This window comes from Melitaea cinxia, chromosome 26 (assembly GCF_905220565.1).
Source record: "Melitaea cinxia chromosome 26, ilMelCinx1.1, whole genome shotgun sequence".
Lineage (NCBI taxonomy): Eukaryota > Metazoa > Arthropoda > Insecta > Lepidoptera > Nymphalidae > Melitaea > Melitaea cinxia.
The window spans coordinates 10,153,323-10,272,154 of NC_059419.1; the positions used below are offsets into that span (position 1 = coordinate 10,153,323).

At 35.5% G+C, this 118,832-nt stretch overlaps 7 protein-coding genes across 7 annotated transcripts; 5 read left to right on the plus strand and 2 right to left on the minus strand.

Moving 5' to 3' along the window:
- The first annotated feature begins 6,290 nt into the window (after positions 1 to 6,290).
- LOC123666605 (carbonyl reductase [NADPH] 3-like) lies at positions 6,291 to 8,753 on the plus strand. Its single transcript, XM_045600702.1, has 2 exons — positions 6,291 to 6,987; positions 8,464 to 8,753. Exons 1-2 carry the CDS (start codon positions 6,354 to 6,356, stop codon positions 8,661 to 8,663), a joined length of 834 nt encoding a protein of 277 aa, XP_045456658.1. The 5' UTR covers positions 6,291 to 6,353; the 3' UTR covers positions 8,664 to 8,753.
- A 2,358-nt stretch (positions 8,754 to 11,111) lies between these two features.
- LOC123666603 (carbonyl reductase [NADPH] 1-like) lies at positions 11,112 to 13,525 on the plus strand. Its single transcript, XM_045600701.1, has 2 exons — positions 11,112 to 11,765; positions 13,236 to 13,525. The coding sequence occupies exons 1-2, from the start codon at positions 11,132 to 11,134 to the stop codon at positions 13,433 to 13,435; spliced, it is 834 nt and encodes a 277-aa protein (XP_045456657.1). The 5' UTR covers positions 11,112 to 11,131; the 3' UTR covers positions 13,436 to 13,525.
- A 5,383-nt stretch (positions 13,526 to 18,908) lies between these two features.
- LOC123666608 (carbonyl reductase [NADPH] 3-like) lies at positions 18,909 to 28,521 on the plus strand. The gene is made up of 2 exons (XM_045600706.1): positions 18,909 to 19,564; positions 28,224 to 28,521. Exons 1-2 carry the CDS (start codon positions 18,931 to 18,933, stop codon positions 28,400 to 28,402), a joined length of 813 nt encoding a protein of 270 aa, XP_045456662.1. The 5' UTR covers positions 18,909 to 18,930; the 3' UTR covers positions 28,403 to 28,521.
- A 7,713-nt stretch (positions 28,522 to 36,234) lies between these two features.
- Positions 36,235 to 39,353, plus strand: LOC123666607 (carbonyl reductase [NADPH] 1-like). Its single transcript, XM_045600704.1, has 2 exons — positions 36,235 to 36,908; positions 39,166 to 39,353. The coding sequence occupies exons 1-2, from the start codon at positions 36,275 to 36,277 to the stop codon at positions 39,342 to 39,344; spliced, it is 813 nt and encodes a 270-aa protein (XP_045456660.1). The 5' UTR covers positions 36,235 to 36,274; the 3' UTR covers positions 39,345 to 39,353.
- A 19,215-nt stretch (positions 39,354 to 58,568) lies between these two features.
- On the minus strand, positions 58,569 to 73,626 carry LOC123666472 (zinc finger protein 41-like). Its single transcript, XM_045600563.1, is given in 12 exon segments — positions 58,569 to 59,161; positions 60,601 to 60,814; positions 60,932 to 61,033; positions 62,869 to 62,888; positions 63,253 to 63,279; positions 64,011 to 64,224; positions 64,721 to 64,837; positions 67,115 to 67,320; positions 68,335 to 68,525; positions 68,896 to 68,941; positions 69,157 to 69,239; positions 72,820 to 73,626. Coding segments are annotated over 12 exon segments (1,872 nt in total). The 5' UTR covers positions 73,118 to 73,626; the 3' UTR covers positions 58,569 to 58,807.
- Positions 73,627 to 79,450: 5,824 nt separating this feature from the next.
- LOC123666594 (adapter molecule Crk) lies at positions 79,451 to 95,891 on the minus strand. Its single transcript, XM_045600695.1, has 7 exons — positions 95,706 to 95,891; positions 86,804 to 86,926; positions 85,074 to 85,326; positions 82,786 to 82,914; positions 82,136 to 82,246; positions 80,993 to 81,088; positions 79,451 to 79,617 (listed from the first exon to the last, which is right to left on the minus strand). Exons 1-7 carry the CDS (start codon positions 95,753 to 95,755, stop codon positions 79,513 to 79,515), a joined length of 867 nt encoding a protein of 288 aa, XP_045456651.1. The 5' UTR covers positions 95,756 to 95,891; the 3' UTR covers positions 79,451 to 79,512.
- Positions 95,892 to 96,580: 689 nt separating this feature from the next.
- LOC123666596 (ubiquitin-conjugating enzyme E2 H) lies at positions 96,581 to 115,592 on the plus strand. The gene is made up of 5 exons (XM_045600698.1): positions 96,581 to 96,793; positions 101,763 to 101,839; positions 110,590 to 110,757; positions 113,502 to 113,630; positions 115,161 to 115,592. Exons 1-5 carry the CDS (start codon positions 96,741 to 96,743, stop codon positions 115,310 to 115,312), a joined length of 579 nt encoding a protein of 192 aa, XP_045456654.1. The 5' UTR covers positions 96,581 to 96,740; the 3' UTR covers positions 115,313 to 115,592.
- The last annotated feature ends 3,240 nt before the right edge of the window (positions 115,593 to 118,832 follow it).

A 118,832-nucleotide genomic window follows, 5' to 3' on the forward strand; every position in this document is an offset into this window, starting at 1 on the left:
TCGACTTCCTCATTCACAAAAGGAAGAAGTTAAAAAACAAATAGATAATTTATTAAAAGAAAGCATTATAGAGCCATGTAATAGTGAATGGAGTAGCCCTGTTCTTTTAGTACCCAAACGTTCTGAGGGAGATAAAAAATGGCGTTTGGTAATAGATTATCGAAAACTCAATAATTGTATCGTAGATGACAGATTTCCACTCCCGAATATTAACGAAATTTTAGATTCACTCTCGGGGTGCATTTATTTTTCACATTTGGACTTAAATCAAGGATTTTACAATATTGAGTTAGAAGAAAATAGTAGGAAATATACCGCATTCTCTTCTGGTCAATATCAAATGACTAGACTTCCTATGGGGCTCAAAACTAGCCCTAGTTCCTTTTCACGCATGATGACTATGGCAATGGTGGGACTCACATATGATAAATGCCTTTGTTATCTTGACGATCTAATAATTATGGGAAGAAATTTAGAAGATCATAATAAAAATTTAATTGAAGTCTTTGAAAGGATTCGGAACTTTAATTTAAAATTAAACCCGTCTAAATGCGATTTTCTTAAAAAGCAACTACTTTATTTAGGGCACGTTGTTTCTAGTGAAGGTGTCCTACCCGATCCTGAAAAGATTACTGTTATTAAAAATTACCCGGTTCCACATAATGTTGATGAGACTAGGAGGTTTGTAGCTTTGGCAAATTTTTATCGAAAATTCATACCAAAATTTGCAGAAATTGCATATCCTTTAAACGCGTTGTGTCGTAAAAATGTTAAATTTAATTGGGACAAAAATTGTCAAAAATCGTTTGAAACTTTAAAATATCATATAATATCGCCTCCAATATTACAATATCCCGATTTTTCCGAGAAAAATCAATTTATAATCCAAACAGATGCCTCAGGCTATGCAATTGGAGCTATTTTATCGAATTCAGATAATCGCCCTGTTGCTTTTGCCAGTAGAACCCTAAATAAAGCCGAAAAAAATTATCCAACCATTGAAAAGGAGTTATTAGCGGTGGTTTGGGCTGTTAAGCATTTTAGACCTTATTTGTACGGCCGAAGTTTCAAAATTATTACAGATCACAAACCTTTAATTTATCTATTTAATATGAAAGATCCATCCAGTAGATTACTTAAATTTAGACTCGTGCTTGAAGAGTATGACTATGTTATTGAATATGTGACAGGCAAAGAGAATGCAGCTGCAGATGCATTATCTCGTGTGACTGTGACTTCGAAAGAATTGAAAGAGATGAATGAAAGTATATTTGTGATGACGCGTGCTCAAAGACGAAGAATGAGTGATATGAAAGCACTGAATTCAAATTCCCAAATTGATACTACGAATAACGGCAACACTTGGCCTGATCAACCACGTGTCGTCGATATTCATAAAAAACCCAAAAATTCGGTAGAATTACGCTTTATAGATAAACATAACTTGAATATACTAAGGAATAAGAATAAAATAAATTATGAAAATAGTATTTTTTCGTACGATAGCGCTCACTTTAATTTATTTATAAATCCAGCTTCTCAATCACAAATTTCGCGAGCCGAATTTGCGAGAGAGCTGAGTACCTAAGTTTTGTAGAAAAATGTCGATCGACGAAATATTCATAATAAAAAATAAAAATAACTATATATTTGTAGAAAAGCTAGTGAGCGAAATTAAAAACTATAAAAACTGGGAGGGCCCTCGTTTATGTATTTTAAAAGATGTTGAGCGTATTGAAAATATTAATAAATAAATATTGACGATAAGAAAGTAATATTAAACGATTTTCATCTGTTGCCCACAAGTGGCCACGCGGGCATCAGAAGAATGATAAATAATATAAAAAAATATTACTTTTGGCCTGGGATTGAAAAAGATGTAACGAATTTTGTTAGTAAATGTTTTAAATGTCAAAAGCAAAAATATACAATTTCGCTGAAAGAGCCAATGTCAATTACTTCTACTGCAAATACTGCATTCGAAAAAGTATTTTTAGATTTAGTAGGACCACTTGATAGAGGTAGCAATAATTACATGTATATTCTCACATTACAATGCGAGTTGTCAAAATATGTATGCGCAATGCCTCTCACGACAAAATCATCACTCGAGGTCGCACGAGCCTTTGTTACAGATTTTATTCTTAGGTACGGTATACCGAAAGAGATAGCAACAGACAGAGGTACAGAATTCATGGCGGATACTTTTAAAAAGGTATGTAAACTTTTGAATACTTCTAAATTGAATTCCACAGCATATCATCACCAAAGTAATGGCGCACTAGAAAATATTCACAAAAGTCTAAATTCATTTTTAAGAATCAATACAGAACAAAGACCAGAAACATGGAGTTATTGGTTGCCGTTCTGGTGTTTTGCATATAATGCAACTGTCCACACCTCTACCCAGTTTACGCCGTATGAACTAGTTTTTGGGAAAAAATGCAGCTTGCCAAGTAATCTTACAAAAACTATTGAACCCTTATATAATCATGATAATTATCCCCTCGAACTTAAATACAGATTACAAGTATCGCAAACTTAGGCGCGTAACAATTTAATTAACAGTAAGCTTAGTAGGAAAAAGAAATATGATACTTATACAAATACTTTCACATATAAACCCAATGACAAAATCCTTATTAAAAATGAGACTGGTAATAAATTAAAAACTCTATAATCTGGACCCTACAATGTAATAAGAGATTTGTCACCAAATGTAGAAGTCGAAATAAACGGAAAATTAGACATCATTCATAAAAATCGAACTAAGCCTTATTATGAATAACAAAGAAACAAGACTCGATATATGTTTGTTTATCTTTAAGTATAATTGTGATTCACTTAATTATTATTGCATGATATAATTAATATTGACTTGACATTATTTTTTGTATTATTGTTTGATAATAATAAATGATTAAAAAGTAACTTTAATAAAGTATAAAGAAAAAAAAAGTAAACTATTTTGACGTAAAATAGATTAAGCATATATTATTGTAACCTATTATAATTATAGTAAATGTGACATTTATTCAATTTTTATTTTAAAATGATATTGTTTAATGTTATGTTAGCATATTTTTAACATATTTTATATCCAGGTTACTTGTCTGTTAGATTAGTTTTTACAAAAAAAAAATTGTACTGTTAATTTTTTTTTTTTTGCTCCCGATGGGAGGTGTAGTGTATTAGCTCATTATAGCGTATTATATTATATTAGCGTATATACATATATCCTAAACCTAAGTATAAATTACGTAACATATTAATAAAGTAGTCTTACTAAAGCATTCGACATGGTTTGATTTCCATCTCCCATTACAACCTTTATAAAAGAAATGCATAGCCATATTTGAAAAACCGTCTAAAATTACTCTTAAATCTTAATCTCTTTAGGAATTAAACTAAACAGTGTTTTTACAGCTTTGAGCACTAATGTACATGGGGAATAAGTTGATAAGTATCTGGAACGTGTGTTGATAATACCTTACAAAATAAGTAGATATTACGAGAATTTATTTATTAATTTATTCAATATTTGGGAAACAAATAGATATACATAAAACAAATATTAACACAACTTAACTTTACAAAATCCAGCAAAGTTTTCACCAATTATTAGTTCATAAAAGCACTCCAAAGTAATGATAAGCTATAATAAATTAATCAACATCAAAAACTCAAAAAAGCACAAATCATCGATATAAAATTCATTTCACATTAAATTGTTTTAATGAAATTCGACAACTGCTTTTTATATTCAGCAAAAGATAAATGAAATAAATCAAAATTCTAAAAATGCTCATTGTATTCACGACAAGTTCTGATCAAAAACGAATTAACGTTATAGGATGTACGACAAGTTGGAGTATGAAAACACCTCGGATGACGTGAACCAGACCGTGAACAGTTAAAAAGTAGATTCCTAAGTAATATAAATACGACAAATACTTCAGAAACTTATTCTGAATATTATCAATCCGATTATTATAAACGTCATACTGTGGATTCCAGACCGTAGAGGCATACTCAAGTACAGAGTTAACGTAGGAGTTGTAAAGAAGATTAAGCGTGGAAGGTCTCCTAAACTCAGATCCAACCCTCATAATGAATCCAAACAAACTATAGGCCTTTGTTAAAATGTTGTTAACATGGCTCCCAAAATTAAGTTTACCGTCTAGTGTAACGCCCAAGTCTCTCACCTCAGATTTCCGGGATTATAAAGTATTGTTAAGAGTATATTTATAAATTAAAGGTTTGGGTTTACGTGAAAAAGAAATTATACTACATTTAGTAATATTCAGATGAAACAAATTAGACTTACAATATATTTTAAGACTATTTAAATCTGTTTGAAGATCATAACAATCTGCTAATGATTTAATAGTTTTAAATATTTTAGTGTCATCAGCGTACAAAAGGAATTCAGAGGACACAAACACATCGCTTATATCATTTATAAATATATTAAAAAGTAGAGGACAGAGGTGAGAGCCCTGTGGCACACCTGATGTAATAGGTATAAACGATGATAGTAACCCTTAATAGATACAGCCTGACTTCGGTTGCAAAGATATGAATCCAACCAACGAAGAAGATCACCGTGTATTCCAAAACGCTTTAGCTTAAGGAGAAGAAGACTGTGTGTTCGAGCCTTATCGAAGGCTTTAGAGTAATCCGTGTATACGTCGTCAACCTGATGTCCCTGATCCATAGAACTAGAAACCCGATGTATAAATTCACAAAGATTGGTTTCCGTTGAACGTTTATTGATGAAATCCATGCTGTTGATTTAGCAGATAAGAACGTATAGTTGGAAACAGTATCGTAAATGATTTTCTCAAAGAACGTTGCAATGGAACAAAGTTTTGAAATAGGCCTATAATTCTGTATATATCATGTTTATTACCGGATTTCGATATAGGGGCTATAAAAGTTTTTTCCATAAAGTTGGTAAGCATTCGGTGTTCAGAGATAAGCGAAACAACAAAAATATAGGTAATGCCAGCACATCACAAAATTGCTTAAGAAAACAGGGGGAGGGGGGGGGGGTTAAGCATCCGGTCCAACTCCCTTGTCAACTTTAAGATTTTTAAGATATTTCTCAACTATAGAAGTAGTAAGTTCGATTGTACATAAGTCCACACAGGGCTGACCGTCGGGTAAGAATCCATTCACACGCATCTCCAGTTCAAAAGCACACTGAAAGTATGAATTAAACAAGCCACAAATCTCTTCGCCATTAGATGATGAAGTCTCACCAAAAAACATACGATCAGGTAGATCTTTACACCCCTCCCTCTTAGATTTTAAAAATGATCAAAAATATGTACTATTTCTATTAATTTCTCTCTCAGCATTATCAATGTAAGCATTATAACAGTGAACTTCAACCTTTCTCTGTCTTTCTCGTAAAACCACAAATGTATCATAGTCTGAAATCCTACAATAAGTCTTCCATTTCCAGTGAAATTTTAATTTTTCCTTAATTATCTTTATCAAAGGCCCATTGTACCAAACAGGGTACTTACGTGACTGATGCACAACCTTTGATGGTATGTGTTTATCAATAATATTGAAGATAGTATCATAGAAAGAAGTAGTTGCGGTTTCAATGTCGAGGTTAAGGAAGCGTTTAAAATAATTCGAAAGATCTCATAAAATTATCCATAAATCAAGCTATAAAGATGAATTCAAGATGAAAATAGATTTTGGAGAAAATGTCAAACTTTAAAATCGCTGCCCTGTAAAATTGCCATTTTGGACTTATCAAGTTCTTCACGCCAGGTACAGATTTATACACAGTGAACCCATTCTCATACAAGTGCTAAAAGTGTCTTATTTTTAACAACTTGTATAAGTCGTTTGGATGCGAAAAGCGTCAGATCATCCATTAAAATTAGACTTCACGTAGGTAACATAATCTATCTTCATGCCTCTGGCGGCCGTAAATTGAAAAGAAAAGCGCAAACATTAAGCCGATGTCAGCCGACTTACTTACCTACACTATTATTGTTGCACAACCTGTGTAATAAAACCGTGATTATTACTTCTTATTAGAGAAAATAAATGGCAACTCCATTTTTATACGTTAAATAAAAGTTTTAAAAATATTATTTGCTTTGATGTTTAGTTTAGATACAGGCTTAAGAATATGCAACTTGTTCACACAGTACTTTATCAGTGCGAAAACCGCGTTCGAATAGTTTGGTAGACCACAAATTATAAGATAATATTGTTATCATGGTTTTATGTCATATATATTGGCAAAATCTGTTGCAATACTATAACAGTTTTAACAGAAGCTCAAAAAGGTCTTTAACGGTATCTTTAATTGAATTTTGAGTAAAATGAGTGTTAAAGTGGCTGTAGTAACAGGAGCTAATAAAGGAATAGGTTTTGGGATAGTCCGCGGTCTCTGCAAACGTTTCGACGGAGTTGTTTATTTAACATCACGAAATGAAAAACGCGGCAAAGATGCAGTTGCCGCCCTTGAAAATGAAGGACTGCGACCGAAATATCACCAACTGGACATCACAAGTACTCAAAGCTTACAAGTATTTCACGACTATATCAAGGAGAAGTATGGTTACATTGATGTTTTAGTGAATAACGCTGGAATCATGTTTAAAAGTAACGCCCCAGAGCCGGAAGGAGTTCAGGCGGAGGAAACTTTGCGGGTTAATTATTTCTCTGTTCTTTCCACATGTGAAATTCTGTTTCCGCTACTTCGAAATGGCGCAAGAGTGGTAAATATTTCTAGTTCGTTAGGTCATTTAAGCTATATACCTAGCGAGAAACTGAGACAGAAATTTCAAGACCCCAAGTTGACTATACCGGAGCTCTCAGACCTAATGCGTCAGTATGTAGAAGCGGCTAAACAAGGCACTCAAGCAGCGGAATGGGGAGACTCAGCATATAATGTCTCTAAAGTTGGATTAACAGCTTTGACAATGATACAACAGAGACTGCTCAATGACAGAGGTAATCCGTAATACATATATCATATACATAATAGATCAGTTGCTAGCTTTTTTTAATACATTACTGTTGAATATTATTTTTTTGGATTTAACTCCTTAAGAATCGATTTTTATATAAGGTCTCGGTAAGAAAAAATATGAAGAGTAAAATCTACTGAACGAATGACCTCGTCACGTTTCTCGTAACGCCATCTATCGGAACTCAATGGAATTTCGATAGACGATTGATTCGTTTACTTACCATTTGGTATGGTATTAATCTTTATCTTAGACTAGTAAACCTTTTTTGTGACAGTCGATCTGAAGGAGTAAACTCCAGTCGCGCGTCGGAGCTGACACAGACACTTTTTTTTAATTATACAAATAACTTAAGAAGCTTAAGACGGGTATAATATGTAATTCAATATTCTAGAAGCTTCACTTACTCTTTCGACTTTACATTACAGTCATATCTATAAAATATTTCTGACCCACACTGGACTATGAGGACTAAGTTTTAACAAATCTCGTGCCTTTGACTTCTATTAACATCTTTGCAGAGGTTACAGTATAATTACCGTTCTGATGAGAGGTATGTCAGGGGGTATGTCCAGTGGTCACAATTGGCTGGAGTAGGAGGAAGGATCACTGGTACAATATAACACATGAAAATATTCCTAAAGTCTATGTAAAAAATGTTTGTCATGGTCTGCACATTGGTGCTACACTTTGTACAAAATTTTACAAGGGGGAGCCATTAAGTGTAACTCTCCTAAGACCACAGCAAGAAATATCTTGCTCAAAGCTTAGAACAGCCCGACTGGGAAAGTATATTATGAATAATATTACTACGAAGATCACAGCTACATAATACTGCTATAAGGTATAGGTTGTGTTCCTGTAAGAATGGTAGCCAGAGCTCTGGAGCAGGGTCAGAGTTTGGGTGGACATCATGCTCCAATGCTCCTAGTGTTGCAGAAGTTCAGAGGCTACAGAATACTGTAGCTTCTGGACGTCTGGTCTGTTGCATACCATTAAGTAGACCGTATTCTGGTTTTAATAATTATTAAAAATGATCAGTTCGTAATTTTAACATTCTGTAAAACTTTTTTCTAAGAAATTTAATTTTTAAGAAGTGTGAAGGTAAAAATCGATCTTCAACTAACGTAAACAGAGCAGTGCAAATTGGTTTTATTTTACTGTGCTTTTTACGAATCAATCGATATCTAAAATATTTAAAAAAAGTGCAATGTAATATATCTAAATACTAGCTGACGCCGCAAAGGTTGTTTTGCCATGTAAGTTGTTAACCCCCTTAATCCCCCGTCCCTTATAATTTAGGGGTATGAAAAATAGACGTTAGCCGATTCTCAGACCTACCCGATATGTACACAAAATTTCATGAAAATCGGTCCAGTCGTTTCGGAGGAGTATGATAACTAACATTGTGACACGAGAATTTTACATAATAAGATTAAGAAAGACCTTTTATTTTTAGATATCAAAGTTAACGCGGTACACCCTGGTTATGTGGACACTGATTTGTCATCTCATCAGGGTCCCTTATCAATAGACCAGGGTGCTGAGGCCCCACTGTACTTAGCGTTGGATGCTCCCGACTCTGTCAAAGGGCAGTATGTCTGGTATGACAAGAGGATCGTCAGCTGGTCAGGACCACAACCAGAAGAGATTTATTAAACTATATGTGTATGTGTATTTATTTACTTTTTCGTAAATGTGTAATCTACACAAAAACAGTTTTACATAAAATAAAACTTAAAATATTAATTACGTGTTTCAATTATTTGTATGAAACCAACATACACCATTTCTTAATCAATCGTACATCATCAAAGTAATAACATGAAATTAAAAAAGGAAGCGAATGTAGTACTTAACATTTATAATAGAAATGCAAAATCTAAACAAGCTGACCCAGCAAACGCTATTTTGCCATAAATGTTATTAACCCCCTTAATTCCCCCTCCCCTTCATAACTTACGCTTCAGCTTGTAATACTCATAGTAGGGAATATATCCGCCAACCCGCATTGGAGTAGCGTGGTGGATTAAGCTCTGATCCTTCTCCTACATGGGGAAATAGGCCTATGCCCAGTAGTGGGATATTACAGGTTGAAGCGAATGTCCTTTATAGAATCGTAAACGTGGAGTATAAGATGGACAATGCTTTGACTAAGTAAACAATAGCGACACTAGTAGCCTTTTAGGAACAGTAGAATTTACTGTTGCTTTGATAAGTATAGAATATTTAAGGCTGCATAATCACTCTTGGTATGATTATTGTTTTTTGATGATATTAATTTGAGACTATTTGCCTCAAAGATTTGTTAAATTTTCTTATATTTGTTATTAGGACTTTTGTAACAACAATATCAGACCATACAGGAAACTAATCAAGGTTGACTCATCTGCTTACCGGAAAAAAGTTATATTTTATGAAATTGTAGCGACATCTATCGCTCAACATACGAAATACGAACTAAGAACTTACGTATCCTACATGGCGATATCATAGTTATCAGAGCAATTGAACATATATACAAGAACCCGACAACAACCGTCGGGCTACTGAGCCCACCAGACACAACTCCCGTCTGGTTGGAGGATCCTCCCTTTTCTATGGTGTACGAGGGACTTCACACCCTGTTCCTTGCACCCCTAAAAAATAAAATATGATTCTGAAAATGTTCCAATAAGGTTGCCTTTAAAAATATGGCCATGGCTGTAATTAATAATAGTTACAAAAAAGTTCAGGCACTTATTTTGTCCCCCCCTCCCCCCGACAAGCAGACGAGTTTAGATCAATCTTACTTGTGATTATTAACCAATTAAGGGCCATCCATTTTAATGCAGCCATAATCATTTAATTTCTATACTTAATATAAAATTGTAATGTTACTTATTGAGGTAGAAGTTGAATACTAATTTCCAATTATAAGTATATTAGTCAAGTAACACAACACTATGATCATCAAAAAAGTTATATATTTATATATTACTTTCTTGTATAAATATACTTAAACACTTTTACATCGTAAAAAAAAGGAAAAAAAAAACAGCAGTACAAAAATAAAATTAAGCAAATGGTAGTTACACTGACAGCATGCAAAGGCGGTCTTATTGCTTTAAGCAATCTATTCCAGACAACCCCAGGTAAAAGAACTTACTAGTGATAACTATTAATGACAACAACTTCTTAAAAAATAAAAATCGCAGTAATAAGCGTTAACTGGTGCGGCTACCGGCAGCATTTGGAACCCTTTAAAATCAACAAAAAAAACAGCCCCTATCCTCGGCAGTCACGATCTCCTGATTCTACCAGTGATTGAGTCAATAAAAGGTAGGTTAGGTTAGGTTACCGATATCTAAAAAAATATAACTTTTAAATAAGCCTCACCTAAGTAGGGCATCATGATAATGGAGGCCAGATACACTATGGTTCTTTCGGCTTTTTAAGCGACTTCAAAAAAATTTATTATATATTATATTTATATATATTTTTTGTATGTTCGGGGATAAATTCGTCGTTTATGAATCGATTTTGATAATTCTTTTTTTGTTGGAAAGGGGATATCCCTGGTGTGGTACCATGATAAGGAAACTAGGATCTGATGATGGGATCCCAGGGAAGTCGAGGGAAACTCTCGAAAATCCGCAAAACTTTTTATTGGATGTACCGATTTTGATGATTTTTAAATTAATCGAAAGCTGATGTTTATCATGTGGCCACATTAAATTTCATCGAGATCTTATTACAATTTTTTGAGTAATATTTGATAATGCGTATTTACTAGACTATTTTTTCGTCTACCTACGTTGTATTTAGGTACTTGTCAATATAATTGAAGTCGGTTTTTTTTCGTTTGCTGGCAAACACAATTATTATTTGCCAGCAAATACAATTATCAGTGTAAAAATCGAGTTCATAGATAATACATATATATCTACAAATAAAAAATCATAAATAGATCACAAGCACAAGGTTATATTATCTTCAGTATATCAGTGACGATAAATACGTCTCGTGCCCATCATCTTGGTTTTATGTCATTTATATTGCGAAAGATGTTGCAATGCTGTTCTAGAATTTAAAAATAGTAGCTATTAAAGATATTCAACTGTATTTTTAATTGAATTTTGAGTACAATGAGTGCTAAAGTGGCTGTAGTAACAGGAGCTAATAAAGGAATAGGTTTTGCGATAGTTCGCGGTCTCTGCAAACGTTTCGACGGAGTTGTTTATTTAACATCGCGAAATGAAAAACGCGGCAAAGATGCAGTTGCCGCGCTTGAAAATGAAGGACTGCGACCGAAATATCACCAACTGGACATCACAAGCACTCAAAGCTTACAAGTATTTCACGACTATATCAAGGAGAAGTATGGTTACATTGATGTTTTAGTGAATAACGCTGGAATCATGTTTAAAAGTAACGCCCTAGAGCCGGAAGGAGTTCAGGCGGAGGAAACTTTGCGGGTTAATTATTTCTCTGTTCTTTCTACATGTGAAATTCTGTTTCCTCTACTTCGAAATGGCGCAAGAGTGGTAAATATTTCTAGTTCGTTAGGTCATTTAAGCTATATACCTAGCGAGAAACTGAGACAGAAATTTCAAGACCCCAAGTTGACTATACCGGAGCTCTCAGACCTAATGCGTCAGTATGTAGAAGCGGCTAAACAAGGCACTCAGGCAGCGGAATGGGGATACTCAGCATATAATGTCTCTAAAGTTGGATTAACAGCTTTGACAATGATACAACAGAGACTGCTCAATGACAGAGGTAATCCGTAATACATATATCATATACATAATAGATCAGTTGCTAGCTTTTTTTAATACATTACTGTTGAATATTATTTTTTTGGATTTAACTCCTTAATAATCGATTTTTATATAAGGTCTCGGTAAGAAAAAATATGAAGAGTAAAATCTACTGAACGAATGACCTCGTCACGTTTCTCGTAACGCCATCTATCGGAACTCAATAGGATTTCGATAGACGATTGATTCGTTTACTTGCCATTGGGTATGGTATTAATCTTTATCTTAGACTAGTAAGCCTTTTTTGTGTCTATTTAGACAGTCGATCTGAAGCAGTAAACTCCAGTCGCGCGTCGGAGCTGATACAGACACTTTTTTTTTAATTATACAAATAACTTAAGAAGCTTAAGGGTATAATATGTAATTCAATATTCTAGAAGCTTCACTTACTGTTTAGACTTTAAATTACAGTCATGTCTATAAAATATTTCTGACCCACAGTGGACTATGAGGACTAAGTTTTAACAAATCTCGTGCCTTTGACTTCTATTAACATCTTTGCAGAGGTTACAGTATAATTACCGTTCTGATGAGAGGTATGTCAGGGGGTATGTCCAGTGGTCGGAGTAGGAGGTCTGGCTGGAGTAGGAGGAAGGATCACTGATACAATATAACACATGAAAATATTCCTAAAGTCTATGTAAAAAATGTTTGTCATGGTCTGCACATTGGTGCTACACTTTGTACAAAATTTTACAAGGGGGAGCCATTAAGTGTAACTCTCTTAAGACCACAGCAAGAAATATCTTGCTCAAAGCTTAGAACAGCCCGACTGGGAAAGTATATTATGAATAATATTACTACGAAGATCACAGCTACATAATACTGCTATAAGGTATAGGTTGCCAGAGCTCTGGAGCAGGGTCAGAGTTTGGGTGGACAAAATGCTCCAATGCTCCTAGTGTTGCAGACGTTCAGAGGCTACAGAATACTTTAGCTTCTGGACGTCTGGTCTGTTGCATACCATCAAGTAGACCGTATTCTGGTTTTAATAATTATTAAAAATGATCAGTTCGTAATTTTAACATTTTGTAAAACTTTTTTCTAAGAAATTTAATTTTTAAGAAGTGTGAAGGTAAAAATCGATCTTCAACTAACGTAAACAGAGTAGTGCAAATTGGTTTTATTTTACTGCGCTTTTTACGAATCAATCGATATCTAAACTATTAAAAAAAAGTGCAATATAATATATCTATATACTAGCTGACCCCGCAAAAGTTGTTTGGCATGTATGTTGTTAACCCCCTTAATCCCCCCTCCCTTATAACTTAGGGGTATGAAAAATAGATGTTAGCCAATTTTCAGACCTACCCGATATGTATACAAAATTTCATGAAAATCGGTCCAGTCGTTTCGGAGGAGTATGATAACTAACATTGTAACACGAGAATTTTACATATTAAGATTAAGAAAGACCTTTTATTTTTAGATATCAAAGTTAACGCGGTACACCCTGGTTATGTGGACACTGATTTGTCATCTCATCAGGGTCCCTTATCAATAGACCAGGGTGCCGAGGCCCCACTGTACTTAGCGTTGGATGCTCCCGACTCTGTCAAAGGGCAATATGTCTGGTATGACAAGAGGATCGTCAGCTGGTCAGGACCACAACCAGAAGAGATTTATTAAACTATATGTGTATGTGTATTTATTTACTTGTTCGTAAATGTGTAATCTACACAAAAACAGTTTTACATAAAATAAAACTTAAATTATTAATTATGTTTTTCAATTATTTGTATGAAACCAACATACACCATTTCTTAATCAATCGAAAATCATCAAAGTAATAAAATGAAATTTAAAAAAAGGTAGCAAAATTATATTTATAATAGAAATGCAAAATCTATACTGGCTGACCCCGCTTACGTTGTTTTGCCATATATGTTATTAACCCCCTTAATTCTCCCTCTCCTTTATAACTTAGGATATAAAAAATAGATGTTGGCCGATTCTTAGACCTAACCGATATGCACACAAAATTTCATAAAAATCGGTCCAGCCGTTTCGGAGGAGTACTAACTAACATTGTGATACGAGAATTTAATATCTATATATAATAAAATGATAGGAAAGTCAAAACTGTACATTGAATATTTTTTTAAAAGAATACTTGGGGTGTGATCTACAATCGATACCGAAGCCAAAAATATGGTTTTTAGAATTTTTGTCTGTTTTTTTGTGTCTCAAAAAGTACTGCATGGATTTACTTCCAATTTGGCACGAATATTATTAAGAAGTCGGGTCAACATACAGGCTACATATTATCACGCTATCGCGTACGGGGAACGAGCAGTGAACCTTTATTTCCTATACATATAATAAAATGGTAGGAAAGTCAAAACTGTACATTGAATATTTTTTTAAAAGAATACTTGGGGTGTGATCTACAATCGATACTGAAACCAAAATATGGTTTTTAGAATTTTTGTCTGTTTGTCTGTTTGTCTGTATGTATATCCGGGATAAACTCAAAAGGTACTGCATGGATTTACTTCAAATTTGGCACGAATATTATTAAGAAGTCGGGTCAACATATAGGCTAGATATTATCACGCTATCATCTACGGGGAACGAGCAGTGAACCTTTATTTCTTCAACGCATTCTGTAACAACGCGTAATCTAACGAAGCATATTTGAATGTTGTTGTTATTATTTTAATATTAACCATGCTATAAGCTAGCTTCACACTATAAATATCACGCAATATAAGTAACTTAGGCCGATAAACATAATTAAATGAATATAAGTAGTATCAAGACAATTTTAAAGCAGCGCCATCTATGAGATTCTAAAAGCAGCATCATCAATGCCGTTTTGGATATAAATAATTTAAATTTGATCATGTAGGCGAGGTTAATAGTTGTTTTTAAAAGTCATAGATGAAGATGTGCATTTTCTTTTTAAAATTGTATCGTTAATTCGTTTCAGAGATGAGCAACACAATTTAAAAAATGTGTTTATATAAGTTTTAAGCTGCTTCATCTATGTCTTATAAAATTCAACGAGTTTGTCTGTATCTAATAATAATAACAAAGAGAACTCAAAAAAAACTGCATAATTTATAACAAAATTTAAACTCGAAAACGGCACGCAATTGCTGCAAGCAATTTGAGCTAAATAACGAAGAAAGAGGAAAATTAAGCATGCCATACATATATATCATAAAGATAAGACATGCTTATTTTTTTTTCAGTACAGAATAAATAGTAATAGAGTTAGTACAAAATAAACATTGACTGTTAATATCTTTGTTCGGTATTTATTGGTTTTATTATTGCTTCTTAATTTATATATTTTCATGTCTCATATAAACTTAAGTGAGATACACTGAACTTAAACTTAAGTGAGATATAACTACTACGGAACTAGCTAAGTTTTTTGTACTCACACACAGCTATTTATTTTATGATAAAGTCGTCTAAAGTCACAACTTAAATGTGTTATAATTTTTTACCATATAACTGGACTTTCTGTAGATATGAAATGTAAAGAAGAACGGGTAAATGAATGTTATTTTAAAAGGTATAATGGTAGGTATTTTTGGTGCTATATAGCGTTCACGTACACGAAGTCGCGAGCAGCAGTTAGTATTGTATATAAAAATGAATGTTTGTCTGTAAGTATGTCCTTTATGTGTGGTGTTTGCCGTGGTCTGGGTATTTGTGCGGTCCTTGTGGGTATCCCCACCGTGCCTCGGAGAGCACGTTAAGCCTTCAGTCCCGGTTATTATCATGTACACTTGATAGCGATCGTTACTCATAGTGGGGAATATATCTGCCTACCCGTATTGGAGTAGCGTGGTGGATTAAGCTTTGATCCTTCTTCTACATGGGGAAAGAGGCCTATGCCCAGTAGTGGGATATTACAGGTTGAAGCGAATGTCCTTTATAGAATCGTAAACGTGGAGTATAAGATGGACAATGCTTTGACTGAGTAAACAATAGCCACACTAGTAGCCTGGTAGGAACAGTTGAATTTACTGTTGCTTTGATAAGTATAGAATATTTAAGGCTGCTTAAACATTCTTGGTATGATTATTGTTTTTTGATGATAATAATTTGAGACTAGTTGACTCAAAGATTTGTTAAATTTTCTTATATTTGTTATTAGGACTTTTGTAACAACAATATTTATTAGACGATTAATTAGACGAGATTTTAGATTATTAATTAGACGAGTTTAGATCAACCTTACTTAGGATTATTGACCAATTAAGGGCCATCCATTTTAATGCAGCCATAATCATTTAATTTCTATACTTAATATAAAATTGTAATGTTACTTATTGAGGTAGAAGTTGAATACTAATTTCCAATTATAAGTATATTAGTCAAGTAACACAACACTAGGATCATCAAAAAAAGTTATATATTTATTTATTACTTTCTTGCATAAATATACTCAAACACTTTTACATAGTAAAAAAGAAAAAGAAAACAGCAGTACAAAAATATAATTAAGCAATTGGTAGTAACACTGACAGCATGCAAAGGCGGTCTTATAGCTTTAAGCAATCTATTCCAGACAACCCCAGGTAAAAGGACTTACTAGTGATTACTATTACTGACAGCAACTTCTTAAAAAAAATAAAAATCGCAGTAATAAGCGTTAACTATTCTACCGGCAGCATTTGGAACCCTTTAAAATCAACAAAAAAACAGCCCTAATCCTCGGCAGTCACGATCTCCTGATTCTACCAGTGATTGAGTCAATAAAATGTAAAAATAAAACTCAATCCACTCAATTTCTTCTATTCTTTTATTTCAACCACCAATATATATATATAACCAATGTCCGCTTAATTATGATATTCAATAAATTACTTCAGAGTTGTCCCTCGGACGGCGACAGAACTCAGACTGCCCTCTGTCCCTTGTCGTCAGTCCCTTTTATATTTTCATTCTCTCTCCAAATATGGATACTAATTTGACTAAGTATCAAATACTTAGTCAAAATAAACACTAAATTTACTAAACATTTCTAATAATTAAATATTAGTAAAAATACAACACAAATTGATTAAATCAATATTTATATTGAAATTATAAACAAAAATAATTACATACAATCAATAGTGAAATTAGTAAATATACCAATTTTATTTGATTAGGCTAACAAAAAGGTAGGTTAGCTTAGGTTACCTATATCTTCCAGGCCTTTGGAGCCCAGGCCCCAGACTTAGGTCTGGGACCTGGGCTCCAAGGGGGGGAGTTCCTGGTCTTCTACCTGGGCGCGTCCCCCGTTTGGCGGATAGGGGAGTGCCGCCTGCGTAACTGAGCAACGCAGGCGGTAGGGGTCCTCGGACCCCCGTGGACCAAAACCAGGGAGTGGGGCGCGAAAGCGCGTTGGAGTGCCGGGGCGCTCCGGGAGGTGGACGGGTTGGGCGGGTTCGCTCGCCCGCCCTGTAGCGCTAAGGCGCGGTGTGCGGCGTGCTGGCTGGGTTGTACTGGCTCCCTGGAGCTTGCTCGGTTGCTGGTGCAACCCGGCAGACCAGTTGCGTGAGGGCCGGGCTGTGCTGGCTCCCTGGAGCTTTTAGCTCGGTTATCAGTGCAGTCCGGCGGACCCGTGGGGTAGTTGCCAGGTCGCGCTGGACTCCCTGGAGCTTGCTCGGTTGTTCGGTGCGATCCGGCGTTGGAGGTGGGGCTTTCGCCTAGCCGGGAGGGACAGGGCGGGTGGCTCCGGGGGGTTTGGCTCGCCCGTCCTGTAGCGCTAAGGCGCGGTGTGCTGGCCGGGTTGTACTGGCTCCCTGGAGCTTGCTCGGTTGCTGGTGCAATCCGGCAGACCAGTTGCGTGAGGGCCGGGCTGTGCTGGCTCCCTGGAGCTTTTAGCTCGGTTATCAGTGCAGTCCGGTGGACCCGTGCGGTAGTTGTGGCCTCCAACGCCACTTGCCGGCGTTGGAGGCCAGGCCTGCCTGGCTTGGAGAGGGGACGCTCCTGGACATGTGTCCCCATTCTGCAGACGGTAGACTGGTCCGGTTGAGCGTCCCCTGCGTGGGGTGGCCGGCTGGAGGGACAGAGGACCTTCGGCTGGCTTGAGACCGCACGCGCGAGACGTGGGAGCGCTCTCGGTGCCCGAGAGTGCTCCACAACAGGAGGCGGCCCGTCCTGCACCCGCAGGCTGGCCCACCGTCCGGGACGTCATGGTGAATACTTTTAAGTGGTCCCGTGGCGCCCCACCAGGACGACGAGGGCACCGCTGGTTTTTACTGAGTAGTCCGGCATTGCACTTCCCGCCGGGAGTCTCAGACTTCCGTCGCCTTCGGGTGTCGGGGGTGCGTAAATGCATTTTCCAGCGTAAAAAAAAAAAGAGGTTACCTATATTTAAAAAAATATACCTTTTAAATAAGCCTCACCTAAGTAGGGCTCATGGTAATGGAGGCCAGATACACTATGGTTTTTTCGGTTTTTTTAACCGACTTCAAAAAAAGGAGGAGATTACTCAATTCGACCGTATATTTATATTTTATGTATGTTCGTGGATAAATTCGTCGTTTATGAATCGATTTTGATAATTGTTTTTTTTTTTGGGAAGGGGATATCCCTGGTGTGGTACCATGATAAGGAAACTAGGATCTCAGATGATGGTGATGGGATCCCAGAGAAATCGAGGGAAACTCTCGAAAATCCGCATAATTTTTTTATTTAATGTACCGATTTTGATGATTTTTAAATTAATCGAAAGCTGATGTTTATCATGTGGCCACATTTAAATTTCATCGAGATCTTATTACAATTTTTTGAGTAATCTTTGATAATGCGTATTTACTTGACTATTTTTTCGTCTACCTACGTTGTATTAGGTACTTATCAATATAAGTGTCAGTCGGTTTTTTTTCGTTTGCTGACAAACCCAATTATTATTTGCCAGCAAATACAATTATCAGTGTAAAAATCGAGTTCATAGATAATACATATATATCTACAAATAAAAAATCATAAATAGATCAGAAGCACAAGGTTATATTATCTTCAGCATATCAGTGACGATAAATACGTCTCATGCCTATCATCTCGGTTTTATGTCATTTATATTGCGAAAAATGTTGCAATACTGTTCTAGAATTTAAAAATAGTAGCTATTAAAGATATTCAACTGTATTTTTAATTGAATTTTGAGTACAATGAGTGCTAAAGTGGCTGTAGTAACAGGAGCTAATAAAGGAATAGGTTTTGCGATAGTTCGCGGTCTCTGCAAACGTTTCGACGGGGTTGTTTATTTAACATCGCGAAATGAAAAACGCGGCAAAGATGCAGTTGCCGCCCTTGAAAATGAAGGACTGCGACCGAAATATCACCAACTGGACATCACAAGCACCCAAAGCTTACAAGTATTTCACGACTATATCAAGGAGAAGTATGGTTACATTGATGTTTTAGTGAATAACGCTGGAATCATGTTTAAAAGTAACGCCCCAGAGCCGGAAGGAGTTCAGGCGGAGGAAACTTTGCGGGTTAATTATTTCTCTGTTCTTTCCACATGTGAAATTCTGTTTCCGCTACTTCGAAATGGCGCAAGAGTGGTAAATATTTCTAGTTCGTTAGGTCATTTAAGCTATATACCTAGCGAGAAACTGAGACAGAAATTTCAAGACCCCAAGTTGACTATACCGGAGCTCTCAGACCTAATGCGTCAGTATGTAGAAGCGGCTAAACAAGGCACTCAAGCAGCGGAATGGGGAGACTCAGCATATAATGTCTCTAAAGTTGGATTAACAGCTTTGACAATGATACAACAGAGACTACTCAATGACAGAGGTAATACACAGCATACAGATAATAGTAATCAGTTACTACCTTCTTTTTATACATATATGTACATAATTATATATTATTATTTTTTTAATTATACAATGAACTTAGAAGCTTAAAATAGGTATAAAATATAATTCAATCTTCTAGAACCCTCATTTATTGTTTAGACTTTACATTACAGCCATATCTATAAAATATTTCTGACCCACAGTGGATATGAGGACTTAGTTCAAACCAATCTCATGCCTTTGGCCTCTTAATATAATTATTTCATACTAGCTTCCCGCCCAGACTTTGCACGGGTATTTAACAAAAATATACAATTCCTAATTTTTTTTAAATAACTTTTTTAACCTTTTCGTTTCAAAATCACTTGTTTTGCTGTTCAAATCGAACTATCTCTGGCGGGCGACACGGGGCTCTTATATATTCAGAGAGCTAGGCTCTAGGATATTCGAAAAAGTTTAAGAATATTTTCTTTCTTACACCTTCTAGAATGTTTTCGACATTATCGTCAGCCGTAACAATGGTTCTGCAGCTGTAGCATACGTAATATAGGCGCGAAATTTAAAAAATTAAATTTAAAATGTTTTCAGAACTAATTTCATCATTACAGCCTATACAGTCCACCGCTGGACATAGGCCTCCACAAGTTTACGCCAAAAATAACGTAAACTCATGTGTTTTCCCATAGTCACCACGCTGGGCAGGCGGGTTGGTGACCGCAGTACTGGCTTTGTCGCACCGAAGACGCTGCTGCCCGTCTTCGGCCTGTGTATTTCAAAGCCAGCAGTTGGATGGTTATCCCGCCATCGGTCGGCTTCTTAAGTTCCAAGGTGGTTGTGGAGCCTTGTTATCCCTTAGTCGCCTCTTACGACACCCACGGGAAGAGAGGGGGTGGCTAAATTCTTTAGTGCCGTAGCCACACAGCAGAATTATAAAAATATAAATAAAAATAAATAAGAATCTGTCAGATCTCATAGACTCTCATAACCCTGTATGAGGATTTGGTCTGCATTTGTCCATGATTTATGAGATTTTTTCCATAGGGAACATGCTTCCAATTCACCTTATGTTACAGACACGTTTTAATAATTAATAAAAAATAATCATTTCATAACCTTTTTTTTAACTTTTTTTCAATTCTTAAAGATTTTATAAAAAATAATTGTGTTTGCTCGCAAACGAAAAAAAACCGACTTCAATTACATCGACGAGTAATACAACGTAGATCGACGAAAAAATACTCAAGTAACTGCGCGTTATCAAAGATTACTCAAAAAGTAGTTATCAGATCTCAATGAAATGTGACCATATGTGACCACATGACAAACATCAGCTTTCGATTAAATTAAAAATTATTAAAATCGGTACACCCAGTAAAAAGTTATTGCGGATTTTCAAGAAGTTCCCTCGATTTCTCTGTGTCCGGATTAAACATACACACCAGTAGGTATTTGTAACTATAACTTTATTTTTTGTTTACAATTTATTTCAATAAGTTTAGTTCCTCGATGACGCCTAGATGGCGTTGGTAGATATATTTAAATTTCTGAATCACGCAAGCACTACATCAACATTTTAATATGTAATCTTTCAAGTAAACGATAAAATTATTATAAGAAAAAAAGTGTTTTATTTCATCGTAATCAGCCTACCAGAGTGTTGTTCATGGTTCTTCGAGTCGGATAGGCAAGGCGTGTTTTTGTGTTATTGCTGCGTCAGTGGTACAGTAGTACCACCAGCTTCGTCACTACTGGCAGTGGATTGCTGTCCAGAACATCCCTACAGCGAGGTGCCACGTGCGGCGCCGAGGCAGTGGAGGAGCCGGGTGTCTACAACCCGGAGGAGAGACGGACGGGAAGCGGCAAGCAGCGGTGAGGTTGCGGAGTGCTAGAGGGCGCCACAGGTGCATTATAGCGAAGATAAGTGAGTGTGTGCGGTGATATATTGTGAGTACATTTTTAAATATTATAAATAGAAGAAATTAACTTGAAAATTGAACCTTATTTCAAAGATTAGTTGAACTTAAAAAATTGAAGATAGTGAATTATACAGTAACTTAGAAGAATATCTATCAATAATTTAAGACTTGTAATAGTTTTAAGTAAATATTGGTCGAGACGGGGAACCTATGCCCGATTTTAGTTAGAATTTAAAGTTAAAAAGACTTGTAAAATTTTGCTCATCTGTTTCTTGGACTTAGAAAAAATTGGATCATAAAAATTTGGACAAAAATAATTTAGTTGTATAGAGTTGGTGTTCTGTTTTATATTTGATACTACTCTTTTATATTTACCTATAAGTGATAAAATTGTTAAACTAAAAAATTTAAAATGGAGTCGTTTAATGATCTGCAGGAAGACATAAGGACTAAAATGCTAAAAGTTAAGACTAATTTTAAAAAGTCTCCTAAGGATCGTTTGACGGTTGCTTATATTGAAACAAGGCTAGATAACTTAGAACAACAGTGGACTTTGTTTACAGACACTCATGCTAAAATTATAAGCCAGGTTAAGCGAACTGATTTGTATAGTTCAGATTATCACAAAAATAGTGTGTATGATGATGTAGAAGAATTATATGTTCAATTCAAAACTGAGTTAAAAGAAATGTTGTATAAATTAAAAGCGCCTGAGTTAGAAGTAAAGTTAAGTTCAAATAGTCAAGGTGAGAGTTCAGCAAGACGTTTCAAGTTGCCGGAAATTAAAATACCTACCTTTTCCGGTAAATACACAGAGTGGCAGACATTCAGAGATTTGTTTTTAGGGCTTGTGCATGAAAACAAGTCACTGGATGATGCCCAAAGATTTTATTATTTAAGGGGACATTTAACCGGGGAAGCCGAACAACTGTTACGCAATATTAAGGTGACGTCGGATAGTTATCAAGTTGCCTGGGAGAAATTAGATAGCATGTATAATAATAAAAGGTTTTTGGCGAACGGCATCTTGAAGCGTCTACTAAGTCAAAAAAGTTTGGTGTCTGAATCAGCATCGGAAATTAAAAACTTAATTTGTACAACTTCAGATTGTTTAGACTCAATAAAAAATATTGGTGTGGATGTTTCATCTTGGGATATCCTGATTATCCACATTATAAGCGCTAAATTAGATAAGGACACGCGAAAAGCATGGGAGTTAAAGGTATCTTCAGATCCGAGTGACGAATTACCCACGTTTCAAGATTTTTCCAATTTTTTAATAGGGCGTTTTAGAGGTCTAGAAAATATCGATTTTAAGGTACATCACAGTGAGAAAAAATTTACTAAATCTTTTCACGTGGTTAAAAATAAACCGATTGTATCGTGTGCGTATTGCAATGCGGATCATAAGATAACTACGTGCAAAAGATTTGGGAAAGAAAGTAATGAGAAACGCCGTGAGTTCGTGTTAGATAAAAACTTATGTTTTATTTGTTTAAATAGCAACCATTCCGCTAAACTATGTAAAAATATTGTCCGATGCCAGGTGTGTAAACGTCGACATCATTCTCTATTACATCCCAGTGGTGATTCTGGTTCTGGTAGTGCTGAAGTTGGGGCGATTCATCAATCAACCTCGTCGACCAGTCGAAGGTCAACGGATGAGGATACTGCCGCAAGCAGTGATAAGTTATCTGTTCCAGCAGAATGTTTAGATAAAACACTTGTGTCTTGTTTTTCGACAGGAAATTGTTCTAAAACGGTTTTATTGACTACAGCTGTGGTGCAAGCTGAGTCGAAGGACGGGACTCATTTCCCAGTTAGGGCTTTATTGGATCAGGGGTCGCAAGGTTCTTTTATTACCGAGGCTATGGTGCAGCGCTTAGGTTTAAAAAGGCTTGCGGTCAAAAACACCATAGTTGGTGTAGGGGGAGACAAAAGTGTGACTTCCAAGTCCACAGTCAAAATCAATTTAAGGTCGAGAGTTGATCCTAGGTTTCAAGTGAAGGTTAATGCGTATGTCTTGAAGTCGGTTACGTCTCTTCTCCCAGTTGCGAAGGCAACTAGGGTAGAATGGGAAAACCTGACTCTGGATGATCTGGCTGATCCCGAGTATCACACGCCTAATAAGATTGATATCTTATTAGGTGCGGAGATATTCAGTCAGATTATTCAAGAAGGCATTAAAAGAAACTTCAACGGATCTCTCTTGGCGCAGGATACTGCTTTTGGTTGGATAATATCTGGCGTCTGTGAGGTAGACAGCACGTCAAATATCCATTCTCACATAACTGTGATGCATTCGTATCTGGAACTGGACAGTATGCTGAAGAGGTTTTGGGAACTTGAAGCCGAACCACCTGTAACAAAAAGAATGCTCACAGATGAGGAAATTAAATGTGAGAAATTATTTAAGGATACTACGAAACGGGATGGAGATGGTCGGTTCATCGTAAAACTGCCGTTTCGTACGGCTAACCCGGACTGCATGCGTGGTGAGTTCAGGAAAATAGCTGAAAAAAGATTGAGAAATTTAGAATTTAAATTGCAAAAGAACATTAGGTTAAAAGAGGATTATATACAAGTTATAAGGGAGTATTTAAACTTAAATCATATGGTAAAAGTTACAGATAAAGATAAATTTAAGGAAACAGCTATTTACTTACCACACCACGCAGTAGTCCGAGAAGATAAGGATACTACTAAAGTCCGAGTAGTGTTTGATGCCTCCTGTAAGGGAAGCAATGGGAAGTCATTAAATGATGATTTATTGATCGGACCGCCACTGCAAGCCGAACTACGTCATATAATTATGCGCTGGAGACAATATAAGATATGTTTGGTGGCGGATGTGGTGAAAATGTACCGACAAGTGCTGGTAAATCGGGAAGATACTCCATTTCAGAGGATTCTTTGGAGAGATAGTCCTGAAAAGGAGCTTCAAGAGTTTGAATTACTTACCGTAACCTTTGGCACCGCATGTGCTCCATATTTAGCTGTGCGGTCACTGCAAGAGTTAGCCTATAAGGAGTGTCAGAATAAGCCAAAAATCGCTAAAATTATTTTGAATGATTTTTACATGGATGATGTGATGACCGGAAGTGAAACTCTAGAAGATGCTTATAAAATATATAAAGAATTAACCGAAGTGTTAGCGAAAGGAGGGTTTCCGTTGCAGAAATGGAAAAGCAATTCTAAGGAAATATTAGCTAAAATATGGAAGGCAAAGGGTAATAAGGATGAGGAATTAAGGATTAAGGTAGATGATACAACTAAAATTTTAGGACTTACCTGGGATCAGCGTGGTGACTTCTTCCGGTACTCTGTAGATCTTGCACCACAAGAGGAACCTGTAACAAAAAGGAAAATCATATCTGATATATCCCGATTATTTGATCCACTCGGATGGTTAGCTCCTTGTATTATAGCAGCAAAAATACTCATACAAAAGCTTTGGTTAGCTGGTATTGGGTGGGATGAGCAAGTTCCTAGTAATTTAATAATTGAATGGAATACTTACCGTAAAAATTTAACTGCCTTACAGAATATTAAAATTCCACGATGGATACACACATGTAATAAATATAAGCGCGAGTTGTACGGGTTTGCTGACGCTTCGAAGGTGGCTTATGCGGCTGTTGTGTATCTGCGAGTTGTAGATGAAGTGGGAAATGTGTATGTCTCGTTGGTTACATCGAAAACAAAAGTAGCTCCCATAAAGCAGGTGTCTATCCCTAGACTTGAGCTTTGTGGGGCCGTTCTCTTGGCTAAATTGATGATTGAGGTAGCTGAAGTCATGAATGTTGAAAGGAATCAGTTACATGCATTCACTGACAGTGAAGTGGTTTTAGCCTGGCTTAACAATCATCCAAGTCGATGGAAGTCCTTCGTGGCTAACCGAGTTTCTGAAATCCTACAGATTTTGGATACACATCATTGGTCCCATGTGACCACTAAGAAGAATCCTGCTGATTGTGCATCACGGGGTATTTCTCCGGCGGAACTATCAGAAATGGCTATATGGTTTGAAGGGCCAGAGTTTCTAAAAAATAAGGTAATTAGGTGTACAAAACCAAAACACCTGGTTACAAATCTTGAGCAAGTTAAAGTTCACACAGCGGTCGTTGACACAACTTTGTGGCAAAGGTTTTCTTCATTCTCGAAGCTTGTTCGTGTAGTCGCCTATTGTCGTCGATGGTTAAGGTTAAGAAAAGGTTCAAGTAGCATGCCAAGTTTAGGAGCATTGGAGCGACAGGAAATTGAGGATGCGATAAAGGTCTGTATTAAAAAATGTCAAGAAGAAGGGTTCTGGGAAGAATTGGAAGGATTTCGAAAACACGGCATAATAAATAAAAAAAAGAAAAAGTTAAAGTCATTAAATATATTTTTAGATTCAGAAGGTATAATTAGAGTCGGCGGCCGGCTAGAAATGTCTTCGCTGTCATTTAACGAGAAATATCCGATTCTCATACCTAAAGAATCTTTTTTGAGTGGACTCTTAATTGCTGATGCTCATCAAAAAACCCTGCACGGAGGCCCACAACTCATGATTACCTATTTGAGATCGAAGTATTGGATTGTGGGTGCAAAGTCTCTAATTAAAAAATACTATCGTAGCTGTGTAACTTGTACGCGTTACTCAAGCCGGTCCACATCTCAGCTCATGGGGCAGTTACCTTCCGCGCGTGTTAATCCGAATAAGCCCTTTCTTATAAGCGGAGTCGATTACGCAGGGCCTATTAATATAAGAATTTCAAAAGGTAGGGGTAACAAGTCGTACAAAGGATATATTGCTCTGTTTATTTGCATGTCGACCAGAGCCGTCCATCTTGAAGCTGTTAGCGAGCTGTCCACTCAAGGGTTTATAGCCGCTTTTAAAAGGTTTGTTGCAAGACGAGGTAGGTGTGCAGAGCTATACAGCGATAACGGCACAAATTTTGTAGGCGCTGCTCGACAGTTACTGTGTCTGTTCAACGAAGAGAAAACTAATTTTAAACCTGAACTGGCAGAGTACCTCGCGACCAATGGAACCAAGTGGAATTTTATTCCTCCTCGCGCTCCAAATTTCGGTGGACTATGGGAGGCAGGAATAAAGTCCACAAAGTTCCACCTCAAACGAGTAGTTGGAAACTCTACGTTGACGTATGAGGAGATGGCCACAGTGTTATCTCAAATAGAGGCATGTCTGAATTCGAGGCCATTGTCTCGTGTAGAGGATCAAACCGAGGTCGTAGTATTGACCCCTGGTCATTTCCTGGTGGGGGAACCACTCATAGTTGTTCCTGATGCAAATTATGAGTCGTCGAATATGTATACTTTGCGAAGATGGCAATTTCACCAGCGAATGATGCAGGACTTTTGGCGTCGATGGTCCCAGGATTACCTTCATCAGTTCCTTCAAAGGCATAAATGGGAATATCAGAACCCGGAACCATCACTGGGTGATGTAGTTTTAGTCAAGGAGGACGATCTACCCCCGGCGCGATGGTTGCTAGGTAAAATCGAGCAAAAACATCCGGGACCCGATAATATCACGCGGGTAGTCACAATACGTACCAAAAATTCTTTAATTAAAAGACCTACGTCTAAGGTAGCAATTTTACCTGTAACTAAATAAGTTATTAGTCGAAGGATTCTTCACAATTTGGACTGTTGCATGGTGGGCGATTTGAAGGACATTTCGCATAATGTCCTTGGTGGGCGGTATGTCCGGATTAAACATACACACCAGTAGGTATTTGTAACTATAACTTTATTTTTTGTTTACAATTTATTTCAATAAGTTTAGTTCCTCGATGACGCCTAGATGGCGTTGGTAGATATATTTAAATTTCTGAATCACGCAAGCACTACATCAACATTTTAATATGTAATCTTTCAAGTAAACGATAAAATTATTATAAGAAAAAAAGTGTTTTATTTCATCGTAATCAGCCTACCAGAGTGTTGTTCACTCTGGGATCTCATTATCAGATCCTAGTTTCCTTGTCATGGTACTAAACTAAGGATATCTTCTTTCCAACAAAAAAGAATTATCAAAATCGGTACACCCAGTAAAAAGTTATTGCGGATTTTCAAGAATTTCCATCAATTTCTCTGGGATCCCATCATCAGATCCTGGTTTCCTTATCATGATACCAAACTAGAGATATCTCCTTTCCAACAAAAAAAGAATTATCAAAATCGGTACATCCAGTAGAAAGTTATGCGGTATAATACAACGTAGGTCGACGAAAAAAAGCGTCAAGTAAAAACGCATTATTAGATATAGCTCGAAAAGTAGTTGTTAGATCTCAAATAAATTTAAATGGGACCAATTGGCACACACCACCTTTCGATTAAAAGAAAATTTGTCGAAATCGCTCCACGCAGTCAAAAGTTCTGATGTAACATACATAAAAAAAAATACAGTCGAATTGAGAACCTCCTCCTTTTTTGGAAGTCGGTTAAAAAATCTTAGACTAACAAAAGTAGAGAAGTGCAAATTGATTTATTTCGCTCTGCCTTTTGTGAACAAATATATTATTAAATAAATATAGCTACAATTAAGCCTACATAACTGTTATCAGCCCTGCGGTCACCAACCCGCCTGCCCAGCGTGGTGACTATGGGCAACACACATGAGTTCACGCCGTTTTTGGTGCGAGCTTGTGGAGGCCTATGTCCAGCAGTGGACTGCAATAGGCTGAAGTGATGGCGATGAGTGATGCTATATCAAAATTGACCTTCTATTTTTAGATATCAAAGTTAACGCAGTACACCCTGGTTATGTGGACACTGATATGTCATCTCATCAGGGTCCCTTATCAATAGACCAGGGCGCCCAGGCCCCACTGTACTTAGCGTTGGATGCTCCCGACTCTGTTAAAGGGCAATATGTCTGGTATGACAAGAGGATCGTCAGCTGGTCAAGATAAAAACTAGAAGAGATATTATTAAACTACCTATTTATTTTTGTATTTATTTATTTGTTCGAAAATGTTTAATGTACACAAAAACAGTTTTACATGAAATAAAACTTATATTATTAATTATGTGTTTTAATTATTTATATGAAACCAACATACACCATTTCTTAATCACTTGTACAGGATCGAAGTAAGTAAGTGAAAATTATATTTAAATACGAATTACATACTGAAAATGTGTAATCTACACAAAAACAGTTTTACATATAAAATAAAACTTACATTATTATATTCTGTGTTTTGATTATTCATATGAAAACAACATTCAAATGAATGTTTATAATTATTACATTTTGTTTCTTTTATAACTTTTTGTGTGCTGTTTACTATTCCTTATATATATTTATAGACACATTAAGTATAGCAAAATTTTGAAATCTTGATAAAAATATAATAGTAAAGTATTTGAAAAACCCCTGGTGTGATTAGTGCACACACTTTCTGGTAATGATTTGAAAACAGTTGTCTCTAAAATATTTGTAAGTGTTCTTATATTTGTTATTAGGCCACAAGACCAAACCATCCAGCAATGTCGATTGCATAATACATATTACGTGTTTGTAGATTTAATCCTCCCTAAACCCATTTTGGCCTTTTTCAAAATCGACAGTTATCATTAGCTTTCTAATAAGTTCCTGATAAAATGTGTGAATATTTTTATTAGTCGAAGCTCATGCAAGAGAATAAGTATCATACATTCTAAAGATGGATGTGGAGAATAAGATTTACAATGCTTTGACTGAGTAAAAAATAGTAACCATATCATTAGAATTCACTGTTGCTTTACTAAGTATAGAATATTTAAGGCTGCTTAAATTTACAGACATTAAGTCGAGTATTTTCTTCAGTCCATTGATAATTTTATAGTAAATTACTCGATACAATCCTGGTATTATTATTGATTTGGTTGATAATGATTTGATACCAGTTGTCTCAAAGATTTGTTAAATGTTCTTATATTTGTTATTAGTACTTTTGTGACAACAATATCAGACCATACAGTAATGTCCGTTACATTATACATATTATACGTTTTAAGATTTTATCCTCTTAAATTTTTTTTTTTTTTATTATTAAATAACTTATTATTATTTTTAATAGGACAACACATAATATTTAATAATAATAATAATAAAAACTCTTTATTGTACACCAAAAGTGAGCAAGAATACAAAAATAAAAACAGGAGTTAAGGACGCTATCACATTTTTCTACAAATATCAGTGTTTTTCACGTACCATTTTAATTAATTAGGAGTCACCCTGAGAGGGTATCTTGGTTTCAAATGAAAGATAATATATTCATCTCCGAGTGAGACCATAAAAATTCTATAGCCCCATACAAACTTTTCACACAAATACAGTTTAACCATCACAGAAATCGCAAAAAATTAAAAAAAGACGGGTCTGAATTGGAACCATTATAGCCTAAATACACTGCACTAAGAAAAATAACTACACTAAGAAATTGTTGCTTATTTAGTCCTCTATGCGTAGCGCTAGATATTTTATATAAAAATAAATAATAATTCCATTTATGAGAAAAATAAGAAACGCTCTCAAATTTCTTCATACATTTTTTACAAGTGAACCATCGTCGTTCGTCATTCCGCGCCGAAACGCGCTCATGGAAGCACGGCTGTATCGCTTCAGCGCAAGTAATAATTACGTAAAAAATGAGTTCCTTGTGTGTACTGTGCTTGGACGAAATTGATACTTCACAATCGATTGTCTTTGCTATGCATCTGGTTTATATATAATAATCAATAATAATAAGTAATCTTCGCAATTTGTCTTCTTTTCAACCGACTTCAAAAAAAGGAGGAGGTTACTCAATTCGACCGTATATATATATATATATATATATATATATATATATATATATATATATATATATATATATATATATCGGTATGTTCGGTATATATATATATATATATATATATATATATATATATATCGGTATGTTCGGTATATATATATATATATATATATATATATATATATATATATATATATATATCGGTATGTTCGGAGATAACTTTTTCGTTTATGAACCGATTTTGATAATTCTTTTTTTGTTGGAAAGGAGATATCCCTAGTTTGGTACTATGATAAGGAAACTAGGATCTGATGATGGGATCCCAGAGAAATCGAGGGAAACTTTCAAAAATCGTATGGGTGACTAGTAAATTTAATCATGTTTTCATTAAGTACTTTAAAGCACTACTATTTAATAAAGGTCTGGAGTCGATCTGATGATGGAGAAGAAAGATAGTCGAGGGAACTCTTCAACAATTTATAGCAATTACCTGCTTTTTGATCTTAATTCGTTTCTATTGATGAGAACTTTGCACCTGTATTAGTTATAAGTGCCATTACAGTCTGATGATGGAGACAAAAGATAGTCGAGGGAACTCTTTAACGATTTATAGCAATTACCTGCTGTTTGAACTTAATTCGTTTCGATCGATGAGAACTTTGCACCTATATGAGTTACAAGTGCCATTACAGTCTGATGATGGAGACGAAAGATATTCGAGGAATTACCTGCTGTGTGGTCATGATGGAGCCCATAAACACTCGAGGGAATTTCTCAACAATTTACAGCAGTTACCTTTTGCTGTTTGACGACCGCTTTGATATAATGGTGCATGTGCCGCGTCGGCGGCGCCTAAACACTGACGGTCGCGGGTTCAATTCCCGCTTGGAGTGGATATTTATGTTTATACAAATATTTATTTTCATTCTAGTTGTTAATTCTTGTGGTTCTCCCAACCTAGCCTCAGAGAACACGCTAGGCTGTCAGTCCCGGTTGTTATTACGTACACCTGATAGCAAACTTTACTCATAGTATGTCGACGCGTTAGCGCAGCGGTCACAGCACTGGCTGTTGCGCTGGCGTTAGTGGGTTCAATTTCCGCGCAGGACAGACATTTGTATTTGCCATATAAGATGTTTGTCATGATCTGGGGGTTTGTGCTTGTGTATTGTGTATGTTTCTGGACCCCCGACACAAGAGAAAAAGCATCCTTGTTAGGTCTACCCATCACTAAAAATTGTAAAATAAAATAATTTTTAACAAAAAAAAAAACCGACTTCTAACAGGAAACTAAAAAGTGAAAAATAAACTTACTTAGTACAAAGTAATTCGTATTTTGATTTAGTTAATCAGAAATGATTTAATAAATATTTTATAATATTGAAGAAGTTTCCTGTTTGAAGTCGGTTTTTTTTTGTTAAAAATTATTTTATTTTAAATTTACATTCATCATCATCATCATTGTTCTGTTTGCAGAGTTATAAAATGAATAAATTTCTAAAATAGAAGCAGCCTATGTTACTCCTTATTGCATAAGATATATCCCAGTGAAAGTACCGTCAAAATCGGTCCACCCGTTTCAGAGATTAGCCGGAACATACCGACAGACAGACAGACGAAAATTGGAAAAATGTTCTTTTGGTATATGGACCGTGTATACATCCGTATGCATTTAGTAAAAAGCAGTATTTTAATATAACTAAAGGACACTCCAATTTTATTTATTTGTATAGATTGTTTACGTAAAATATGTTATGTTTATATTATTATAATGTTAAAACTATAATAATATAACTTAAAATTGTATGTGATTTTGAATTATAAAAATAAGCGTATTATTATCTATTATATTTTATTGTATAGTACGACGAACGAGTAGTAGATACCCTGACGCCTTAAGCCATCGTCATAAACAGAGTAGGAGAGAGGTTCCGTGAATAGTAGGTACTTAGTAACAGTTACCAAGTTCGACTTTAAACTTACAACTAAATTTACTAATCAATACCAGTAAAATTAAAAATTAATACTTTCAAGTACCAAAATTAGTTACGTCGGTACAAAATCGAGCAGATAGCGGTATCAATGTGTGCGTACGCGTAATGTTATTGTGTTGCGATTTAAATACCTAAACTTGAGCGAGTGAAAAATGTGATAGCGTCCTTAAGTACAAAAGGCGGCCTTATCGCTAATGAGCGATCTCTTCCAGGCAACCTTTGGGTAAAGGAAATGGTATATATGTAGACAGTTTAGGTGTACAGTTCTACCTAAACATATACAATATATTTAGACAAATAAATAATGTAAAAAATAAAATAAAAATTAAAAAAATAATAATTAAAAAAAAAAAAAAAACCCGCCTGCGTGAAGAACAACTAATAGAAAATCAACTGAAAAAGCTGGAACAAGATAAAAATTCAATATGCACACAAAGTCAGCGAAATAAATAGAAACAATATCAAACATTTTGTGCTGTACATTTAAAATATATTAATACGGTAGTCCTTCGAAACTTTATGCAACGTCGTACATAACATACAGTCGGAGACATGCACAAAGAGAGAATGATTTGACTTATCCTTCAATTTCATGCCTCCGACTGCATATTATCTACGACGTTGCATAAAGTTTCGAAGGACTACCGTATTAATTAATATATTTTAAATGTACAGCACAAAATGTTTGATATTGTTTCTATTTATTTCGCTGACTTTGTGTGCATATTGAATTTTTATCTTGTTCTAGCTTTTTCAGTTGATTTTCTATTAGTTGTTCTTCACGCAGGCGGGTTTTTTGTTTTTTTTTTTTAATTATTATTTTATTTTTATCTTTTTAGTCAGACAAATTACGTAATCGGTTCAATTCGTTAAAACAGTTTACATCATGTGGTTGATTAAGTAATTTTTTACGGTCAATAGAACTAATAGCAAGCCCGGAGAAAGATCTCACTCTGCTCAAAGCAACGTAAGCCTGACCTTTAGCAAATAGGTGACTGCTTAAGTCAACAACTATTAGTTTTAATATAATGAAATTATTATTAAAATTATTTGTTTGTATTTGGTATTATGTATTTGTTATTGATTTTATTAATGTAATTGTAAATTGATGGGAAATTTATTAATTTTTATTTGTAATTTTAATTGTATGTTTTTTTTTTAACTATTGTATTTTATTAGAAAGGCTACACCCCGAAGTTGATCGTCGCCTAGGAGGCGAGTTTGGCATGGCATAGGCGTGGGAAAGAGCAAAGTCCACATTTTTTAAACTTTAATATTGTATTTCTTTATTAGTATTACGGTAATAATAATCATGATATACCTTTTTAAAATCCTTGTATTGTGCCCTTCAATTTGATACCCATATTGTAGTATTCGAGAAAAAAAATTTTTGTTTTCATTAACTACAATGGCTTCGCGCAGCCGCCATGTTTGATTTTTTTTTAATGTCACCTATCTAAGAACACTTGGGCAGCTAAGACGAACCTAACGATACCTCAATTATGTAAATCCGTTCAGTGGTTCTGGAAATATGAGGTAGTAAAGAATATTACATACAAATATACATACATACAAGATACGCGCGAAAAACATAACCCTTCCTTGGCAGTCGGGTAATAAAGTATATGTATGTACATGGCATATATAAATGGAAAGTTGTAATAGACATACATAGACGTATATAAAGTTAATGAATTATTATGATAAAATTCAAAGTGAGGACAGGAGATAATATGTGACTAGATAGAAGGATTAAAATTGAGAGAAATAGTGTTTCACCGACTTCTTGAAAATTGGAAGGGATTCAACGCGTCTGATGGGCAAAGGAAGGGAGTTCCAAAGCCGAGCAGCTTGGACAGTAAATGATTTAGTATAGAAATTAGTGGAGTGGGGAGGAATTTTAAGAAGTAAACTATCATCGGAGCGAAGGCTTCGCTCATGAGACTCGCTGAGATACTTAAAACGTTCACGTAGGTAAGAAGGAGTAGCAGGATTAAATAGTATGCAATATAGCAAAGTAAGTATGTGAGTATTCCTGCGAAGGCGAATTGGGAGCCACTTGAGTTTTTTGCGAAAATCAGAGATGTGATCATATTTGCGTAGGCCAAATATGAAACGGATACATAATATAGGAACCTAATTAAAGTTGATCTACACTCATCTGTTTACCGGATAAAAGTTATGTTTTATCAAATTATTCGCGGCATTTACAACCTTGGAGATCGAGTTTCCCTACAGAATGTTTTTTCAAAAGTATAGGTATATTAACAATTGCTTCGCAATCTATTTATAACAATACTAGCTGCCCCCGCAAACGTCGTTTTGCCATACATGTTATTAACCCCCTTATAACTTAGGAGTATGAAAAATAGATGTTGGTCGATTCTCAGACCTACCCGATATGCACACAAAATTTCATAAAAATCGGTTCAGCCGTTTCGGATGAGTATTGTAACTTAATACTAAAAGATTATGTTTAGTCACTAGAATATTCATTGATTTAAAATCAATAGTATTAATCGCATTGTAAACACGAGAAGGAATAACAAAATTGTAACTCCAAGTTTCCGACTGCGCAAAGTAAACGTCTCCTTTCTGGGTCCTGGTACTCGCATGTATAATAAAATCGCACAAAGAATTTTGGAATTGTCTCAACATAAATTTAAAGTTGTTATTAAAAAATTTTAATAGATAAAGCGTATTATTGCGTAGGATTACGTAGTTGATAGAGATGTGTGGACTCAGTAACGCTGTATTTCATGCAAGATATTACGAGTACTACCTTTGTACTAAAACACAGTTTATGTATCTATTATTTTCAAAAGATTAAATGCGGCGTTTCTTGCAATTCGTTTCTGCAGAATCTACATTCCGAATCGGTGGCAGCTTTATTTTTACAAAAATAAAAATCAATTTAAAGTTTTAATTTTTAAAATGACAATTCTTAAAAGTGCTCTTGGGGCCTATTTGAATAAAGTTGTTTTTGATTTTGATTTTGAAAATATAATTCTGAAAATGTACCACAAAGAAACGACTTTTTCGGATTTTATCGTGGCTTATTAAGTTTTTTTAGAATGTACTGCGAGACAACAAGCTTCGGATACCGCGTCTTCATCACAGTGAACATGTGAAACCAGCTACCATCGAGCGAATACTTGCTGTTCTGCCTTCTATGAAAGTTTCGGTAGTTAAGGCTCCAGGTTGAGAAACCTCCTCACAATGCGGGCCATCTCAAGTAAAGCTGCCTTTTGAATCGGACGGACCCTTGATCCAAAAGTCCAGCGAGAATTTCTTAAGGTCGAGAATTTTCGCTAATAGACCATTGACCGACACAACATTAGGAACAATTATTGTTGAGTCTTTGAGAGATTGTTGAGCAATGTCTAAATATTTCAAAGAATTCAATATTTTTAACAAAGTAGTATCAATATATTATTATTACAAAGCTTATCGAAAACGAAGCAAAGTGAAAAGGAGGCATTTTTAACTAACTTCAAGAATAGGAGGAAGTTCTCAATTCGACTGTTTTTTCGAGTTTTTGTTACCTCATAACTTATTACTCGGTTTAATGATTTTGATGTTTTTTTTTTGTATTTCTATGTTGGTACGGCCTACTCAGTACTCTTGATCTGATTAAATAATAAAGAATATATTATTTTTATTTAATAATAATATATTTCGGTGAGTCTATTATTACTTCTTATTAGAAAAATTAAATGGCAATTCAATTTTTAATAAATTAAATAAAAGTCTTAAAAATAATTCAAAATATTATTTGCTTCAATATAATTTTTATTTTAAAGGCGAAAAAAAAATGAGCTTGTTCACATAGTACTTTATCAATGTCAAAATGCGTTCAAATAGTTTGGTAGACCACAAATTATAAGATAATATTGTTATCATGGTTTATGTCCTATATATTGGCAAAATCTGTTGCAATACTATAACAATTTCAACAGTAGCTAAAAAGGTTTTTAACGGTATCTTTAATTGAATTTTGAGTAAAATGAGTGTTAAAGTGGCTGTAGTAACAGGAGCTAATAAAGGAATAGGTTTTGCGATAGTCCGCGGTCTCTGCAAACGTTTCGACGGGGTTGTTTATTTAACATCGCGAAATGAAAAACGCGGAAATGATGCAGTTGCAGCTCTCAAAAATGAAGGGCTGCAACCGAAATATCACCAACTGGACATCACAAGCACCCAAAGCTTACAAGTATTTCACGACTATATCAAGGAGAAGTATGGTTACATTGATGTTTTAGTGAATAACGCTGCAATCGCGTTTAAAAGTAACGCCCCAGAGCCGGAAGGAGTTCAGGCGGAGGAAACTTTGCGGGTTAATTATTTCTCTGTTCTTTCTACATGCGAAATTCTGTTTCCTCTACTTCGAAATGGTGCAAGAGTGGTAAATATTTCTAGTTCAGTAGGTCGTTTGAGCTATATACCTAGTGAGAAACTGAGACAGAAATTTCAAGACCCTAATTTGACTATACCGGAGCTCTCAGACCTAATGCGTCAGTATGTAGAAGCGGCTAAACAAGGCACTCAGGCAGCGGAATGGGGAAACTCAGCATATAGCGTCTCTAAAGTTGGATTGACAGCTTTGACAATGATACAACAGAGACTGCTCAATGACAGAGGTAATACACAACATATAGATATAAATTGCTAGCTTCTTCATAAGCACACCCATTTATTGATCGACTAGTTGTGCCCCGCGGTTACATCCGATTTAATTTGAGGAAAGAACGTACTAAAATATTTTAAACTATTACTGTGCAACTCGGCCACTCACCCGTCGCGATTTACCTCCTAAATTTTGCGTCCAAATTAAATGCTATAATGCTATAAAAAACAAAGCTTATCTCCATTAAATAGCCTTGTTTACGACGTATCTATTTTCATTTTTAAGTATTCATGCCTTGCTAAGAATGTAGAATATAATGCAATAAAATTACCTTTTCAATTTTGTGATCATTAACTCGTTGCGGAGATATTTTTAAAACTATTCTAAGATATTCACTGAAATTAAATAATGTCAAGGACAATTTTGCTCAAACAGAACTACTTGTGAGGAATAACATATTTATTTGGCATAAGAATTTGTACCGAACTTGTCTATAAAACTTTAATAAACGAATAATTCATTATTGCAGAACAAACTTGATTAAATGGTTAAAATTGATAAAAAAGTTTATAATGATTTAAGCTTAAAGGATAGCCATATGCTGTCGCGGACTTTTTTGTTTTTTGAACTTTTAATGGCGATGATTTCCGTCACAGATAATTTTTGATAAATTGATTCCTTTCAGCTGCGCACGCACAGAAAAACAGAATATGATTTCGTTAAATTTCTTATGAAAACTCAACTCCTATTGGTCGTAGCGTGATCTTATATAGCCTAAAGACTTACTCGTTAAATGAACTATGAAATATCCCTCAATATCTCATATCAATAGTCATATGTATAGAATATTTCCTGATCCACAGCGGAGGTACCGCGATGATTAATCTCTAACAGGTTAAAGTATTGGTGAGGTGTAAGGACAGTAGTCACAATTTGCTGTTGTGACACGTTTGTTTAGTCCATGTATGTATTTACTTGTCGTGGTCTGTACGATATTATTACCATTACCGTTACCGAACCGTTGAATATTAAAACTTTTAATCAACTTACTATTTTACTATACATATATTTGTATTGAAGGCAAACCACAACAAGAAATATCTAGGTCAAAATTTGGAGCAGTCCAACGTTGGAAGTACCCCAACCTTAGAGTAGATTGCAGCTAAATAATCCTGTAATGCTAAATAATGTGTGTTTCTGTAGTGATTAAAGTAGGTGGAGCTCAGGGGAAGACTCGGTGATAGGGTCGTTAACGCACTTGCAATATTCCTGGAGTTGCAGGCATCGATAGACTACAGCATCTGCTTTGGTAAATGTTAGTGGGCCATTAGTACATCACAGGTGACTAATTTATGGGAGTTTAAATTTTTGTTATTTCTGACTCTACCTTAATTCCGGTGCTGCGGTAAGTGTACTCATGCTCCGTTCTGCGACTTTCACACGTTATTTTCGAACAAATGTACGTAAAAACGATCTTTACCGCAAGATCAAAATACGATACGAACTGACCTTTAACGACTGATAAATAGACACTTTTAAACAAAATAACGCGTCAGACATAATATTCTAATAAAATTAGTAACATTGCGTGCTAGAATATAGGTATAGTAATTCGAAAAATACCCAAAACCGATTCGGAGCACCCCACTGTCCACGTGGTCTTGGTCTGCCCTACCCAACCCCATAAATTTCTTGCTGGCGATGTACATAATTACCTGTTAATATAATTTACTGTCTAGCCTTTGTGTTGTGATTCTTTCTAGATCCCCAACACATGATTAGATTTGACTAAGGGTCGAGTGTCAGTTGTTTATTAATGTGCAAAACTAAATGTCAAATCTGAAAGTATATCTATTTATTTGAACATGATCATTTCACAATCTTATAATTGTTTATAATTATATAAAGTTTAATTCTTAATAATTGTGTTTGCTCGCAAACGAAAAAAAAACGACTAAATGGACGAAAAAATAGTCAAGTAAATACGCGTTATCAAAGATTACTCAGAAAGTACTCATCAGATCTCAATGAAATTTAAATGAGTCTATCACTCGATCAAAAGTTCTTAATTCGAATTGAGAATGTTCTCCTTTTTTTAAGGTGGTAAAGAAGTGTATACACATAATTATTTGGAGTAATAGAAGCAGAGAAGTACAAAATGATTTATTCTGGTCTACCTTTTGTGAACAAACCTATTAATAATCTAAAGTATTTATTAAAAAAGTGCAGTATAATATATCTATATATTAAGAATGACCTTTTATTTTTAGATATCAAAGTTAACGCGGTACATCCTGGCTATGTGGACACTGATATGACATCTCATAAGGGTCCCTTATCAATAGACGAGGGCGCCCAGGCCCCACTGTACTTAGCGTTGGATGCTCCCGACTCTGTTAAAGGGCAATATGTCTGGTATGACAAGAGGATCGTCAGCTGGTCAGAATAAGAAGCCGAAGATAATTACTAAACTATTTATTTATTTGTTCGAAAATGTAATGTAATGTACACAAAAACAGTTTTACATAAAATAAAACATGTTATTAATTATATTTCAATTTTTTGTATGAAACTAACATACACCATTTTATAATCAATTATACAGCATTAATTACAAAGTAATCAAATAACATTTAAAAAAAGGCAATACATAGTTTAACACTTATAACAGAAAATTAAAACAATGAAATAAAGAAATACAAAACAATTACTAGGTATAAATCAACAATTATTATCAGCTGTCTGATAAGTTCCTGATTGAATGTATGGATATTTTTTATTCGTCGAAGCTAATTTAATAGAATAAGTATCATACATTTTAAAGAAGGATGTGAAGTATAATATGTACAATGCTTTGACTGGGTAAACAATAACCACACCAGTAGCCTGGTAGGAACAGTAGAATTTACTGTTGCTTTAATAAGTATCGAATATTTAAGGCTGCTTAAATTTACAAAAATCATTCAATCGAGTCATCGAGCAAATTTCTGCAGTCCAAAAAAATATACTAATGAGGATATTTGAAACACTCCTGGTATGATTATTGTTTTTTGATGATAATGATTTGATTCCTACATGGGAAAAGAGGCCTTTGCCCAGCAGTGAGATATTACAGGCTGATGCGATAATGATTTGATACCAGTTGTCTCAAAGATTTGTTAAATGTTCTTATATTTGTTATTAGTACTTTTGTGACAACAATATCAGACCATACAGTAATGTCCGTTACATTATACATATTATACGTTTTAAGATTTTATCCACTTAAAAAAACACTTGTTTTACTTATTATTAAATAAGTAATTATTATTTTTAATAAGGCAACACATAATATTTAATAGACGAACCTCATTAAGGTTGACCCACACTCATCTACTTACCGGAAAAAAGGTAATGTTTTATCAAATAAAATATGATTCTGAAAATGTACCAATAAGGTTACCATAAAAAATATGACCATGGCTGTAATTAATAATAGTTACAACAAAATTCAGGAACTTATTTCATTTCATAAAGTATAATTTTCATCCGACAAGCAGATGAGTTTAGATCAACGTTACTTGGGATCATTGACCAATTGGAGGCCATCCATTTTAATTCAGTTATAATCTTAATGTCTATAAAATTGTAAAGTTACTTATAAGTTTATATAAGTTGAAAACTAGACACTACTAACTTACAATTATTAGTATCAAAATATCAGTCAAGTAACACAGCACACTGGGATTAACAAAAAAATATACTAGTAATTACTATTACTAACAAGAACGTCTTAAAAACTAAAAATCGCTTATAGACGTTAACCGGTCTACTCTACCGGTGGTATTTAGAACCCTTTAAAATCAACAAAAAACAGCCCTAATCTTCAGCAGCCCCGATCTCCTGATTCCACCAGTGACTGAGCCAATAAAAGGTACATTTAGTACATGTGGTGCTCACAATAAAGGAGGCCAGACACACAGCGGTCAACCGGAGGCCTGTTCAGGTAGCCATGTGCAGGTAAATCGAAATTGAATGGAAGTATATACCTGTGCACTTTTTTGAACCTGCACCGGCGAACGGCGTAAAATCGAAAACGATTCTTTCTAGGCTGATCTGCGCATGTGAACCTGGACAGGTAACCTCACCGATGGCTTCATAACTAACTCCAGCAAATACACCGCTGGGAGAGGATACCATTAAGTAAATAGGGTGTTTTATTATTATTTATTTAGTTTTTAATTAATTGTCGTTCAGCCTTGAGAATATATGGTATAGCGTCATCTATGCATATGTCACCCAGAAAGCTAACGAAGAACACATCTTCTAGAAAGTCATCTGTGAAGCTACGTACAGTAAGTAGCTTTAGTAGCAGTTTTGTGAGTCTGTCTTCGTTGTTATCGACACATGTCCGCAGCGATCGCATAACTTTCAACTGGAGCTCTTCAAATTTATGGGTAAGTAAATTTGGGGCACGATCTGAAAAATATTACAAATAAATTTAAAATTAAAAATTACAAATATTTATTTATTTATTTATAAATAAATAAATAAATATTTATTTATAAATAAATAAATATTTATTTATAAATAAATAAATATTTGTAAAAATATCGTGCTCAAAATCTGGAGCAGTCTTATTGAAGAAGTATCTCAACCTTACAGAAGATTACAGCTAAATAATACTGCTTTTAAGTAGCCAGAGTTCCTGGACAGGATCGGGGGTGGGGTCTGCCGACCCTATCGACACTATTTTGGTGGTGGAAGGCGTTTATAGGTTACAGTAACTGCTTACTATCAGGTGCACCGTACGCTTATTTGCCGCCGTAGTTAAAACATTAAAAAAAAACTGTCAACAATTATAAATTTAGTTGTCTTGCATGAAAAACAGTGTCACTAAACCTTTAAATTACAAATCTTAAACCGTATAACAAGCTTTTAATATTAAAAAGTTTTTAAACCTATCTTTAAATTATTTTTGGGCAAAACGTTGTCTAATAATTAAATTCTTACTTTTCGAATTCATACTATCTAAATTTATTAAAAATGTAATAACATTTGTTACTATTTTCGTAAAAATTGACATATTTATTATTTGCCTTAGTGAATTTATGTAATACCTATTATTGTATATTTATAATAATACTTACAACTTGTAATACAAATGTAACTAGGTAGCTATGGTAGGAGATCACTACCGGGGATTTTGGGAGTAACTCGAGCGCGTCTGAATTACCTAATGAGGGTAGCCTTGCACTTTGTGTAGGCGATGGCAGGAAATTAGTAAAAGAAATCAGTTGTTAGAAAAGTATATGTATAAGGTCACACCCGCAATGAAAACTAGCAGATTAATATTTTTCCGTTTAACAGAAAGGAGTAGGGTGGATATACCCCCTATTAATATCTGACGCGCTCAAGTAGTTATTTCTTTGTGACGCTCTCCCCGTCGCAGAAAAGGCATGCATCATTTAACCTCTTTCCTTTTCAAAAGTTAAAAGCTTTTATTTAACTTGAAATATATTATAGAATAAACTACACTTTTCCCTTAAAATTCTCAATATTAAGTCATTACTCAATTTATATGACACAAAAGCTAGTTGCAAAATTTATCTAAATACATAAACAAATTTTGACCTCCACTACTATTTCCATCTTTTAAAAAAAAATCCCAAACTGACACGAGCTCCAAATGAAATTAAATTACGAATACTTCGCAGGGTAGGACAGCCGGACATAATTCGCTAGTGACTATTAACATCGCCGGAACTGCATAATTGCATTTTTTTGTTTATTTCATAAAACGTTAACAATAATATATAACAATAACCCAAATAACCAAGTCTACTATCATCAGCTGAAGAGAATTTTTTTATTTTATGCATATATTATTCAGTTGTGGTACTTCTAACAAATCAGTACCTATTAGTCTTAACCTGTTAAAAATGTAACAAGTGACTTTTCTAATATTTACACATTAAATACCGGCTAGTAATAATATTAAACATAAATAGCCTGTACAGCATTACTTTAAAATTTCATGATCCTGCTTAAAATAAGTAAAAAGATACACGCAATTTAACACTTTGAATCGCTCTCCTGTAAAGTTGCTGTTTTTCACATCCGACGTTTTTAATAGTCATGAGCGAATTATGTAATACTAACCGACCGAATTTAATATAATTATTCGACCAGTTAGTCTTATATAATTATTAATTTAACTCACCGGCTGCGAACAAGCACAGAGCACGCATATGAGCGTACTCCGGGTCTGTAACTTGCATTTGTTCCATGTTTAGGACGAACCGCTCCAGGCGACCCAACAAGTCCATCACTTCGTTGACGCGCTCCTCTGAATAGTCATCTAATGTTAGAGGCTGGAAAAGATTGTTTTATTGGAGTTCACTTAAGAAATGATGTAAGTCCCGGGGTATGACAAATATATGGTGAGTGAAGTCATGTGGAACAGTAACCCTGAGAGCGACATTTTACCGCGCAACATAGCTTGCAAAATAAATATATACGTGTATATATAATGAACAAATTTTAACTGAGGCACTGGCACAGCAGAAAATGTCCTGCTCAAAATCTGGAGCAGACCGACTGAGGCAGTACCTCGACCTTACAGAAGATCGCAGCTAAATAATACTACTTTCTGCAGTGTTGTGTTCCTGTGGTGAGTAAGGTATTGGGGGTAGAGTCGGCAACGAACTTGCGAAACTTTTGATGTATTACGGTAATCGCTTACCATCAGGTGAGCCGTACGCTTGTTTACCGACATCTAATATATAAAATTCTCGTGTCATGGTGTTAAACATTGAAATCCTCCGAAACGGCTCGACCGATTTTAATAAAATTTTGTGGGCATATCGGGTAGGTCTGAGAATCGGCCAACATCTATTTTCATACCCCTAAGTTAGTAAGGGGGGGGGGGGGGTTAAGCGGGTTAATAACATATATGGCAAAGAAACGTTTGCGGGGTCAGCTAGTAAGTGTATAAAAAAACTACGACAACGAGTTCGTTAGGCATAATATAATGAATATGGAAGAAGTGGCGCTGACTGCTTTAAGGTCCGGGGTTGGAGCTGACGTGGTCCGTGTGGCTCGATGGCGCAGCTCCTTCTTTAGGTGCGTCATCATCAACGGCAGGATCTCGTGCAGGCCGATGGCCGCCGCCCAGCGCGACAGCCCCAGCACGAATAACTCAGGCCAGGTCCCGCGGTATAGAGACACTTGGATCGCGTTCCTAGACGTTAATGTCACAATTATTTTGGTTTGTGTGAAAGCAGCGGGAGGTTCCCTATTCGACTAAATTTTTTTTATGTGTTACCTCTTAACTTTTTACGGGGTGTACCAATGTGTACCAGTGTTATAGAACATATAGAGATACAGGCATATCATTGACGAAATTATAAGTGAAAAAATTAAAGATTTTGAAATTACAGTAAATTTAACATCGACATATTTGAAAAAAAAATGTTGTATCTACATATAGGTTTGTACCTATATGTAGATACAACATTTTTTTGAGGATATAAATAGCAAAATTAACTATAAACAGTTTTTTTTTAATTTTTCGATCTTACGTAGTCTGAGCATCGTGTCAATGACCGAGTCACCTCAGTTTAATTATCTGTGACACCACAAAAATATATATTTTTGTTTGCTACAATTATTTTTATGTGTGTATATGTCACAATTGTTTACTGGTTGTTTCGATTTTTATGATCGTGTTCCCATTTAAATTTGAGCAAGACCGACTAGCTACGTTGTATTATTTATCGATGCCATTACAAATCGATTTCTTTCGTTTGGGATCAAACATACCCTATGGAAAAAGTCTTATAAACCTCATAAAAACTTCGACAAATCCAACGTAAATTCTCATACTGAGCTATGAGATCTATGAAAATTTGGTCTGCATTTGTCCATGTTTTATGAGGTTTTATGAATTTTTTCCATAGGATATTATACGAACAATTATTTTTGTTTGTTAACAAACACTTTAATGTAACGTGTGTATCTTCACGTGCCATATATTCAATAGTTATTGTACGCACGGCATGACAACAAAATGTGGCAAGGTGAACATCCAGCGCGCCATGGCGAAGAGGATGCGTGAGGAGTTCTCACACGCAACGTGCAAGGTCTGGGAGCTGTGCGGACACGCCGACACCTCCAGCGGCAGGTCCAGGCTGTTTGGCGGCAGGACGTCGCAATTAGAATCTGCGGACCAACACACGAATCTCTAAACGATTTTGCACAGTCTCATTGTATTACGGATCGTCCCTTGGTCACGCCATAACGTGAGAACATATTTACTGGTTTCCTCCATCTTTTTATTTCTCATACTTTGTAGGTTTTTACTAAATGAAAATAAGTAAATAATGAAATAAACATCTTATGATAAAAATTGTAAAACATATCTTTAAACCTACTTTATTAAATTTTTATTTTTTAAACAAACAGTACCTAAAGGAGCACTTAAAAAAGCTTAAGAGTATGTACGATTTTATTTTTGTGTTACCCACACATTAGGAATTCTAAACATTTTTTTTAATATCATATCAAAAATTGACCGCTCCAGCGGGGTTCGAACCCGCGTCTCCGACTGACCGTGTCGGCGCTCTAGCCAATTAAGCTATGGAGCGATGTACCTGCTAGATCGAAATTTTTGATATGATGATTTTTATTTTCGGTTTAAGCGAACTGTGGCGCCAATTTTTGATATGATATTCAAAAAAAAAAAGCTTAAGAGTGTCGATGTATGATGTGTCGAGTGCGATCACACGACTGAAGTAAAACTTCCTAAAGGCAACTCTCTCTCTCTTTTTATATTCACTAACTTATATCTCCCTCTCAACTTCCGTTCGCCTCGCCCGATCACATTTTTTATTACGCTATCGTCACGCATTCACGAAGTTTTACTTCAAAAACAAACTGGTACGAAATATTTGTATATGAGGCGCAAATTAGAAAACAAATGAACTCATGAATAAGTAAATATATAAATATGTAACTCACTGAAGTTCTCATTGTTGAACAAATTTTTAGCATGATGCAGCTCTAATGAGATCCTTAGGCATCTTGGGCTATTCCCCATATTGTCTATGCTTCTAGAAGTCCCTTCACCCTGCACGTCTCTAGAAAACCTCATGAGTTTCATGCTAAATATTCCCATGCTTTCCATACTTCCAAACATCCCTAAGCCTTCCATGCCTCCAAACATTCCTGCGGCTTTCATGCATCTAGAGATCCCCACGTCTTGCATGCTAGAGGTTGCTGCGCGTTTCACACTGATAGAGTTGTCCACGCCTCCCACGCCATTAGAAGTCTCTTCACCTCCCATGCCACTAGATGTCCTCGCACCTTCTATGTCTTTAGAGATCGCCTCACCTTGAGTGCCTCTAGCGGATGCCGCGCGTTTCACACCACTAGAGGTCACCGTGCCTTTCATGCCGCTAGAGGACACTGTGCGTTCCATACCGCAAGTAGATAATGCGCTTGTCATACCGTTAGATGACACTGTACTTTCCATGCTGCTAGAGGACTTTGCACCTTGCAAGTCCCTAGATGTCCCCACGGCTTCCATATCGTTAGAGGACCCCACCCCTTCCATATCTCTACACCTCCCTATGTCTTCCATACCGTTAGAGAACCCCACCCTTTCTATCCCTCTAGATTTCTCTGCGCCTTCGATATCGTTATAGAACCCCACCCCATGCATTCCTCTAGATCTCTTCGGATCTTCCATATCGTTAGAGAACCCCACCCCTTTCATGCCTCTAGATCTCCCCGCGTCTTCCATACCGTTAGAGAACTCCACCCTTTCCATCCTTTTAGATCTCTTTGCGCCTTCGATGCCGTTAGAGAACTCTACCCCTTGCATTCCTCTAGATCTTATCGCACCTTCCATACCGTTAGAGTACTCTACTCCTTCCATTCCTTTGGATCTCTCCGCGCCGTCCATATCGTAAGAGAACCCCACACTTTTCATTCTTTTAGATTTCCTCGCGCTGTCCATACCGTTAGAGAAACCCACACATTCCATGTCTCTAGATGTCCCCACGGCTTCCATATCGTTAGAGGACCCCACCGCTTCCATGTCTCTAGATCTCTCCGTGCCTTCCATAGCGCTAGAGAACCCTACATCTTCAATTCCTTTAGATCTCTCCGCGCCGTCCATACTGTTAGAGAACCCCAAATCTTTCATGTCTCCAGATGTCCCCATGGCTTCCATATCATTACAAGATCCCACTCTTTCCATGTCGCCAGATCTCTCCTTGCCTTCCATGTCGTTAGAGATCTGCACTCCTTCTATTCCTATAGGTCTCCCTGCGCCGTCCATACTGTTAGAGAACCCCACATCTTTCATGTCTCTAGATGTCCCCATGGCTTCCATATCATTACAAGACCCCACTCCTTCCATGTCTCTAGATCTCTCCGCGCCTTCCATGCCGTTAGAGATCTGCACTCCTTCCATTCCTATAGATCTCCCTGCGCCGTCCATTCTGTTAGAGAAACACACATCTTTCATGTCTCTAGATGTCCCCACGGCTTCCATATCGTTAATGGACCTTAACCCTTTCATGTCTCTAGATCTTACTATGCCTTCCATACCATTACAGAACTCCACTTCTTCCATTCCTTTATATTTCCCCGCACCGTCCATATCGTTAGTGAGCCCCACAACTTCCATGGCTCTAGATGTTCCCATGGCTTTCATATCATTAGAGAACTCCACTCCTTCCATTCCTTTAGATCTTCCCGCGCCATCTATACCATTAGAGAAGCCCACATCTTCCATGTCTCTATATGTCCCCACGACTTCCATGTCGTTAGAGGACCCCACCTCTTCTATGCCTCTAGATCTCTCCGCGCCTTTCATACTGTTAGAGATCTGCACTTCTTCCATTCCTCTAGAACTCCCCGCGCCGTCCATGCCCACATCTTCCATGTCTCTAGATATCCCAACGGCTTCCATATCGTTAGAGGAAGGGGTGGGCACCCCTTCATTGCCTCTATATCTCCTCGCGCTTCGCATGCTGTTAGAGGACCTAGATGCCCTCCCGCCCTTCACACCGCTAGATACCCCATTGCCATCCAAGTCTCTAGGTGCCTCATCGCATTCACTGCCGCTAGAAGACCACCATTCCGTGATGTCTTCCGTGCCACTAGAGATTTCCTCATCTATCGGAAAGAAATTCCTATGAAAATTATACCAACGATTATTACTAATAATAATAATTATACAGTTTATAAAATTTATGAACCGTCCAACTGCTGGCTTTAAAATACACAGACCGAAGACGGGCAGCAGCGTCTTCGGTGCGACAAAGTTAGCCCTGCAGTCACTAACCCGCCTGTCCAGCGTGGTGACTATGGGCAAAAGACATGAGCTCACGCCATTTTTGGCGTGAACTTGTGTAGGCCTATGTCCAGCAGTGGACTGCAATAGGCTGAAGTGATGATCAGCTTTGCACCCGTGTGAAGTCGGGGTGGGTCGCTAGTAGTAAAATAAATGTAACCTTTTTCTAGTGATGACTTAATTTTTCTTTATAATAATCTTCCATGGGACTAAAGGAACATATAAAGAAAAAGTTAGCGAAATTTGTCGAGCCATTATCGAGTTATGCGCTTAGAAACATTCATTTTTATTTATATAGATATATGAAAATAGTTTCTGGGGGGAATTGGGGATAGGGTTGGCAATGTGCTTGCAATGCTTCTGGTGTTGTAGACGTCGATAAACACGATAATCGCGTAATATCAGGTGATCCGTACGCTTGTTTGCCGACCTACATATAAAAATACTGAAAACAATAACAAGATTGATTTCAATTCTACATTTTAGAAGCTAATTAATCAGATTTTAGGATTTCAACATTTTAACTACATCGTCTAGAACTTAATTGATGGGCTATAAAACATAGCAGTAGAACATAAATCTGTTATGAAGATGTGGTTCGGCCAATATCAAGTTTATTTTCTGATATCAAGGCAGCTTGTGCTGATTATAATTTAAAACATTTTTGTTTTCAGCCGATTTAATGTCATTAAAATCGGCAGGATCTCATGCAGGTCGATGGGTACCGCACAGCACGACAGCCCCGGCACGAATAACTCGGGCCAGCAGGGCTATTCTGTAAATAACAATTTCGATATCGAGCTTCACCTGAGTGACAGCGCTCACTTCGAAAGCGAACCCACTTCACCTTGGTTTGGAATTCTGTAAACATTCCGTACGCACAAGCGATGTGAAGGAGTGTCGAATCGAAGAGCGGCAATTTAGAGCTGTGTTTATTTTATCGATATTCTTTTCGTATGACTTTATTTTAGAATATGTGCAGGAAGTCAAGTGTCGAATCAAGTCTCGAATTGTGATGTGTGAAGCGGTAAATCGCCTTACAGAATACCGAATTCATACTATTAAATGTCAACGTTCTCACGCAACAGGGTTCGACTCGTCGCCGCACTCACAAGTGTGGCGCTACGGGACTGTCGAGTTTTAATGAATACGAATTTGATATCTCACCGCGGATTCCGCTGTCGAGACACGAAAATGTTCTTACAGAATAGCACTACAGGTCCCGCGGTATAGAGACACTTGGATTGCGTTCCTAGACGTTAACGTCACAATTATTGTTGTTTGTGTGATAGTAAAACCTCATTTTGGTTATAATTTTTAACCAACATCAAAAAAGGGAGGAAGTTCTCAATTCGACTATTTTTTTACGTGTTACATCATAACTTTTTACGAGCTATACCGATTTTGGTGTTTTTTTTATTATTACTCGAAAGCTGTTATGAAGCGCTATTTAAATTTCAGCGAGATCTGTCAAGATGTTTATAAGTTAACAATAATAATGCACCATTAACCAAGGAGAAGAAGAAGAATGCATATTTAATTGACTTCAACTACGTAATGTGATTTTTTTAAATAAACACATCTTTTGCAGTTTTGCTTACCAGAATCCCCACAGACTCTGGGCGGGATCGTCATAGTGATTTCAGGTGATCGGGGAGCAGCGTGGGTGGTGTTAAATGTATCATGGTAGTATATCTATAAGCAAAAAACTTTACTATTTTATTTCTAATAAAAAAAAACTATCTTACACAAGAAAATACAAAAAAAAAAAAATATCACAGTACAAATAATGAGAAAGAAGTGCCGGATAGGTAAAAAACCTCAACGCGTTCGAATCCCTGATGAAGCAAAGAGATTAATGTGTACGTTCAATATAAATTCATATTTATTATTCTACGATGTCTTTGTCACATACACACACATACAAATCCTCCAATTTTTCAGTAATTTAAGCTACTTACAAAAAAACTTATAATGTTTTTCTATAGATGTACTTTATTCTCACGATGAGTGCTATTTTATATTTATGGCCACGCTTTGACACAACGGTCTAAGTGTTGGCTATTGCGTTAGTAGTCGCGCGTTCGATCCTCGCTCACGACATATATTTGTATTGGCCGTAAAAATGTTTGCCAGGGTCTTGTGCTTGTGCTCGAGGCATTTATGCTCGTGATTCTTTTTGATCCTCTATACAGAAGTAAATTCTAATGTGAATTTAGTGGCCTTGTATTTCATGCAGGATTTTACAAATTTTATAATTTTTTTATTTGTTTTTTTATTTGGAGAGTTCAAAATTAATGGTAATATTCTTTCACCTTTTCAGCCTGCAGAGATCCCAGATCCAGCAGTGTGATTTGGGCGGCGAAACGCTGCTCGGGCTCGTCGCACGTTAACCTGTTCATCATTCGCACCCATGTCCGTGGAACGACTGCACAGCACAATACACTGCTAGAATACTGATCGCCTAACATTATTATAATATCTCATAGGAATTCCACGCTAAGGGTATGTGGCAACTGGTAATGTCCATTTACATACATATTTAATTTATAATAATAAAATAAATAGTCAGTTGTTTTGCCATATATGTTATTAGCCCTTTTAAACCCCCCCCCCCCTTATAACTTGGGGCTATGAGAAATAGATTTTGGCCGATTCTCAAACCTACCCAATATGCACACAAAATTTAATAAAAATCGGTCCAGCCGTTTCGGAGGAATATTGTAACTAACATTGTGACACGAGAATTTTATATATAAGACTAGCTGACCCCGCAAACGTAGTTTTGCCATATATGTTATAAGCCCCTTAAATCCGCCCCCTTCGTATAGCTTAGGGGGTATGAATAATAGATGTTGGCCGATTCTCAGACCTACCCAATATGAACACAAAATTTAATAAAAATCAGTCCAGCCGTTTCGGGGGAGATAACGATTGTAACTAACATTGTGACACGAGAATTTTATATTTAAGATTAGGGATTAGGGATTGTAGAAATGTAAATAAATTAGCTGTGCCAGTTAATTAGGGAAAAACGTACTAAAGTATTATATATCCTCAGTAAATCGACTATCCAACACCACAAAAATAACTTTTGATTTCGATCCAGTAGTTCCTGAGATTAACGCGCTCAAACAATTAACTGTTCAGTTTTATAATATCAGTAGGTACATACAAGCTTAACGCACGCACGGTGGTCTATTCCTAAAGTAAGCAAATTAATGCCTACGTGCCTAATGGCAACGGCCAACTTATATTCGTATTGCTACATATTTTTACCACGTTTTTATTAGCTTGGGTTGTACTAAAAAGCGTGGGGTGCTGTTTATATATATTATATGTAACAATTATTCTACTTGCAACTATCAATGTGCGGAGAGTTATAAAAATATAGTAAAAATTTATGAAAATATAGTACAATGCACCCCACGTTTTTTACTCTGAATTGAATTATTGGAACGAAGTTCCTTACGGCAGGCTTGACATTTGGCTGAGCGACCGAACTGCAAAAAATGTGATACTAAAACCGTAAGAAAAATATTTAACGGAAGTGACGTTATATCACTCACACGACTGTATAATGACGTTTGTAAAACTAAAATATTACTAGTAAACTTTTTTTAAATTATTTATGTAATTTTATACTTTCGACAAAAATAAATACACATGTTTTTTTATTTCACTCAATAGTTTGAATTATTATTATTATTATTTTGTGTGATTTATTTTATTTTACGGTATTTGTTATTTTCTAAAATACTAAATTTCCTAAATACTTTTATGTGCTTAATTAAAAACCAATCAACAAAATTTAAAAGAAATCAAGAACTAGGAAATATATATAAAATTCAACATTTTTTTTTCAAATTGTGTTGCTTCTATACTATCCGAAGGAACTTCGTTCCTGGTGTCTCATGACACCACATAATTTTTTATTCTCTTAATAACTTAAATTTTGTTATAATTTTATTTTGAAGTAATTAATTATGATTGATTGTTCGATCTTCTACAACTGTAATATAAACCTTTGTAATTAAAAATAATTTTCTACTTTTTAGTCCGATTAGCTATAAAAGCGTGATTTTTTAGTTTTTTTAAACTATAATTCTAATAGGTATTAACGACGTGAAAAGAGGAGGATGCTCTTAAATTGATTGCAATTGTTGTGTGTTAGGTAATTCCTAACTTTTTACTGGGTATATCGATTGCTAGTGTCATCATGTACTTAATTCTCTTTAAATTTGTGAAAAATAAGAAAAGTCATTTACGAAATGTTCCTAATAACGTGTGATTTATTTCTTATGTATGATTTATACATATAAATAGATGAATACATATATAATACCTAAACACGGGGGGAGTATGAACTTCACCGGGCTTTAATGAAAATTATTATCCTAGAAAAAAAAATGGTTTGTTAAATAAAGTTTTACTCACAACCGCATGTCATCCCGATGGCCAGACACTTATACAAGTAACAGTACTGACAGTATTCTTCTGTACTCTGGTGAGAGATCTCACAGTTCTTGGTGACGCAATGGTAGGAAACGTTGTTATGGATAGATCGTTTGAAGAAATCTCTGCAAACTGGAAGATATTTTTATACTTTACATTTTTTTTATTTGTTTGATTATATTTGATTTGAACTACAAAGTTCCATGACTGAGTAAATTGCTCTTTCACCATTTAGGAAAAGGGTTGAAGGGTTGGTATCCACCAACTACATTTCTTCAATGTAAGTTGGTGGATAATTTACCAATTACGCGTAACGATTTTTAAATGACAAATTTTATCACAGCTAAATAATACTGCTTTCAAGCAGTGTTGTGTTTCTGTTGGTGAGTAAGGTGACCAGAGCTCCTGGGGGGAATTGGGGATAGGGTTGGCAACACGCTGGCAATGCTTCTGGTGTTGCAGACGTCTATAAGTTACGGTAATCGCTTACTTTTAGGTGAGCCGTACGCTTGTTTGCCGACCTAGTTATATAAAAAAAATAGAACCAATTGTTTTACGCACTCTTTAAACATACTAAGAAGACTAACAAGGACGTACACCCAGGTCAGAAAAAATGTTTATACTAATATAAATATCCAAAATAAGACATTTGTAGTTTAGTTACTTATTGATACTTATTTATTACTTTATTGATTGACACATAGACCTCTTTCTTTATGTAGAAGAAGGTCCAGAACATTATCCACCACGCTACTCCACTGCGAGTTTTTGAAAGTTACTTTATTGAATCACTCATACACTCACTTCAGCCTATCGCAGTCCACTGCTGGACAAAGACTTCTACAAGTTTGCGCTAAAAATGGCGTGAACTCAGGTGTGTTACCCGTAGTCACCACGCTGGGCAGGCGGGTTGGTGACCGCAGGGCTGGCTTTGTCGCACCGAAGACGCTGCTTATGTATTTCAAAGGCACCAGTTGGATGGTTATCCCACCATCGGTCGACTTTTTAAGTTCCAAGGTGGTAGTGGAACTGTGTTATCCCTTAGTTGCCTCTTACGACACCCACGGGAAGAAAGGGGCGCTTTACTGTTGTAACCACACAGCAGACTTTATTTAATACAAATCAAATATGCTTTACTATAAACGTTTCACATTCAATGGCCTTCAGTAAAAAAATTCTAGTGTCGGGGGTCCAGAAACACAATGCACAAATACAAACGTCTAGACCACGACAAATTTTATTTGCGCAATTTTTTGTAAAGAATTTATATTATCATGTAATTACCGTCGCAGGTGATAGCGCCATAGTGTTCTCCAGTGGCCTTGTCACCACAAACGTCACACCAATCCAAGAATGGGGGTTCGTTTTCTACACAATTTTCTTGATCCATTTCGAGTGTATACGAAAGAAAAAATTAAGTTCTATAGGTAAATCATTTGTATGTAGAAATATAATTGAAAAATACATTTGATTATCATGCCACAATATTTTTAAAACAAGAACAAATGAGTTATAACTTTTTTTTTCAATGTACCTTATTACAATGATTGTTATACGATATTGTTTCCGAAATAACTACCCTCAAAAAGCAACAAGCTCTTCAATTGTGGGTAAATAATAAATAAATAGACTTTCTTTATTTTTACTTTTATCGGCACGGATATTGAGCGCTTGATGATAGTGCGGGGATTGCTTTGCGCATCGGGGTCGCAAACATGCATGCATTTTGCAACATTTTTTTGCTTTCTGCGATTTATAATCTTAATATATATAAATCTCGTGTCACAATGTTTGTCCTCAATGGACTCCTAAACTACTTAACCGATTTTAGTCAAATTTGCACACCGTGTGCAGTTTGATCCAACTTAAATGATAGGCTATATTTTATTTTGATATATTATGTTATTATTATATTTCAGAAAAAAATAAGGTGATACGAAGTTCGCCAGGTCAGCTAGTATAATATAAATAACTATACCTACATAAGAAAACATACGTGCCACTTGTTCTTTTGCTATGGTGCGTATATCAATATAGTTGCATAAAGCCCGGCCGTCGTGGATTCTATTCCCGCTCAGAGCAGATATTGTTCCAAAGTACTTTTAAATATCTGAGAACGACATCTTTGAGATTCTAAACTTGATTTCAATATTAATAGCTTACACGCCTTCGGTTTGTCGTAGATATTATTATGTTGGTGAAAAATAAACATACGAGGACACCTCAATGCTATGTTCAATGACCCTTACAGAGTTTCTCAACAGTCGGACGTAAAAATGAACATGAGTAATTGTGTTTGCAGGCAAACGAAGAAAAACCAACTTCAATTATATCGACAAGTACTACAACGTAGGTAGACAAAAAAAATGTCAAGTAAATACGCATTATCAAAGATTTCTCCAAAAGTTGTAATCAGATCTCGATGAATTTTAAACATGACAACACAATAAACATCCGCTTTCGATTAAATTAAAAATCATCAAAATCGGTACACCCAGTAAAAAACGCTATGCGGATTTTCGAGTTTCCCTCGATTACTCTGGGATCCCATCATCAGATCCTGGTTTCCTTATCATGGTACCAAACTAGGGATATCTCCTTTCCAACAAAAAAAGAATTATCGAAATCGGTCCATAAACGACGGAGTTATCCCCGAACATACATAAAAAAAAATATACGGTCGAATTGAGTAACCTCCTCCTTTTTTTGAAGACGGTTAAAAAAACGAATATTAAATCAAATGCTCATGTTACGTTTGAACCGGTAATTGTGGAGTCACGCGCTCTTATAAGGTATGCTGAAATTCCAGAAAATAAATCGCCAAATCTAGCTTGGTTGAAATGTTGAGGAAAATTCATCAACAAAACATTATTTCATGATAGTAATGCTACTGATGTCATAAGAAAATTGACGATAACTCAGCAGATTAATACTTTGCTCAGCTTTACTTTTGGGAATCTAATTATAGGCTTTTTTATATTTGAATGGGTCTTTATATTCTCGATCTTTATTTTGATCATTGTGTATATTGGTGCAAAAATGCTGTCAGTATTCCCCTTTACTCAAAGGGATCAGTGGAAGGTAAGAGACGTAGGGTCATTTCTTTTGATGTCTTTACACTTAACTCACTCACTCTCACTATAGACGGCGCCACGGTTCGCTTAAACCGAAAATAAAATCATCATATCAAAAATTTCGATCTAGCGGATACATCGTTCAATAGCTTAATTGGCTAGAGCGCCGACACGATCAGTCGGAGACGCGGGTTCGATTCCCGCTGGAGCGGTCAATTTTTGATGATATTCAAAAATCTTTAGAATTCCTGTGTGGGTAACACAAAAACTTACACTTCAAGTAAATTTAGGCACTTATGATATCTTGTAAAAAGGAAATAAATTATTTACTACCTTATATTAAAATAAAGCACAATTTATTTTTGAACAGGTTTGATGAATTTTAATGGTAAAAAAAAAAACGAGTGTACTTTAGACCACACAATTGAAGTAAAATTTACAAAACGTAACTGTCTCTTTTTCTGTCTCCACTGACTTATATATCCCTCTAAACTTCCGTTCGCCTCGCCCTATCACACTTTTCATAACGCTCTCTTCCACAAGCTTACTGCCCAAGTTAAGCACGCGTTAAGAAGCTTTATTTCAAAAATGAAACAAAATAACAGATTTGAAAATTCAATATTTTTCAACTATATTTTTGCAACTTCTTTGTACAATTCTCGTCACTAATAAACTAATAAATAAAAACATTCCTTCTAATTAACGAAACAACAACATTATTATGTATTTTAATACTTTTATGTAAAGTATTTTTTTTTATACAAAAATAATTTTCCGGTGCCTTTCATTATACGTTGGAAATTAAAAATCTATGCTATATTATCTATGAACATAGAAAAACCGGATTAAACAATTTTTGTATATAAATTATTAATCATAAAAACTTTTAAACATTTTAATATTAAATAAATAATAACTAAGATAAAACAAAAAATCGTCTCTAGGGAAAAGGAAGGCTAGATCTTATGTTTTCTTTTCCTTAAATTAACACAGGCGAAACCGGAAGTGATAATTATTATATATTTGTTAAACGGTTTTAGCCCTTTTCGTGGTAGTTGGGCTTGATATTCTTATAATAAGGAGATCAGTACGTCTCATTATACTTTACCGTACGTACAATCGTTTTATCGACGTTAATTTGCAATGTTCATATCACAAAATTCCTTTATTATAAATTTGAACAAACGTGCACAATTAAAACAGCAACATAATAATATACTAGCTGACCCCGCAAACGTTGTTTTGCCATAACACAAAATTTCAAATATTTTTCTCAATTTGATCGCAGCATCAACGGTCGGGACAAACTGAAATTAAAATAGAATAATATTTAATATTTGATGCTGCGATGGTAGCGCAGTCTACCGGATCCAATGTAAAACATTCCAAAATTAACAACTACTTATAAATGAAAAATTAGTTAAACAAACATTTTCCAGTGGACCAAATTGTAAATCTAAACCATCCTCGAATCCTCTTGAACTCACACAAAAAATTTCATCAAAATCCGTCCAGCCGTCTAGGAGTTCAGTGACATACACAAGCACACAAGAAATATATATATAAAGATTGACATTACAACTAAATAAAATAAAAATGAAAACAAATCGAATATATAATTTTCAATAACAAATATTTAGACTAATTATTACTTATATATAATTGATAAAAAAAAAAAAAAAAAAACGAGTGTACTTTAAACCACACAACTAAAGTAAAACTCATTTAGCTTCTATGGTAATATACAAAAAGTAACTCTCTATCCATCTTCACTAACTTTTATCTCCCTCTCAACTTCCGTTCACTTCGCCCGATTACACTTTTCGTAACGCTCTCGTCACGCATTCACCAGCTCACTCCGCAAGTCAAGCGTGCGTAAAGTTTAACTAAAAAACTAATTCTGACTATTTAGAATGTACTACAATTCTCTATAACATTTTATTTAAAAGCTAATTGATTGTGTGCTAATATTATGCATTTATTTAATACTAAGCACTGTCCCGAATTTAGGGGAAGGGGCGAACTGGGGCAACCATAACATATTTGTGACTTCTTTAATAAAATTTAACCTAAACGTTTGAGAGGACTGCTAGAGGGCTTTATAGAGAAGTTTCTGCCCCAGTTAAAAAAAAAAATCGTTATTCCGGGGCTAAATAACAATTTATAGCTATTAAAAAAAATAATAGTCGTTTAAAACCTAGACATCATGACTAATTGATACCAATATTAAAAATAAAATATATTTACAATATAAATACATATTACTTCTATAAATAATTATTGCCCACAGATCTTGTGATATTCGTAGTTAATATTAATAAATAGTTTAAATGAGACTGTCGAGGTTAGAGGATGTAACATGTAGCTCATTTTTTAATAGATTTCCAACTACCTGTATTATCACCAAGATAAGCAAAATTACGAGAGAAAAAAAATAGGAAATTAGTAGAAAAGGCGGCCTCATAACACACATATTTTTACGATGTACTCAATACCACAAATGCTTTTAGTAATGTTGTACTGCCAGAAAACTCCGTCCTAAACTTCTACCGCCCCTTTTTTTCTCCAGTAAAAATACTACGGGTATTTATTTGCTTTTAAAAAATCGCCCCTTTTACCGATATAATTAAGGGGCTTAAATATTCTTAGTTATTATTTTAATTTTCGACATTTCTTCGCAACTACTGTTCAAGTTTTAAAATGAAAGTCTCATAAACAATGCATCGTTTGAAAAATAAAATTATATTCTCCTAAAGGTGAAAAGAAATTTATTCCACAATGTTATACCACTGATAATATGCAGATTATATGTGATCTTGTCTAACCTCCCTAAAACATTTTAGATATAAATAAATAATTATATTGCTGTTTATTTTTTTAACATTACTTTGAACTATTTGCATTGGCAGTGATTATTATTGTTAATTTAATTTTATGTACGACTAAATTGCATTCGAGTATTATCTGTACTCAAGCACTAACTATGAGAAAATTTCTTAAAATTTTGGAAGATTTTAAGGTTTCATTTATCTATTAATTTCAGCATTCACGCTGTATATCAACGAATGTTTCAAATAGAGGTACTGATATATTCTGATGATCATTTTTGAGACCACTTGCTCTGTCCTGTTCGTTGATAAAGAGCGGATCCTTGATATTGAAATTGGGGTCAGGTATTCCTTTAATTTTTGCCTCTCTCTCATCTGCAGCTCTTTCTATAGTGATAAGTTTTCGTTTCGTCTGAGCCTTGATCTCCGCCCTTGACATTTTGAGGTGCTTTAGTTTGTAGTGTACTTTTACATAGGACTGCGTCTTGAACGTTTGCCCGCATTCATTGCACGGATACGTTTCGCCGGAGTGACCTTTGATGTGACGCGTTAGGACCTGCTGGTTCTGTAAGAAACAATTTGAATAATATGAAATAATATTACAAAACAGAGGAGAATTTTTGTTTCTCTAAATATAATGGGCCAATTCCATTTGTTGAAAGCTGATAGGTTGAAATAAATTAATAATAACAATGAGATTTATTCGAATAAATGACAAAATTATGCCTATAACGCGCATGTGCCGGTTTACGAAACGTGTTAAGTGTGTAGTGTATTATAGAACGTAGTGTGTGATGCATAGTGAGCAGTGCCTAGTGTGTCATGTGCGGTGAGTAGTGTATAGTGTGTAGCAGTGTGTTTTGTATAGTGCGTGGTGTGTGGTGGGTAGTGAGCGGTGTGTAGTGCGCAGTGTGTAGTGTGTAGTGCGCAGTGTGCAGTGCGCAGTGTGTAGTGTGTAGTGAGCAGTGTGTAGTGAGCAGTGTGTAGTGAGCAGTGTGTAGTGCGCAGTGTGTAGTGCGCAGTGTGTGGTGCGCAGTGTGTAGTGCGCAGTGTGTGGTGCGCAGTGTGTGGTGTGTAGTGCGCAGTGTGTAGTGCGCAGTGTGTGGTGTGTGTGGCACGTACCGCGAACATCTTCCCGCACAGCGGGCAGGTCTTGTCCCGCGGCGGCGTGATGCGCAGGTGCACGGCGCCCGCGTGCTGCCGTAGTGTAGTGGGTAGTGCGCAGTGTGTAGTGCGCAGTGTGTGGTGTGTGTGGCACGTACCGCGAACATCTTCCCGCACAGCGGGCAGGTCTTGTCCCGCGGCGGCGTGATGCGCAGGTGCACGGCGCCCGCGTGCTGCCGTAGTGTAGTGTGTAGTGCGCAGTGTGTAGTGCGCAGTGTGTGGTGTGTGTGGCACGTACCGCGAACATCTTCCCGCACAGCGGGCAGGTCTTGTCCCGCGGCGGCGTGATGCGCAGGTGCACGGCGCCCGCGTGCTGCCGTAGTGTAGTGTGTAGTGCGCAGTGTGTAGTGCGCAGTGTGTGGTGTGTGTGGCACGTACCGCGAACATCTTCCCGCACAGCGGGCAGGTCTTGTCCCGCGGCGGCGTGATGCGCAGGTGCACGGCGCCCGCGTGCTGCCGTAGTGTAGTGTGTAGTGCGCAGTGTGTAGTGCGCAGTGTGTAGTGCGCAGTGTGTGGTGTGTGTGGCACGTACCGCGAACATCTTCCCGCACAGCGGGCAGGTCTTGTCCCGCGGCGGCGTGATGCGCAGGTGCACGGCGCCCGCGTGCTGCCGTAGTGTAGTGTGTAGTGCGCAGTGTGTAGTGCGCAGTGTGTAGTGCGCAGTGTGTGGTGTGTGTGGCACGTACCGCGAACATCTTCCCGCACAGCGGGCAGGTCTTGTCCCGCGGCGGCGTGATGCGCAGGTGCACGGCGCCCGCGTGCTGCCGTAGTGTAGTGTGTAGTGCGCAGTGTGTAGTGCGCAGTGTGTAGTGCGCAGTGTGTGGTGTGTGTGGCACGTACCGCGAACATCTTCCCGCACAGCGGGCAGGTCTTGTCCCGCGGCGGCGTGATGCGCAGGTGCACGGCGCCCGCGTGCTGCCGCAGTCGCGCCGGCGTGCGGAACACCCGCCCGCAGCCGCACGCGTGCTTCCTTTGCTGTAGGTGGGACCACTCGATGTGCGACCGCACTTCCGCCTTCGTGAAGTACCACTTCTTGCAGTAATCGCATTGGAACCTGACACGAGAAAAATGAGCGTTACTGTAGGGAGAAAGGAAGGAAGGAGGAAAGAAGGTAGGACGCAGGATGAAAAGTAAGTTAGGAGGCTTTAGAAACAACAGAAACGTGACGTACTTCCGCTTGCGGTCTCCGTGCATGCGCTGTGTGTGTCGCGCCAGCATCGCACGCGTCGTCAGAACGCGACCGCACTGCTCGCATGTTGTATTCGCACCCGATCTGGATTATGACGTAATACAAAAATAATTATTTTGCCTTATGAACAAATTAAATCAGGCACTTTAAAAGATAGACGAAAAGTTAAGTTACACTACGTTAAGTTTTCGCTAACTTATTTTTTTTGGGCATTCGGCAAAGTTGCTAGCATCTAGATGGAATCTGGAAAATAATCGACTAGTACCCGAGAAAATGGAGAAATTGATCGAGAGATTACCACTTTGTTCGGAATTCACTGGGATGGAATGTACATGTACAGTGTTTTAAGATGGTGAGCTAAAAAAAAATTGGCAAAATTGGCAGCGGTTTTCGGTAGTGGCCGTTTCGTTTCGTTGATGGTAGTGGTATAATAAGACCACCAAAAATCGTCTGTGAAACTTTTACCCCAATTTATAACCAAATTTCGGGAATTAGTTATCTGATTAAATATTTAAAACTTAAGCAACGTGATACAAATTTCCAGACAAAATTAAAATTGTAGGTTGTTGTATTGGTTTGGGCGTTCTATGAAAAATAAATACATGTGAAATGCCATAAGAGCCGCTCGGAAGGAAAGACCTTATGATGATTATGAGCAACCTTAAGAAAGTTATTTTGCATAGGGCCTACAAATTATTTCAGTCCATTTTTTTGTGTAACATGGTCTAATTTAAAAAAAAACAATATCAATACACCGATTAACCAAAATACTATTTAACGATAGCTACTTCTTTTCCTCGTCTCCCAGTTATGTTTCAAATTCTATTTCGAAAAAAAAAAATTAACTTTTGAGGACATCCAAAGTTTTCATAAATCTTTCAAAGAAGTGAACTGTTGACCATCTCAACCATGCTTTATCTGTTGAAAACAACCACTAATTCGAAAGAGCCATATCGAATAAATGCTGCAGGAAATATAGGATCTTCCACATAAACGTCTTAAAATAATATTTTACTAATGGGGCAACATGAGTCCAAACACTATTATGCAAGAAAATAACGTTATTTTCTCTTTCCTTGTATATGGTTACCTTCAACACATAGATATTTGGTTTTGGAGTTGATAAAAATGATTGACCACGATTATAGAAATATTCACTATTAATTTTTTGCCAGAATCAAATGCGAAAACTTTTCTTTTCAAACGGTTGTTCAGAAATGAAAAATCGCCTTTCTACGACTCTCAGCTGCAGTTCATACGGCACTCAATTGCCTAGCTTTTAAATAATTCCTATTTATTTCAAACATAATAAAACTGTTTATTTTATAGCTCCTAGTTATTGTTCAAACTTCGCGCTTTTCGTCTTCGAAATTTTTAGACAGCCAAGGCAATAATTTTCTTCAACAATGCGCGACGTTCGTTTAGCATTCTTTTTAATATTTAGTAAAATTATTACTATTTTACAAAGCCCTAAAAAACCCATTGTTAGCGCCGAGCTGTGCACATAAGTCACAGCTCACGGCGCGCTCCACGCGTCGCGCTGCGCAGTGCCCTGCGCGGTGCGGCCTACGTCATGCGGGGCGGGGAACCGCGCCGGCGACGCTGCGCGCCCCGCGGATCTCCGCAGTCGCCCGATAACAACCAAAGCGGCAGGACGCTATCACTGTGAGCCGTGACTCAAGATCGCAGAGCGATAAGACGCCGCAGCGTGCTCCGATCGAAGACAAATATATTTAAAATATATTATAGTTAAAAACAAAAGGACTCCAGACTTATTTCCCGCATCCCCGCTCGTACATTTCTGGTCCTTCGAGCCGGATGAAATTGAAGATACAAACGAAAAAGGATCGCGGCCACGTGTCTAGAAAATTCCAAGAAGAGAGGAACTAGGAAGACGACCACACCTACACCACCGTCACATCAGGGAATTAGCGTAGACCTGAGGGAGTAGCGTTATTGTGAGATCGTTTCAATTTTATTCCCATTCCATCAACTTCTGGATCTTTATATGTCCATGCATACATGCATCCATGCATGATTTATAATTTATTCTTAAAACATAATATTATTTTTCATTATTACATTATTCTTAGAAAAGGTATTCACGTGTACAAATAATTACTTGTCCCGATCATTTAGGTACCTATTCTCAGATTCAGATTAGATAAAAGAATTTAAACAGGCATTTTGTGCAAGTGCAGTGTTCATAGTATTAATTTAACATCAAATTCATCTTTTTCTTAGATAAAAACCACACAGTCGTGCGCGGCGCGGCGCGGCGGCGGCCTTGACACGGATAAAACTTGAAAATTATTACTAACTGTGGAATACTTTCGAACCGTGTCCGTTATAATTGTCAGGACAACATTTCTGAAAAACATTCAATGTATGCAATAAATACTTACCCAGAGATGGACTGTGCCGCGTACGTTCGACCCGTGAAGTTGTTATTGAGGCTGCCGTCTTCATTGCTGAAATTAGCACTTATCTTATTCAAGGACATATAGAGGTTATACCAAAACCACTAGAAATATCAAAATTATATTATAATTTTAGTATATTAATTGTGTTTTTATTTAACTTAAGTTATTTTCTAATAATTAAATCTGAATTATATTTTATTTGGATAGCTTACAGCTTATAATAACTATAACTAATATAAAATAGAAATAAAAAAAGCCAATAACTAGCTACCATATATTGAAATATTAATTTACATCTGATTAGATTCTTATACAATTCTATTTCATGGTCTCTTTTTTCCATATAGGAGAAGGATCGAAGCTTAATCCACCACGCTGCGCTTCTGCGGGTTGGCAGATACCTATCTAGATATATTCCCTACTATGAGTAACGATCGCTATCAGATATCTATGTAAACAACTGAGGACGACTGCTTGTTATGATCTCCGAGGCACGGTGGGGAGACCCACAAGGACTTTCAACCAGACCGGACGGTAATCTTTGTGCAAATACAAATATCTATCACGAGCGGGAATCGGACCCACAATCGTCGGTGTGTGAGCACAAGGCGCACACACCGACGCACCTCACTATATACTCACAGCGGATTCTTCGAATGATGCTGTCTGTAATGTACCCTCAGAACTTCTATGTTTTTAAATGTTCTAGAACAGTGCTTGCAGACGGCTGGCTTGCGGTCCTCGTGTGTTTGTAAGTGCCTGATGAGATACGCCTTGTTCTTGAACTCGCGTCCGCAGTGCGAACATATCGCCTTCCTGTCGACGTTCTTGCGTACTTCCTCGTTGTGGGTCCTGGGATTTGGGTTTTTATTTAGCTAATTATATTTTAGTAAGTTAGGAGATAGGCACAACAGGAAATGTCCTGCTTAACATCTGGAAAAATCACGCTCAAAGTTTTCCGCTTTATTCAAACAGCCCGTTTGGGGAAGGACTTCAACCTATCAGAAGAACACAGCTAAATAATACTGCTCTTAAAGTGTGTTGTATTTCAGTGGTGAGTAAGGTAGCCAGAGCTCCTAGGGTGGGGCAGGAAAAGTCAGAAACGCGCTCAAAATCTGGACCAGGATGAAAGCTGGATAGACAGGCTTCTATAGGGTTACCATACAAAAGAAACGCGTAAAATTTTAGTAGACTATCGTTAGAGGATATTGCACTAGAAAAGCAGCTGAAGCTATAGATTAAATTGACTAAATTGACGTTTTTCATAGCAAGTTTCGTTTAAAGAAAATTTCCTTCATCCCGTTTCCGTCCCCCATCTGGAAAACACCACAGGCCGTAAGTCACTTACCTGACATGACAGCGGAACCAACCACGCTCATAGAACACTCGCTTGCAAACTGGGCACTCCAGGTGTAGTGGACGCGTGTGCATTTGTTCTACATGCCGCTTCAGATACTGCGGCCGTCTGCGGGCAAAACTTGATTCTAAAGATCCATTACTGATCATACATTGTGGGTATTTGGGCATACAAAAATATTTTGTGATGTTCCGGTGTAAGAAGCTAAAGTTTAGGTAGGCTGGTTAGTTTTCTAAAGAATATGCTGAGAATGCTGACTCTTCAAAAATAGTTTTTTAATCACCAAGTTCGGTTTTAGATTTCACTAACATTAAGATCAAATTGAAATCGTTAAAATGTCGTAATTAAAAGTGGTCTACACTTGTATAAACACAGTAACAGGTCCAGTTCTGTATATTGACGATATACCGGGTGTATTTAGAACGCTTGAAAAGATTTAAACCTAATAATATACTATTTATATACTATACAGGGTTACTTGTAAAACACCAGCATCCTTGCAGAACAAGATAGCTAACATCATAAGTAACAATTTTTGTTCTACGACTTTTGACATAACTCGATATATTAATTAAAAATTAATTTTTAAGCTTTTATTTTTCATTCATTATCGAAAAGTCGAAGCAACGCTCGTGCGCGCTTGCACTGCTAATAATAGTAATAAATAACACTTAATCTGCCCGATAATTCTTCTCAGATCAGATCAGACAACAATCGATGTAATTGAAGTCGATTTTTTTCGTTTGCGAGCAAATACAATTATTTAGTATGCTTTGAAAGAGCATGTTATAAACGTATAAAAAATAGCAAACGTAAATCAGCCTTTACTAGAAGTCGGCATTAGGCAAGGCGGCACCACTCCAACACCAAAAAGGCTTATTGAGCGAAAAAAAACCGCCATAAAGAAAGTCGACAACGCGTTGTGTTCGTTTGCATAATTTGTGTGTTGTGTGTTCTGTTTTACATGTGGGTAAAGCTTTAGATTAGGAAAAACCGAATTTCGGGATCGTGGGGGTAAAGGGGAGGGGCGCTACCCCTGGTATCACTGTCACACTTCGAAACCCCGTGGTTATGGAGACAGCCATGGTTAAAGTTTTGAGGTTAGAAGAAGAATTTCGCAGCTTTCACACGTTATTTTCACATTTCACAAGCGTTTTTTCACATTTCACATGCTATTTTCAGATTTCACGCGTAATTTTCACGTTTCATAAGTTATTTTCAAACAGGAGTACGTAAAAACGATCTCGACTCCAAGATCAACAAACGATATAACTTTCGTTACTCATGCTCCGTTCCGTAGTTTTCAAATGTTATTTTCACATTTCGCACATGATTTTTTAACATTTCACACGTTAATTTAACGTTTTCACACTGTTTTTTAACAAACAACAACTGATGTTTAACAACTGAGAGATAGATGTTTTAATAAAAAATGACAAGCCACTTATCGTTTCTAAAGCAATGTAAGCATAAATTCACTGTTTTTGTTTAAATAACTATAAAGGCAAAGGTCTAACCATACCATACAGCCATGTTTCATGTTATGTTTTTTACTTAAATTTATTTTATTTTTATTTATTTATTGTTATATAGGAAACATACTTAATATTTTAGTTCATTTTATATGGCAATAAATAAATTTAAAAAAAATATATAGTGAAGTGAAAAACATGACATGAGTAACAAAAAATTACCCTAATCTATCTGACTTCAAAAAGGGGCCGTTTATAGGCATAATTCCGTTACAAAAAAAAACCCTTACCTATCTAATTTAAAAATTACACCGTTTGTAGACATAGTTTTGTTACTAAAAAAAAATAACCCTAACCTATCTAATTGTATCGTTTGTTAAAAAACCGTGTGAAGACAATAACTTAACGTCTGAAATGTTAATATCAAGTGCGAAATATGAATATAACATGTAAAGGCTACGGAACTAAGCATGGTTACCGCAAGTTGTATCGCTTAGCCAACGATAATCGACTAAAGCGACATTTCGCACCGGAGACGCAAGCGCGCGAGTACAGCGGTGCGGGAGTACGTTGACCTCGCGCCGGCGAACTCTGTCAGCTGGTGGCGCGCATGTACTTGTAGTTTTCAACACATTGCCGATTTTTTCAAAACACGATTATTTAAAAGCATTATCTTCAAATTTGTTTCATTATTGTTCCCAAACCAGATTATACCAAAAATTAATGAAAGGAGGCAAAAAAAATCCTTTCCCGTTTTTTTTTTCACTTGTATCATGTCACGTCATGCCAACACTATCATACCTCTTCGTTTTTTCAAGCGTTCCAAATACACCCGGTATTGTGTACGCGATTGTGAGTGAATGTGCCACAGTCGTGCCCGTGTGTGCACGCGTGCGCTCGTGCGTGTACGTACTTGAAGGCGCGGCCGCAGTGGCGGCACACGAAGGCGCGGCCCACGTGCTCGCTCATGACGTGCGCGGCGACCGTGTCCTTGTCGCGCAGGCGCAGCGCGCACAGCGAGCAGCGGTAGCGGCGGTAGTGGCGCAGGCGGTGCCGGTACAGCACGGGCGCCGTGCGCATGCGCGCCGTGCAGATGTCGCACGCGTGCGCCCCGCTCTCCTGTAACGCGTGCCGCTCGTGGGTATGTGCCACTGGGTATCACGTCACTACCGGACATTTTTGGTCTATTTTTTTTTTCGTGACACCACGAAAAAGATATACGAATGAATTTTTACCCCCATGTGTTATTTAATTCTAATTACGTATAGCTTTCGTTTTTGTTGGGTTTTCTTAGCCGATAGATGGCGTTGTGAGTTAAGAGCTCCAACACTACACATTACAATGTCCATTTTAAACCATTTTATTTCCAAAAATAATCCTTAATAAAAAAAATTGGGTTCTGAAAAAATCGTCCGATAACAGCGTATGCACGGGTATAATTTACAATGAGAACAGAACACAGAGTAATACAAAGAACAGTAGACAAAGTAGCTCGTATATTAAGGAAAATAAAAGGACTAGGAATTTTTTTGACAGGATCCCCATTTGAGTTTATTTATTTGTATTTTGGAAAAAAACATTACATTATCACATAAAATAAGAAGGAACAACAAAATAGCGCATGTACCAATCAAGTTACGAAGATACATTAATAGGCTCTGACAACGGGAGGTAGAATGAGGAATAGTCGGACCTGTTTCTCTTCAATTAATTAACTGCAATATATGCGATTGGAAATAATATAATAGTTGAATTCGATGGTAAAAAGGACTAATGAATTAAAATCTTTTTACTATCTGATTACTGTCATCGGTCAACTAGCGTCATTCACATCTGGTGAAACAGGCCCTAAGACAACAAAAATTAAACATACAATATGAATAAAATTAAGTGATTCAAAAATTAAAACGAATCACGACATATAAAACCATTTTGAGGCATATTTAGTTTTAGTTAAGGGCAAATCGTAGAGAGGAGTTTTACTTTTAAAAATTTTAGGGACATTAAAGTTTAAACAACTCAAAAGGTAAGGGCTGTCAGGAACATTATTCACTAACTTAATTTTTTTTTAATGACTGCAGTTAGCAGCTTAACACCTTATATTAGATTATTATTATTTGAAATCCAACTTACAGGAGAATGTATCTTCATATGCATGTGGTAGGCGTCTTCGATGACAAAACCCAACGCGCATGGTTCACATGTATAATTCATATGCTTTCGACTATTGAAAAGTTCATGGTGTTCCAGGAGACGTTCTGCTTCATCGATGGTCACTATTTCTATGTGTCTCGTTATGTCATCAGAGTATGTTTGTTCTGTACCTAAAAAGCCATACAATATTACTTGTACTGTAGCAACTGTGATAATTTTACTGCTGGGTAAGACCAAGGCTACTTCTTGTAATGCTGTATTCTTATATATAAAATTCTCGTGTCACAATGTTAGTTACCATACTCCTCTGAAAAAGGGGGGACCGATTTTTATGAAATTTCGTATGTATATCGGGTAGGTCTGAGAAACGGCCAACATCTATTTTTCATACCCCTAAGTTACAAGGGATTAAGAGGGTTAATAACATATATGGCAAAATAACGTTTGCGGGGTCTGCTAGTTATTGTATATAGGCGCATATGCATAAGAAGTTTAGAAGTAGAAGTAGAATTAGCAATAAGAAGCTCAAGTTAAACTTACTTTTCGGTTTACCCCTAAAGGTTGGTTTGACAAACGATTCCTTTTTCTGAAATGTAACAAAAAAAAAAATTTATATACTTTTTGTGTAGACTTTGACTTAGTGTAATAGACTTTTCTGTTTAAGCGGAAGAAGATACAAGTACAGTAACTGTAATTAATTTTTTGTCTCTTATTTCACAGTTTATATACATTTATGTACACAGATCTACACCAATTTAAGTTTTTATATTGAATATTTTTATAATAATTAGCTAAAAATACCTTTTTCTTGGTTTTCGAAGGTAAATATTCATCATCGGAATTTTCGTCTCGTTTTACTTTCGAGGTAGACAATTTCTTTGCACCTGAAATAAACGCCTTTTAAATCATTTATTAAATCTAATAGGTATAATAATAAAAAAAAAAAGCTAAAATATATAGGTTGTTTGTAGGTGCCAATTGTGAAAGTTCTTTTATCATTGGATGGCTACATACATATATGTTACATCTAACTTGCTGCTGCTGATTACCTTATATATAAAAATGAATCGTAAACTGTGTTAGTAAGCATATAACTCAACAACGCCTGGACCAATTTTACCAATTCTTTTTTTGTCCGTTTTTAAAAGTCCAAGGATGGTTTTTACGGCGAGAAAAATTCGAATAATTTCCGTGAAAACCCTAAAAACAGCCCTTTTTCTCCCCATACAAACGTTGTCTAACTAAAATGTAGAGTCAATTTGAACATTATTGCTATTCAATAAAGTTCATGTTAAATAATATATTAGGACGCATTTTAAGTAAGTTATTATTGATTAAATTGATCTTATTCGTAGACCATATTTTAATTTAATTTACATAAAGTAAAAATGGTATTAACTAGCTATTTCACATTACTTATTATATTGTTGCGGGGGCGTTATCAATGGAAAATTCCCGTTTTTAAACTATCGACTCCAAATTTGGTACGAATCTCCTATATGTGATGTAGAAATTATCGATTAGCGGATTTTAGGATAACTCATGCTCAATAAGGATTACGGGAGTGGGCGTTAACAATGAAATTTTTTAATATATGTAACTCCGAAACTACTGAACTTTTATCAAATTTTTTAAGCATCTGTAATTTGGTCCAATTTGGGAGATAGGGTAGTTTTTATCTCAATTGGACCCAATAGGTGGCGCTCCTATTGGTATGTAACTCCGAAACTCCTGAACCAATTTTTATCAAATTTTGTACGCATCTATAATTTATTCTAACTAGGGAGATAGGGTAGTTTTTATCTCAATCGGACCTGGTAGGTGACGCAGCTATCAGTATGTAATTCCGAAACTACTGAACCAATTTTTATCAAATTTTGTAAGCATCTGTAATTTTGTCTAACTTGGAATATATGGTAGTTTTTATCTCAATTGGACCCGGTAGGTGGCGCTGCTATCGGTATGTAAGCTATAGAATTTGATAGTTGTTTTCCGGGCAGGACAACGTCTGCCGGGTCCGCTAGTTGTAAATAAAAGACATAAAAAGTATAAATATATTTTGTAATATTTAAATCCCAGTAAACACATGACATAAATTTATGTAAATCAGATATCAATGTAACAAGGTTCCACAACCACCTTGGAACTTAAGAAGCCGACCGATGGCGGGATAACCATCCAACTGCTGGCTTTGAAATACACAGGCCGAAGACGGGCAGCAGCGTCTTCGGTGCGACAAAGCCAGTACTGCAGTCACCAACCCGCCTGCCCAGCGTGGTGACTATGGGCAAAACACATGAGTTCACGTTATTTTTGGCGTCAACTTGTGGAGGCCTATGTCCAGCAGTGGACTGTATAGGCTGTAATGATGATGAGATATCAATGTGACATATAACACTAATTTTATATTATACTAGCTTTTACCTGCGGCTTCGCTCGCATTGAATTTTGTTTAATAAAAAGTATCCTATGCTACTTTTAACACCCCCAAGAATATGCGTACAGTTTCATGATGATCGGTTGAGTAGTTTTCGCGTAAAAGTGTAACAAACAAACTTACATTCACATTTATAATATTAGTAGGGATTGATATCACATTCACAATGATATAGTGAGCTCACGAAGGCGTTGTATGATGATTATGCTTGAACTGATTTTATGTAGCTAACATTTGTTTTGGCCATACAGACGTTTGCCGTGGTCTGGGTGTTTGTGCAGTCTTTATGGGTTTCCCCACCGTGTCTCAGATAGCACGTTAAGCCGTCGGTCCCGGTTGTTATCATGTACACTTGATAGCGATCGTTAGTCATAGTAAGGAATATAATATAATATATGTATATATTATTTCAACCCGCCAACGCGCATTAGAGCACATTTTTTAAAATCATTATTTATACACTTCCTAACCGCTTTTCTATGCCCTGTCCTATACCCGAAGGTCTGGAAAAAATCTTTCTTTTGGCGATAAGACCACCTTTGTACATCTTCCTCTAATTGTACTATTTTTCTTGATATCATTTAATGGCGTGCAATAAATATTATTATTATTATTATTATTACCAAAAATTTAGTTTTTTAATTTAGGTAAATTAATTCAGATTTAATTTAGATATTAACTAAGATTTTTTAATTTATTTATTGAACAATTGTTTAAAGAACAGTTATACACGTCACGTAATCGTACAGCCAGTGATTAGCTCGTTCATTTTGATTTGTCGTTTAAAAATCCATCTACATTATAATACATTATTACATATTTACAGCTAAAGCACAGTCGATTTTTTTGTGATGATTTATATCATAACATAGACAAAAGATAGGCGCATGTATATTTTAACTAAGGCAGGGCACAGTAGGAAATTTTCTGCTCAAAATATGGAGCAGCCCAACTGCAAATATAAGAAAATTTATTTTAATCATTTGAAATTAAACTTTTTTTTAAGATATTTAGTATGCAAAAAAAATATATTTAATAATATATAATTCGTACCTTGTAATTAAGCCCACGCAAATTATAAATTTTTATTTATATAGAAATAAGAAAGTATCTTCAACGGTCACACTTTCGTGATCAAGCCATTGAGATAACGGTGATGAAATTTAATATAGACAGTTTGTTGATGGAAAGAAGGTCCCAGATATATGGTCATGTATATGATAGATTAGCTGCGTCGCGCGGTTTCACTCGCAAAATTTGCGATTCCGTGGGAATGTCGGCATAAAAGATAGCCGATGTGTTATTCTAGATCTCCAGCTACCTACGTACTAAGTTTTATTAAAGTCAGTTCTATAGTTTTTGCCTGAAAGGGTAACAAACAAACATACATACACACTCATACTATACATACATACATCCTCACAAACTATCACATTTATAATAATAGTAAGATTAATTAATATTACAATTAAGCCTGTAACATCTCAGTGCTAGGTATGGACCTTTTTCTCCATATAAAAGGGGCTCCATATAAAATGGCTAAATAGCCATAAATCAGCCGATTGTTCTTCACAGTCTGTCTTTAAATGTGTTTAATGTTTAAAATGTAGTTGTGGTGTACAATGAAGTATAAATAAATATGATTAAATATATATTACACTCTGACTCGGTGTGCGAATCAATCCCTAGTTAGAATAGAAAGGCCAATGGATATAAAAAGGATATATAGAAACTAGATTTTTTTTTTCTAATACACAAACACGGTTATCTCTTCCTATGGTTAGCAGCTTAATGCTCGTGTTATAGATAACAGCCGACTGATATAGATTAATATATTTTTTTCTTTTGATTAAGATACATAGAAATAATATATATATAAATAAATGCAAATATTAAAACCAGACTCAGGCGGGAATCGAACCCGTGAACCCATCAGAACAGAAAGCAGGGCCACTGAAAATGCGCCAACAGCTAATCTAAATTTCAATTTTATTTCTAGGGAATGCTAATTAATACATGATACTCACCTGTATTACTGTAATGATCATTGCTATAACAAGAAGGATCAAGTTTCATTACCATTTTTTCTGGTAATATTTCTTCCGGAACCGTTTCACTCTTCTCAAAAATACCTTCATCATGATCTATAGGTTCCACTTTAATACTTAAATTCTCTGGCATTTCCTGTTTAATAACTACGAAATTATCTGGAAGATTTTCTTCTGTAAACTGTTCATTTTTTAGACTTAAATCATATCCTGTTTCGTATGATTTATCTTCCGGTTCTTGTTTTATTTGTAAATTCCAAGGCAATTGATTATCCATCTTTTGATTTTGTTTTTTTTTTTTAAATGATAATAATAAAAAATAATTAAAAACTATTAATTTTCATTCTGAAATTCACTATAACTTATCACTTAAAATGGTTTTCAATTAATTTATTTGAATTAAAAAAAAAAACAATAATTTTTTCACGCTTTTTTAAGCACAGTACCGTTTCTTCTTTTTTTATATATATATCGCATAGAATTAGTACTATTAAAGAGTTCCTCGTTTTATCGTCGCCCACTAAGTACCGTTTTGTAACAAATTATCAGTAGGCCATGATGTATGTATGGCTTCTGGCGAATTTCTACGAAACACTTTTAATCTGCTTTCAGTGGATATTATCACATTAGTAATAATTTAACACTTAACTATGTATGTCTGTTAAAATTTTAAAATTATTTGTTTACTAATGTATAAAATAAGATCATCTTTATTATATTGTAACAAATTCGCCGATAGACCAATAATCCAAAATCAGGCGACTGTCTGATTGACTGATATGACACTATAAAGAGTGATGTTGCTAGTTAAAAGAAACCTTTTTTATTTCTTTGTTGTATAATGTATTTGCCTTTTTATATAGAAAAAAATTGTTATTGATTTTCAATTTGCGATACACGTACCTGTATTAAGTATACTAGTTTGCATGATTCTGATTATTTTGTAATTAAATGTTAGTAGTAGTATTCGTGGAGATTAGTATTTCAAGTATTTTATCGAAATAGACGTTTAATTAATTTAATTTATGAAGTATCTTACAAATACATAACTAATACTATTCACTTAGAAATATATAAGATGACTTTAATATTTTTGTTGAAGTTGCAATATACCACCACACACACATTTTTTACATTTCAATCGATCTAGGCCTCATATTTAAAAAAAAATCTAGATTCTGTTTTTCCTGTTTTGACACGAACAAAGCCAATCATTAAGGTACAGTTTAAGCCCAAAATCTTGAGAAACTTAAATGTGCTTTCAGTGTATTTTACCAAGGGAAATATCTTTTTTTTTTTATTTAATATCAATATCGAAAAAAGGATCTTTCTATCCACTATTTATATTATTAAAGTTTTTGCTTATATACAACCAATTTAATAATCTTTCTATGAAGTATTTTTGGATCTTTTAGTATCGAATTATTACATATTATAAAATAAAGTCATCTCACTGTCTGTATGATAGTATAGATCTTTAAAACTACGCAACGGATTTTGCTGCGGTTTTCTTTAGAAAATAATTAAATAAGAGTGATTCCAGAGGACGGTTTATATGTATAATACATACATACTATAGTAGAGAAACTGATAGTTTTTGCAACCGTTGTCAACTGATTTTCGTTATTCTCTCCTCTCATTATGTTCCATTATTTATACGATTATGTTAACAAACAAACGTACAGCTCGGCCCAGCTGATGGTGAGCGATTACCATAGCCTATGGCCGCCTGTAAAACCAAAACCTCACCGCGAGAAACACCGACCTGCACCTAGGGACACGATATCGCAACGATAAGTATCGATATCGATATAGTATCGGTATCGAAACAAAAGTATCAAATTAGTAATAGCATCGAAACTCAAGTATCGATATGAGTAAGTATCGAATAAATTTTGAGTTTCCCTATTACTTTAAATTAATTCACATCCACAACAGAGGCGCGCAGACCATGAATGAGACCTGTTGTGATTCATTAATGGACCACAATGAAAATAAAAATAAACAACTTAGATACAAAAAAAGGTTTTATTTCTACTAAACACATTATGGAGAAGAGATAAACATAATAATTGTGTTTGCGGACAAACGAAAAAAAATCGGCTTCAATTACATCGACAAGTAATACAACGTAGATCGACGAACAATTAGTCAAATAACTACGCGTTATCAATGATTACTCAAAAAGTAGTTATCAGATCTCGATAAAATTTAAATGTGACCACATGATAAACGTCAGGTTTTGATTAAATTAAAAATTATCAAAATCGGTACATCCAGTAAAAAGTTATTGCGGATTTTCGAGAGTTTCCCTCGATTTTTCAGGGATTCCATCATCATATCCTGATTTCCTTATCATGGTACTAAACTAGGGATATCCCCTTTCCAACAAAAGAAGAATTATCAAAATCGTCAAATCCAGTAGAAAGTATGATGATGTTGATGATGACTGATATATTGACAAATGACAATCGAAAAACAAAATGTCTACCACAGAATGTAAACAGCGCAGCCAAAAGGTCCATGTCCATTCCGTTTCATCGTTTGCCGTCATATTGGCAGTAGTGAAGTGCGTTTATTTATTTTTATGTTTTATTAAATTACGTTCAGTTCAGAAAACCTATTAAGCAGAGGCGTTAAATTGGTATTTACGAGTTAGTTGCTCGTTTATTTTTTCTTTTTATGGAATCGATACTTGATGCTAAGTACTGATATTAGTACTAAGTATCGAAAGGAAGTATCGAATTTCTGAATACTAGTATCGAATCAAAAGGTAGCGATATGAGTAAAGTATCGGATTCGATATCGTGTCCCTACCTGCACCCATGCTGCCAAAATGACACGGATGATAGGAGTTAGGAGAGGCTATGAGATTTATGAGAAAGTGGTCCGCATTTGTCAATGTTTTCATGAGGTTTATTAGAATTTTCAATAGGGTTAATTGGGACAATACAATGCGATACAATAAAAAACCTCGTATACTTCATCCTAAATTTTATTATTACTAAAATGTTACACATAACATTATAAAAAAATTAGACAAATTTTTCGATTTACGCGACTTAAAAATGTTTACATACATACATTATACGATTCGTAATCTCAAAATATAGTGATTTTATACAATGAATAACATTTGGTATTTATCTATCCTCTTACTTCACGAGAAGCATAATCAAATACTTTACTGGCCAAGTTAAAAGACATTTCTGAACATAAAATGCATATTTGGTATAATCCGTATAAATAACAAAGAAAAAAACAAAATGGTGGCTAATTTGTCTAATGTCATCAAACTTGTCCAGTTCCGATAATACTAATTCTAAATACTTTCTTGCACCAGCAATTATTATAAAAATATTGACTATAATAATTTGGAAGAATAACTTTAGTTTTCGTAACTCGTCTTTGAGGCGAAGTGTTAGAACAGCGTGAAAATTGTGCCGTTGACGTATTTTGAATACACTTAAATATTACGAAGGTTTATTTAAATATGAATGAGATATGAAAGAAAAAATGCTCTTTATAGATTAAAATTGGATGTATGATTAAATGCAGTTGTTTTATTTGTAAATGTTTTAAAATTCAAAGTTATATTTTGGCGCGAAACATTAAGATATGTACTCGCCTTGATAACGTTATGAATTATCTAATTGCATTTATTTTTATACTAGGGCCTTAACCCTTATTAGTTTATTAAATTCAATTTGCACAATATATAAAACATACCTAACGATAAGTTGTCAATTAGCATAGGTACCAGTAGCCTGTGATCAAAGTGTTTGCAACGTCACCGAGTTTTAAAGTTTTAAAATGACACTGATAAACACGTAATTCTCTATTGCCTCGCGCGGTCGGATAAAAATGGCGATAGAACAGTTTGAGGGAATTTGCATGGCAAATATTTTCGTTTAAATTTTTGAAGTATATTTTGTACAAATCGAATTTAAATTAACTTCACAAAAGGTATTCAATACATTTTTATGCCATCTATATAGTATATCGATACTATTTTTGCAATTTTTTTGTTTTATGTATCAAGCAAATCAATAACTCACCGAGTTACCAGCGATGCATCTGCAACATCGCCGAAAAATTGGTAGTTTCAAACTAAATGCGGTAAGTCATTTATAATATATTGCCCAATAAATCATTTCATTATTAAATCACGTTACTTTTAAGTGTTGATGAATAGGAAACTCGAATTGGTTTTAACATCAAAAATCGAAATGATTTTTTATTATTATATGAATAGTTTAAATATTTTTTACAGTTAGCGATGACAATTATACGTGAATATAGTTAGATTATGGACCAGTATAACTTCCTGCTGATAAAATATATCATCGAAATATGTGCAAGATAAATATTTATCAGCAAGGTTTAAAACAGGCCATCAGTGATTACTTTATAATTTTTAATCTCAGTTAACATTATTTTAATCCAAATATTCTATTTGTATGTTACGAAATTAATCGCAGCTTTGAGGTAATGACACCATACAAAATTCAATACAGAAAAATAAAATTCAGGAGATAGTTATTAAAAACTAGTCAAATCCACTTTTTTGCAGTTCCACCTACAATAGTAGTTGAAACTTAATTCATTTGTAAGGGGTTGTCCATAAAGAACAATCTCAAATGAGGGATATTGGCGGAGTAGTCCAAAACGAGAAATTACTGTGTTATGTTTTTCATTGACAGCCCCATAATGAATATTTTTTAAATAGGGATAAACTTATAGTAATTTAAATTTTTAAAAAATAACATTAGACTAGAAATTATTAATTTGGTTCCAATACAAAATATCAGAAAATTTTTGTAAAAAAAATGTGGAGCTGACCACTTTTGATTACTATCTCCTGGTTTACTTTTTGGTGTCTTTTTCAAATTTCACATGTGCAATGTTTAAGAACTAATTGCAATATGGCGTAATAAGAATGTTATAACCGGAACGTTGATTGCATCTCAACACATCCTACAACAATCATATAACAGCAAAACTTGTAAAATTTTATAAAGTAGTATTAACTATTTCGATGTAAGTCTCAATTCCTCGATAGGGAACAATGATGAGATTTTTTTTTAAATTTTAAATATTAGTATTGTTTGTGCCAGTTTCACCAGTTGTGGATAACTATTTGACGGGTAAGAGTATCCAATGAATAAGTTTTTGATATATTATTATTTTTTATTTTGAATTCCACTTTATAAGATATTGCTATTCGCAAATATGAATCTAAAATTTGTACTTCATTATTTGAGGAGAAACAGGTGAGAGATGGCCTGTCTACCTTCTGCTGTTAAAGTCTATCAGTAAGTTACCAATAGAAGTGCAGCATAAAGTTATCCACAGCTGGTAGCCCAGCCAGCTGGTAGACCAGCTCTTAGTGTTGCTAAATTTAAAACATTGCAATCTTATGTCTATTGAGTTATGTGTTTCCATTACAATTCCAAGTGCAAATAAAACATTTCATAATAAATTTGCATTACTGGCAAAATGTTGTGCCTTCATAGTCACAAAATTATCAAAATACAAGTTAATTAAATTAAGATAATAAAGGGAAACAAATTAGTTTCAGTAAGAGTTGCAATATATAAAAAAAATATAACAAACTAAAAAAACTTATTATAGTTGACCCGGCCATAAAATATATATATACATACATATAATGAAACAAATTATATTTCATTTATATATAATAATAATTTGTTTTCTATTGATTAAGAGCATTATGAAAGTTAAAGCTAAAAAGATATTTTAAAAAAAGTTTGGTCCTTAGTCTATGGTGTTGTGTACAGATTAAAAATAAAGCATAGAGATGTAGACAATTGGTCTTTAGTGTTATAGAAAAATTCGTGCTTATCCCGTAGCTGTATTCGAATGATTATAGTGGTTTTGTGCGTGAACATTTTTCGTAAGAAATAGCAAATTTTTGTAGAAAAAGCAGTATTACAGGTATACATAACATAGCCCATATCGGTGGGCACGGTTTGAATGGTATTACCACACTACACTGATATTTAATACGACGTGAAATAAACCTCAAAAATAAACCAATTCTATGAGTCAGTTGTATTTTTATTTTATTTTTTACATTTACAGCACAATATGTGCTGTAAATGTAATGTAATGTTACTTAAAAAATAAATATAAAAACCGATAGTTTCTATACATTTATATGTACTTTCTCTTTGATAAAAGATTATTAAAAATATATAGAATTCAAAATCTGAAAATATAAAGATAAATGTGTAAATATTTATAAAAAAAAAAAAAAAAAAAAAATGTATATAAATTATAAATATAACAAGGCATTGATGCTTCAGTCATTCCAACTGACTGATGTGCCAGCGGTCGAGTTTTCAATAAATATTGATGCCAGAGCTTGGCAAACATATGTTTCGGCCATACTGACGTGTTCTTGAAATGCATTGTGTGTGTTAAATATGATATGTTTATAATTCAACAAATGCACAAACAATAAATCAGTGTAGTGTTATAAAACCTCACATCAACAGATTAAAAATAAAAGAAAAAAATTATCTATTACCGTGTACAGATAAACATCCTCAGGTCACAAACCTGTCATGTTACAATAAAACTTCACTTTGTAAACACTCTTTTATAATTTATTTTATAAATTACACTCGTAACACTTTTGTCGCACATTTAGCTGGTCACGTCGTCGAGGAACTCAACGTACGTGAACGGAAAGTGTCCGACTTTCCCGTTTAGCTCGCCCTCCCACTGACCGTTTATGTTCATTTTCGTCACCTGTAATGATAACAGTGTTTTTTTTTTGTAGTCACATACAATATTGTATTGTTTATTTATTTATTTATTTAGGATCACCAGTAACTGTTAACATTAATTACACAATAAAGTGTTACAATTTCTTAAGGTGAACACAAGCTGAACACCACATGCAAAAAGTCGTTCGTGCAGTAGTTTTCAATATTAAAAAACAACAACATATTTAAAATGTATAAAAATCAACAATCATTTAATTATACATTTGAAGTAGCGATCTTAACAACAAGTCATTTATTATAGAAGGAAAGACACGCAGTGCTTATAAAACTTGTTATTTTTTCAAATTTTATTTATTTTATACGGTATATATGGTTGTGGTAATAAATTTACTAATTATGAACTATTGGCGGTTTCACAATGAGCGGGAAGTAGTCACGACATACATACAGAACATAGTTTCATGTTGTTCAGAATTATTTTAGCTCGCTACATTTCATATACATATACACAACTTCGCTTGCATACACATTCACACTATCACAGATGATGTCGCCAATGTTATGTAGATTCGTGAACACACAAAGAGTTCACACCAACAATTAAGATTGTAACATCCCACCGCTGGGCACAGGTTTTCTATGTATAGGAGAAGAATTGGAGCTTAAAGTATTTTTGATAACAACGCGGCAGACATCCAAACCGGAAAGATGTATTCGTACAAATCCGATATCCATCCCGAGCGGGAATCGAATCCGCAGACAGTCGGTGTTTTAGGCGACTATTCGCACCACTACACCAGAGCGGTTGTTAAGATATAAGTAAAGAGGATATAAATAACCGACCTAACTATAAAGCAGTTTTTTTTTTTAATTTTTCGAACTTACGTAGTTTGAGCGTTGGTTCAATTACGGAGTCCCCTTACTTTACTTATCTGGGACACCATAAAAATGTATATTTTTGTATACGTCACAATTTTTTCTGGGTATTCCGATTTTACACTACACCAGAGAGGTTGTTGGTGATAAACTAAACTAACCGACCATTCAATCTTTTCCATTACTCTCTGAATATTGAAAGATATGAATAGACACATAGATTTTGACTAAGGTAGGGTACTGCAGGAAATTTCCTTCTTAAAAAATTGAGTAGCCTGATGAGGTACTAACCTCGACCTTAGAGAAGATCACCAAATATTACTGTTTGCAAGCAGTGTTGTGTTCCCGTGATGAGTTAGGTGACCAGGGCTCCTGGGGGGGAATTGGGGATGGGGTCGGAAACGCGCTTGCGATGCTTCTGGTGTTGCAGGCGTCTATAAGCTACGGTAATTGCTTACCATCAGGTGAGCCGTACGCTTTGTTTGCCGACCTAGTGGTATACAAAAATATACAATATCCACCTTGAGTATGTCTCCCTCCTGCAGTTTAAGCGCAGTTTTGTCGTACGCGTTGGGCACCCGCGACTGCCGGACACGCGCCAGCGCTGGCAGTGTCCTCTGGGGAATTCAACGTCTATTTACTACGGCCGTATGACGAACATTTCAAATTATTAAATAAATAAGCGCTTCACACTCGCTTCAGCCTGTAATATCCCACTACTGAGCATGGGCCTCTGTCCCCATGTAGGAGAAGGATCAGAGCTTAATCCACCACGCTGCTCCAATGCGGGTTGATGGATATATTCCCTACTATGAATAACGATCGCTATCAGGTGTACATGCTGCTTCACACTCAACGGCCCCCAGTAGGATTTTGTCCTGTGTTGGGGGTCCGGAAACACAATAACACAAGCACAAACGCCCAGACCACGAAAGACATCTATATGAGCAATACAAATGTCTGTCGTGAACGGGGATCTCGAACCCGCGACCGCCAGCGCAACAGCCAGCTCTGTGATTAATAATAATCTTTATACATAAAACATTTAAGTGCAATACGGCTGTATGAAAAGCGTCTTAGTATAGTAATAATCTAGAATAACTAAATCGCTAATGTGTTACTAAGTACTAAACTCGACTCGACGAATTATAACAAATTATTTTTTCTAAATTTTCATATAAAATAAATTAAAATTAAGATAATAATATAGATATGCAATAAATATGTTTGTAGCGACATCTATCTCGCCACATACGAACAAAAATTGACGTATCACGATATTAAAGTTATCTGAGCGATTGATCATATATACAAGTACCCGCCAACAATGTTGTGGCAGTAGGCCATCAGACACAACACCCGTCTGGTCGGATGATCCTCCCTTTTTAATGGTGTGTGAGAATGAATTTTACACCCTTTTCCCTTCAAAAAAATGTGGATACATTCTCAAAAAAAAAAATAAAATCTAACCAAAATTAGACACAATTATAATAAGAAGATTCTAATGGAACGAAGTACTAAGTAAACTGCGTAGAAAGTTGGAAAATTTCAGAAATTCTGCTTCACATGTTTGAAAGTTCTCAAGGCAAGGCCTATTGAGTCAGTTAGTTTATTAAATGGTACCAAAGGCTAAGTCATTACTAATTCAAGTTTCAGTTAATCACCTGCATATTTGTTCCTTTTTGTGGTTGTTTGTTGTTGGGTGGACTGGGGGGGTCACCAAACTGGCTCATCGCCTCATTAGGTGGGTATGGCACTCCAGATGGGTCGAGAATCTGGAAACAGTTATAATATTTTTAAGAATAAGTAAGAAAGATACTTTTTAGTTTATCATTATTATCTCTCAGATAACATTCTGACAGTAGTAGTACAACTGTAGCGGTGTTTTTTGGACATCAACTAAGACACAACAGTGTTTGGATTAACTGGTAACTACAGATGATATGATACTATGATATTCAAAAATGTTTAGAATTCCTAATGTATGGGTAACACAAAAATAAAATCGCACATATTAAAAATAGCATGGTGTCGTGATGTATCGTCTCCTGTCAAAGATTTCATTGTAATATGAAACTTTGAATAGTTACGGGTCTCTGTAAAGAACTCACTATAGACGGCGCCACGGTTCGCTTAAACCAAAAATAAAAATCATCATATCAAAAATTTCGATCTAGCGGGTACATCATTCCATAGCTTAATTGGCTAGAGCGCCGACACGGTCAGTCGGGGACGCGGGTTCGAACCCCGTTGGAGCGGTCAATTTTTGATATGATATTCAAAAATGTACAAAATTAGGGTAGGTGGTAGGTACCCTCTGCACGTAAGGCACGGGGATGGAGCCGGTGCGGCCGAGCGCGTTGCGCGCCGTCCACCACTGCTCCTCGTCGCGGTTGATCACCATCAGCTGCTCGCCGCGCCGGAACGGCAGGTCGTCTGCATCCTAGCGACACAGGGACATTTGATCATCATCATCATCAACATCATCATCATTACAGCCCATACAGTCTACTGCTGGACATAGGCCTCCACAAGTTTCCGCCAAAAATGGCGTGAACTCATATGTGTTGCCCATAGTCACCACGCTGGGCAGGCGGGTTGGTGACTGCAGGGCTGGCTTTGTCGCACCGAAGACGCTGCTGCCCGTCTTCGGTCTGTGTATTTCAAAGCCAGCAGTTGGATGGTTATCCCGCCATCGATCGGCTTTATAAGTTCCAAGGTAGGAGTGGAACTGTGCTATCCCTTAGTCGCCTCTTACGACACCCACGGGAAGAGAGGGGGTGGCTATATTCTTTAGTACCGTAGCCACACAGTACAGGGACATTTGAGCGAGTTTTAAAAGTACTTTTGAGAACAACACCGCTAGAATTATATTACTTTATTTCAACCCGCTGTGGAATTAAGCTCAAATAACCATAGTTGATTAGACTGACCTTTCTCCTACGTGGAGAATGTCTATGCCCAGCAGTGAGATGTTACAGGTTAATTCGTAGGAAATGAAAATATTTATTTCACCATAAGGTGAACACACATTCAACGAACCTCAAAAAAAAACAACCAATCCGTAAAAATTACCAATAATTTGAACGGATATACCCCCAGAGGTCTGCGGTATCCTTTCTTTATTGGTCTCAAAGCAGCGTTTATTCTAGAGGCTTTTAATTTTATAAATGTTCATATTTATGTTATCATTTTGTAGTCATCTATTTCTCTTGTTTAGTTCGGTTGCTGTAATCTATCTGTCAATGATTTTGTTTACTGAAGACAAGACTCGCCACAAATTATATAAAACACTAGCGACCCCACCCGGCTTCGCACGGGTACAATGCTGATACTATAAAATATAAAATAAATATTTGCAATGTAAGCGCAAAAATGTGTTTATTTACGACATCACATTAGAAACCTCTTAAACTCGTAGTGTTCCTCTACTATATTATGCGTGTATTATACATATAAGCCTTCTTCTGGAATAACTCTATTTACTAAAGAAAACCGCATCAAAATCCATTGCGTAGTCATAAAGATCTAAGCATGCAGACAGCGGGAAGCGACTTTGTTTTATACTATGTAATGATTAATAATGTAAAACTAATTCAATGATAAATAATTGTTAATAATATTAACAATATTCAATGATAAATAATTGTCAATAATATTAACAATTATTTATTATGTATTCTGCACTAATAATAATGGCCGAAAAGTACGAGTTGGATAATAATGTTTTGTATTCGTTATTTCCATGAAAAGTACAGAAGAAAATTCAAAACAAATGTTGAAATATTCTCGAAAAAAATATATGGCAGTACGAATTTCATCGTGCCAAAACCTTTTCACTAAACTATGGCTTGTCTCTTTCATTAAAATATAACTAAAACATTGCATTCAATACATCATTTTTTTTTAAAAAATTCTCACCAAATTTTGAGCACACAATGTCTATTATGAAAAAAAAAACATCTATTTTTAAATACTGATTAATAATTTAGTCATCGTAACATCAGCCGCGTTTGGCGAGTTTATTTTCGTAATACATTCTAGATCGCTTCCGCACTGAAACTGGGCCAGTGATGATCGGCGCGTACGGTATTGGGTCGAAATATTGGGTTAGGAAACAACCCACTGCCCGTATGTCTGACAGTTGACACGAATGTATTTACCGTGTCATGCATCTGCTCAAACTAAACTGAACTTGTAAACATCCCACTTTTGAGTGAAAGACTCTCATTTCATTTAGAAAAAAGGCCTTTTTTATACTTTAAGTGTGACAAACATACAGTGTTATTTAGATGTGATCTTCTGTAAGGTTGGGGTAATTCCCCAGTCTGGCAGCTCTGTTTTGGACAAGATATTTCCGCTATGCCCTACCTCAAAGAAGGCAGAGGTATAATTAGCCACGTTAATTATACCTCATTAATGACTGGACACACATTAAGTCGGACAAGAATAATGCTAAGCAATGGGATTAGACAAAAGCATGACTATCTCTAGCCATTAAATATTACAAGAACAATATATTCACGAAATCAAAGCAAAATAATACAAATTGGCAGAGTTTAAAATTACGCACGGGCTCTTAAATAAATTTAAGATACTTACACTACCATCGAAATCGAACTTCGCAATAACGACCTCCAGAACATGGTACAAGTGTGGTTGCGCTGTTGGCGCAGCTTGAGCGGTTGCCTGAGGAAGTGGTCGCACGAGTGGTGTCGTGTCCAAGTAGTGCAACCTGTAGAACGCTAGCAGAGCCGGCATATCGGCGAATAGCTGATTGCCGATTCTGAACCGAGTGGTACCATCCGGTGAGACAACGCGGTTGATTATGTAGTGGGATACTCGGTCGTCTTCTCTGTAATTTAAGTTTTATTTATTTATTCATTAATAGTTTATGGTAACCACAGTTACATAATGTACATAATACATAATCTTTGAATAGTTAGTAGATTGTGGTAGAAAGGAGGCACTTATGGCTTATTAAAAAAAATATGTTTTTGGTTATGACTGGTTACAAACTAGAATTACAGTCCTGTTTCTATATTCAAAAACCGGATCGTTTTGCATACGAACCTTTAAAAGACACGTCCCACAACTATAAGAAAATAAAACTAATCATTTTTTTTTTTAATTTAAAACGGTCTTAGCCAGGCATAAGTAGCCCAGAGCTACTGATCAAATCTTTTGCATATATCATTTGTGATTGAAACAAATGACTTGTCCAGATATCTCTTCTCGATTTGTTTTTCTCTGATATGATACACTATAGTTGACAACAATTATTCATAAAATACCTATTTATATAATGTTTTTTTTTTCAATGTCATAATAACTAAAATTACCTATTAGGTTTGGTAGTACTTTTTATAGTTTTTTAGGAAATTTGAGAAAAAAGTGATTATTATTAAATTTCAAAAAGTTATACCGTCGGGTACAGTTTTAATTGTTTAACTCCATTTATCTAAAAGCTAGCTAATATCTGTTATTTTGTCTGCAATACTTATCATATGAACAACGTAGGTGCAGAAGAAAAAAATCAAGATCGGAAGAAAAATCTAGATGTATATACATTGCTCAGATTATTTTTTGTTCAGAACCATAGTACTTACAAGAAATTTAAATTAAATAAAGTATTCGCAAGTTTTTTAAGCAAGGAAAAGAAAGAAAGAAAAAAAAAACTTAGAACCAACTATTCGCCCTTGGGAACCTTTTTTTTAATCAAAAAACTATAAATATGTTTTTAAGTGCAATAAAGAATATAATAATTAAAATCTATCTTTATACTTGTATTTCATTGATACGCGCTTTGGGCCGACGTCTATTATTTTATTTATAGATAAACTAGCTGACTCGGCAAACGTTGTCTTGCCGCTAAACGCTATTAAAAAATAGGGGTAGGTGTTAGAAGGGCGAAAATTTGGGGTTGTATGTATTTTTCAACGCCAAATCATAATAAAATAAAAAATAAATAATTTATCTAAAAATTAAAAAAAAAAAGTTTAGGGGTGAACTACCCTTAACATTTAGGGGGACGAAAAATATATATTGTTCGATTCTCACACCTACCCAATATGCACACAAAATTTCATGAGAATCGGACGAGCCGTTTCGGAGGAGTTTAACTACAAACACCGCGACACGAGAATTTTATATATTAGAATAAAACATATTCCCAACTGGAAGTCATTGCTACTAGAAGCTTGATATTTTTTCCCAGTAGAAAGTTTTTGCACTAAATATTAGATTCCAATTTCTTAACCTACTAGGACCACCCAAATGGGTTAAAAAATCGGAAATAAATATTAAAAAAATCGATATTAATAAGTACTTACCGGACACATAAAACGTAATCTCCATGAATAGTTTTCGAGTCCCTGACGAGGAAGACACCGCTTTCTGATTCTTTTAGGAGTAGCTTTGTGGCCTCCGCTCGAGACAGGCCGCCGAAGTACCAGCTGAAACATTAACATATTAGTGTATTAAAAAAAATCGACTAGATCGTCAAACAAGTATTGCCCACCTAATGGTAAGCGTCACGCAGCCTATAGACGTCTGCAGCACTAGAAGCATCGCAAGCGCGTAGCCAACCCTACCCCTCGATCCCGCCCGGAGCTCTGTTCACTTTACTCACGACAGGCACACAACACTGCTTGAAAGCAGTGTTATGTAGCTGCGATTTTCTGTAAGATCGAGGTATTGCCCCAGTCGGTCTGCTCCAGATTTTGAGCGGGATATTTTCTGCTGTTCCTCAATGAAAATGTAATGGAAGTATACTGAGGAATACTTTCGATTCTACGGGACTTAGCGCGTTTGGAACTCCCGATATTTCGGGTACGTTGAAGACGTCATAGTCACGGGTGACTATTGCGATCATCCAAAATAACAATCGCAGTGATTTTCTTAGAATAAAAACTAATATACTGAGGAAGTTTTGAAGCGCCAGTAATTAACGAAATTCGGATTGCCATATGAAGAGGAATTTCAGAAAAAATGTGAGGAAGATGGATTAAGGAAAGTCTGTGTGACAGGTGATATATATCATACATATTGATAATAATTTTCAAAAGTGTTTTTGCTTTGTCTTTGAATAATATACTGACGGTTCACGGTTCGGAGTTCTTTTAAGCTGAATGTATGCTACGCTCGGGAGTAAACCTCGAGTCCTTCGTTACGCTCGCGATTTCAATCGTCACCCGCGACAGAAGACGCTGCTTTATCCCCTTGGTTAATAATCTACTATTTATCCTCATATTTTAAGCTAGATTCTACCCGCAGTTTGGCCTTGCTTTTACACCATTTTTCATTGTCGCTCTGCTCCAAATGATCGTAACGTGACCTTATATAGCCTGTAGCTTTCTTCGATAAATGAGCTATACGACACTAAAACAATTTTTATATTCAAACGATTGGTTCCTGAGATTAATCGTTTTAGTTTGAGTACAAAAAAAAAACTTTTCATTCTTAATTTCTAAGACACGAAAGAATAAAACTATAATTGTGTTAAAATAAGTAATATCGAAATTTTACTTATTGGCTTTATATGGAATTAGAGTGATTCATTAAACAATGCAGTTTGTATTTCATTTTATTTTCCGAAAAATTAAAACTGAATCATTTTATTGACGCAATTGAACACGACTTCGATTAAATACTAGGCTTCCCTTACTGTTTTACTGGATTTTAGGTTTTCTTTTCTCATTGGTTTCGTGAGTTTTAACAGTCTTAAAAAAGGAGAAGGTTGTCACCTCATAACTTTTAACTGAGCGTCACGATTTTGATGATTATTTATTATTTCAAAGCTCCTGTTGTAGCTGGTGACCATAGATTGCGGTATCCGCTTATCATCAGGCAGACCGTATACTTGTTTGCTATCTTTGTGGTATAAATAAAAAATTACAAGAAAGTTGGTCGTAATTTGTGTGTATATATTTCCAACTCCAAATAAAGAGGGAGTAACCCAAACCTAAGGCGGGTTCTAGTTTAGTCTTAACACACAGTCAAAAAACTATCATAGCAAAAATATTTGTAGCTTTGACGAAAGCGTTTGCAAGTGTCGAAATATCAGACATTCCGACATCTAAATCTTATTGTAAGTGTGTAACAGTGCCTATTACACACACTTTGACATTGACAAAAGATAGGAGTACATATATTCTGAGGTAACGCACAGCAGAAAATATCGTGCATAAAATCTGAAAAAGTCCGTCTGGGAAGTACTTCGCCGTAAAAACTAAATAATACTGCTTTCAATAAGTGCTGTATTCCTGTGATGAGTAAAGTGACCAGAGCTAGTGGGGGATTGGGTGTATAGGGTTTAGGGTCGGCTACGCGCTTGCGATGCTTCTGGTGTTGTGACATCTGTATAAATCACTTACCATCAGGTAAGCCGTACGCTTGTTTATCGACCTAGTTGTAAAATAAAAAAATTATAATTTAATAGAATTCTACTAATTAGCAACATTTGAAAAGTAGGTAGATCATGTAGTATGTGTACTGATATTTTTTATTGATATTTAGGTACATTCAAAAACTATAAAATTATACTATGCTAGAATATTTATGTTTGTATTCAAGCTTGCAGTAAACCTGTCTTAACTATTTGGAGCAGTCATAAAACTAGACTGGAAGCTGTTTATGACACAGTCATGTAGTAACTAGAGCTTCTCCTATGAATCACTAATAAGAAAATTCTTATATTTTCAAGAACCAGATGTTACTGCAACATTTTTTGTCATTCTTGTATTTTCAAGAACTAGATGTTACTGCAACATTTTTTGTAATTCTTGTATTTTCAAGAACCGGATGTTACTGCAACATTTATTGTTTGTAATTAAATAAAGACTAAAAAGCTGTGTGGTTACGGCAGTAAAGTATACAGCCACGACGTCTCTTCCTGTGGGTGTCGTAAGAGGCGACTAAGGGATAACACAGTTCCACCAGCACCGTGGAACTTAAAAAGCCGACCAATAACCATCGACCGATCGAACGATAACCATCCAACTGCTGGCTTTGAAACAAACAGGCCGAAGCCCGTCTTTTTTAACCGACTTCCAAAAAAGGAGGAGGTTCTCAATTCGACTGTATTTTTTTTTTTTTTTTTTTATGTATGTTACATCAGAACTTTTGACCGGGTAGACCGATTTCGACAAATTTTGTTTTAATCGAAAGGTGGTGTGTGCCAATTGGTCCCATTTAAATTTATTTGAGATCTAACAACTACTTTTCGAGTTATATCTAATAATGCGTTTTTACTTGACGCTTTTTTCGTCGACCTACGTTGTATTATACCGCATAACTTTCTACTGGATGTACCGATTTTGATAATTCTTTTTTTGTTGGAAAGGGGATATCCCTAGTTTGGTACCGTGATAAGGAAACCAGGATCTGATGATGGGATCTTAGAGAAATCGAGGGAAACTCTCGAAAATCCGTAATAACTTTTTACTGGGTGTACCGATTTTGATAATTTTTAATTTAATCGAAAGCTGATGTTTATCATATGGTCACATATAAATTTTATCGAGATCTGATAACTACTTTTGAGTAATCTTTGATAACGCGTAGTTGCCTGACTATTTTTTCGTCGATCTACGTTGTATTACTTGTCGATGTAATTGAAGTCGGTTTTTTTTTTCGTTTGCGAGCAAACACAATTATTTTATTTATTAAGAAAACCAACAGCGTTTCAGTAAATAAATACTATAAACAATTACAGAAAATAGGGCCAATAACAGGTTTCCCTTTATAATATTTACTAGCTGACCCTGCAAACGTTGTTTTGCCGTATAGGTTGTTAGCTCCCTTAATTCCCCCCCTATAATTTAGGGGTATGAAAAATAGATGTTGGCCGCTTCGTAGACCTGCCAGATATTAAATTTCGCGTCATTACTACACATGCTGCAATTGCTCGCAGCGCCTTTCGAAATGCAACCCAAATATCGTTGTTCTGAATGAAGTTCAAATACTCGACAACGGATGGCGCCACTACACTTAATTTCCAAGTTGAAGGGCTGGAAAAGCCCTTATATATTTAAAAACACGCTCTTCAGATTAAAACGGGAACTTTCTTGTTCGAGGGGGGGCTATCACACAATATAAGTCCTTTTATCATACCGGGACTCCTTTTTAAGTTGCACACTTTGTCAACTTAGTTTTATTATATATAATGACTAGCTGTGCCCGCGGCTTCGCCCGCGTTGAAATCAGTTTGTCACAAAGTTTTCCCGGCAAACTTCCAGTGAAACTCTCATCAAAATCGGCTTAGCCGTTCCGTAAACCTTCCTCTTGAAGCCCTCTCTCCATTGGTGAAACCGCATGAAAATCCGTTCAGTAGATTTTGAGGGAATCGATCACATACGCTTTTGGGGACTTTGTTTTACAATACACTAACTGTTGCCCGCTACTACGTCCGCGTGGTTATAAAGATATGCATTACTATTAAGCTGTTTAACGCAAATTATTTTTTTATTTAAGTCACTTGAAATGCTTATCACTCTGAGTAACTTTTTCAAACGCACAATTTAGTATAATTTAATAGTTATTTTTATAAAACCCCTCTATACACCACATTTTTAGTTTTATTTTCAGGCTGCAGTATAAATAGCCTTTCAGGCGAACTTATGGCCGCTGTATATGTTTCATACAAACTATCAACCCCAATTAAACCCCCTTAGCGGTGGAATATCGCAAAATCCGTTCTTAGCGGACGTCTGCTAACTATAATCTACCTCCTTGCTAGATTTCATCTTTGTCCATCTTGGATGGATGGACTATCCAGCGGTTTTTGAGTTCTCGTGATGAGTGAGTCAGTGACCTTTCTCTTTCATATATATAGATTACGATGTATTATTTGGACACTTCCTCACCATCTATAGAGCATACATTTTAAATTTCAAATCTCTTACGTTAATAACATAGGACTTTCATACAAACTTCCAACCCCCGTTTTATCTTCTTAAGGGTCAAGTTTCATAAAATCCGTTCTTAGCGAATGGTTACGCCGTACCTACCAAATTTCAAGTTTGAAGCTGTTATAGTTTCGGAGATTTCGTGAGGAGTGAGTCAACCCCATCCCCTGTTTTAAACCCCAAAAGGGAGTTGATTTCTAAAGATACATTATTTGGCCACCTCATCACCATCCATAGAGCATACATTTTAAATTTCAAGTCTCTTACTTCAAAAACATAGGACTTACATACAAACTTTCAACCCCCGTTTTACCCCCTTAGGGGTCGAATTTTGTAAAATCAGTTCTTAGCGGATGTCTACGCTCTATAAGGAGTCTACCTGCTAAATTTCAAGTTTGTAGCTGTTATAGTTTCGGAGATTTCGTGATGAGTGAGTCAACCTACCATACCCCGTTTTAACCCCGAAAGGGAGTTGATTTCTAAAGATATATTATTTGAACACCTTCTCACTATCTATAGAGCATACATTTTAAATTTCAAGTCTCTTACTTCAAAAATATAGGACTTTCATACAAACTTCCAACCCCCGTTTTATTCCCTTAGGGGTCGAATTTCGTAAAATTCATCCTTAGCGGATGTTTACAACCTATAAGGAGCTTATCTGCCAAATTTCAAGTTTTTAGGTGTTATAGTTTCGGAGATTTAATGATGAGTGAGTCAACCTACCATACCCCGTTTTAACCCCAAATGGGACTTGATTTCTAAAGATATATTATTTGAACACCTTCTCACTATCTATAGAGCATACATTTTAAATTTCAAGTCTCTTACGTCAAAAACATGGGACTCTCATACAAACTTCCAACCCCCATTTTACCCCCTTAGGGGTTGAGTTTCGTAAAATCCGTTCTTAGCGGATGTCTACTTCTTATAAGGAGCCTACCTGCCAAATTTCAAGTTTGTAGGTGTTATAGTTTCGGAGATTTCGTGATGAATGACCTTTCGCGTTTATATATATTATTATAGATATAGATATAGATTATAGATAAGTATAGTTAGTTTGTTGCATTCGGACCAATAGGATGGCGCGCTTTTTTTTTTTAATATCGCAGGGTAACCCATTTACGGGTGATATCCAGGTTGCCCGGGTAGGCATTCCTAGACCGTATGTCGGTTTCAGCACTTGCGGATGCACTACCGACCAAAACCCCTGTGGGAGCCGTCAGCCGCTTTAATTGGAGGGTCCCGGATCTGCAGACAACAGGATCCCTCCAGCGACAGGCTGGCCTCGGCGAAAAGACCAGACTTCTCCTCCATGGGGACTGTCCGGCTCACCTCTGAACAATCCCGACGACGCCATGTCTAGCAGGACCGGGTTCCCATACGGTCCCGACATGGGCACAGGGGCGTTACTGGAAACGCATTAAGTAGCGAAGGATGGCGCGCTTACAATAGTCACAGCTATGGATTATTTATTTTTTATTATTCAATAAATTTATACGAGTATTATATACATATAACTAGCGACCCTCTCCGGCTTCGCACGGGTATAAAATATAATTATAGCCTATGTCATTCACTGAAAAAATAATTAAAATCGATCCAGTAGTTTTGATTTATTCATTACTGCCCGTGGTCCGCACGCGTTAACTTTAGAGTAAAAGCCGACCGGAACCGCCGCAAAGGCTACATACCGCAATTTTTAAATCTGTAATATCTTCGAAAATATTCATTTAAATCATATGCTGTAAAGGGCCATATAGATCTATATTAAATCAACAATGTAGTTAAGGTATTTAATTAGATAAAGATTAATGCTGTATTGGTTAAAATCGCTTTGAAAATTAGCCATTATTTGTCGTAAAAAGTAAATGACAAAAAAAAATTATTGTGGGATATCCATGAGAGATAGACATATACCATAGCGAAGTTTTCTGTAGACCTTTTCAATGTGTACAATACTTAGTACATTATTTTGATAAATCTCGTAGGGTTCAGGCTGCGTTTGCAATGTAAGCGGAAAAAATGTAATTATTTACGACATCACATTAGAAACCTCAAAAATAACAGTATTTCTCCACTATTTAATGGATGTTATTATACATATAAACCTTCCTCTTGAATCAATCTATCTATTAAAAAAAACCGCATCAAAATCTGTTGCGTAGTTTTAAAGATTTAAGCGTACATACATGTGCAGGGACAGAGAAAGCGACTTTGTTTTATACTATGTAGTGAAGTACAGTGTGTTTGTCCATGTTTCAATATGTCTTAGGTGCGACAAAGCCAATCCTGCGGTCACCAACACGCCTGCCCAGCGTGGTGACTATACTATAAAACAACGCGAACTCATGTGCTTTGCCCATAGTCACCACGCTGGGCAGGCGGGTTGGTGACCGCAGTACTGGCTTTGTCGCACCGAAGACGCTGCTGCCCGTCTTCGGCCTGTGTATTTCAAAGCCAGCAGTTGGATGGTTATCCCGCCACCGGTCGGCTTTTTAAGTTTCAAGGTGGTAGCGGAACTGTGTTATCCCTTAGTCGCCTCTTACGACACCCACGGGAAGAGAGGGGGTGGCTATATTCTTGAGTACCGTAGCCACACAGTACAGTTTTTCCCTGTAAGATTATTTATTTATTTAAGACTTTATTGGACATTTCACTCATGAAATTGCTCAAAAAAACATTCTAAGGACCTGATTCAACGGTTGTGGATGACAGATAATATTAAATGAATGTTTGTCTGTATGTCCTTTATAGAATCGTAAACTATGCATTTGATCATGTCATGATCTTCAGCAAAGTGTTGTGCATGAGCCCACAAAAGTTTCTGAGTTGGTACGACCAAAAAAATAAATAAATAAAGTGTAAGCAACCCAGGCAGGGTACAGCTAGTGACAGATAAATAATAAAAAATTAGGAGTATATTAGTAAGTAGTACTAGCAGCTCGCTCTGGCTTCAAGAAGGGTTTTAATAAAACAATCGTAATTAACAATTATACTACACACACATAAACCCTTCTATTTATGTCAGGTTACTACAAAAGATAATTATAAAGAGTTTGAATATTATTATTTTATTTAACTTTTTTTTTATTATTTTGGGTTACATTATTGATTTTTTTGAAAATATAATATAGCTTATGTATCCCGGGGATAATGTAGCTTCCCAACAGTGAAAGATTCTGCCAAATCGGTTCAGTAGTTTCGGAGCTTATTCAATGCAAATAAACAAACAATCAAATCTTTCCTCTTTATAATATTAATATAGATTTCTGGGATGTTGCTATTTGCAATTATTAATTAAAAAGTTCTCCTAGACGGAGAATGAGGCCTATGCCCAGCAAAGCGATATTACAGGCTGAAGCAGAGTAAAAAAATTGCAGTTTATTTATTGATGAGAAATAGGCTCTAATAATTTATTCTACCTCCTGCAGTTAAATTACAAAGCTGAAAAGTGTGTTTGTTGAAACAGGCTCATTCGTCAATCTCAATCTCGGGAGCTGTTTCAAATAAAAAAAAAAAAAATTTGTATTGAATAGTCCATTAACAGATAAAGTGTACATCTTTAAATTTCTTTTTTTTATGTCTCTAGGTTGGCAAACAAGCGTACGGCTCACCTGATGGTAAGCGATTACCGTAGCTTATAGACGCCTGCAACACCAGAAGCATCGCAAGCCCGTTGCCGACCTAATCCCCAATCCCCCCAGGAGCTCTGGTCACCTTACTCACCAACAGGAACACAATACTGCTTGAAAACAGTATTATTTTGCTGTGATCTTCTGTAAGGTCAAGGTACTACCCCAGTCGGGCTGCTCCATATTTGGAGCAGGATATTCCTGCTGTGCCCTACCTCAGTTAAATTATTAGTGTGTGTCCACATGGTACAGCTAATAATTATTGAACATTATTTTGAATACACAATGTACTACGTTTCAAAGAAACAAAGCATAAATATTAGTAAAATGAATATTGAATCATTAGTTACAACATTGCACATATTTACGTACAGTAGTAAATTAATGTTTTGTTATTTTATTTAAATTTTGTAAAAAAATGAATATAAAAAGAGTAAGCTTAAGTTTTTTTTACCCTATTTATTTGATTTTTAATATTTTTTTCAATAGTACCATATTGCATTCATCGTCTTTTAATAACTGCTAGTTATGTATTCATTTTATTTATATATAATTAGTTACTATCTTAGAAACTGATTATTTTAAAGTATTTGTTTACTTGAAGCAATTTAAAAAGAAATAAGTTAGATTATGACCTTAACATGGGACTACTTGACCAATAATGTTCTTATAAGACAGCATGTTCTATTTACCTGGTCATGTCATTCTGGTCAAATGACGACCCGATCGTAGGGTTCGCCATCCCGCTGTTTTATCAAGTCGAACTAATCACCATACATCACGAAAACACCGGAAGTAAACTTAAGTTCATTACACTGCCGATATCACTGATTGCGGACTCGTGCATACAATTAATAATAACCGATGATGTTCCTTTAAATTCCTCCCACAATCAAACGACACTCCAGCGACCGATGTCAGAAATAATTACAATTTGTTGACATGTAGGAAGCGATGTTACTCACGAAGTTATATTCACATCGAAACACATGTTTTTATAATCGTCCAGCACCGATACAGATTCACCGTACACATACACACTTTTCTAACTAGCTTTTGACTTGGATACGCGAAATAATTCTATAATTAGATCAAATTATAAATAATGTTCCACGGGTCACACACGCGAAGTTTTACATGATAGGGCGTAGACAAATGCAAGTTTTTTTTTATTATTATTTTGACGCATAATATATTCCTAATGGATATTGTTTGTATTGTAGTCGTTAAATATATGGGTTATTGGAATTTTTAAAAAAAGCTCGTTCTAAAGAGATTAAATATGATATTTAAACATATTTTTAATAAAATCGAATTAAATAATTTTAATGACTGATTGAAATGACTTCGAAGTCGAACTGTACAATATTGTTTATTATCTTTGAGTTACTGATGATCTTTCAAGTTTATTATTAAATAATAAAATGATTAGGATTTCAAAATTAAACTCTACTAATAATAGTTTTTAACTGTATTTGTTTATTTATGAGAATTTCCTGAGGCTAGAATAAGATTATAATCTAACAGATTTATTTTAATAGGGCAAGACAGCCTTCATTACACATCATCTTCGAAATTTTTGTCTATGGTGTGTGTCCATTGTTTTTCTACAATGTTATTTTTCTGACTGCTGCTGGTGGACGAAAAATTTATCTCGCTGCGTCGAGTGTGGGTTTGTGCTAGTGTTCGTGTTCGATATAGTGATTTATTCGGAATAGATCACGAAGATGTCGTCACCGAGCGCTGGGAAACGTCGGATGGACACGGACGTCATAAAACTGTATCCTTTGTCATGTACCATACAAAGCAACCACTGCGCTGGGCCTCCATGTAAATAAGTAGGTAGCTGAAGGGCCATCAGCTGATTGTCACGACTGAATACAAAATCGATATATGCTATTTGTGTATTAACGTTTAACGCTAGACGTTAATGTTATATAAAAATTTAAGAGAGATATTTAGTAATGAAATATAATTTGAAGGGCTTATCATCTTGGTGCTTTGTGTGGGTCCGTAGATATATCTATGTATATAGCAGGTAGATAAAGTATGATACTTTAGCAAACGCTGTTCTTCCGTGTATTTAGATTGTAATATTTCGTAATATGTATGTAGGCCACGGTCTCAATTGCGCATTTTTTTAAAACTCGATCGCTATAACGTCGAACGCAATATTCTATGGGGAATAAACAAATGATATGAGATAATTAAATCGATGTATATATATTTTTTTCTATTGTGCTTAGATTAAACGTCTATTGTTAGTCTTTTATGATGTCATCGTAAATGATTTACGTTTATAAATTAAATGTAAATATACGTTTTGTAGGAGACAAAATTAAGTCCATGCTGGTTTTGGTATCCTGCCAAGAAGCTAGCATCTTCAGATACAAATAACTTAGTATCATAATTCAAAATAATTGATAAACAAAAAGTTTCTATAATAATTACTAATAAAAAAAAAAACGTGTATAATCTGTACTCCAGTTTATAAAAAATATTATTTTTATAATTTAAATTATGCATGAAACTCGGATTTTTTCAGGTTCAAATGACAGTATGAAATATTTGAAAAAAAAAGAGAAAATATGAAATGGAAATTTTATTACTTATTTAGATGTTTCTAGAATCTAATTTTATCAATACCTACACAATCATTGTTATTTATGAGTCACTTTGTTCATGTTTTTATATACCATATAAGTATTACCTTATTTACATTTGTAATGCCTATATACATAAACAGTTTTGTTAATAGTCTTGTTAGCTTAAAAAAAAATACAAGTTGGACTACTTTAATAATATTTTGATAGTCATTTTTTTTATATGAAAATATACATAATATACAATAACATATAAAAAAATCCCAACTAAATAATTTTATGAAAAACACAAGTATAGGTATAATTAGAAAATTCATATTAAATTTATTTATCAATAAATAATTTGATAAATAGTGTTTTTTTGCATTAGACAGCCCATTTATTGAACAAAGGCCATATAATAATAATAAATTTGTTTGTGAAAAAACATACTCGTTTGCAGAAGGATCAGAACTTAATCCATGACGCTGCTCCAATGCTCCAATATTCCTTACTATGAGTAACGGTCGCTATCAGGTGTACATGATAACATCAGGGACCGATGGCTTAAGGTGCACTCCGAGGTACGGTGGGGAGACCCGCTAGCGCAACAACCACAAACCAGTAGAGTGACCGTTGCGCCAACGCATCGTAAATTTAATGTGGTGGTTTTTAATCCATAACTGAAACTGAATTAGTCTATATACATCTCACTGCTAGGCAAAAATCCCTTTTACACAACAGAAGGCGATGGAACTAATTATTCCTTCCTTTTATTTCTTTTCGTTCTAATGTAAAAGCATACAAATAGCTAGGAACAAGATAAGCATACAACTGAGCACAAACGACTGCATCTATTTGACAGATTGTTTATAGCTTATTAATGGTATGTAGTGTATATGGTTTAAATTATTGCATCTCGTTTATATCTGTATGCATGAGAAACCATAAAAAAAACCGGCGAAAAAAAAAAGTGCGAGTCGGTTCGCGCACTGAGAGTTCCGTATAAACAAAATCATTAGAAATATTTTTATTATATGACGTAACTAAAAATTTACGCTTTTCGCAATTTTTCCTTTATCTGTGCCGTTGCTTCGTACCAAATTTCAAGATTCTGAGTTCACGGAAAGTACCCTTTAGGTTTTCATTCCCTTACGAGTATCGAAAATTTGCAACAGAAACGGTTGTATCTTTTGTATTGCATTGGCTTAGAAGTTTAAATTTGTCATAGCTCCAAGGCACAGAAGACCTGAGTATTTGGTATGAATTTCAGCTTGATACTTCCAAGCGTTCCTGCGAACAAGGGTCTTGACAGACAGACAGAAAGTTTTTTCCTATTGAGATACGGAAACCCTAAGGAGGAACCCTAAGAATATATTTTTGTTCTAAAATGTTTTTCTTTTTTTTTATAACCAATAATAAGGCAATACATAATATATTATATAAGTTTTAATGGTTCCCAGAGAAGTAAAACGTCTTTACGCACGCTTGACTTGGGGAGTAAGCTGGTGAATGTGTGATGAAAGCGTTACGAAAAGTATGATCGAGTGAGGCGAACGGAAGTTGAGTGGGAGATATAAGTTTGTGAAGATAGAAAGAGAGAGTTACGTTTCGGAAGCTTTACTTCAGTCGTGTAGTCTAAAGCACTTCGTTTTTATTAGTATAAAATAATATACACTTAATTGTACACCAAAGTAGAAATAACACATAACAGATTGATTTTAACAAAGCATCATAAGGTACAAATTAATAAGGGCATAATCATAAGGGCTTTATCGCTGAAAAGTATACTTACATAAAGACACTTTTATAGGACATGGTCTTAGCTGCCAGATTATTTTCTGAGTATTATGTCTTGTAAAGGTATCTTTTAAGTAACAATTGAATCAAAATTAAAAATCTTCAATTAAGTAACAAAGGTTCTTTTAATAGTTCTTTTTTTTTAAATTTTGCATCTTCATGTAATTTTTTTTTAATTAATCTATAATCTATAATAATAATAATATATATAAAAGCGAAAGGTCACTCACTCATCACGAAATCTCCGAAACTATAACACATACAAACATGAAATTTGGCAGGTAGGTTCCTTATAAGACGTAGGCATCCGCTAAGAACGGATTTTACGAAATTTGACCCCTAAGGGGGTAAAACGGGGGTTGGAAGTTTATATGAAAGTCCTATGTTTTTGAAGTAAGAGACTTGAAATTTAAAATATATGCTCTATAGATGGTGAGAAGGTGTCCAAATAATGTATCTTTAGAAATCTACTCTTTTTGGGGTTAAAACGGGGGATAGTAGGTTAACCCACTGATCACGAAATATCTGAGACTATAACACCTAAAAAATTTAAATTTAGCAGGTAGACTCCTTATAGGGCGTAAACTACCGCTAAGAATGGATTTTACGAAACTCGACTCCTAAGGGGGTAAAACGGGGGTTGGAATTTTGTATGAAAGTCCTATATTTTTGAGTGATTTGAATTTATTCGTTGGCATATATTTACGTAGAACCATATTAAAAACTAAATTACATGCAATATTTTAAACATATTTACACTACAATACTATATTATTACTACATTATTTCATACCACAATTCTGACGACTTCAACGAACCATTTTGTTCGACGCGACGCGCGCTTCACGCGGACTTGATCGTGGGCAACAGTTAGTGAATTATAAAACAAAGTTCTCAAAAGTGTATGTAATCGATTCCCTCAAAATCTACTGAACGGTTTACGGTTTCACCAATGGAGAGAGGGCTTCAAGAGGAAGGTTTACGGAACGGCTAAGCCGATTTTGATGAGAGTTTCACTGGAAGTTTGCCGGGAAAACTTTGTGACACACTGATTTCAACGCGGGCGAAGCCGCGGGCACAGCTAGTATTATATATTTTTTTCTCTCAGACATTGTCCATAACTTATCATTATAATATGTTAGAATGACAAAGCAATATCATATCTAGTGTTTGTTAATAATAATATGCAAGCAAAATATAATAGGTAATGCAATACGGTACAGCTTGATATAACTCGAAAATATTTTTTTTATTCAACCCGTTCTTGTTTCTCGTTATCTTATGGACAAATCAAATGGAACTAATTGTAATATAATAGTAAACAATCGAAGTTATATTTTTAGCAAAAAATTTAATATTTTTTTGTTAGTTTTGGATATGATTTAAAAGTTGTCAATTATTTTCCTAAACTTACGCCCATTACTAAATTTAAATTACTATAAGTATTAAGTGGCGTCGAGTCTTTTAAGTCTCGCGTAATAAATATCATAACCGTCCTTTGTGTTATTATCGGTTCGATTTTTATTTAAGATCTTGGAAATAAATTTTCCGTGTAAGTACTTGTATCTTAGGTACCCACATGAATTTAATTGAATATTTATATATATATAAAAAAAAAACTAGTTAAATAAGTACTACACAGTACTATCAATAATACCATTAGTTATTATTATTAAAAAAAATCTGTTAAACCTGAAGAATATTAGTGTTTTGTTGAATTAAAAAAAAGTTTTATATTTTTAAAATACTAAAACACATGAGCTGAACTTTTTTTTAAATTTTCGAACAATAAAATGCGTCCGATTTAATTGACGTGTTTTTAGTGTGTGTATAAGTTGATAAGTTGAATGTGTGTTTTTGAGTGTGAGGATATGTGTGTATGTATGTGTGTATAAGTTAAATATTTATTTGAATGTTAGTCTTGGAGTGTGAGAGTGGGTACGTGTGAGTGTGGCTGCATGGAACTTGGGAAGTCTCGCCTTCTCCACCTGCACCCCGTCTAGACGTGGTCGTTGTACGACTGTATAAAGATTTTCCTACTGCTGAGGCATGCGGTTTCAGCCGATATCAGAGCTGTACACATGATAGGTATTTTCATTATGAAATGAACTGTGGCTGAAAACTTAAATATTTGTTCTAAAATTTAATTTTTTAATTAAAAAAAAATAACTAGTAAGTTTTAACGTATACGTCAAAAAGCATTTAGATAGATTACAAAACAACTAGTTTCCTTATAATGGGCTAGTTTAGGCTTGTTTTTTTACGTTCTTACATTATTTAATTATATACATTACGTTGTCAGTTATTTATATGTGTACACATACATTGTTTGTTCGAATAATGATTTCCTTAACATCAGTTAATCAGTATTGAAAGCAAACACGAAGTAACAATACTCGGGGGCCTGAACGAGTTCTGTGTGAAATTCTTCGGACCTCCAGGAAGTAAGTATTTACTTCTTTTAATATATTTTTAACCGAATTCAGAAAAAGGAGGAGGTTACTCAATTCGACCGTATATATATATATATATATACACATACACACACACACACACATATATATATATATATATATATATATATATATATATATATATATATATATATATATGTATATATATGTATATATTCTTTTTTTGTTGGAAAGGAGATATCCCTAGTTTGGTACAATGATAAGGAAACCAGGATCTGATAAATATCCTAGAGAAATCGAGGGAAACTCTCGAAAATCCGCAAAACTTTTTACTGGGTGTACCGATTTTGATGATTTCTAATTTAATCGAAAGCCGATGTTTATCACGTGGTCACATTTAAATTTCATCGAGATCTGATTGCAACTTTTGGAGTAATCTTTGATAATGCGTAGTTACTTGACTACATTTTCGTCTACCTACGTTGTATTACTTGTCGATATAATTAAAGTCGGTTTTTCTTCGTTTGCCTGCAAACTCAATTATCTAATACACACACACATGCACAGTTTCACTTAACACACAAATATGCTCACATACAGAAACACGTATTCACAGTCTTACTCGCGCATTCATCAGAACATTATTTGCTTTACAAAATATATTTTTAAGGTTCGTCACCGTAGTAAAATTAACATAAAAATATTGGCAATAGTTTATAAATAAACATACATAACGCCTGTTCTGTACGGTGTTTATGTCAAAATTTACCAATACTCACAATCGTATATTAACATTGAGTTGGTCAAGGCCTCATAGATTTCTTTTCTACCACTTAATAAAACTATTAAGCATTGCCCACACATGCGCCATTTAACAAATAAGTTACGCAAATGTGTCTCTTGTTTTGCAAAGAACTAGCCGACCGCGAACTTCGTACTGCCTTATTCTCTTTCTTGAATATAATAATTATATATATCGAAGTAAAATATAGCCTATCTTTCAAGTTGGATCAAACTGCACACTGTGTGAAAATTTGATTAAAATCGGTTAAGTAGTTTAAGAGTCCATCGCGGACAAACAACTTGACGCGTAATTAATATATATTAAGATAAGAAGATAATATTGTAATAAAATTGACTAGCCTGTTCGACCAGCTTGTAGTACCTTTCTGCTCAAAGGGTTGTGGGTTCGATTACCGCCTGACTCTGGTGTATTATTTATATTCATTTATATGTGTATTAATTTTATGTATATTTAACATAACTAAATGTGGCTGTACCTATAACACAAGCATTAATTTACTTACAGTAGGAACAGACGACCGTGTCTGTATGTTATAAGTATATGAAAAAAGTCTTTATTATTTACCAAAAACAATCTTATATATAAAATTCTCGTGTCACAATGTTACTTACAATACTCCTCCAAAACGGTTGGACCGATTTTGATGAATTTTTGTGTGCATATCGGGTAGGTCTGAGAATCGGCTAACATGTATTTTTCATACTGCTAATTTATAAAGGGGAGGTGATTAAGGGAGTTAATAATATATATGGCAAAACAACGTTTGCGGGTTCAGCTAGTATATACCCTATCGCAATACTTCGTCCAGATAACCACTAGGTAACACACGATATGGTAGCGGTTAGGAAGTGTAAAAATATTGATAACAAGATAATCATAGCAATAGTTTATTAAACATTATACATATTTACAATTCACAACTTAAGAACTAAATATTTACAGATAGTTTGGTATAAATCATGTCCGCGTGGAACTGTCCCAAGAATGATGGCAGCATTTCCTCGTTGAATCGCTATGCCGATTCTCTGGGCAAAAAATGCACCAGACCTCTTGTCACCAGTAGAGGCAATAAGGCGAAGAGTTATTTCATTTAAAAAATTTTTAGCACTGCTACTCCAAACTGCAAACGGCACCAAGATGTAATTTGGAATTAGTGACGAACATTTGTGCCGTTTAGTCGTTTCAGCTTTTTCCGCTGCGGCTCTCGCTTTTAAGGCTGTTTCCCTGACATGAGACGGAGCAAGTGTGTCAACGCAGGTTGCGTCCCACAAAAGCGCCCGGCCCCTCCCAGGGAACCAACGTCAATCCATCAGGTGTCTTGCCATCATTGCGACTAATTCCAGTAGGCTCGATAAGAGCAGGAACGTCGATAGTGCCAAGAGCTCTTTTTATGGTATTTACAAGATTGTAGGTAATTTATCAAAAAAATAATAGAGTTCTGCATTAATTATTTGAGCTGCTCATGGTAAAAAGCACACAATAAAATAATCGAAAAGACATATGTATATCTTCAAAAAAGGATTTTCGAATTGTTTGTTGAGTTTGAGAACCGCTGGTACAGACACATATGTCTTCGTATAAGTAGCGGCTTGATGATTTCAATTTCAACTTATTATATTAGCATAATGAAAATTTTCAAGAGCTAGTTGGCAATCAATTCAACATCCAAAGTGAAAAAGCACCACCTGTTGCTGACAGCGAAGCGGTCATGACCTAATTGGTTGACCTCATTGCACTGAAGGGAACGTAATTAAGTAATAAACATAAGTCACAGGTGTATAGATATAAAACAATTTCTTCGTAAATGTTTAATTACTAACTCTTGAAAACCATTGTTAAAATAATTAATGAAATAAAGAAAAAAAAATTACATTGACAAGTAAAGCACAATACACATTATCAGGGATAACACTAAAACTAGAAGCACCAGCTATTTAATATAAAAAAACAAAGAATTTTCAAAATTCGTACACCCAGTAAAAAGTTATGGGGTTATGACAAAAAAGTACAGTTGAATTAAGATTCGTCTCCTTTTTTTTTCTTCCTTTTTTTAAATAAAAAATCGATATTTATATACCTAATATTCTTTTTAAGAAATAAACGATCTTTAACCTTATATTTACACAAAAAGTATTCGGCATGAAGTTTTTCGTCAGCTATTTAATTATAATTAAAAGAAAACATGTAATTTTTTAGTAAATAAAAATATTTACATAAAATTTATTTGAAATAATAAATTAAATTAATGAATACGGATGTTCAACCTGTGTTTTAACCTTATAATGATATTCAATTTATACAGTAAATAATATTATAACGCAATATTCAGAACTTTAAGTAGTGACCTTCATAACATTTTCATCGTTTCACATATTTTCACAACAAAAAATGTAATATTTTATATTAGAATGGCATACAAAGTATATTTCTAAATATGCCAAATATATTAGGTTGGGGAAAGAGTTTCTTCGTATTTTATATAGAAAGTAGCTGTTCCCGCGACTTCGTACGCGTGAAATTTAACAAAAAAAGAAAAATATATTGTTCAGTTTGTAGTTACAAAATAAACAAATTTCTAAAATAAAAGTAGCCTAAGTTACTCCTTATTATATAAGCTATTTGTTTTAGAGATTAGCTGGTACAAACAGGCAAACAGACAAAAATTAAAAAAGAAATGTTATTTTGGCATATGTACCGTGTATACATCCATATATGCATTTAGTAAAACGCGGTTATTTTAATATTACATACAGACACTCCGATTTTATTCATTTGTATAGATATAGCTTCAAGGTAATATTTTACAAAATTGATTTACATTAATTATAATATATATGTACTATTTTGTTCGATAACTTGCCGCCATCTCGTAGGTAGTGATAGGATTCCGTTGCTGTAGAAATTTTGAGACTTCTCATTAAAAAACCGTGACAAGTAGTTTTGACAGTCCTCCAAAAATCGACCGCTCCAGCGGGGATCGAACCCGCGTCTCCGACTGACCGTGTCGGCGCTGTAGCCAATTAAGATATGGAACGATGTACCCGGTAGATCGAAATTTTTGATATGATGATTTTTATATTCGGTTTAAGCGAACTGTTTATGGTGGCTATATGGTGGATGCTTGAGTGGCTAAAGACGTAATGTCGAGTGTTGTCGTTATGAACGATGACACCTTTTCTGTTGATCGATTCCGTCCGCTTATTCCCAATTCCTTGCTTAAGTCGCATCAGCTGTTATAGTAGAAATCCGATTCTATGGTTTTTCTCGTTGGTAAAAGCTCATAATGGATGATGGCTTTCCAATCACACCATACACTCAACATCACCTTATTGCGTGTCAGTCCGGGTTTAGTGATTGTCTATGCAGCTTGACTGACATTTGACTACGATCTCTTTCTTACATTACTATCGTAGATTATCCACTTTTCGACACCAGTCAATCTCTTAGAAAATGGTTCGATATGATGACGTCATAGTTAAGTTAAGAGACAAGCCCAAATGAGTACACGGTCCATTAAGTTTCTTTCAGTGAGTTTCTATAAACGCAACAATTTTTTTTCGCGGTTCAAAATAAAAATAAAAATAAAAATCATTTTCTATAATCTTTAGTACAAATCATCACCGAGTCTGGTTTGATTCGTATTTTTCTCTTTTTTAAAATAAAACTTTTTTTAATGTACCGAAGTTCTTCGTTGGATTCATTCATTTTGGCGGACAAAAATAAATAAAATAAAATAATAAAAATAAAATTTAATGTGGCGGGAAACTGTTTGTTACTTTTTAATTTCACTTTTAAATGTCACCTTTTCATGGTAATAAAAACAGCCAGTTACAAAAAATAAAACCAAAAAGATTTGATTGCAACTTTACTAGAAAATACGAAAAGACTTTTCCCCGACCTATTACGTAATAAAATATATCGCCTACCTTGAATGTTAAACATTTGTTGATGAATTTTTGTATATTTTTTTATTAAGCACTGCTACTAGCAAGTTTTTTTTATTAAATATGGAATTCAGATAGGAATTTGATTTTTGAAGCGACATTTTACAAATAAAGTCACTAAAAGTATAGTAATGTATAGGATATTTGGTGCACATAATGCCAACAAGAAACAAGAAACGCATTAGCTAAGTTTTCTCGATGACAAACTGTCACGTTGTCGACAACATCACACATGTTTTACTCTAACATTATACGTCATTAAATATAGCTTAAAATGATCATTGTGTTGTGCACTCTCACAAATCATTAAAGCGTCATAAAACAATCTTGATATGGTCTTTAAATTTTGTATGACGCACAGATACGCGAATCAAGCTTACTTTGAAGATAGAATTTGACTTGTGTAGTTCAAGGATTTCCAAACTCCCAACGAGACGGGGCGTTTATTTAGACCGAGATAAGTCGTGAATGTGTTTACCAAACAACAGATAATAAAACATAAAAGTTATATCAACAACGGTATAGTAGTCGTTGGTGCACCGACGTCAGGTTCCGGTTATTTGTAAAAATATTAATGTGGCATAATTATTATCACTACATAGTATAAAACAAAGTCGCTTCCCGTTGCCTGTATGCTTAGATCTTTAAAACTACGCGACGGATTTTGATGCGGTTTTCTTAAGTACCTGTGTATATAGAGTGATTCCAGAGGAAGATTTATATAATAATACATGCATAATGTAGGAGAGGAACACTGATAGTTTTAGAGGTTTCTAATGTGATGTCGTAAATAGACATATTTTTTGCGCTTAGATTGCATTATTTATTTTATATTTTTTAGTATCTGCATTGTACCCGTGCGAAGCCGGGTGGGGTCGCTAGTGTTTTATATAATTTGTGGCGTGTTTTGTCTTCAGTAAACAAAATCATTGACAGATAGATTACAGCAACCGAACTAAACGAGAGAAATAGATGACAACAAAATGATAACATAAATACGAACATTTATAAAATTAAAAACCTCTAGAATAAACGCTGCTTTGAGACCAATAAAGAAAGGATACATTTTTTAATATGTCCAATGACTTGCGGAAAAAATATAGCTATTATTATATTAATGAGTGTTATTTCGTGTACATAAACGTAATTAATAAAATGTTTGTTAACTTTTAACTTATGTCGCGTCGTTTTTGGGGTGTATGTCTCACACTTTGAGAACTTTCGAGAGCGTATAGTAATATTTTATTTAAATTATTTAACATTTTTTTTTTGTGATAGATATATGAAACAAGAATTTGACTTGGTTCTCGGTTAACCAGCCATTTCGTTATCGTTAGACGTACAGTGATAAATTCGTCGTGACTAACGTCTGTTGGTATAAAAATATATGATTTCGTTTGTCGAGGTCAGTATTCGTGAAAATTAATTACTATTAACTTTTGCTCTATTACGCTCTATCATAATCAAGAAATTATTCAATTTTAAATTTGTATCTATACTCCTATGTACGATATAGGATCCAGATCTATGTTACATAACGTCTAGATGTATTAAATTCATATCTTATACCTACAATAACTTATATAATTATAATTTCAAATATACCTTTGAATTTTTTATAGTTATGTTTATAGAGTTATTATTTAGATAAATTTATTACGTCACTGCGCACACGGTTTCTTTTTGTAATTCCAATTCGGTCTACTATATATTTTTTTCTAAACCTAAATCTAAATATCTTAATATTTGTAGATTTGAAAATAATCACACAAATATGCATCACTAAAAACTGTAATATTTCTTCAAAGATAACACAAGCAAGTTAAAATGTTCTTGCGATTATTTAAAAAATTGAGGGTATTTTCATTTCAAAATCGAAGTAAATTGATATTGTTTTATAATTATTTTCAAAATTCGAAATTTAAGATACTGCAATATCATCTCAACAATCTCAAATTGGAGTATTTTTCGTTAATCTATAATCTATAATCTATAATATATATAAACGCGAAAGGTCATTCATCACGAAATCTCCGAAACTATAACGCCTAGAAACTTGAAATTTGGCAGGTAGGCTCCTTATAGGAAGTAGACATCCGCTAAGAACGGATTTTACGAAACTCAACCCCTAAGGGGGTAAAATGGGGGTTGGAAGTTTGTATGAGAGTCCCATGTTTTTGACGTAAGAGACTTGAAATTTAAAATGTAAGCTCTATAGATAGATGGTGAAAAGGTGTCCAAATAATGTATCTTTAGAAATCAACCCCTTTTTGGGTTAAAACGGGGGATAATAGGTCGGCTCACTGATCACGAAATCTCCGAAACTATAACAGTTACAAACTTGAAATTTGGCAGAAAGGCTCCTTATAGGGCGTAGACATCCGCTAAGAACGAATTTTACAAAATTCGACCCTTAAGGGGGTAAAAAGGGGGTGGGAAGTTTGTATGAAAGTCCCATGTTTTTGAAGTAAGAGACTTGAAATTTAAAATGTATACCTTATAGATGATGAGAAGGTGTTCAAATAATGAATCTTTAGAAATCAACTCCCTTTTGGGGTTAAAACGGGGGATGGTAGGTTTACTCACTCATCACGAAATCTCCGAAACTATAACACCTACAAACTTGAAATTTGGCAGATAGGCTTCTTATAGGGCGTAGACATTCGCTAAGAACGGGTTTTACAAAACTCGACCCCTAAGGGGGTAAAACGGGGTTTGGAAGTTTGTATGAAACTCCTATGTTTTTGAAGTAAGAGACTTGAAATTTAAAATGTATGCTCTATAGATGGCGAGAAGGTGTCCAGATAATGTATATTTAGAAATCAACTCCCTTTTGAGGTTAAAACGGGGGATGGTAGGTTGATTCACTCATCACGAAATCTCCGAAACTATAATAGCCACAAACTTGAAGTTTGGCAGGTAGGTTCCTTATAGGGTGTAAACATCTGTTAAGACCGGCTTTTACGAAACTTGACCCTGAAGGGGATAAAACGGGTGTTGGAAGTTTGTATGAAAGTCCTATGTTTTTGAAGTAAGAGACTTGAAATTTAAAATGTATGCTCTATAGATGGTGAGGAGGTGTCCAAATAATGTATCGTAATCTATATATATAAAATAGAAAGGTCACTGACTCACTCATCACGAGAACTCAAAAACCGCTGGGACCATCCTGTGGTTTTTAATGCATCCAGGATGGACAAAGATGAAATTTGGTAGGTAGGTAGATTATAGTAAGTATACGTCCGCTAAGAACGGATTTTGCGATATTCCACCGCTAAGAGGGTTTAATTGGGGATGATAGTTTGTACGAAACAAAAACAGCAGCTATAAGTTCGCCTGATAGGTTATTTATACTGCAGCCTGAAAATAAAGCTAAAAATGTGGTGTATAGAGAGGTTTTATAAAAATAACTACTAAATTATACTAAATTGTGCCTTTTAAAAAGTTACTCAGTGTGATAAGCATTTCAAGTGACTGAAATAAAAAAATAGTTTGCGTTAAACATCTTAATAGTAATGCATATCTTCATAACCACGCGAACGTAGTCGCGGGCAACAGTTAGTGTATTATAAAACAAACTCCCCAAAAGCGTATGTGGTCGATTCCCTCAAAATCTACTGAACGGATTTTCATGCGGTTTCACCAATGGTGAGAGTGCTTCAAGAGGAAGGTTTACGGAATGACTAAGCCGATTTTGATGAAAGTTTCACTGGAAGTTTGCCGGTAAAACTTTGTGAAACACTGATTTCAACGCGGGTGAAGCCGCGGGCACAGCTAGTTTACTATAAAACTATAAATATTTTCTTCCTTCTTTCTAAGAGGTCTTGCATCAAGGAAAACAATTCTTTTGCCGGAACATTGTAGTCGGACACGCTCTCAATAAAATTGCAATGTCATCGCATCTATGTATTAATCTATATACGGCCATCACTGCCTTTATATTGTTTGGTAAGAAATAAATTCCAGAAATATCACAAATTTTAGGGCGAAAGAAATATATGACTATAACTTTTCGTAATGTACCCTTCCAGCTCCTTACGAAGGTGGCGTATGGCGGGTGCGAGTCCACTTGCCCGACCACTACCCATTCAAGTCGCCGTCCATCGGCTTCATGAACAAAGTCTACCATCCGAACATCGACGAAGTGTCCGGCACTGTGTGTCTGGACGTCATCAACCAAGCCTGGACAGCTTTATACGGTAAGTTTTCAGATATATTTATATCATGGGGGAAGTTTCTGTAGAAAATTGGGTGCAAAGGATTCATGTCTGTTATTATAATTTTGCCATAGAATTCAATCGATCCCCACACCCTCTTTTAATGTTTACCTACTGAGGTAGGGCACAGCAGGAATTTCCTGCTCAAAATATGGAGCAGCCCGACTGGGGTAGTACCTCGACCTTACAGAAGATCACAGCAAAATAATACTGTTTTCAAGCAGTATTGTTCCTGTTGGTGAGTAAGGTGATCAGAGCTCCTGGGGGGATTGGGGATTGGGTCGGCAACGCGCTTGCGATGCTTCTGGTGTTGCAGGTGTCTATAAGCTACGGTAATCGCTTACCATCAGGTGAGCCGTACGCTTGTTTGCCGACCTAGTGACATAAAAAAAAACTCCATAAATTAGTTTTACCTAAACTAGAAATTTAAATGATCACATCCAAATCTCTTTCCTTTCCTTTACTACTTTCCTTTTTCCTTTCCTTTACCTTTCTCGTTTGTCACCTTCCATCCCTAAACTTTATTTCACATGAACAGCCTGCTTGATATTGATATTATTATATTGTTAGGATTAAATTGATTTACATCGCTTCACGCTTCGCTTCAGCCTATAATATCCCATAGGCCTCTTTCCCCATGTAGGAGAAGGATCAGAGCTTAATCTACCATGATGCTCCAATGTAGGTTGGCGGATATATTCCCCACTATGACTAACGATCGCTATCAGGTGTACATGATAACAACCGTGACTGACAGCTTAACGTGCTCTCCGAGGCACAGTGGAGAGACCCACAAGAACTGCACAAACACCCAGACCACGGCAAACATCTGTATGGTCAATATAAATGTTTGTCATGTGCGGGTATCCAAACTAGTGCTATGCTAGTGCTCGTATTTTATTAACTGAGTGGTACAGCTGGTACTTTTCGTGTGGTACCATTTGAATTTTATCGTTATCTGACTCGTACTTTTTGAGTTAAATTAAAATTATTTCGAGTCGCCTACATTTCGATACTATTGAATCATTGGGGGTATTAAGCATATTCTTAGTGTCAAGCAAAACGACAAACACGGTAATTCCGACTATCATGTAAATCGTCTACATAGAAAAACATAAAGTAAATAAGTTAGGTGTTATATAATTAGGTGGTAGCTTTAATGATAATTGAAATTTTAAATTTTAAGAAGACGATTCGAAGATCCTTTGTAGGCTATTTTTATAAAGCTATTGATGGTTGCTAGCTTTGGTTGGTTTGATTTGATAAAGGATTATTTTTGCCGTTGGCCAATATGATTGGACAATTGGTATTATAAAGCAAATTGGAATCGTACAATTAGATGTATCAATTGTTAACAAACTTATACCCTTTAAGGGCATGTGACTCATGTGCTTTGAGCAGTAATTGTGTTGTGTGTGTGTGAGAGCAAGAGCACTAGCTATAAATCCAAGGTTATTTACTTCTTTGGTAACAATCATCGTTTACTATAACTGCATAACTAATAACAAAGATTTTCTGGACTAAATATGTGAATTTGGTTTAAAAGTATACATTTTTTATATAAAATCTTCTGGCCGAGATTCTGTTGATTCTGGCCAGTTGATCGTTAATAGCCTAAAGAGTAAATATTGAATCGGAAATGATTTTTGATCTAATTTTGTACACCTGAAAAAAAAAATAGGAGACGAATGTGTCTGAGTCATATGTTTTCAAAGCTCGAAAATTGAATGTGGACGGTTAGGTCTTTTCTAGCCTTTTTGACGATCGCTTTTAAGATTTGAAATGGATGATTAATCGTGATAAATAGTAGAAGTAATTAAATGAATAAAGCTAAACCGAATGTATGAAATAGTTAATGAAAACCATTCAAGTTATATTTTGATTTATTTAATGCATTTGTTAATATGACGACGAGATGACGCCGCGTTGGCGCAACGGTTACAGCAATGGATTGTACCTGTTGCGCTGGCGGTTGCGGGTTCGATCCCCGTACATGACAAACATTTGTATTGGCCATACAGGTGTTTGTACTGTGTGGCTACGGTACTAAAGAATATAGCCACCCCCTCTCTTCTCGTGGGTGTCGTAAGAGGCGAATAAGGGATAACACAGTTCCGCTACCACCTTGGAACTTAAAAAGCCGACCGGTGGCGGGATAACCATCCAACTGCTGGCTTTGAGACAGACCGAAGACGGGCAGCAGCGTCTTCGGTGCGACAAAGCCAGTACTGCGGTCACCAACCCGCCTGCTCAGCGTGGTGACTATGGGCAAAACACATGAGTTCACGTTATTTTTGGTGTTAACTTGTGGAAGCCTATGTCCAGCAGTGGACTGTATAGGCTGTAATGAATACAGGTGTTTGCCATGGTCTGGGTGTTTGTGCAGTCCTTGTGGGTCTACCCATCGTGCCTCGGAGAGCACGTTAAGCCGTCGGTCCCGGTTGTTATCATGTACACCTGATAGCGATCGTTACTCATAGTAGGGAATATATCCACCAACCCGCATTAGAGCAGCGTGGTGGATTAAGCTCTGATCCTTCTCCTACATGGGGAAAGAGGCCTATGCCCCGTAGTGGGATATTACAGGCTAGAGGTAATGCATTTGTTAATATGATGTAATCTCGTTGGATGTTTCCTGACGCGACTCCTATAGGCTTCTTATCGTCTTTCTCGTCCTGAAGATAAGATAAATAATTGAAACTTATATTTATTCTTTGATATTTCAGACTTGTCGAACATATTCGAGTCCTTCCTACCGCAGCTCCTGACGTACCCCAACCCTATCGACCCTCTGAACGGTGATGCCGCTGCCATGTACCTCCACAAACCTGAGGAATACAAAAAAAAGGTTTCCGGTAAGTCTAGCTATTAGGAAATCTAATGTATTATCCATTGCCTTAGACTCATCTAAAGATCAAAACTTATTCGCTGTGTGGTTACGGCATCAAAGAATATAGACACCCCCTCTTCCCGTGGGTGTCGTAAGGCGACTAAGGGATAACACAGTTCCACTACCACCGTGGAACTTAAAAAGCCGACCGATGGCGGATGAACTGTTGGCTTTGAAATACACAGGCCGAAGACGGGCAGCAGCGTCTTCGGTGCGACAAAGCCAGCCCTGCGGTCACCAACCCGCCTGCCCAGCGTGGTGACTATGGGCAAAACACATGAGTTCGCGTCATTTTTGGCGCGAACTTGTGGAGGCCTATGTCCAGCAGTGGACTGCGATAGGCTGAAGTGACGATGATGAGTGATGAAGATCAAAACGTCAATCAGCAATAAAAGTAACTTCGATTTGCAATGTTTTTGTCTCTCAATCAGGAAATTAATCTGGCAAAGTGACCTTGCTGAAATGACGCGTTTTTACAAGTTTTCTTTGTAAACCAATTTACTTAACAGCTATAAATTGTATTTGTAACTCAAAATTAAAACACACGACGAATGAAAAGCACGTTATTTCAGTCGCTCATAAACACTAGTCCATCCTTTAACTTATATTTTGGAATCAAAATAGTAGTTTGTTCTGAAAAAAACTGACTTCAAATATGAATTATTATGTATAACTCGAAAACTACTTGTCAGTCGGTTAACATATTTTATTAGCTATCATTAGCTATTTTACAATGCAATATAAGAAATACTATATCACTGAAGATCGGTGGTAAATTACAATCAAAGTAACATGAATGGCGTGAATATTGAGCGCTATTCTTAGACTGGGTATCGCTGTGAGCATCATGAAGGAATCGCAGACAAAAAAAATAGCTTTATTCAGTACAAAAACGAACTAAATGTAATAGTATTTAATATTATCTAAATATCTTCTTTTTTTACATTATTTTCTTTGTCTGAATGTATCGTATGTGTCTAGATAAAAACTGTACACTTATAATAATAATAAAAACTCTATTGTACACCAAGTGAGCAAAATTACAAAAAATAAAAACAGGAGATAAGTAAGGCGGCCTTATCGCTAATGAGCGATCTCTTCCAGGCAACCATTGGGCAGAGGAAATGATATATATGTAGATGGTTTAGGTGTACAGTTTTACGTAAACATATACAATATATTTTGACAAATAAGAAATAAAAAAATAAATAAAAATAAAGTATATGTACGTACATGGCATAAATAAACGGAATAATGGATAATGGAACTTATACCATCTACAATTTCCTCTTTGCCTGGAAGAGATCGCTCATTAGCGATAAGGCGGCATTCTGTACTATCTCCAGTTTTTTTTATTTTATAATTTGGCTAATTATTGGTGTACAATAAACAGTTTTATTATTATTATTATTATCTACATCGAATGTCAAATTAAACTCGAAACTTATCGCACAAAATTCATACCGGGTAATCATACAAGCCCTTCCTTCACCAGACTACGTAAAACGCTTCGCGACAGAAGAAGCCCTGTTAGAAAAGGACGCGATAACCGGCGCCGGGGCCGCGACACGTAACGGTGCTAACAGCGACACCGAGTCCTCGATGTCCGAGTTTAGTGATGACGAGGCCCACGATATGGAGTTATAACGCTTGGAGGCCGCCCGCCCGCCCGTCGTGTACTTGCAAGCTGGACTCTACTAAACGATACTCTCGGTACCGATCAGACGAGTGATTGACATTCGTTAAACATGTCAGGAATTTCAAGTCCGGTACTACATAGTTGCGTGACTGTTATCGAGTTGTCTTGTATCTTATTGAATAGCCGTGTCATTTATCAAATAGCCGGGTCACTTATTGAATAGTCTTGTCACTTAATGAAGTCGTCATTGATGATATCACGTCGCTGGGTACCTATTGTCTCCGCCATCCAATAGCAGTGGTTGCTATGAGCACGCGAATGACCAATTGAGCGAGCCTTGAACGCCGTATCGACATCCCCGCAAGTGTCTGTACAGTAAGAGGAAGCGGGTGGCGAGGTAGCTCGCATCGCGTAAATCGTACTGAGTGTCTAGTGCGAGTTTTATTCACAGAAACATGACAGAAACGCGTTTATACGTGAAGATTATTTTGCATGGGATTTTAAACCGTGCAGCCTAGACGATAAAGAATAGTTTACGATACAATCGATACAGAGTCATCTAGCGACAAACGCGAGAACTAGGTTGAAATGCCGAATTTCCCATACAAAATGAAGGTAAAATTTACGCCCGTTATTGCGGGACGGATTAAACAAAACTCGCACTAGACACTCTGGTCGATAAGATTGCCTACAATTATTCAGTTACCTGTTTGATATTTTCTTTTATTTTTAATCTACCTTCTTGTCAAAAGGGATTCTACTATTGATAGATCACAGTAAAACATATGTGTATCTTGTCATATTTAGTATTTTATGTTGTTACGAGTAATAGTTAAACATTTTGTAAACTTTGATAGGTGATTGTTAGCCTCATAAAGTGTGCGTAACAGTGATTTAAATGTTTGACTTATATTGTTATACATATATTGTGCTATTGTTTCGTTAAATAAAATAAAATAAAAACGTCGCTGGTTGAATAGTCACGTCGCTTATTATATTGATTGAATTGTTACATCACTAATTCAATAATCACATAAGTCATGGAACCACATCGCTTGTAAAACAGCATCAATTTCAAATAGTTAAGCTACTCATTGTACAGTCGCTTCACTTATCGAATAGTCATGCAGCTAAACTAACAGTCACGTTACTAGTCGAATAATCATGCTACTAAACGAATCGTCAATCGCTACAATAACTTTGTCTGATCCGGAATCGAGTGGATATATCGTTTTTTAGCCTATGTGTTGCTGGGGCGCCCTGGAATAATTTTTTTTGTCGATTTTAACATTTTACACGTGACTTGCCAAAGTATTGGATGGATGATCGGTCACAAACGTTTCTCTAAATGTGGTTGTGCGTATTTTACTTGTTTATTAAAGATTAAGCTTGGATTCGAAGTTTACCTTTAAAGTTGTGTAAAATTTGTGTAACGTTTTACATCTCACCTCGTATACTGCTATGTATTATCTGTGATTAATCGAAAAATGTATGAAAAACAGGGCGCCCAAAGTGTAAAAGGTTGTTTTACTACCTCAAACGATGTACAAGAAATTACTTAAAACGAAAAAAAAAAAAACTTCTTGAATTGTCGTTTTACAAACCTTGGACATATCTTTAGAAATGAGTTTATTAGTTTTTACCTTCTGACATTTAGACCGATAAGTTTTAAACTACTTTTTTTTTAGTTATAATCGAACTAACGAGGTAGTAATATAATCTGTGGTTAAACAAACAAGTTACAGCATGTTCAAAACGTATAGTGTAACGCCAGTAATATAATATATAATCAATGTCCTGTGTCCGCTGTCAAAATTTCAATAATCTGTATAAAGTATGGACCACAATATGCCAATTTTAGAATTCTAGTTTGAAAACTGCTCAGAATAAAAAAAAAATGGCGGCGGACACAAAAGTGCTTTAAAAATTGTGTAATTCCTTGGATATAATTGTACTTTGTATTCTAAAATTGGTGTGAGGAACGTTTTCTCGATAGAATTGCCTCTGGCTTGTCTTTGACGACGTCAGTCGTTAACCGAGTATATACAAGAATATTTCGACTTGCAACTACCCTCCAAAATTTAACATTATTAGTTTAACAGATATTGTCACAAATTTACTCTTCACAACCTCTCTTTAAACTAATTTCAATTCAGTTTTAAATTTTTTAGAAATTTTACAATAATTTTATAAAGGCGTTATATATTTTAAATCCCAGATATTAAAAAAAAAAGATTCGTTTTGCGTATGGACCGTTCAATTTCGAGCATGTTGTGTCGAAAAAGAAAATTTTGAACGTAAAACGAATAATTTTTTGTATTATGGGAACCAGGTATGGGTATAGATGTCGTTGTCAATGTGTCTGCTCGGTTGATGACATACGTCTTGTAGTTCGCGCTTTATATTAGCGGTAATATTAAGAATGGTGTTCAGATTGATGTTAATGTCGATTCAAGTAGAGACGACTTCGAAAGGAATACGATTGGTAAGGTTTGTTGTAGGATCTGTGTAATTAACATTTACTATTTGGAAAATTCGAGAAAGTTCATCTAACCTTTGAGATCTCGGTCATCTTGATGTAGCTTGTCACGGATTCCGAGATATATTTTAACAATACTGTTAATGATAAATTAATATGTAATAATTGTGTATTTAACACTGTACTGGCAACACGGCGGATGAGAGCGAGCAATATAGAATTTTTGTAAATATCTTTTTAAATCTGTCCCCATAGCATAAACCAACTTAAATCGGAAAGCCCGTTGTCGGACTAAAGTCATCACTTATATCTCATAGGTATTTAATTATTATTTTTTATTATTATTCTAGTGTTAATTTTTAAATAAATGTGTCGATATCTATTCTCTGTCCGTTTCAATAGCAACTGAACTACCACGTAGTAGTTTGTAGTCGATTTGATTTTTCGAATGGCAACACTTTTAAAATTTGACAGTGATAGTTAATGGAAACAAAATGTTTATTCTCGTACTGTGATCGAATATCCTATTTTAATAAAGGGGTAGTCTCGTCAATTTGTCAGGAAAGAGTTCAATAATTATTTTTTTAATTTGTACTTAGAGTTATTTCTGATCTTTAACTACTGCAGCACAATTTTGATTTTGACGTCTGCCTTAGATGCTAATGAGATCTTGATTTTTTTTTCATATTCAAAAGGCTATGTATCAAATCTTGTGTTAAAATCAAGCAATAGTAAAAAAAAATATTTTTTTAAAAATCGCTGCGCGCTTTAGCCAAATGCTCATGAACTGGTTTTCTTGTTAGTAAGCTCGCACAGCGTCGCCGTTGTTTTGCAATGCTTCGCTTGTAGCTCGGTCATGTGCGTTTGATACTTTTGCTTATATCTTACGTGTTACGGATTTACCAAATACTTAGTATTTTTTTTATTCGAAGCCATAGATGAAATACGTTGTCAAAAGTCTCGGTGACGACATGAAATAATGCATTTGATTCTACGGGACTTACGGGACTTGTTATTTTGAAACGTCCGATACCTTGGCGACCTTGGTG

Bases quoted from the DNA above. Each gene is read 5' to 3' on its own strand.
- LOC123666608 (XM_045600706.1), top strand. From the start codon at position 18,931: ATGAGTGCTAAAGTGGCTGTAGTAACAGGAGCTAATAAAGGAATAGGT. The intron at 19,565-28,223 runs GTAATACACAGC...TTCTATTTTTAG, and splicing joins GAGACTACTCAATGACAGAG to ATATCAAAGTTAACGCAGTA.
- LOC123666603 (XM_045600701.1), top strand. From the start codon at position 11,132: ATGAGTGCTAAAGTGGCTGTAGTAACAGGAGCTAATAAAGGAATAGGT. The intron at 11,766-13,235 runs GTAATCCGTAAT...TTTTATTTTTAG, and splicing joins GAGACTGCTCAATGACAGAG to ATATCAAAGTTAACGCGGTA.
- LOC123666607 (XM_045600704.1), top strand. From the start codon at position 36,275: ATGAGTGTTAAAGTGGCTGTAGTAACAGGAGCTAATAAAGGAATAGGT. The intron at 36,909-39,165 runs GTAATACACAAC...TTTTATTTTTAG, and splicing joins GAGACTGCTCAATGACAGAG to ATATCAAAGTTAACGCGGTA.
- LOC123666605 (XM_045600702.1), top strand. From the start codon at position 6,354: ATGAGTGTTAAAGTGGCTGTAGTAACAGGAGCTAATAAAGGAATAGGT. The intron at 6,988-8,463 runs GTAATCCGTAAT...TTTTATTTTTAG, and splicing joins GAGACTGCTCAATGACAGAG to ATATCAAAGTTAACGCGGTA.
- LOC123666594 (XM_045600695.1), bottom strand. From the start codon at position 95,755: ATGGCGAACCCTACGATCGGGTCGTCATTTGACCAGAATGACATGACC. The intron at 86,927-95,705 runs GTAAATAGAACA...TTAATGTTTCAG, and splicing joins GACCAGAATGACATGACCAG to CTGGTACTTCGGCGGCCTGT. The intron at 79,618-80,992 runs GTGGATATTGTA...TTATCATTACAG, and splicing joins AGGAGGGAGACATACTCAAG to GTGACGAAAATGAACATAAA.
- LOC123666596 (XM_045600698.1), top strand. From the start codon at position 96,741: ATGTCGTCACCGAGCGCTGGGAAACGTCGGATGGACACGGACGTCATA. The intron at 96,794-101,762 runs GTATCCTTTGTC...TCAGTTAATCAG, and splicing joins GACACGGACGTCATAAAACT to TATTGAAAGCAAACACGAAG. The intron at 113,631-115,160 runs GTAAGTCTAGCT...TTCCTTCACCAG, and splicing joins ATACAAAAAAAAGGTTTCCG to ACTACGTAAAACGCTTCGCG.